At 42.1% G+C, this 104281-nt stretch overlaps 3 protein-coding genes across 7 annotated transcripts in view; 2 read left to right on the forward strand and 1 right to left on the reverse strand.

The window, feature by feature from the left end:
• Positions 1–8798, forward strand: part of TBK1 (TANK binding kinase 1) — a 27372-nt gene extending 18574 nt beyond the window's left edge. Inside the window, exons 14-19 of the mRNA XM_083574797.1 lie at positions 549–747; positions 1404–1505; positions 1599–1695; positions 3026–3132; positions 5172–5243; positions 6181–8798. Of these exons, the coding sequence (XP_083430923.1) occupies positions 549–747; positions 1404–1505; positions 1599–1695; positions 3026–3132; positions 5172–5243; positions 6181–6232 (629 nt within the window). The 3' untranslated portion in view covers positions 6233–8798. The remainder of the gene's footprint in view (positions 1–548; positions 748–1403; positions 1506–1598; positions 1696–3025; positions 3133–5171; positions 5244–6180) is intronic.
• A 2472-nt stretch (positions 8799–11270) lies between these two features.
• RASSF3 (Ras association domain family member 3) lies at positions 11271–75958 on the forward strand. 4 transcript variants are annotated; one of them, XM_083574690.1, is made up of 6 exons: positions 11271–11490; positions 20063–20172; positions 68075–68182; positions 70028–70295; positions 72100–72215; positions 72463–75958. In XM_083574690.1, exons 1-6 carry the CDS (start codon positions 11286–11288, stop codon positions 72610–72612), a joined length of 957 nt encoding a protein of 318 aa, XP_083430816.1. In that variant the 5' UTR covers positions 11271–11285; the 3' UTR covers positions 72613–75958. The 4 variants fall into 4 exon arrangements, 3 of the variants coding, with proteins under 3 accessions (XP_083430816.1, XP_083430817.1, XP_083430818.1); XM_083574691.1 differs by lacking the exon at positions 11271–11490 and adding an exon at positions 17196–17308; XR_014539290.1 differs by lacking the exons at positions 11271–11490; positions 20063–20172 and adding an exon at positions 42841–43486 and having other exon boundaries at positions 72463–74865; positions 74982–75958.
• Positions 75959–77874: 1916 nt separating this feature from the next.
• Positions 77875–101773, reverse strand: GNS (glucosamine (N-acetyl)-6-sulfatase). Of its 2 annotated transcripts, none has more exons than XR_014539285.1 (14): positions 101454–101773; positions 98580–98639; positions 96734–96940; positions 95733–95798; positions 94980–95078; positions 93151–93318; positions 90740–90822; positions 88675–88793; positions 88082–88185; positions 86600–86701; positions 85311–85418; positions 84920–85030; positions 82190–82438; positions 77875–81720 (listed from the first exon to the last, which is right to left on the reverse strand). XR_014539285.1 is itself a non-coding variant. In XM_083574543.1 (14 exons), the coding sequence occupies exons 1-14, from the start codon at positions 101697–101699 to the stop codon at positions 81223–81225; spliced, it is 1710 nt and encodes a 569-aa protein (XP_083430669.1). In that variant the 5' UTR covers positions 101700–101773; the 3' UTR covers positions 77875–81222. The 2 variants fall into 2 exon arrangements, 1 of the variants encoding a protein (XP_083430669.1); XM_083574543.1 differs by having other exon boundaries at positions 77875–81298; positions 82278–82438.
• Positions 101774–104281: the final 2508 nt, after the last annotated feature.

Genomic DNA, 104281 nt, shown 5'->3' on the forward strand with positions numbered 1-104281 from the left:
CCTAAACATTTCGTGAATCTAAGTTTGGCCTCATTGAAGGGCAGTATTTCAATATGAGTAGGAAAATGAGAGTACCCTTAAACATTTTTTTTTTAAAGAAAAAAGCCCTGGTAATAACAATGTTCAAAGTTAAAATGATCATGGCTAAGTATATGTGTACAGTCGTACCTTGGAAGTCGAACAGAATCTGTCCCGGAAGTCTCTTTGACTTCCAAAATGTTCAGGAACAAAAGCGCTGCTTCTCATTGGCTGCAGGAAGCTCCGGCATCCAATCGGAAGCCCCGTCAGACATTTGGGTTCCAAAGAATGTTCGCAAACCGGAACACTCACTTCTGGGTTTGTGGCATTTGGGATCCAAGGTACGACTGTATTTGACTTGATGGGGGGGTCATCGATTATAAAATCAATTTGTGTTTCAAACGGTGAGTAGAGAAAGCAATTCTGATCTGCCACTGTGCTGCCCAGAGGTTCATCTGTTCCCACGCAGGTCCTCCCTGGTTCTCACTGGGTCTCCTTCCCCCTCCCCCACTGACGATTGGCTTGAAATAATCATTCTTCTGTAGGCAGTAGGATTCATTGGGGTCCTTGTGTCCACACACAGAAAGCTTCTCCAGTTTGCCCGTGTGCCCTAGAACCCAAAAAGCTTCACAACCCCCTGAGCATTACTTTTGCTATCCGATTTCATTTTATTCATTTATTTTCTTTAGGGCTTCCATATAACGAGGAACAAATCCACAAATTCGACAAGTAAGTCTCTTTTTAAAATTTTATAAATATTTTGGGTGAGGTCCAGCATCCCACCAGTGGACACAAAATGACAAAAAAACAATGTGTGATTTTCTATATGTGGGATTCCTCTACTATAATAATAATAATTATTATTTATTTATTTATACTCCGCCCATCTGGCTGGGTTTCCTCAGCCACTTTGGGCGGCTCCCAACAGAATATTAAAAACACGACAAAACACCAAACATTGAAAATTTCCGTACACAGAACTGCCTTCAAATGTCTTCTAAAAGTCAGATAGTTGTTTATTTCCTTGACGTCTGATGGGAGGGCGTTCCACAGGGTGGGCGCCACTACTGAGAAGGCCCTCTGCCTGGTTCCCTGTAACCTCACTTCTCGTGGTGAGGGAACCGCCAGAAGGCCCTTGGAGCTGGACCTCAGTGTCTGGGCTGAACGATGGGGTGGAGACACTCCTTCAGGTACAGTGGACCAAGGGCATTTAGGGCTTTAAAGGTCAGCACCAACATTTTGAATTGTGTGCTCTACTGTGTACTCTTTCTACCACGTTGTCCCTCTTTGGAGTGCAGAGATATTGTTTTTAAGGTCCAGGGTTGTTAGAGGAATGGAATAGTTGGGAGCAATATGACAGTATGGTTCTTATTTCTGTGCTGCAGACAGAAGCTTTTTCTACATGCTACAAAAGCCATGACCTTGTTCAAGGAAGAATGCGTCACCAAGTACGAAGTTTTCTTTGACAAGGCAGAGGACTGGATGAGGCAAGATTTTTTGTTTTGTGTATCATTGGACTCTCTACAAGAGCAAGTCATAGTGACACAAAAACATGATTTTAAAACTGGTTTCCTTTTCAGGAAGATGCTTCTTTTAAGAAAGCAGCTAATGAATCTCAGAAAACTCTGCTTTGATATTGAGGAAGAGGTGTCGAAATATCAGGACTATGTAAATGACGTAAGTGTTCTCCTTAATTACAGTCATACCTTGGTTTTCAAACAGTTTAGTTCTCAAACGTTTTGGCTCCCGAATGCCGCAAACCCGGAAGTGACTTCCTGTTTGGAAACTATTTTTGGAAGCCAGATGTCCGACGGGGCTTCCGTGGCTTCTGATTGGCTGCAGGAGCTTCCTGCAGCCAATCAGAAGCCGTGCTTTGGTTTCCAAACATTATGAAAGTTGAATGGACTGCCGGAATGGATTCCGTTTGACTTCCAAGATAAGACTGTATCAGTATTTTAAAGAGGGATAGTCAAAAGAGGAATAAGTGCTTTGCAGAAATTTGTAATAACCTGCACAGATTTTCCCCTTCAATTTTATTGCATACACAAGGTCTCCCAATATTGCTCCATTAACACTGTAATCCTATGCATGCTTATTCAGAATTAGCCCTATGGAGTACAGTGGAGCTTGCTCCCGGGTAAGTGTGCTTAGGATTGCAATATAAAATTACTAGAGCTCAGTGGTTGTCTTACCGTGAGAAATGTATTAAGGAAGAGAACAATTATAATTATCATAAACATTTAAATTTAGAAAAGATTGACTCCATTCCAGGTGTACGAAGCAATTTCTGCTGCCATCTTTGATCATCTGTGGACAGGGGGAAGATTGCTTGGAGTTCACTGAAATTAGGCTCTAGGGGCACAGGCCTCCCACCCCTAACATATAATGTCTTTCCAAAAAGACATTGTTTTTCCCCTCCTTTTATTAAGTCCACCAGTTGTTGAAAGTCTGCATTTGACTTAGAGCATTGAAAAGCTGGCCGGGATATATTTGCTGCATAATCCAGAACAATTCACTCTCTTTGATAACAAGAATGCCCAAAACTTGCCAGTTCTTTAGATCTCTAAAAAAGCTTTGAGAACAAGAGGAAAATTAACATTGTATAGATAATCCTTATTAGATGTTATATTTGTGCCTCAATACCTTCCCAGTTTAGATAGCCTGCTAATAGAACTCCTTTTTAGTGCAGTCTTCAAAGTTCCATAAATTCTGTTTTGTTAACATTGGACTTACTGTACATCTGGAAAACTTACTAAATAGAGTTATGCAACTACAGACTTCAGGAATTGACTGATGAGGGTCATGCACTGCTGTCAGGGTAGCACTGTTAGTCAAGGTGGGGTGAAGGGGGAGGCGCAGTTGGTCTTCTTAAGTCTCTTGGAGCAAGAGCACGTGCTCTTTTCAACTCTTGGGTACCAAATATCATCCCTCGAATCCAGTGAGTATTTCTTAGAAATATGTCTCCTGTTTTTTCTTATTAAGATGGGCTTTGTGTATTTTATTACAGTTACAAGAAAATTTGCCCCATAAGATGTTTGCGGCTTCCGGTGGGATCAAACATACAATTAACCCAGTTTATCCAAGTTCAAACACTTTGGTAGAAATGACTCTGGGGTAAGAATCTCTCACCTGGATGAATGCAATGCTTTTTAACCTGCTTTTCACAGAACTACTTTAAAATGCCAAGCTTTTGTTAAGATTTTTTTTATTATTATTTGAACCCCACCCATATGACTGGATTGCCCCAGCCACTCTGGGTATAGTCACATTTGAATGTTGACATCAAGCTTTATTAGTTGTTTTTTTAACCCAAGGGTGGCTAATCTGTGCCCTTCTAGATGTTGCTGGACTACAACTCCCATCATCCCTTGCACTGTTGGCTATTTGCAGTTTAGTTGCGCTGCAGAAAGCTTGCTGGGGATACCACGCATTACAAGGAACTCAAAAATAACTTTAACAAGGTTTTAATAACAAAAACTCCTTTTACATTAACGATATCAACAAGCATGACCCAACCACCAACCCATCCCCCGGGGTACTGAGAGAGCTAGCTGCTGCTCTTTATATACTATACCCAATTGCTGACACAGCTTAATTAACACAACTTAGCAGCACCTGCTATACTGTTTCACAGCTGTAAAACTGGGTCTCGTTATTTGCTCTGGCCCTTAAAGACATACACATCTTGTGGAACAATAATGAACCTTCACATTTAAAGAGACCATTCAACATGCACATGCTGGCTGAGGCTGAAGGTACTAGTAGCAAGCAACATCTGGAGGACCAAGATGGCATGGTTCTAGAAACAGTATTGGCCATGCAACATAGTGTGCCATCACTAGCCATGTTGGGTGTTTTTACAAAAATCCTTCATGGAGTAAGAATCGCATAGAATAGGGACAGAGGCAGTTGTTTCCTTCCTCTCCCTCTTCTCCAAACATCTGCCATGGGGAGCCTTTCCTACTCATGTAGGCAGTGTTGGAAAATGCCCCAGAGCCGCCTCCAAGCATCCTCTGATGTGTGCTGCATTGGAAAAGGCATCTCCCTCCTTCTCCAGGGCGCTCCAGCAACATATATCAGCTTGATATATGCACACTAATCTTCTGGCATAACACAGTAAGAAGAGTGAGACATCGTAGATCTAATCTACTATTTATTTACATGCTATATACAGACTACAGCATAATGGTATCTGTTCTCTCCAGTTCCAAGAGAACGACAAAAATGAAAGTACATTACAAAATACATACAGAGGAAGAGAGATAAGGCTGTCTTCCGTTCCCACAGTCTTCTCAGACAGGCGTGTTATTCACACCAGTTACATCTGCAGCATCGGCTGCATGAAATACTAACAGTTGGCAGGGTGGATTTGATTTAAATCATTTTTTTTTAACAGAAAGACCCATTCGTGCTGGTATGATATTAATATTTACAACCAGATGAAGGTTTTATTTTTGTAATAATAAATTTCCAGAGTAGTTTTTTCGATTATATCAAAAATTACTGATTTGGTTATACAATTAGAAATACATATAGACAGATAATTATGGAAATATTGTGAGGTTTAATAAGTTAACCGTTTATATTTGGACAACTTTTCTGCTGTACTTTATTGGAAGGAGGAAAATAATCATTTCCTTAATAACAATAACATTATAGCATATATATCTATGTTTGTTAACTGATGTGGTTAAACAATTTAAAAAAAACTTAGACTAAGTTTTAGCACACATTAAAAACTTAAAACAAATCCTTATTTCCTGATGACTAGCCTTTGGACTATAATGTAACTTAAATAGAAAACTATCTTTAGAAAGATTTTCCCTCCAAAAGCATTTTATTTTAAAAATCCAATTTAAATTAAAAAAAATTAAAAAAACTTTAAAAATCATTTATTTTTATCCTCCCTGCATGTAGGCTCCTCATGTGATTTAGAACCCTGGAAGAGCCTAGTATTTAGTGAGCCTAGCTGAAAGTTGCTCTTTAAATAGTCGTCCTCTTTAAATAGTAATTATACACAGTTTGGGTGTCTTTTAGAAAAATCTGTTTCACTTCCAGATTAAAGAAATAGCCAGTAGTTTTATAAAGATTTTTAACTGAGAATTAAGCATGTTACGGTGCATTCCTTTTCTTTCTTTCTTTTAAACTTTCAGTATGAAGAAACTGAAAGAAGAAATGGAAGGTGTTGTTAAAGAATTAGCCGAGAATAATCACCTTTTGGAAAGGTAAGTTGGCGTTTTAAGGAACTTTGTTTGGCAGCAAGCATATTTGGTGAACACGTAGCTGTGCATCTCTTTTGAGAATTTCTTGTGCTCGTGAAGAGGGTTGGTTGACGGCTTGCAGGAGATCCATGCTTCAAAATGGCGTCTTGGGTGCAGCCAGAAGCAAAGGAGCCACTTCTGCGTGGTGCTTTCCCACCCTGCAGAGACGCACGTGTGAATTCTGTGCAGAGACGCTGGTCGCTTGAGTGTTTCCCATGTAATTGGCATCCCACCAGGAAGGAGAGAGTTAGGAATGACCAACACAGTGGACCCTTCCACTGTACTCACACAAATGCACTCCTTGTGGTGAAAGGCACGTGGGTGGTGCTGTGGTCTAAACCACTGAGCCTCTTGGGCTTGCCAATCTGAAGGTCGGCGGTTCGAATCCCCGCGACGGGGTGAGCTCCCGTTGCTTGGTCCCAGCTCCTGCCAACCTAGCAGTTCAAAAGCACACCAGTGCAAGTAGATAAATAGGTACTGCTGTGGCAGGAAGGTAAATGGCGTTTCCATGCGCTCTGGTTTCCGTCACAGTGTTCCATTGCACCAGAAGCAGTTTAGTCATGCTGGCCACATGACCTGGAAAGCTGTCTGTGGACAAACGCTGGCTCCCTCGGCCTGAAAGCGAGATGAGCACCACAATCCCATAGTCCCCTTTGACTGGACTTAACCGCCCAGGGGTCCTTTACCCTTTTTTAAAAAAAAATCCTTGTGTACTTCCAGATGCACTCCTTGTGGTGCGTCTTAAAGACTCATTTGATTCAAGCCAGTGGGCTCGATCCAGCTAAGTCAGTTGAACTCTGATCCCATAGAAGTCAACAGAATGAGTTCATTCCGCTGCACTGCAGCATGATCACTCAATACTGTGTACCATTAAATGCTATGATTGTGTTTTTTTGTTTAGGTTTGGTGCTTTGACGATGGATGGTGGCCCAAGGAATGTGGATTGTATTTAGCTGGACATTTACCACAACACAATCTGAATTTGCACAGAAAGAACGTTTATCCATTGAAAGAGTTTTCTGAACTTGGCATTCCCCCTCAGTATTTAATAAAAGCATGTAAATATGTACATAATGTATATAATAGAAAGTATATTTCTTTTGGTAATGTTACAAGTGGTCTTAACATTTGGAGTAACATCAGAACTTTCCCCCGTGTGAAATAATGACGGCTGCATATTGTGGTGAGCACATCGACGCAATGCATTTGCTTCAAATGCTGTCCTTGCCTGTTTACTTGTGAATGTTGCTAGAGAAACTGGTCTTGGAAAAACCCTACTTCATTTTTGTCAAGGAGATTGGGCTTCCCCTTAAGTCACATGAATGCACAGTCCCTCGTTTATGATCCTCTGAAATTCTTTCCTGCTGTCTTTCATTGTGAGCAGATGTCTCTTACAAAGTACAAAAAAAGAGACAGGGGAAAGTGTGATTACCTCTTGAAAAAGTATCTCTCGTAACTAATCGTGATGGAAATATTTTTGAGTTTGTAATCATGTTCAGTTTGAGTATGTATAATCTGCCAGTTTGGGATTTAAAAGCACATACAAATTGAATCTTCTATTTGCTAAATCAACAGGTGATGGAAAAGCTGTAACATGTTTGCTAGCATAGAGTGTGTCTCAAAATCAGTGAACCTTGTTAATTAATTCTTACTGGCATTTTAAAAAAACCAAACAACATACAATTTCAAAAGTAGCATTTACTTTCTTACATGCTAAACATTGAGTCTGGTGTGGACCATATACTGCTTTCTAATCTTCGTCAGTTCTACTAAAGTAGGAGAATTCTTTCCTTTTTTTTATTAAAGCTATTCTGAAGTGTTTGACACTGAGGTAAAACATTGGCACAGGTGTTTATGCAGTTGCCTTGGAAAAGAGGATCCCTGAAGAGTTGGCACTTTCTTCACTCACTGAAAGTGCCTTGGCCCAGTTTTGGGGAATCTTCCTTACAGCTCATCAACCTCATTCAGCACAGAGGCCCAAAATTAAGTTCAGCATTTGATAAGCTATCATGGGGAGGAGGTAGTAGAGAAGTGAGCTTCTGCTAGTTTCCTTACACTGTGTTTTAAAAATTTTTAATTCAACATACATGCACACATACAAAAACAATCTAATTCAGTCTTACTGACTTTAGTGGAACTTATTTTCCAACGTGCCTAGAAAGTAAGGCTGCTGTTCTCAGCCAGAGTATTCTGGATAAGTTCTAGGAGAGACCCAATTGATCTGAGACTATTCTAGGTTTCTGTGGATTGAGGCCTTCGTAGGATACTTCATTTCTTTTAATCAAATTTCTAATCAACTCTACCTTCTGTCTCCTCCATTCTGACATGCCAAAATAGAAATAGAAATCATCCGTCTCTACATAGTCTCAAATGGATAAAGAAATATTATTTCACTGTTGCAGCTCTTATTTTCATTACCAGGTTTCCAATAACCTAGTTGGAAGGACTACTGAAATCATAGGTAGTAAATCTACGTGAAATTTTGCTGCCTTATTGTATGTAAATGTCTATTCTGAAATGTTGAGATTATATTTCTGTAATGTGTTTACTTTATGCTATCATTTTCTGTTTTACAAAATCATCATTTTGTATAATCGTGTTTACTCTATAACATAATTTTTGAAGGGAGGAAATGGAGAAGGATCGATTTTTCTTCCATATACTGAAACCAGTTTTAAACGAATAGTGTAAATCATGGATGACAGCCTTTTATGTTGCTGAAGGCACTTCTGCCACATTCTCCCATCCCTTCAGAGTTCCTTCCTTTCTATTAGTTTCATTTTATTTTATTTTTAAGGATTTTGCTGTCTTTCTATGAAGTTTCAGAATAACGGGGAGGGGCAGTGTTTTATTTGATTAAAATACTTTTTTTAAGCTTTTCTTCTGGGCTTTTTTTGGGGGGGGGGTTCTCTCAGCTGCCCAAGAACAAATTGATAGCTTTCTATCATATATGTTTATGTGCATACGGCACACTAAAATAAGAAAGGAATTACTTTTACTTGCTTTTCAAATTACCTATATTAGTCTCCTATACTAAAATAAAAAAAATTATATATGTATTTGAGAGGAACCCCCAAATAACCCAGAGGGGCTTATTTCTGAGGACACCTTTATAGGACTGAGAATTCTAATCCGTGGTAGCCATGGTGAAAATTGAAGCAGTACAGTCTATTCTGGATTAATCTACATTGCTTTTGTCTCTGCCCCTGCTTACAGCCCCCAACAGATTACATTACAGGGTACGCAGCACTCAAGAGAAAAAAGGTCCTGTTCCCCCTTCCTCCGTGTAAATCATTAAGATAAGTTGTAAACAATATGACATATACCAGCTTGCTTTTTTGTAGTGTTCAATATTTTGCCTTGTGTTTTCATATTAATTTGTAGAGGGAACTCTACCATTCTTAGTCTGTATAGTAATTCTATCGGCAGCGGCTGTGGGTCTTGCGAAAATTCTCTTCAAATCAATGTACCACAAGTTAGGCAGCAGCATGAGAAATAAATCTCTTTTCACACTTCTAATTCATTGTCCTTGATATGATGAATTGCTGATCTTGGTACGTAAGCAATGTACATCATTGGACTTCAAGACTGGATACTCACAGTGTTATAGAACATTGTTAAGAGTGTGTGGAAGATAATGAGTTGAAAGAAATAATTAAAAAAACAACAAGGTATGAGCAGGACGCTGAAGTTGGTTGCTAGTTCCCAGTTCCTTATTTGGTTGAAAGTTTGAAACACTGAAAAAAGAAGAAAAGTTAATATGTTCTGAACTCCGAAGTAAAGTAAGTATGTCCCTGACTTGCAAAATAATATTTGGGATACCCTACATGATATATAGCGTACAACTTCCGGGTCATGTGGCCAGCATGACTAAGCCGCTTCTGGCGAACCAGAGCAGCGCACGGAAACGCTGTTTACCTTCCCGCTGGAGCGGTACCTATTTATCTACTTGTACTTTGATGTGCTTTTGAACTGCTAGGTTGGCAGGAGCAGGGACCGAGCAACGGGAGCTCACCCCGTCGCAGGGATTCGAACTGCTGACCTTCTGATTGGCAAGCCCTAGGCTCTGTGGTTGAACCCACAGTGCCGCCCACTTAGGTCACCACAAATAATAAAACCATGCATCTGTTAGGACCTTGTTTCTCAGCTGAGGGCCACGTGGCTCCTTGGGGGGCCCCAGGATATTCCACAGGTGAAAATCACTTAAATGGGGGGGGGCATGGCACAAGACTAGGGGGCCACAGAGGAAAGTGAGGAGTGAAGAAAACACAGAAGTGACCTAGAAAATAAAACAACCAAATTGCATTCCATTTTCTGATATTCGTTCTTTATCTTAGTCTTGCATCTACAATATGACTGAAACTAGCGTTGGTCTTTAACAAGTCTTGGGAACCAGTCTGCCTGAACGTTGCCACATCCTACATTTTTAAACTCTCCAATTCCATCATAGAAATTCCAGTCATTTGTCTTTCCAATATTCTGCAAAGAAACAAAGGGCTAGCCAGTGTTCTAAGTTATCACTGAAAATGTTTTTTTTTAAAAAGTATATTTCATTTTTAATTTAAAATAACGAATTTAAAAATATAAGAAGACACCTTTTCTAGATAAGACTAAAGACCCATCCAGTCTATTATCCTGCATTCACAGAGTAGAGTATGGATCTAGCCAAGTATTAAGATCTTAACTGAATAAACAACACGAAGATATATCACTCAGGGTATTATGGGTCATACTCAGCATCTTAAATCATGATGGGGGGATTATAAGAAGTTTATGATTTTAATAAACAATCTAGCTGTTGAGATACGAAACATCCCTAACTTTTATTATGTTTTCAGTGGTCCTTGGCTTCCCAGTTGCATTAAAATACTTTGCTCCGACATGCCTTCTGGCTTCCATGCAATATAGTGAAAACTAGGAAACAGTATTTCTGTTGGATATCTGTCTCATATATTTAAACAGACACAGACAAAAGAATATCTGTGGAAATGTTTGCTTTGTCTTCTAGAACACATTGACGCAGGAAATACAATCTATCAAGATTCAGACTGGAAAAAGGCAGTAAGTTAAAAATATCTGAAAGTGGGGGTCTAAATATCTTACATGTTTTAGTATGGAGGAGTGAAACATAAATATCTCCTGAAACATCAGTACTATGCACTGTGTTACACAAATGTTTTTAAGTCATTTTTCAATTTTGATGCAACATCTTTGTTCCTATAACATTTTGTGTGCTGTTGTGTCTGGATTTAGCCAAGAAAATGTCAACTTAAATGAGATAGCTGGAGGCAATAAACTCTAAACAGCAGCAAATGTAAAAAATATGGGCATCCTTTTCAATTGGACACTGTTTTGTTTAATGAGAATAGTGTAATTATCTAAAAGCACAATGAAAATATAAGCATCACTGTTGCACAGATTCATCATTCTTATCTATATATAAAAGCATTTCATTTATTTATAGACTTTCATTTTGAGGTGCCAAAAGTAAGCCACTATATATTTTATTCATTTGTTGGATTTCAGTGTCAGCAAAAGTGATTTGTTAAGAGACTGAGCCTGCATATTGGGAACTTTAGCATTGATACCGGCAGTACAGTTTAGAATCTGAAAAGGATTTATTTTCAAATAAACATGTTAGTAACAGAGCACCTCATTCTAAATAGTAACAATATCAAGGTATCTTTATAATTCATCACCCTCTTCATAAGATTGTGGGAGGAATGCTCTATTGATTTGATTATCGGATTTCTGTAAGGAAAACACCTGTTTAATGTTGGGATCATATATAACCTGAGAAAAATACTACAGGAAATGGTTTTTTAAACAGCATTTTTGTAAAGATACTGATAAATTCCTCTCACTGTACTACCATACAGTTTGGTTATAGTAATGTGACTGTATATAAAGATAGAGATCTCTAGTTTACTAAATGTAGATGAGAGGATTTAGGACCAACAGGTGGTCTTGAGACATGCTGGCTGAGGTTCTATTCACGGCGATCTTATGGGGTTGTGGGTATTTGAGGCTTTTTCCTTCCTTCCTGCACTTCTGTGCAGTTACCTCAAGAGCAGTCGGCTGACTTTAGCTATGGCAATAAGAAACGACTTCAACAAAACAATTAGAAGGATAGCACAGTTTTTTTATTGGTTCCCCAAATCACTGGGTAGCCCAAGGAGGAGAAAAATCAAGCTTCTTTGCACATCTTCTGGTAAGTTTATCTTTTCCTCTTCTCTGCAATGAACTTAAATTGAGAAGTTATGTATTCTTAACAAAACTAAAACCTTTTCTCCTGTGATTTTGTGATGAGTGTTGTAGCAGAAAGAAATTAGTCTGTGTCAAGTTGCTTGAAGCACATCTAAGGGTCTGAGCAGGCCTACTACGATTTTTACTCTTCGAACCAGCACGTTTCCATTGATAGAGAGATAATAAACAGCTTAATATTTTTTTAAAATCTAAGCAGTGTACAACATGAACACCGTAACAATTTCATTAAAACAAAAAAAAAACAAAAGTAAAGCTATAGCATGAAAGCATATTAAAAAACCGGGCTCAGCAAATTTATACAGAGAAAAATGGACTGATCTTATGTATTAGGGAAAGCCTGAGCAAAAAGATATACTTATTTACAAGATGTCTGAAGTTGCTGCTTCACATATGGCAGAGAGGGAGAAAGCGAAGAGCTCCTCAATGAGTTTGAATGGAGACTTGAAAGCTGTTCTTTAGGGAACACTTGTCCCAAGCAGCAGTGGGTACATGGGCTCATCGTGCTCCTGTCTGAATTCTGATCATATGCATTATTTTGAGATATATTCTTAGAATATTGCTTTGGTGGATTAAGGCCATCTGCTCTAGCATTCAGCTTCACATGGCAGCCAGCAAGATTCTTCTGGAAGCTAATATCGAAGGAAGGAAGGAAGGAAGGAAGGAAGGAAGGAAGGAAGGAAGGAAGGAAGGAAGGAAGATATCTTCCAGCACCTTGGAACCAGAACCAGGGATACATTGCTTATACTAGCAATGGCCATTCCCGAGTTTGCCTAATCCTTTACTTGAGCCATCTAAGTTTGTGGCTACCACCACATCTTTTGTGAGTCAATATCATTCATTATGCATTTGGTCAACATAGCCTGTCCTGAACCTACCGCCAGGTGACCCCAGGTGCTATCATGAGAGAAGGAGAGAAATGCCTTCCTCACCATGTTTTACACATTGTTAATAATTTTAGAAAACCCATTTATTTATGTATTAAACGTATATCAAGCCCAAAGGAGCCCAGAGTGGGAAACACATCAGCATTAAAGCAAGAGTAATTAAAAACAGCACAGCGATGCATTCAAAACATTCACAAACGACGACATACTTTCACAGCTAGTAATTTCAAAGTTGCAGGAGCAGAAAGGCTCAGTCATCAAATGCCTGGGTAAACAAGAATGTTTTCAAATTCTTTCTGACAGTTCATAAAGAAAAGTACAGATGCCCTTCACCGAGGGGGGCAGGATTCAAAAAATGGGGAGCAGCCACCAAGAAGGCCCTGTCTTGGGTCAATGCCAACCAAGGGACACCAACAGCAGTAGCACCAACAGGGCCTCCCATGGCAATCGTAGAGCCTGAGTTGGTTGATATTGGGGAAGGCACTCTTTTAGGCTTTGCACGCTAGTAATAACACTTTGATTTGTGGTAGCTCCCTGGCAGCCACTGCAGTGCTTTCAGGACCAGTGATACATGCTTCTATCAGGCTGATCCACTTATCTGTCTAGCAGCTGCATTGTGTGCTAGCTCCAGCCTCTGGACCATCTTAAAGGGCAGCCCCAGGGAGATCACATTGCAGCAATCCAGGCAGGAGGTCACCAGAGTACAGACAAGTGAGGCCAGGCCATCCTAGTCCAGGAATGGCAAAATATTCCTAGCCACAGAAGCCGCTTGAGACTCCAGTGACAAGTTAGAATCCAGAACTACTCCCAGACTACAAACCTATTCCTTCAGCAACCTCTCCCAGAACAGGTCCACCTAATTCCTGGACATGGGAACAACCCATTCACAGCACTTCCATTTTATCAGGATTCAGCCTCAGTGTCTTGGCCCCTGTCCAGCCCATCACTTCTTCCAGACAGTGGTCCAACACTTGCTTAGCCTCTCCTGATTCTGATGGAATGGAAAAACCAAGTTGTTTGTCACCAGAGTTTAAGAATTTACTGGATTCATATCTTCTCCCCTCCTGCCCACAGTGTCAAGCAATTTCTCCCACTATGAAATGGCACTGCATGTATGAAGTATTATGCCACACCCTAAGTAGTAGTTGTTGTTGTTATTCCTGGGCTGCCCCAACCACTCTAGGTGGCTCCCAACAAAATATTAAAATCGCAGTAAAAGCTATGGGAGAAGGTTATCTCTTTGACATCTGCTGGGAGGGCGTTCCACAGGGCAGGGGTCACTATCGAGAAGGCTCTCTGCCCAATTCCCTATAGCTTCACATCTCACAGTGAGGGGAGGCCCTCAGAGCTGGGCATCAGTATTCAGGCAGGATGATGGAGGTGGAGCCTCATGGCTCAGGCCCACGGCTCACCCAGTCCAGCGTCCTGTTCTCACAGTGGCCAATGAGACAACATCCATTTCTGACAGGGCTTCTGCAAAACACGCCACTGTGGCGCAGTCCCAGAGCTCTTTTCCACTAAGAAACCCAACTAGAAATGTGTTAATTGCCACCTTTCAGAGAGAAAATCTGAAGTGTCAAAGTGCGAGGCTACCTTCGGTGTGTGATTCTCTCCCTAAGCAGACATGAACATTTTTCCAAGACTGCGCCAATGCAGTATTTTTCTATCTAGCTTTTCTGTTTGTTGCTCTGAACACAGTCAACACAGGTGGGACCTGCAATGTTACAGTGTCTCCCCCATCCAGTGGGTATTCTTGTTCCAGGTTTCCAGATAGCTGCAAGCCTTGAAGTGCTGTTCAGGTCTCTGGAGGGCAGGGAGAGGAGGGAAAGTGCACCCTCTTTTTCTTTCCCAGCTCTGAGCCCTTCCCCTGTTTTGCTATCTAGAGATATAGTGTCAGAGGACTCAGGTTTGGGGCTGGCTGACAGTTCTGAACCAGGACGTTTTAATCACTATTGTGTGTCTGTGTTTGCCCTTGCAATTTATTTTGTTTACAGGAATACTGCAGGTTTCACAGAGACCATTGGGGCTTTATATCTCCTAAGAGTCACATGGGAAATAAATTATTTTAGCAAACCTGTTAAATCCGATTGCCAGTCTAAGACGTGCTTCAGACCCATTTTAATAAACAGAATTCAGCAAGGGATGCCGCTTTGTTGTTGTGATGCTGTACACTCAGCACTAGGGGTCAGTAAATAATCACTGAAGTAAATATACTAAAACCCACAGCAGAGTGATATCTGAGACAATCCAAAATGTGCCAAGCTTTCAAAACCTATTTGACCATAACTTCACCACAAGTCTGATTCAAGCACATACAGAGAAATATGGAGCAATGAGAATTCTGCCTTAAGTCTTTGAAAGGTTTTCCCCATTGCTACTGGAATATCCTACTGGGAACATAGCATGTTATTGTTGCTGTTGTTACCATCGTCATCATTAGTCATTTATTGAATTTATATGCTGTGGCTTGTAAAGGAGCCCAGCATGGAGTAAGAGATGTAAAAAACAGGGGTGGTAGAGATTATGCAGGCAAAAACAGTATCAGATAGTATTATTAGGTAACGTCGTCAAGCCCTGGCCTACCTGGCAGCAAGTCAGTTTGTCAGGTCCCCAGTCCAGGGTCAATCCACATATCCAAAGCACAGTCCATAACAGTCCAGGAGCATCCAAGCTGAGGTCTATCCACATGGGCACTTTAGCAGACCCAGCACCTCATCTCTGCTTCCTTTTGGTACTTTGCATGCAGATTGCAGCATCTGGGCTTGATGAGGCAGGTGTCCCTCACCTGTCTACTCCAGCTGAGGAATCACACACCTCCTCCCAGAGCTAGTGGCCAGCTAGGGAGCTGGGTTGTGGGCCCTTGCCTGCCCTAGCCTCCTAAAGCTTCTGTTCCACTGCTCCCTACGCCTCAGAGCATGCCATGTTTGTGGAGATAGGGGCCCCTCTGGTGATGGGTCCTGCTGCTCTGGTTCCTGTTCACTGGACCCCCATCTCCTTGTCATCCTCCATCACCCATGAGTACTTCCTACACCAACCTCTCCTTCCCCGTTCCCAGCTTGTGTCCTTGTGTGTCCCAGTCCCAGCTACACCGCACACTGGGATACTCTTCCTCCTCCTCCCAGTTGTCCTGCTAGTTTATCACAGGTAAATTTCAAATCATTAAAAAGATGAGATATTCTAGAATCCAGATCCTAAAGATCCTAAAGAGACATTCTGTATTCTAAATAGATATTTAAAAATCCCCCCCAAGTACAAAACTGTATACATTCATATGCAAATACGTTTTTCCCAATGGATTATTATAATCTCACTTTACTTTTTCTAACCATAAAAAAATGTATGCATCTTAATCTGAAGGCATTCCTATACAGTGGTACCTCGGGTTAAGTACTTAATTCGTTCCGGAGGTCCGTACTTAACCTGAAACTGTTCTTAACCTGAAGCACCACTTTAGCTAATGGGGCCTCCGGTTGCAGCCACGCGATTTCTATTCTCATCCTGAAGCAAAGTTCTTAACCAGAGGTACTATTTCTGGCTTAGTGGAGTGTGTAACCCGAAGCGTATGTAACTGAAGCGTATGTAACCCAAGGTACCACTGTACTGTAGAAACTGAAAGCTGCCATAATAGATTCTTTTGCGATTCTCAATGTCGTCATCTCCTCTGAGTTTTCTTGAGAGACAAATTCCATTCAAGGCTGCAGTGCTATCTTCACTTGCCTGAAAATTTGCCCCAGAAGGACAGTGGGCCTTCTGACTAAGCATGTATAGGGTTGCATTGTAAGGCTGCAACCAATGTGTGTGTATGTATGTGTAAGTAAATCTTACTGACATCAGTGTGAATTGCTTCTGAGTAAATGTGCAGAGGTTGAGACTGCACATTTCAAATCCAGGTGCCTTGATCATCCTTTTAGACTGGATCCTGGGCATACAAGATGAAGGTTTGAGGGTCACTCACAAAGGGTCAGTGTGTGGGGGTCATTGGCACCATACTCACACTACCAAAATGCCTGCATTGCCGAATATGATTGATGCTGTCACCTCCCCATTGTGAAATATGTGACTGAATCTAGGCACCCCTTTTTGTCTGCTCCAACCAGTGACAAACCTAGCCAGAAATTACAGCACCAGTCACGTTTCATGAAGGTGGCAAAGCCTTCCATGATTGTTGGGGCACAGAGTTGTCTAGCTGAGCAGCAGATATAACATGGCTTCAGATATAACATGTGAGAGCCAGTGTGGTGTAGTGGTTAAGAGCGGTAGTCTCGTAATCTGGGGAACCGGGTTCGCATCTCCGCTCCTCCACACGCAGCTGCTGGGTGACCTTGGGCCAGTCACACTTCTTTGAAGTCTCTCAGCCCCACTCACCTCACAGAGTGTTTGTTGTGGGGGAGGAAGGGAAAGGAGAATGTTAGCCGCTTTGAGACTCCTTAAAGGGAGTGAAAGGCGGGATATCAAATCCAAACTCTTCTTCTTCTTCTTCTTCAGATGAAATGTTATTCAAGAGAGATATAAGAAAGGGGCACTGCCTAAACCAAATCCAATGTGCTTGTCCCTGTTTTGGTTCTGTTCAGACTTTAGCCTCCATTTACAAATGTTTATTTGAAAGTCAAATCAGCTAATTCAAATCAAGGTTTCGGCGTGTAGGGCTACAAAGGCTGAAAAATAAGTCTGGCAGAATATGGAAACTTCTCTTGAGCAGCAGCAGCAGCAGTCTGGTTGTTTTATGAGATCCAGCACAGCTCAATTATCTGCGTCTGCTTGTAGAGCATCTGCTAATCTGCTTGCCTACACAGCCTTGTAGATGCTCTGTGATGGGAACAGCCATATACAAACTATCCAGCAAAATCAAGCTTGAGGTGAAGAAAAAGCAGAGAGCAGGTAGGTGGCAACTTAACACCATGAAAGGATCAGACTGTTCCTGCAAGCAGAATATAAGGAACTACCATGAACACAAGTAATTTGTATGTTTTTCAGCTGCCAGCGTTATGCTAGTTCTCCTTGGATTCTAATTTTTATATATATAAATAAGGTCCATGGGGTCACGAAGAGTCGGACATGACTAAACGATTAAACAACAACAAGACAAATTTAATCTGCCCTAGGGCAGAATCGAAAGTAGTGTTTTGTCATGCAGCCCTTCATCGTTTGAAAATGGAAAGCTTAAAATATTGTTTTGTATCTATTTCTCATGTATTTTTCAGATGTGTTTTTAGAAACAAGCCAATACTGTAAATAAATAGCGAACTGATTTGTTATGTGCAGCACCAGCTGAATTGCTGAGGGAAAACTTTAATCTGATCAGAATGCCTTTATAAATATTTGGTAAAATTTTAGTGACACCATCATGAGCCTGTGCTATCCTCCAGATCAGCATCTTTCAGATGTTACCAGGAAAAGAACAATGAGAAATTAAGACTGGACAAAGCTTGATTTCAGAAGCAAATAATTTTTGTATTAGATTGATAAGTACTCTAGGAGTGGGCAGAGTAATTATTTAAAGGCTTTCACACACAGCTATCTTTTTCTCAGCTTAATGGTCTCTGTGGTTCTAGTACAGGCCTATACAACGTAGGTCCTGCAATGTGTATTTTGTTCACTCTCTGCCTTCTTATAGCTTCATCAAAGACACTTTGCTGCCGTTCCTCATCCTGGCAAAAACACTGTAGACTTGCTCAAGCTCCTAACAAATGGGAATGGGGGTAGAAGAATAGCTGCATCACTAACTGTGCATTGTTCCCACTCTCAGGGCCCAGCTGCAATTGCCAGGCCAAGCAGCAGCGGAGGGTGGGGTGGGGGTTATTGGGACTGCAAAGACTCTTAATGTAGCTCCCAGTTCAACCCTGATTGCTCCCCACTTGCTATTTAAAATGGAAATAAATAGTAGCAATCAATACCACACAATGAATTTAATGTAACATGTGGTTTGGCCCTTATTTGATTCAGAGGCATATGCCAGAACTTTTCCAGTCTGTCGTAGCCATTTTTGTGGCCCACCTGTATCTAAGATTTCCATCACTGGTGTGAATTTGTTTGACAGAGAAAATTTTGTCCACTGTTGCCAGTAAACACAGTGGAAAACAACTACTGAAAATTCGAACACAAAGCATAAATTGGATTTATACAAGTTGGGGTGTTTTTTTTTAAAAGTTGTGTTTTTTATGACAGCAGTCATAAGAAGTACTGGCTTTGCTATTTTTGCCGCCCATTGCAGCCATTTTGTAGTGGCACTCACAGACCTTTTATCAGTATATGATTATCAGCACCTCATTTCCCCCCCCCAAAAAAAGGCACAGTGCTCTTTAACAGCAATAAATTATTAGCTTCTTATGTGAACAACTTCAAAGATACTCAGATTGAGATTGATGGTGAGAATAAAAACAGCCATAGCAACACTAGTTTCCTAACGTGATTAGCCACCCTGTCTTTGCATATTGTTTAACCAAATCACAGCTTTCTAATTTGACTTCCCAAAACATGTCAGCTCAAATGATAAAAATAAATGAATACAAAATAAATGGGATGCTTTACAATGGTTATTCACAATCTCCAGCTATCATTACAGTGTTTGTGATCTTGCTCTGCCCCAGGCAACAATGAAGACCACATGTCTAGGCTGGTGTATTTCTACTGCTTCAAAAAGTCACTCTCCTAAAGGGCTTTTCTTTTCCTCAGGTTGGGCAGCTTCAGCATGATTTTCAGTTTCCACATGACTGGGAGTTTCAGTTGGTTGTGGCCTAGTCTATATCCTTCTTGCCATAATATTTTAAACAGCCCAGTTCCATTGAGCCAAATGTACATGCCTCAAACCTCTTGATATTTTCCTTACAAAATGCCTTGAAACCTTCAAGGCTGCCTCTAGCTTACCTTTATTGTTCCTATTCCCTCCCAGCAACTTCAGATCACAAGAAATCTTATACTGGTAACTGACACGTTGCCTGCAAGAATGGCGTCTGCGTCCCCCCACAACAATTTATTTACAGGCACAAGCCTCTGGCAAGACCCCAAAATTTTGTAAGACTGTAATCATAAGGTTGCATTATTGTCCTATCCTGACCTTAGCAAGAGGACCATGGGGCGTAAGGTAGACTGGTCCTTTCAGCACCATAGAAAGCTCCAAGTGAGCTAAGTGTTCCCACACAGTCTAGGACTGGACTAAATACTTTTATGCCTCCAGAACCAGTTCTATGCCTCTTCCTTGAGGAGCAGAAGGCCTTAAAGGGGCAGGTCTCTGACTTGGAGCCTAAAATTCCTCCTCGTCTTAGACTACTCTCTCCAAACTTATCACCTATGCTGACCAGACAACATGAGGCTGTGGGTCCATAGCATGAAGAGAGCTGGTTCTTCAAGGGATGCGGACTCTAAGGATGCAGACCCAATTCAAGGGTTTCTGGGTCAAGGGTCCCCAATCTAATAGGATTTGGCACTGGCTTAATTATGATGCTGGGGCCTAGACTGGTTAAGGCTGTTCTGTGTCCAGTGTTGCTGGTCCAACATAATTGGCTGCCCCTTACTCTTCAGAATCAGAGCACAGGCTGTTGTTCAGGATAGGAATCTTGACAATTCTATGAATTCAAAGCAACATGAACAGCACTGATATGTTTTCTAAATCGTGTCATGCCTTTTATGTTTCAGATTGCAAATACACATGCCATTCTCACTGTCAAGACTTGGTACATCTGGACTATACACAGAATGGAAAACTGATGGAATGCGGCTCCAGACATGACACTGATGATGGGCAGGTAATGAATTTTATTCTCATATCATAAAGGGCACCTGCCTTCAAATCAAACAGTGCTTCTATGAGGGAGTCATAGGGACCCACGGTTTATAGGTTGTGTTCTTAGGTGAATACAGAGGATCATGTGTCAACAAATTAGGCATTAATACCTTAAAGAAAACATTTAAGGTAAATGTAACACAGATAGAAGTCAAGAAGTTGACCCAGCTGATAAAGAAAAAGCTAGAACCTTACCAGTCATGTTTGATTTTCCAGCGCAGAAGGGTAGAGGTGCATTTGTGATTTTTCAAACTCTGCTAATTGTACCTAACTACAAAGGACAAAGGGACACGGGTGGCGCTGTGGGTTAAACCACAGAGCCTAGGACTTGCTGATCAGAAGGTTGGTGGTTTGAATCCCCGTGACGGGGTGAGCTCCCGTTGCTCTGTCCCAGCTCCTGCCAACCTAGCAGTTTGAAAGCAAGTCAAAGTGCAATTAGATAAATAGGTACCGCTCCGGCGGGAAGGTAAACAGCGTTTCCATGCACTGCTCTGGTTCACCAGAAGCGGCTTAGTCATGCTGGCCACATGACCCGGAAGCTGTATTCTGGCTTCCTTGGCCAATAAAGCGAGATGAGTGCCGCAACCCCAGAGTTGGCCATGACTGGACCTAATGGTCAGGGGTCTCTTTACCTTTACAAAGGACAAATTGTCAGTGTTTTGTTTTGTTTTGTTTTTTTGCAACAATCACAAGACACTTTCAAATATCAAATTCAAAATATTTAACCACTATATAACCACGATTAGTTGTATTTCCCCAAATCAACGGGTATGTTATCCTTTTTAAAAACTTTTAAACAGATCTTGTCTCAACTGCAACTCAACTCAACTCAACTCAACTCAAGAGCCATTCATCTTTGTGCAGTTTTTTCATTTTGTATCCAACCTGGGCCAACTTTCTAATATATTAAAAATATAATATTGCAGATCTTCTAATGATCTCCCAACCAGGCTACTCATAAAAGCCATAGTTGCTTCCCTTCAGTTACTAGAGCAGCATTAGGTGCCCCCAAATCTCCTGAGTTTTATGCTGGGGTGTGCATTGTTTTTATTTCTTGTTATGCAGACCCAAGCAAATCAATGTGCTAAATTTTCAGATGAACTTCTAATATTGTATGAACTATGACTGGTCCCCAGACAAGCATGGCACAGTCCTAGAGCTATGCTGGCAAAATTCATTATAGATTCAGCTCGTATTTACATTCCAAATTTCCCACTACCATCATTCAAAGGTTTTATTTATAATACGTGTGGGGTTTCCCCCGCATGAAAATGCTAAAGGGTGTGAGCTGTGCACAATGCACAAATGCTACATTTCATGTGGTTTGGCCTTGTTCTGTGGCGGGTGAAAGCCGTCTCTCTCTTCTGTCCCTGCTCTGGCTTGTATGCACTCAATAGAGCCATTAACAGCTGGGAATAAACTTATGGGCATGGCTTTGGGCAGAGCTGGAATGCTGTCAAATAATTAGGGTGAATTGTGCCATACGAATGGAAGGCCTTTCTTATTAACTTACCAAATAATAATGTCTTCTTAAAACGTGCCACACTGGCCACTAAGGAATTACTAATGCATTTTTTTTAAAAAGAAAAGCTTCTTACACTTTTGTCATGCATTCTTATTATGTATCATTTAGCATGAAACTGCAGCTAAAATATGTAGTGTCACTGAGTAATTGAAACTGAAGAATACCAATGATATGTTCCATGAAGATACCCATCTTTTTTTGGCCTTAGATGTATAATATTATTATTCTGTACATGGTCTATGTATGTATAGACAATGTATCTGGCTATTATAAGCTTTCCTGGTGCATCTTAAAATAGCTTATTGCATAGTTCTCCCCTTCAGCTGCTTCTTCCTTTGCAAAACCCACCCTTCTAAAGTCCTCCTTTCACATGAATATACATTTCAAAGGCACCCACGCTCATCCCCTGCTGAAAAAAGGCTCAGGTTTCCTAGAAGAGTCAGTTAGAAGTTTTGACATGGCAGGTGCAATTTTCGTGCCTCTGTAGAATGGACTCAGGTGACTGTACACCGTCTGCAATGATGGTACGACAGTATGGTATTACCATAGCATAAGAACAATGGTGTGTCTTCCTGATCATCCATCATGGATAGACCTCAAGCGTCATTGTACAAAATGCATTTCCTAGGACACTCAGAATGGACACAATCTGGGCATTTCATTAGCAAACAGCTGTCAATGAAAGGCAAGATGACACCATTCTGGACACCTCCAGAGAGCCTTTTCGTTTTGCATTCTTGATTATTTGTGCTCATGATGGTATCACCACCCAGTTTTCTGTACTGTTTGTGCCTGCAAAAGTTATGGGGTAGGAAAATTGCTTCATTTCTCTAATCGGTATACGTCCCCTAGCTTCCTGCTGAAACCCAAATCCTTTCATACCACAAAAAATGTTCCAGTGAGGTTTCGTTCCACAATAATGCAGGTAACATTGGGGAAACATCATGGAACAACTAATAGAATGGAATGGCGTATGTATGGCCAGTCCAGTATAAATCCACAACTGATGCACTATTATTGTGTTAAGGACATGTTGGAGAATACGCCTGCAGAAAACCACTGGACTGGAGGGCCTTTATAATCTCCAAGGATTTACGTGTTGAAGCTATGCTAAAGAACTGTTTTCTTGAGAAGGTTTTGGTGTCTATGAACTATTTTAGAGTAAGAACAGAGTCTGAACATGTGCCGAGGGACCCACATTTTGACTCATTTGAAATGTTCGTGTGTTTTTGCATTATCCACCTTAAAGTATTATAAATAGGGGAGATTATTTTCACCCATGGAATGAGCAGGAGCACCTTAAAATAGATAGATAGATAGATTAGATAGATAGATAGATAGATAGATAGATAGATAGATAGATAGATGATAGATAGATAGATAGATAGATAGATAGATATAGATAGATAGATAGATAGATAGATAGATAGATATAGATAGATAGATGATAGATAGATGATAGATAGATAGATAGATAGATAGATAGATAGATAGATAGATAGATAGATGATAGATGATAGATGATAGATAGACAGATAGAAAGATTGATAGATAGATGATAGATATAGATATTGCTTGTTGAAAAGTACGATTTGTGGGAAATTAACATTTTGCTCTGTGCTGAGGTCATTGTTTGGATACTGTGCTTGTCAGCTTAGCAGCTGTTGGGAACCCGTTAGGGAAAGTTTGCCAATGTTTTTTTTTTGACCCACTGTAACAGGTGCTGATCATTCATTCCACACTAGATACAAGGAAAGGGAGTGGGAATATGGAAGATGCCTTTTTCTGTCACAATACATTTTTGGAGCCTAAGGTATTAGGGATGACTTGCTTGGAAAAAAAACTCTGCATATGTGAGCTCTCACAGATAGTGCTGAAGTAGGTCTGGATATTCCTCATACATACCCCAAAACATACTCCTCATACGACTTTGTTTCTTCACTTTACAATCTCAAATTTGGTTGCTCTTTGAAAACCTCTTTTTTTTTTAATTCCTTCTTTCTTGAAACCAAAAGGACATACAGTTCTACTTTCCCCCACCGCTTAGGATGATTTAGAAGTAAGTAAGGGATGCAGGTGGTGCTGTGGGTTAAACCACAGAGCCTAGGACTTGTTGATCAGAAGGTCAGCGGTTGAAATCCCCGCGACGGGGTGATCTCCCGTTGCTCGGTCCCAGCTCCTGCTAACCTAGCAGTTCGAAAGCATGTCAAAGTACAAGTAGATAAATAGGTACCGCTCCGGCGGGAAGGTAAACAGCGTTTCCGTGTGCTGCTCTGGTTTGCCAGAAGCAGCTTAGTCATGCTGGCCACATGACCTGGAAGCTGTACGCCGGCTCCCTCGGCCAATAAAGTGAGATGAGCGTCGCAACCCCAGAGTCGGCCACGACCGGACCTAATGGTCAGGGGTCCCTTTACCTTTATCTTTAAGTTGCTATGAGGGTCCCTGGACTGAAAAGCAGGATATAAATGCGTTAATAGGTAATAAAAATGTCATCTCTTAAGTGAAACATCTATTGTGGCCAGAATTTGGAGATGGATGCTTTCCTCTCATGCTGACCGCCAGCATTCTGAAAGCAGATCTTGCTTTCCTCTCCATACCCAGAAGGATGGGTTTGCTGACAGCTGGCCTGGACGATTTGGAGAAAGTTGAGCTTGGCTCTCCATGCCCCATTGAAGCCTTAAGAATTGTTGGCATCTGCCCATCCCATTGTCAGCATTTTATGGAAAGAGTCTAATAGGTTAGGTTACAGCAGCTTGTGCAAAAGGAACGTTTCCTGATAATTCCCCACTCTGTGTTGCACTTGCATTTCCCTTAACACGTCTGCAGTTCTTGCTATAATCTTAACTACTGTACTGAGTTTCAAAAATAAATAGAAAATCTCTCTAGCTACAGCCACATGTGTCCCGTCCAGTATGTAGATAAATCTGCAATCCTATGTCCACTTACCTGAGAGTAAGCCCCACTGAATATTGCTGCTGAGTAAATACTACAGTCGTACCTCAGAAGTCGAACACCTTGCGAGTTGAACGTTTTGGCTCCTGTGTGCCACAAACCCGGAAGTGAGTGTTCCGGTTTGTGAACGTTCTTTGGAACCCAAATGTCCAACGTGGGTTCCGCAGCTTCCGATTGGCTGCAGGAGCTTCCTGCTGCCAATCAGAAGCCACGCCTTAGTTTCCAAATGTTTTGAAAGTTGAAAGCACTTCTGGAACGGATTCTGTTCAGCTTCTGAGGTACAACTGTACATGCATTCTTGTACTTAAATCAATCAAATAATAATAATTCTAAATCAAGGATTATTTATGGAGAAATGGTTGAAGGGGCCCCTGATCCCTTCTGGGATATTTAAAAGAAATGCTTTTTAATTATCATCATAATCTAGGTCTGTTTCCTGAGTATTCTGCTTTAATATTTAAATATTTCCTAACCCTTGCACCTGTTTTAAAACAAATGTACATATAAAATAACATGTCTGGGTATCCTTGCCTAAAGAAAAAAGATTTTAGCAGGTGCTGGGGGGGGATACAGCAAAAGCATGCTGCAGTATTATGTTTAATTTCTCAGTAATTGATAACTCTACTTACTTCTGGAAGGTGAGTGCAAATGGCACTGAAATGTGGTGGTAAGTTTTGGGAGTGAGAGGACTAATAACAAACGTGTAAATCAAATGCTGAAAAACCGGAACCTAAATACAAGTAGCAATAATGATTAGACCACATTACTATATGAAGTACATTACACATTTTAAAATAAATGCCTACTCCTTGAAAAACAAGATGTCTGACTATGGGCCGGTCCAGTTGCTATCAGATACACGGATTCATTGTCCCTGAAATCTTTTCTGCAGGCAGTGATTGTTTCCCGCCACAAGATGGCTGTCGTTTTGGGGTTTATCAAATCCCAAAGGTTGGCAAAAGAAAGGAACTGTTTTTAGCAACAGCTCTTTATAGTTAGATCTGGCACGTTCATTATAGCTGCTACTTCCAGCAATTATCTCCCTGTGACACTCTTTCTCCAATTGCCCTTTTTGTGAAAATGCCCTACTCATATTTTGTTTTGGAAATTTATTCGTTTGCAGACTGCTTTGCATTACTAAACTTAAATGTGGTGCAATGACAGAATCTCCTCAGACCTTTGTATGGCTGTTCCATGTTGGAGATTATTCATAGTTTGTATGATAGATGTGTTTGCTGTGTGAGCAACATGCATTGAGCCACATAGAGTAGGGCTGGGGAAGCTGTGGTCCTCTTGACATTGGCCCCATCTGCATTATATATTTAAAGCAGTGTCATATCACAGCTAGGGCTTCTCCCAGAGCATCCTGGAAGCTGTAGATTGTGTGCTGAGAATTTTTAGGAGATCCGCAGCTCCTTAACAAACCACCGTTCCCAGGATTCTTTGGGGGGAAACGCAGATATTTAAAGTGGTATGGTACTGCTCTAAATGTATAGTATATATAATAAAAGTTGGAAGGGACCCTGAGGGATCATCAAGTCCAGCCACCTGCAATGCAGGAATATGCAGGTGTCCCATACAAGGATTGAACCTGCAACCTTGGTGTTATCAGCACCATGCTCTAATCAACTGTGCTATCAGTCCCAGCCAGCACATGTGGTAGTCAGGTGATGATCAGAATTGTAGCCCAACAACATATGACGAAGCACAGGTTCCCTTCCTGTGCCATAAAGTGTGAATGTGTGAGGTAACTCTCTATATATGTGAGGAAACACAGTGGACGTGTGCCAGAGAGCCACAGGTGCTGTGATTTTCTGTTATGCAGTGTGATTCAGCATTTAGTTTTGCAGTCAATGTCCACTTTCTGGATTAAAAAAACCCAGAAGGTGTGGCATGTCTTACTCTAAGCCTATAGTTGAAGGCATCAAATACACAACATTGACAATGGTTTCCTTTGTTATTTGTGCAGTTATCACCGTGATTATTCTGTATGTGACTTCTCTCTTGCACTTTGGTTTGTGATATAATTATGAGAAGCTCTCGAGTAAGGCAGCTGCTGAAATAGTTTTAGGATCAGCATCCCGTGTCATAATTACACCGAGCTAAATAAGAGGTAGAATTAACTCTGGAGGTGAATACACAAACCAGCTTGTAGCAACAACTTCCCTGTTAACTAACAGAAACCACTATAAGCAAGATCTTTAATCAAAGCTAAGGGCTTCAGGCCCCCTTCATGGATCACTGCCTTGCCGTGGCGAAGGGGCTTGAAGAACTCAGAGAAGCTATGAACTATGCCGAGCCGGGCACCCAAGATGGACAGGTCATAGTGGAGAGTTTTGACCAAACGTGATCCACCTGGAGGAGGAACCGGCAAGCCACTCCAGTATCCCTGCCAAGAAAACTCCATGGACAAAGACAACAGGCATATAAAAGTTATGACGCTGGAAGATGAGCCCCTCAGGTCGGAAGGCGTCCAACATGCTACTGGGGAAGAGCGGAGGACAAGTACAAGTAGATCCAGAGCTGATGAAGCGGCTGGGCCAAAGCCGAAAGGACGTTCAGTTGCGGATATGCCTGGAAGCGAAAGGAAAGTCCAATGCTGTAAAGAAAAATATTGTATAGGAACCTGGAATGTAAGAATCTTGAACCTGGGTAAGTTGGATGTGGTCAAAAGTGAGATGGCAAGAATAAATATTGACATCCTGGGCATCAGTGAACTAAAATGGACGGGAATGGGCAAATTCAGTTCGGATGACCATCATATCTACTACTGTGGGCAAGAAACCCGCAAAAAAAATGGAGTGGCCATCACAGTCAACAAAAGAGTGGCAAAAGCTGTACTGGGATGCAATCTCAAAAATGATAGAATGATCTCGATACGAATCCAAGGCAGACCTTTTAACATCACAGTGATCCAAGTTTATGCACCAACTACTGGTGCTGAAGAAACTGAAATTGACCAATTCTATGAAGACTTACAACACCTTATTGAAGTGACACCAAGAAGGATGTTCTTCTCATTATAGGGAATTGGAATGCTAAAGTAGGGAATCAAGAGATAAAAGGAACAACCGGCAAGTTTGGCCTTGGAGAGCAAAACGAAGCAGGGCAAAGGCTAATAGAGTTCTGTCAAGAGAACAAGCTGGTCATCACAAACACGCTTTTCCAACAACACAAGAGACGACTCTACACGTGGACATCACCAGATGGGCAGCATCGAAATCAGATTGATTATATTCTCTGCAGCCAAAGATGGAGAAGCTCTATACAGTCAGCAAAAACAAGACCTGGAGCTGACTGTGGCTCAGATCATCAGCTTCTTATAGCAAAATTCAAGCTTAAACTGAAGAAAGTAGGAAAAACCACTGGGCTGGTAAGATACAATCTAAATCAAATCCCTTATGAATACACAGTGGAAGTGAGGAACAGGTTTAAGTATTTAGATTTGCTGGACAGAGTGCCTGAAGAACTATGGATGGAGGCTCGCAACATTATGCAGGAGGCAGCAACGAAAACCATCCCAATGAAAAGGAAATGCAAGAAAGCAAAGTGGCTGTCCAATGAGGCCTTACAAATAGCGGGGGAAAGAAGGCAAGCAAAATGCGAGGGAGATAGAGAAAGATACAGGAAATTGAATGCAGATTTCCAAAAAATAGCAAGGAGAGACAAGAAGGCCTTCTTAAACGAGCAATGCAAAGAAATAGAGGAAAACAACAGAATGGGAAGAACCAGAGATCTGTTCAAGAAAATTGGAGATATGAAAGGAACATTTCGTTCAAAGATTACTATAATAAAGGACAAAAGTGGTAAGGACCTAACAGAAGCAGAAGACATCAAGAAGAGGTGGAAAGAATACACAGAGGAATTATACCAGAAAGATATGGATGTCTCGTACACCCCAGGTAGTGTGATTGCTGACCTTGAGCCAGACATCCTGGAGAGTGAAGTCAAATGGGCCTTAGAAAGCATTGCAAATAACAAGGCCAGTGGGAGTGATGGTATTCCACCTGAACTATTTAAAATTTTAAAAGATGATGCTGTTAAGGTGCTACACTCAATATGCCAGCAAGTTTGGAAAACTCAGCAGTGGCCAGAGGACTGGAGAAGATCAGTCTACATCCCAATCCCAAAGAAGGGCAGTGCTAAAGAATGCTCCAACTACCGCACAATTGCACTCATTTCACATGCTAGCAAAGTTATGCTTAAAATTCTACAAGGAAGGCTCAAGCAGTATGTGGACCGAGAACTCCCAGAAGTGCAAGCTGGATTTCGAAGAGGCAGAGGAACCAGAGACCAAATTGCAAACATGTGCTGGATTATGGAGAAAGCTAGAGAGTTCCAGAAAGACATCTACTTCTGCTTCATTGACTATGCAAAAGCGTTTGACTGTGTCGACCACAGCAAACTATGGCAAGTTCTTAAAGAAATGGGAGTGCCTGATCACCTCATCTGTCTCCTTAGAAATCTCTATGTGGGATAAGAAGCTACAGTTAGAACTGGATATGGATCAACGGATTGGTTCAAAATTGGGAAAGGAGTACGACAAGGCTGTATTTTGTCTCCCTGTTTATTTAACTTATATGCAGAATTCATCATGCGAAAGGCTGGGCTGGATGAATCCCTAGCCGGAATTAAGATTGCTGGAAGAAATATCAACAACCTCAGATATGCAGATGACACAACCTTGATGGCAGAAAGTGAGGAGGAATTAAAGAACCTTTTATTGAGGGTGAAAGAGGAGAGCGCAAAATATGGTCCGAAGCTCAACATCAAAAAAATGAAGATCATGGCCACTGGTCCCATCACCTCCTGGCAAATAGAAGGGGAAGAAATGGAGGCAGTGAGAGATTTTACTTTCTTTGGCTCCATGATCACTGCAGATGGTGACAGCAGCCACGAAATTAAGAGACGTCTGCTTCTTGGGAGGAAAGCAATGACAAACCTAGACAGCATCTTAAAAAGTAGAGACATCACCTTGCCAACAAAGGTCCGTATAGTAAAAGCTATGGTTTTCCCAGTAGTGATGTATGGAAGTGAGAGCTGGACCATAAAGAAGGCTGATCGCCAAAGAATTGATGCTTTTGAATTATGGTGCTGGAGGAGACTCTTGAGAGTCCCATGGACTGCAAGAAGATCAAACCTCTCCATTCTTAAGGAAATCAGCCCTGAGTGCTCACTGGAAGGACAGATCGTGAAGCTGAGGCTCCAATACTTTGGCCACCTCATGAGACGAGAAGACTCCCTGGAAAAGACCCTGATGTTGGGAAAGATGGAGGGCACAAGGAGAAGGGGACGACAGAGGACGAGATGGTTGGATAGTGTCTTTGAAGCTACAAACATGAGTCTGACCAAACTGCGGGAGGCAGTGGAAGACAAAAGTGCTTGGCGTGCTCTGGTCCATGGGGTCACGAAGAGTCGGACACGACTAAACGACTAAACAACAACAACAAAGGGCTTCAGGCAGTTGAACCCTTACTTGGCTTAATATTGCGTGTCAAACATTTGACGCAGCTGCTTAAGGGAATTTCCAGGCAACTAGATGTGTCACTTTTCACGTGCCTTTCAGGGGACTATTCTTCAAAAATATAGGTATAATGTCAGATGCTCCCCCCCCTTGACTTTCTTCTGTGTTGGAGCTTAAGGTAGCACAAGTCTCCCAGGTGGTTCTCCATCCAGACTCCTAAAAATTTATTAGGGACAGTAAAAAGTCCTCTCCCCACTTCACGGGAAATTCAGTATTGACCTAGGACTTTTCACTGCCCCTGGAAGTTAAGAGCACATTTCAGTATTATGTATCGGGCTGTCAGGTGGCAATCCTAGACTAAACCAACAACATTTAGCTGACTAGCTACACCTAGTTCTAAACATAGGTTAGCCTTTGTTAGGCTAGCCAAGCTCACTTTGGACATTGGGTGGAATACCAGGAGATAGGGTGGAATCCAACATCATTTTAATTTTATTATTTATTACATTTATATCCCACCTTTATCTTCCAAGGATCTCAAGGTGGTGTACATGGTTCTCTCTGTTTCATCCTCACAACACCCCTGTGAGGTAGGTTAGTCTAAGAGATGGTGACTGGCCCAATGTCACCCAGTCAGCTTCATCGCTGAGTGGGGATTTGAACCCTGCTCTCGCAGGACCTGGTCCAACACTGAGATTGTTTTGTCAGTGCAAGTATTTCCATTTGACAGATAGAACCATCTCCCCTCTCCTTCCCTGCTGTTCTGGAGGTTCTCCAAAGCTATATTTGGGTGAGGCATTGGGGTAGAAAGAGGGGGGAAGCCCCATTACACTAGTGTGAGTTTTTGTTCTGGCTTCCACTAGTGCACCTGGGTAAGGTAAAAGGTAAAGGACCCCTGGACGGTTAAGTCCAGTCAAAGGCGACTATGAAGTGCAGTGCTCATCTCGCTTTCAGGCCGAGGGAGCTGGCGTTTGTCCACAGACAGCTTTCTGGGTCATGTGGCCAGCATGACTAAACCGCTTCTGGCACAACGGGACACTGTGAGGGAAGCCAGAGTGCACAGAAACGCCATTTACCTTCCCGCCACAGCGGTACCTATTTATTTGTACTGGCGTGCTTTCGAACTGCTAGGTTGGCAGAAGCTGGGACAGAGCAACGGGAGCTCACTCCATCACAGGGATTTGAACCAGCAACCTTCTGACCGGCAAGCCCAAGAGGCTCAGTGGTTTAGACCACAGCACCACCTGTGTCCCAGGGTAACTGAATGTGGCCCACGGACATTAAATCTGGTTATTTCAACTGTATGGTAATGAGTAAAAGAGATCCTTCATAGATGTATTACAAGTGCTGAAGCAGAAGTTCAAAATAAAGTAGCTTTCGCAGTGCACAGTTTGCATTCTACCTGCTGTGATTGTGACAAGCCACTTCAAAGTTAATGGAGTAAAATATGGGTGAAAAGGATAGCCCAGAAGAGAGTGTAAGCAAGCTTAACTTACATGCTTCTCAAGCTACAGGCATTGACCTTGAGCTTTGTTGATTTGATTTGCTCTGATCCAAACCATCTGCACTCAAAACAATTAAAAGCCTCCACATCTAAGAGTTTCCTTCCTCTTTTTAGAACATGTGCTGCATGTTGAAACACAGAGAGTGGCTGTTAGTTAATATATTGCAGAATGGTACAGTAGTTGTGTCAGTCTGTAGCAGTAATGGCAGCAATGGGTTTTGTGGCACCTTCAGGGTGAATGGATTATTGTGGTGGACGTATTTGTGGTCTAGAACTCAATTTATCCATTTGACAAGTATTATATGCGTGCGCGCGCGCACACACACACACACACACACTCGGTGAAATGTAAACAGTGAGGCTATATAAAATTATAAAGATAGTAGTAGATCTGTGACATTTCCTAGTGTGACCAGTTGTATTTCCTCCCAGAGGCATGCACAGAAGTACCACCTAAGAGAACAACCATATTGTGCCTGAGGAGCATTGAGCTGTTTTGTTCCAGCCATCACATCCACAGCCCTGACACTTGCACCTGACACGGCAGAAGGTGGAGAGGCAGTACTGTAAATCCACCTCTTTTTTTTGCTGTGCCAGCTCCATGCTCCTTAATAAATGCCTGTTTTTTCTTTTCATCACTTGCCAAGTAGTTACCCCCTTGCAGCATGAAACTGACATGTTTGATTTTATCAGAAAAGGTAAATTCGTTGTAAGACTTGTAGGCGTATTTAGCCAGCTGCTTCAGTTTCCAGTATAGCATATCTGCCATGTATTTACAGTACATTTCCATTTTATTCTTAGCTGTTCAACACACTTCAAATGTGCAGTTCAAATGGAGTGCATCCATGACCAAGTTTGGGGAAAATACTGGATAACAATGTTGGCAAAGGTATCTGAAGAAGTGTGCATGCACATGAAAGCTTATACCCAGAACAAACTTAGTTGGTCTCTAAGGTGCTACTGTAGGGACGCGGGTGGCGCTGTGGGTTAAACCACAGAGCCTAGGACTTGCCTATCAGAAGGTTGGCAATTCGAATCCCCACAACGGGGTGAGCTCCCGTTCCTCGGTCCCTACTCCTGCCAACCTAGCAGTTCGAAAGCACGTAAAAAGTGCAAGTAGATAAATAGGTACCGCTCCGGCGGAAAGGTAAACGGCGTTTCCCTGCACTGCTCTGGTTCGCCAGAAGCGGCTTAGTCCTTCTGGCCACATGACCCGGAAGCTGTACTCCGGCTCCCTCGGCCAGTAAAGCGAGATGAGCGCCGCAACCCCAGAGTCGGCCACGACTGGACCTAATAATGGTCAGGGGTCCTTTACTTAAGGTGCTACTGGACAATTTTTTAATGTTGACAAATGTGAGCTGAGAAACACCTTCAGAGTATTTCGTTTTGACTGCTGAGGTTCTCACGCAGACACATATATCCTTGCTGAAAATAAGCACTTGAAAGGAGGATTACAATCTGATTCTTTTTCCGCACTTGGCTCTTGAAGTTTTCTCTTTTGAAGATGCTCTTTGCTTGTATTGATTTTCCATTTGATGGCTATCTTTTCAGCCTTTTTGTTCTCTGCCCCTCATCCTTTTATGGGAGTCAAGTAGGAAAATGAGCCATGTGTTCCAACCAGCCAACAGTTAACATATTCATTTATCTGTTCAGTTTATTGACTTATTCACAGTATTTATATACCACTTTCTGGTGGATTTTAAAAGTTGTTTACTTAAGATTATTAGAACAATAAACATCAGTATATTTTTTTTAAGTCACCACAGAATGAAAAACACAATTTGTTTATTAAAAAAACTTGTTACTGCTTCTTCTCCACTCTCTTTGGGAAAAGATGGTCGTTCAGTTGCCTCTGAGGTGACAGTTGGGTGGGGAGGAGCCAATTTAGGTATCTGTGGTGATGGCCACACCATTGGATTGGTGTGGATATTTTTTTCAAACATTACATCTCAGTCTTTTGTAATTACATATTTTACATTCCAATATTATAAATTGGGGGGCAGGGGCAGCAATAGCCAATCTTGCTGACATTATTTGACATTCACGTAAGCTTGAACAGGAAAAAGAATGGAGCTTCCCTCTTTCATAGAGACCTTTCTGGTCTGATTTTCTGATGGCTTCCTCTTCACGTCGAGTCACTTGTTTCAAGACAGATGCTGGGAATCAAATTGCAATTGCAGTGCAATAACAGGCTGGAATTCTCTTGGTGCTTTCAGGCATGCTGAGATTCCACGTTTGGGGTGCTATATTTAAACCACAAAGTATTATAGTTGTGTTTTTATTGCTGCAAGTCTTTTTATTTTATTTTACATGCCATTAGTGAGTGGGTTGGGAGATGGAAAGTCCCCTTTAAGTTCACTCCACTACCAAATAAAGTTCACTAGAATAGAATTTATTATAGAGAGGTTTATGGATTTGTACTATGGAAAGAAGGAAGCTAAGGAAGGATGCATTTTTTACCACTAAATAATCCCATTCTTCCTGCCATGGAATAGAACTAACAATTGAGGAAAAACTCTTGGCACATTCTCAAGGTGCTCTGCCAACACAAGCTCTTTTGGAAGATGTAAAAGATTTTACATTCGAACATGCCTATTTTTATTGAATTTATTATTTATTAAAATATGTATGACCTGCCATTTTATGCAAAAGCTCCTCACCATGGCCCAATGAGTAAGAGCAAAGCACTAGGTATTCTTGGGCATCAGGAATCCCATATATTTAAAAAGGGGGGCAGACCCCTCCCTTTTCTTCCCTATCCTTGTATTGTGCTCAGCACTAATGTCTCATAGCAAATGTAACTGATCTGCAGAAAAGACTTTACAACCTGAAAAAAGAGACAACGAGCGTACTTTTGTAAACCAAGAAAATCTTTAATAAAAATTATTTTTTAAAGAGGGGGGAGGCAGCAGTGATACTAATGTAGAATAGAATGTCCCTATTTTCATCTGAGGATTGTTGGAGGGTATGTAGCTAAACATAAATATGTGTGACATGTTTAAGTCAGATTGGTTCCAGCAGAACAGACCAGTATTTTATAGGAGGGAGGTTCTGGCTGCATGCATTCTTTTCTGTGTGTGCCAATCACAGAGGAAGACTTTTTTCAGGCCTGTTGCTATCTGTCTTAACGCAAAGAGATTGCTGAATATAAAATTAGGTTATCTATTTTCATCTAACAGATGTCAGAGGCTATGGGAAGACTTGATGATTGTCTCTCAGGTCAAAAGTGGTCCCAGTTCGTAGAGGATTGAAAGAATTATCTCTAGGCAAGGACAAACCAACAGACAGGGTTGAGTCAGCAGTGGCTAGGATAGATTCCCCTGACAGAGGAAGGGCATTGCTTATCTGAGGTAGCCAGCTGCTATGACTAGGAGCTAAGCCATCTATGAGTGTACCTTGAGTCAGTGAGCAGGTTTCCTTTAACCATCATATGTGTATATTTCTAAGTTAGAGCCATGATCTTTTTACGAACAAAATTAATTATTGTGAAACTTGAGGGCTGTTTTTAACTGTGTAAGTAAATCTCCTAGAGATGCTTTGTATCATGCAACAAACAAACAAACAAACAACGTTACATAATTATGTATTTTTACGTCCATCTCGCTACGTAAATGTTTGCATTTCACAGGAACTCTCACAGTATGAAAGCTCTTGAACCATATGATTGATTTCTTCAGATTTATTGCTCTAATCTGCTTTCCTAATTTGGCAGTGTGAAGGGAAGGTAAAGGTAAAAGGACCCTTGACCATTAGGTCCAGTCGTGGCCGACTCTGGGGTTGCGGCACTCATCTCGCATTATTGGCCGAGGGAGCCGGCGTACAGCGAACCAGAGCAGCACACAGAAATGCCATTTACCTTCTCGCCGGAGCGGTACCTATTTATCTACTTGCACTTTGACGTGCTTTCGAACTGCTAGGTTGGCAGGAGCAGGGACCGAGCAATGGAAGCTCACTCCGTTGCGGGGATTCAAACCGCTGACCTTCTGATCGGCAAGTCCTAACCTCTGTGGTTTAACCCACAGCGCCACCTGTGAAGGGAAGAGTTAAACATAAATATGTAGGAAAGGAAGATTGCATATCAATGCACAGCCTATATAATGGCTACATTATAACAAGCCTAGAGTAAGTCAGTTTTGTTCCAACTACCAATGTTTTTCAAGGCTCAATTCAGGTTTCTTGGCTTAGGCCTTCAAACCCTGGGCCACGGTTTCTGAGGAAGCATCATCCTCTGGCATATGAATTTCTTTGAAATTTGCATTCAGTTTTGAGGGAGTGTTTATCGTCTCTTCATTCTTTATTTTATCAGGCATTTTTATTCAGTGTCTATGATTATAGTTTCAAGATTGTGGGTTGCTAATATGCTTTTCTGATGCTCTTTTATATTACTACTGTTTTATATTTAGGATGGATTTAATTTGTTGTGACATATATTTCTAAGCTACCTTGTGTATGATTTATCATAGAACGGCTGGTATAAAAGTCAAAATAAATGGCAGGGGGAGATGTTATTTCAAAGGCGTTTGTATCCTCACAGATCTTACACAAGGAAGTAGACTCCGTTTAATAGAGAGAAGTTGTCAAACCTGTTTCTGTTTGTTTTCATGCGTTTTTATGACTCGGAAGACCTTGTTCAGCACACTACTGCTGAATTCAAACTCCATTGCTAACGTGTAATACTAGATATGCATTTACTGATATCTACTGATTCAGGAAGGGATTAAGCAGAGATTACTGCAATTTCAAAAACAGAAACATTGTTTTTATATCAGTTTGATGGTTAGATGCGGTAATGTGAAGTTCAGTTTAAACATCACTGCAACCTTATCTATCATCTGTAAAACTGAAAACTTTGGTTACAACCTTGTCAGAGATACATTAGATTTTCCAGGGCTATCACAAATATTTTTTAAAAATAATATTGCTGATCCATGTTACAAATAATGTGAATGTCGCAGGTGGGAGAATTGAACACAGAGGTAGGCATGCTTAAGTACATTGAAATCAATTGGCTTAAGCATGCCTCTGTGTTGGAGGATGATCCAAATAATTAGGATCAGGGATTTTAGAGCAAGTGGGTGTCAGGATTTGACACAGGAGCCTGAGGGTGTTGTCAAGTGTCACAAAATTGCTTGTGTCTTGGAAATCCTTCTACCAGCTTTGTAGCTTTGTAGCTTTTTGACTCCCATTGAGGAGTCAAAATGACTCTCTACTGATAAGTAATCACAAGGAAATGCAGTTTAATCCTTAAATATGAGACTAAAAGGATGCAAAGGTTGAGTAATCAGCATTCTAAAAAAAAGTAAACAGCTTTGTTTTCTTTGCAATCTTCCACTAACTGATACGGTTATTGGAATAAATACTTCCTTTGGGTAATGGAAAATGATTTAGGACTTAATACAGAGGTCTGCAGCCAGACGTTTACTATTGATATATATTTAAAACGTGTTTGTCTTACCCAAATCTTCTGCCAGAAAGTACTCAGAGTGGCTTACAGGAATTTAAAATATGCAGTGAATACATTGTAATCAAGCTTACAAATAAAACCAAAACAGTGCAACAAAACAATTAAAAGACTTCCATAAGAAAACCTCGTTCAGGGAGGCAGGGAATCTAAAATTCAGACTTGCCAGCACTGTGATGCCAGCAAATGGTTTCAAACACTAATGAGCATACCCAGTAAGCTCTGGACACTGGGAATATGGCTCCAGTAACCATGGGAACTGGAAAACAAGGAGGGAGAGGCCAAGTAAAGCATAACCTAGGTTGATTTGCTGTAAGCTGCCAGAGATCTCCGCCTGCAAGACAGGAAAAAGGAGTTGCAGCAAACAAGATCAACACAGTAATCGGAAACTGTTACCTAGGAGTGCCAAAATCCAATTTGAGTGAGAGAAGCACAAGGCCTGGGAACTGACTGGGAACAAGAGGAAGTCTTGAAGCTTAGAAAGAATGTGTCTCTCAAAGCTTCCCAGTGGTGCAGGAAAGAGGATATCACTGTATCCTCTGATGCAGGCAAGCATCATCTTCTTGGGTGCTAAGGTTGCCAATAATAATAATAATAATAATAATAATAATAATAATAATAATAATAATTCTTACCTGCCATATACTTTGAGCTCCCAGGATAGCTTACAACAGTTTAAAAGTGCTGGGCAGGGTTCACCTAATGAACTGCATCAGGACTTTTCCTCCCTCTGCGCTTCCCCATGACTCATGAAATTAACTCTGGGAGATTAAGGAGAACCCCAAAAACAGTGCAGGAGGCAGAGAACTAGAAGGGGGTCTTTGAAGCTTGGAAGCTGATATGCTTGTGCAGACAGCATGCTTATAATACACTGGAACTTTGGTTCTCGAATGGCTTAGTTGACCATCAAATTGGCTCCTGAATGCCGAAAACCCGGAAGTAAGTGTTCTGGTTTTTGAATGTTTTTCAGAAGCCAAACATCCGTCGTGGCTTCCACTTGAGTGCAGGAAGCTGCTGCAGCCAATTGGAAGCTGCGCCTTGGTTTTTGAACGTTTCAGAAGTTGAATGGACTTCTGGAACGGATTGCATTCAAAAACCAAGGTACCACTGTAGTACAATGTTGAATTCCACCCACTGCTACACACACTCCATTCTCTGAGTGGCGAAAGACTTCAGCTGGTTCAACGCTTACCTCAGGTTTGGTTTCTCTGGGGTGAAGGTCTCCGGGCACTTTGGTGTCTTTTTGAAATATTGTCTTAATTACACATATATACAAAGACTTCTTACAGCATTAACACGCCAACAGATTTTGCTTTCCTGTTTTTAGGAGAATCCTCAAAAGCATAGCTTTGGCCTATTTTTTCCCTGTTTCTAGGATGGCTTGGCTTCCAGCCAGGTGAGAGGAGGAGGAGACCTTCCTCCTCCTGGAAGAATTGCTAGGTACCGGTAGTTGCTTTTATGACAACACACCTTTATTTCACCTTTACACATGTAAAAAAGATGCTTAACTGGCTTGGCTTGGGCCATTAATTTAACAGAGACTGGTTTGACCACTTTAGCCGTTTCTTCTATCACATACTCCCATCTTACAGATATAAAACCAGAGGCTTAGAGAGGACCCAAAATATATCAAGCCAGCCTCCCACCTCCAGCATCTTGAATTGGGCCTGGAGTGAACTGACAATTAATGCTGCTGTTTTAAAATTTGGGTTCTGTGAGTTCTAAATGGAAACCCAGCCAGTATTCTGGCTGCCATATTTTGGGACAGTTGAGAGTTCTGGGTCTTCTTCAAGGACAGCCTCATGCACAGTGTGGATGGAAGGAAACCACCCATTTCTCCATTCACTGCAGTTCCTCAATCCTTTCTGGAAATTTCAGTGATTAGTCTTGACTTCTCAGGTGAGAGGAGATCCCTGGTATTCCTAAATAAGTTATTGCTTCCACAGTTCTTCCAAGGAGTTTATTCCAAAATTCATAACTTTTGCACCTCCAGAGTTCCTTAGAGCTCTTTGTATGAAAAATTAAGCAAGTTTGCTTTTGTCAGATTGAATCCCCTTTGCTGCCCTTCTCTCAAAATTGTTTCCCATTTATTTACCTAAACAATAGCTGTCGGTTTGAAAGTGAACACTTCAAAGTCAACCCTGTTCACCATCTTTGCAACTCTTCAACCTGACAATTAAGTTATAGATCCTGTTACATATATTCTTCTACCCTTCGTGGTCTTTGAAACCTGCCAACATCAAGGTTTATTCTATCTTGAATAAACTTATATTTTGCTGCAAGTTAAAGCCTGTGATGTCCATGCTAAACAGTATATGTTTAAGAGGGAGAGGAAGAGAAAGGTATTCGGTTTCATGTGGTTCCTGGAGATGTTAGAAGTAGATGTAGAAAATCATGTGCTTACATGCTGACTTGCTGGTGATAGTAAATACAAATTTAAATTGTTATAATTGCTTAGTTATCAGTTAGAATTGTCACACATAATCCATATACCTCTGGAAGGCACTGGCTCATTTTGCACTCTTGCCAAGCCAGCTGATTTGTATCTTAAAACACCAGATGCTATGGTTAGTCATTTTTCCTAGACGGATAATTATCCTTCTGCTTCCTTCCTTCAAACATTCACAGTATTAACTAAAACTTCTTGAAACATTTACAGTTCAAAGTGATTCACCGGGACTAAATACAGAGCACTACAGATTTCTAAGGGTGTGTTTTAAATTCCTATTTTTGCCATGTTATTTGTCTTCTGATACAACATTTCATTAATTTTGTGCATTGAAAAAACTGGCTTTTGATTAGCTATCTGGAAAAACATAGAGGAATCTTTATTCTAAAGATGAAATGTGATTCTAAAGGTTCTGATCAGGTCCACTTATAAGTAGATGGGCATAACAATCCTAACTGGGACACAGTGGCGTAGCGTGGGTTGTCAGAACCCGGGGCAAGGCAAGTAACTTGCACCCCTAACCCGTGGATTTGCGCCCCCTAACGCTAACCCCCAGATGTTCCGCCCGGTGCGGCCGGGCCCCCCTGCACCCCCCACGCTACGCCACTGCTGGGACAAGGAAAGACAGGAGCATCTGAGTCACCACGACACATGAAGTTTGATCAGAAAGGAAAGTGGAGAGGGAGTTTTTAGCCATATCTGGCATAGCTGAGGAGTCATGTTTTGGATCCTACAGGTCCAAACCCTCAAGCCACTGAAACAATAGAGGAGACCCACCAGTGATGTTTCCCACCCGCAAGGGAGTAGCTTGGGTGTCTACTTCTCGTCATTGGCAGAGAGACAGCGCTACATCTTACCTCTCCCCAGCCAACAACACTGGGGGGCGGGGCGGGCTAAGATTACTACCTTAGACAAAATTTTAAAAGTTGCATCAAAGAAATTGGTAGGAATGATTCAGTAAGTGCACAGGGAGAAAGGGAAGTTCCCAGATTTAACCTGAGGCTTTGGAAATAAATAGGCAAGAGGAAGTCGAAAATTCAATCCATGTCACCCTTTCAAATAACTTTGCAGTAGCCGTTAGTTCAAATGCTGCTTTACTGTATGTCTGAGTTGCAGTTGTGGAAAATTAACCTGGGCCTGAAATAAAATGATTTGCATTTCCTAAGAACCTCCTTACAAAACGAAGCCTCTCCTCACAAAAGGAATTCATAGCACAAATGAACGGCTATTTACATTCCTGATAGTTTACTAAAGGACCCATCAATTTTAATGAAAGAAAGCTACTTTTCTTCTTTTGTAATGTGATTTTGCCATTGTCTTATAGATCAAGAGGCTCAAGGAATAACAAGCAGCAATTCTGTTATGGTTGTTGCCCATAAGCAAAGCATAAGGCCCCTGTGAAGCATATTGTCTGTCTCACACACTATAATTCAAAGTCCAATTAAAATTTTACAGCCAGCAGGCCAACCTTCATTTGCATGCCTGGCCCATAATTTATAAAGAGCATGCTTTGGAACTCAGTGGTGGATAGAAAAAGGTGCTATGCTGTCCACCTGAAAAGTACTTACGCATAACTTGTACAATGAGGACACAGAGGATGATATTCTCTGCTTTACTGTGAAATTTGGCAGAAAGCTAACACAAAGCATTGATTCATATATGCTCATTCCTTTGTTGATGCAGTTAAGTGTTTTGCCAGTAGCTTAAAAAAAATTCAAATACAGACACTAAAGCAATATAACTTCAGGCATCTTAGCATGTTATTAGTTGTTACAAACCAGACAGTACAGTGTTCATGTAACAACTGTTTTTGTTCTTTCTCCTTCCTTTTCATCCTGACAACATGCAATTAGATATTCAGAGTTATGGAAACACTGACGATGGAACTTTATTTGCAACTCAACTTTAGAACATAGTCATACTTGCTTTGGCTTTGTGGAATTAGTAATTGAACATTTTTTAAATGCCTACCATGTTTGTGCTGCCTTTTTTTAAAGACTCAGATTATATTACTTTGCTGTATTATTTCAGCATTGTGTTTTTAACCATGTTCAAAATGTGCCAGGGAATGTACAGGTGGCAAACTCCTCATCTAAGGCTGCAGGAAACCTAGACTAAAAGACCCAATAAAGAGTCAGATTCACTTCAGCATAACCATGCTTACAATCAGGGTATTCTGTGGAAATCCTCTAACAGTTCAGAATTATGATTCGGCCACTTGACAACAAATATCTACAGAAGTATTGTCTTTTATCTGAAGAGAGACTTGCTTCCTGCCACCCCATAAGGCACTCCCATGTCCACAACTTTACTAATTGTCCGTCTTGTGGGATAACCTGGTTTTAAAAACTGCTTGCACACACACACACACACACACACACACACACAGACTGAACCTGTTCCGCCCCCCTGTTTAGTTTTGTTGACTATAGTGTCTTTTACATTAGGATATGGGTACTTATAATTGATTTTTTGGGATTTCTAACCTGCCTTTCACCATCTGCACCCAGTTTGTGTACAGTCATACCTCGGGTTAAAGTAGCTCTGGGATAAGTATTTTCGGGTTGCGTGCTGCAGCAACCCGAAAGTAACGGAGCGCATTACTTCTGGGTTTCGCTACTTGCGCAGACGGTCAAAATGACATCATGCGCAGAAGCGGCGAATCGCGACCTGAGCATGAACGCGGGTTGTGTTTGCTTCTGGATGCGAACAGGGCTCTGGAACAGATCCTGTTCACATCCAGAGGTACCACTGTACTAAAATCTCACCTAGTGTGCATCCTGGTCTTTTTTTTTTTTTTTGCATCCTTACTTAGAAGTCTCCATGGAGCTTATTCCAAAATGAGCCTGGGATTGCAGTCTTGATTGCTGCAGCTCCATGATATATCACCTTTTAAAATGGAAAGGTGTCACCCGCTTTGCTGACACCTGTGTGGTCCTTTGAGGCTCTGACACCAGTATTCTTCTGTGTGCTTTTGATACTTGTCAAGGCTTGGTGCCACTCAGAAAACCAGAGGTGCGTCGGACCAGATTAAGTGACACCCGTCCTGTTCTCTTAAAAAAGAGTATCTGAAGAAGTGTGCATGCACACGAAAGCTCATACCAATAACAAACTTAGTTGGTCTCTAAGGAGCAACTGGAAGGAATTTTTTTATTTTGTTTCTTAAAAGAGATGAGCTCTTCTGGAACTAAGGAGGTGCCCTTGACACTGAGGGCCATTTGCCAACCCTTGAAGCGCTTTTGCAAGAATGCGCGCCTATCAACACTCGCTATCTCCGACGGATATTAGCTCATGCAGCCGGCCTGGGCCGAAACTTTGGCGGCGAGGTGCCCAGGAGCCAAAGGGCGCTTGGGGAGGAGCACTAACTTATCTCCTCAGGAAGAAGCGCGGCCTCGTCTTTCCCGGCTCACCTGTTGCAAGGCGGGAGCGAGAGGGCGCAGTCCCCGCGCGCGAGCGAGCGAGCCAAGTTCCTGAGGGGAAAGGGAGGCGAGCCAGAAGCTCCCGCCCAGCTTCAAGGCAGGTGGCGGCTCAGGGAAGCTGCCCAGTCGCGGCCACTCGGGGGAAGGGAGGAGGGAGGAAGGCCCGGCTAGCTGGCTGGCTGGCTGGGCGGGAGGCGGCGCTGCCTCCGCGGAAGCGCGTCCGAGAGGAGAGCCGGCCTCAGTGCGCCGCCGGCTAGGCTGCGGCGCGCAGCGACCACGGGACTTGTCCGCCGCCGAGCTCCGGCCGGGCGGGTCTCCATGCGGCGGCAGGGACGCCCGGGCCCCCCTGCTGCTGCTGCTGCACGGAGGGCGCGCCACGGGAACTAGCAGCATGAGCAGCGGCTACAGCAGCTGGGAAGAGTCCGAGTCGGAGGAGTTCTTCTTCACCGCCCGCACCTCCTTCTTCAGGAGCTGCCCCGCCAAAGCCAAGCCGAGTCTGCAAGTAAGCGAGCCCCCCCTCCTTTCGCCGGGCGGGAATTCACCCCGTCCCGAGCAAGAGCGCCTTTGCCCTGCCCTGACCCGCAGCAGGCCGCGCCTTCCGCGGCAGCCCCACGTGCTCTTCCCAGGCTCGCTCTGTCTGTCCCCGCACCCCACGCCAAACCAAGTCATAAGTTTCTGGGGAGCCCCTCGTGGCGCTTTCCCGGTTCCTTCCCCAAGTTCCAGCGGGATCTGGAGGGTGCCGGGTGCCGCTTCCGGATGATCGCAGAGTCCAGGCAGCAGAGGCATTGGGGTGGGGGGGATGGGGGGCTGGATCCCCAAGGTTTCTCTCCGCACCCTCGCGCCAGGCTTTCGGTGAAAATGCACGTGTGGATTCCAGCCGTTGGGCTAGCTCGAGTAGCGTTGCTGCGACCTTTGATGATGAAAAGCGTGCTTTTTCAGTAGATCAACTTCCTTGTGAGCCAGAACTTCTCCCGGCGGGAAAAAAAAAACGATCTCCCATGATGCGACCGGGGAAAAGAGAAGTCTGATTGCTCATGCGTTATTCCTGAAACCGCATGGTCTTGCAGCCGCCACTCTCGTGCAAACCGCTGTAGGATTTCTGGGAAAGCGCATAATTAGAAAAAAAAAACTGTAGTTCCCTGGGAGGTAACGGATTTTTTTGCCTCGTCTTCTCAGCCCCACTCCGGCAATCATAATCATAAGAATTGTTTTTAACACTAACGGAGCCTTAATTGGGATATAATCTTCCCTTCATAGTGATGTAGAGGTTATCTGTGTCTGGTCCTAAGTGGTTTTCAATATCCAGGGATTTTTAATAGTTAGAAAGTACTGTACAAATAGTTTTTTAAATTGCTGCACTTTATTTCAATAAAACCATATGCACCTGTATTTAAATGTATTTATTTTTTTTTTTTTTTTTTTTTTTTATAATATATTTATTAAAGTTTTCAAATAAAACATATATCAAATAAGCACTTATCGTTGTCCATTTAACATCTTTCAATTGTTACATGGGACTCCCCCACACCTCCCGCATACACTTACATCATTATTAAATTATTTTCAAGCAAATTATCATTTAACTCATCTTAATTAATAATCTTAATTTGGTTTGACATATAATTCGACTTTAAATCTATTTTAATGGTAGACAATTGTCTGCACTGGCATCCTATTCAGCACTCAGCCAGATTACAATATTTTTGTAAATAAGTCTTAAATTTCCTCCAGTCTTCTTCCATCCTTTCTTCTCCCTGGTCTCGAATTCTGCCGGTCATCTCGGCTAGTTGCATATAGTCCATCAGTTGCATCTGCCATTCTTCCACAGTGGGTAGCTCCTGAGTTTTCCAATTCTTGGCAATTAATATTCTTGCTGCTGTTGTTGCGTACAAAAAGAATGTTCTGTCCTCTTTTAACACACTCTGGCCGACAATACCCAGGAGAAAGGCCTCTGCTTTCTTAGTAAAGGTGTATTTAAACACCTTTTTTAATTCATTATATATTTTCTCCCAAAAGGCCTTCACTCTAGGGCAAGTCCACCAGAGGTGAAAAAATGTTCCTTCATTTTCCTTACACTTCCAACATTTGCTATCAGACGAATGGTATATTTTAGCCAGTTTGACAGGGGTCATGTACCATCTATACATCATTTTCATCACATTTTCCTTCAACGCATTACATGCAGTGAAGTTCAGCCCAGAGGTCCACAACCTTTCCCAATCTTCAAACATAATATTATACCCAATATCCTGCGCCCATTTTATCATTGTTGATTTTACCATTTCGTCATGTGTGTTCCATTTCAGCAGCAAGTTATACATTCTTGAAAGTACCTTAGTCTTAGGTTCTAACAGTTCAGTTTCTAACTTTGACTTTTCCACTTGGAATCCTAACTTTTTGTCGTTTTTAAACACTTCTTTAATCTGAGCATAGTGTAACCAGTCTCGCACTTTGTCTCTCATCTTTTCTAAACTCTGCAATTTCCAGTTGTCACCATCCTTTTCTATTATCTCCCAATATTTTGGCCAATTGGCCTCCATATTGGCTCTTTTCCGAGCCTTAGCCTCCAGGGGTGACAGCCACCTCGGAGTTTTATTCTCCAGTAAGTCTTTATATTTTGTCCAGACATTAAAAACTGATTTTCTGACAATATGGTTCTTGAAGGCCTTATTTATCTTAGCTTTATCATACCATAAATATGCATGCCATCCAAACGCATTATTAAAACCTTCCAAATCCAAGACATCCGTATCTTCAAGAAGTAACCAATCTTTTAACCAGCAGAAAGCTGCAGCTTCATAATACAACTTTAAGTCTGGCAGGGCAAAGCCCCCTCTTTCTTTCGCATCTGTTAATATTTTAAATTTGATTCTGGGCTTTTTGCCCTGCCAGACAAATTTAGAGATATCTTTCTGCCACTTCCGGAAGCACTCTGTCTTGTCTACAATCTGCAGTGTCTGAAACAAAAATAACATTTTTGGCAATACATTCATCTTGATGGCAGCTATTCGGCCTAGCAATGAAAGTTTTAATCTTGACCAACTATCCAAGTCTCTCTTAATCTCTGACCAACATTTTTCATAATTATCTTTAAATAAACTCAGATTTTTTGCTGTTATGTTTACCCCTAGGTATTTAACTTTTTTAACCACATTTAGTTCTGTCTCTTTCTGAAGCTGTTCCAACTCAATATCTGTCATGTTTTTCCCCAGAACTTTAGTTTTTTGCTTATTTAACTTAAATCCTGCCACTCGACCAAAGTTTTGAATCAGTTGTAGTACTCTTTTCAAACTAGACTCCGGCTCCTGTAATGTCAGAACTAGGTCATCTGCAAAAGCTTTAAGTTTATATTGTTTCGCTCCGACCTGAATCCCTTCCACCAACCGGTCCCCCCTAATCATATTCAGGAGCACTTCCAGAACCGAAATAAACAGTAATGGGGAAATCGGGCAGCCTTGTCGTGTACCTTTTTCAATTTTAAACTCTTCTGTAACCACATTGTTAACTATCAGTTTAGCCTTTTGTTCTGAATATATTGCCTCAATCCCGTTCTCAAACCCCCGTCCCACTCCCATTTCTTTTAGGTTCCCCTTCATAAATTTCCAAGAAATGTTGTCAAAGGCTTTCTCCGCGTCTATAAAAATTAAAGCTGCTTTGGTGTTTATGTTTGTTTGTAAAAGTTCCAATATGTCTATAATGTTCCTTGTGTTAGTAAACATATGTCTGCCCGGGAGAAAGCCTGCCTGGTCTTTATGGATTATCTCACTTAAAACTTTCTTAAATCTTCGTGCCAAAACATCTGCAAATATTTTGTAATCCACATTTAAAAGGGAGATGGGACGGTAATTCTTAAGTTGTGTCTTTTCAGTTTCTGACTTTGGAATCAATGTGATAAATGCTTCTTTCCACGATTCAGGCGCCTTCTTCCCCTCCATTATTTCATTACTGACCTCCAACAAAGGTTGTATCAAATAATCCTTCAATGTCTTATAGTAGTTAGAGGTCAGTCCATCTGGCCCTGGTGATTTGCCCTGTTTCAGACTCAGGATGGCCTGTTCAATCTCTTGTTGTGTTATTTTGCCATTTAAAATTGTTCTGTTTTCTTCTGACAGCTTTGCTAATCCATTTCTCTCCAAAAATTGTGTAATCTCTATTTCATCTTGTGGCCCTTGAGTATATAACTTTTTAAAATACCTCTGGAAGCACTTTCTAATCTCTCCCGGGTTCTGAATGTTCCTTCCTTCAACCTCTAAGTTTGTTACTGTATTTAATCTTTGTCTCCTTTTCAACTGCCAAGCTAGCAGTTTCCCACATTTATTTGCCGATTCAAAAGTTTTTTGTTTCATTGTTTTAATCTTCCATTCTATTTCCTGATTTATCAGCTTGGAATATTGCGCCTGATAAAGTTTAATTTCTCTCAGAATCGGTTGGGACTTCGGGTTAGATCTTAACTTCTTCTCCAACTCTTTGATACTTTCCAGAATTTTATCTTTCTTTTCATTTTGCAGTCTTTTCTTTAAGGAATTCTGTTGGATCAAGAACCCTCTCATCACAGCTTTACTTGCATCCCAGATAGTTCTTTTTTCCACCGTAGTGTTCAAATTAATCTCAAAATAGTCCTTTAAGGTTTTTTGGGCCTTCTTTACAATTCTTTGATCTCTAAACAGGCCATCATTCATCTTCCATCTAAAGGAGCCGATTGGGATCAATGTCATATCCATTCTCAAGGCGTTATGGTCGGAGCATGTTTTGGGGCAGATTTCCACCTTCCTCACCTTAGGTGCCAGACTTCTAGTTATCCATATTTGGTCGATTCGTGTCCAAGTCAGTTGAGCTTCAGAAAAGAATGTTCCTTCTCTTCCCAAGGGGTTTCTAACTCTCCAGATGTCAACCCAGTCCATATTGTCAGTCATTTCAAAAAAGGTCTTAGGTAGTCTTCCCTCTTTAGTAATGTTCTGGTTCTGTGACTTATCCATATTTGTTGATACGACCCCATTCATGTCCCCCATCATGATGACGTTGTTGTAATCCAGATAGTCCAGCATGATCTCGTGCAACTTCTTATAAAAATCCGATTTTCCTTCATTTGGAGCATAAATTCCTAATATCAAAATTTTTTCTCCTTGATACTGTATTTCTATTGCGAGGATTCTTCCACTTTCGTCTTTAAAGAGAAATTTTGGTGAAAGGCTCTCTTTTGCATAGATCACTACACCTCTCTTTTTAACTGTATCCGATGATATAAATTCTTGACCAAGCCTTTTATTTATTAACACCTTTCTATGGAGCCTAATCACATGCGTTTCTTGTAAGCATATAATGTCCAATTGTTCCTTTTTTAAAATATGAAAGATTTTAGACCTTTTTTCGGGACTGTTACAGCCATTTATGTTCCAACTCAAAAGCTGCAGAGACATCCTGGATAGATCTGGTTATTCTTTCTGGGGTGGTACCTTGTTCTCCGGTCCTTGAGGATCCGAGGGGGCGGGCTCCCCTGGAGGTTCTGGCGCTGGCAATCCAAGTCCTTTGTGGAGGTCTTCTCCGTGTGCTCCCAAAAACTTGTCTCTATCTTCCACTGTTTTGATTTTGATCTTTCTCCCTCTGTAGGTAAAGGATAATCCTTGTGGAAACTCCCACCTGAAGATAATTGCGTTGCTTCTCAACAGTCTTGCCAATTCCGTGTAATTAGATCTAAGGTCCAGCAACTGCTTAGGAATGTCCTTATAGATTTCAATTCTCTTGCCCAAGATGTCTAGTGACTTTTCGTAGTGCAGGCCCAAAATCTTGTCCCTTTCCTCCTTTGATCTCAATGTTATCAAACAATCTCTGGGCTTCTCTGTCCTTCTGACTCTGCCAAGCCTGAAAGCAGATGCAATTTTAAAGTCTTTTTCCTCTAACTCCCAAAACTTGGCAAATTCCTTAGTTAGAAATTCAATAAGATTATCTTCTTCCACCTCTGGTATTGACCGTATCCTCAAGTTGGTCTCCCTGTTTCGCAGTTCTGTCATCAAAAAGTAAATCTGATGTTCTCCAACTTGTTTGCTGAGTGGTCTTACTTCTTTCTCAAATTCTTCCAATCTTTGACTAGTATCTTCAGCCAGTTTACGATTTTCACCTACAGCCTCCTTTAATTCTCCAATGGATTGGGCATTCTGTGCAACTTGTCCAGTCAGCTTATTCAAACTTTCTGTGTTCTGTTCAATTTTAGCTGTATGCAGATCAGCCTTCTTGTCCAGAGCCTCCAGTTTCTCCAAAATTTTCTCCAAGACAGAGCTACTTGTCCCTGAAGCCATATCTCCCAGGTGCAGCTCCTCTGTCTCACCCTCCCCTGCCTGTATTAGGGAGGCCGCCTCTATGTCTGGAGGCAAAGTGGAAGGCAAGGCCGGCACAGAAGATCTACGCTGTGAGGCTGCAGATAAAGTTAAAGTTGTTTGTTTAGTCCTTCCTCTTCTCCTTGCGCCACTCATTCCAAAGTTATCTGTAATCCAAGGTCAATCCAAGTTGTTCCCGTGAGAAAGCAGAGTCCCAGATGCAATAGTCAAACAGAGGCCGGGAAAGGGAAAGTAAAACAAAGTCACTGCTGTAAGCCCAAAATCCTCTAGAGGGAGCTTAATACGTCTTCAGGGAAAAGATCAAATCCAAGTTAAACTTATAAATTTAAATCCATGTCTATCGCCTCCACAGTGTGTTATTTTTAGCAGAGTAAAACTTAAAGCAAAACAGTGTTTCTTACAGTGCCTTGACTGCAACAGTTTCAAAGTATCCAGTTCCAGCTCAGAATGTTTCAAAACCTGAATTCAATATATCCAAAGTTGCAAACTGGTGCTCATTCAGGCAGCTCCAGCACCAGAGATTCTTATTTATTTTATAATCCACTGGTACCACAGAAGAAGAATATCAGTGCATCCCACATATGACCAGCAAAAGTCAATAGCTCAAAGTCTTTCACTCAGAAAACTGCTTTAACAGGGTGCCAGCATTTAGTTAAAGCATAACTTTTTGTCTCCACTCCTCCTGCTCTTTGCTTAAAGTTCAGTATCGCGGGAGATGGGCTTCCTGCTTATTCTCACTCCGTTTTCAGCCAAATTTCAACTTTTTTTTAAAAAGTTTTAAAAGTTCCATAAAGTTCTCAAAAAGTTTCAGAAAGTTGACGAAAGTTTCAGAAAGTTTTCAATGTCCAAATTTACTCACGGGTTGTAGTTTCCAAAGTTCAGAAAAGTTGCAGGAAGAAAGGACAGCGCTGACCGGCAACAGCAATGCGGCTTCACTTCGCTGTTTGCGCAACGACCCACAGCGCCGCTACCCCCTCCGCGATCCGGAGCCCCTTACGGGGTCCCTTCAACGTTTTGGGGGCTGCTTCTGGCGCCCGCCGGGTCCCGAGACCACAGGCTTCTGCCACCTGTGGTTTTCCTGGATGGGTCTCCGCTTCGCCGTAGCGGACGACCCGTTTACAGCGGAGCTCCCTTCTCCTTACTCGGAGAAGGCAGCCATTACCGGTCGCGCCGCCTCCGGAAGTCTATTTAAATGTATTTAAATGGGAATTTATGTGTAAAAGGCCTTCAACTAACCAAAGCATTTAAAAGACTTTTACCCCAAACTCCATGCATGGAGTGTTTTACAAATATGATGCAAGCACACTATTCTAAACGTGTTCGAAAAATAGTACATTTTTAAAAACACATGTCAGTTGTGTGGATCACCTGCATGAGCAAGTGCTTCTTATACAGCAGTGTTGCATTTAAATTTGGACATCATAAACTCCAGGGTTCTTTTTAGGGTCATCATGTGCAGGTTATTTTTTTCTCCTTCGCAAAATAATTTCAGGAATGCATGTCATGATTTAAAATGCAGTGGTGATGATGTGGTATTCTAGATGCTTTGATAGTCTATTAATAGACATCTAATATTTTGCTATTAATTTCTTAAAGCTGTTAAACTAAGCTGAGTTGGCTGTGATCTTGTTAGAATTGCAGGGTTGCCATCTGACTCTCAGGGTGCCAGAGCTTTTGCATAGTGGAATGATAATGGAATAAGGTTCTTCCAAACTTTGTGTTAAAGTTTTGAAACAGCAGTTTCAGAGAGGATCAGGGTGACAGCAGCGGTTAAGAATTCAGCTAGTATTAATTCCTGGACTTTATACATCCTAAGGTAAGGATAACCTTGTCATGTCAGTATGTAGATTGGCTTTGGCTATTCCCAAGTGGTTTTCAATATTTAGAGACTCTTAATAGTTGCTAGGAGATGGCTGCAGGCAACATGTTGCAGCAGTCCTTAATGATGTCAACAGGGCAGTGTTCAGCCTTCACTCCTTGGCACTGATTCAGAAACACAGTCAGTGATTAAAAGGTGGGCAGGAATAGGCAGATAAGGAGTATGAGCAACACACTGCATTTAAGTTGTATGTGTCCTGAGTGTACATAGTGTTCTATAGAGTAACATAAGCAAGAGTGGTCCATCCTCCGAAGTAGCTCACATTCTGAATTTACCCTAGAGGACGGAAAGAAAGTTAGGAGGTTGATAGGAAGAAGCAAGGGTAACAAAGCAATGCAGTGTAGAAAAAACAAAGAGGAAGAATAGCTGAGGATGAATGCTAGCAATTGCAATTATGGGGTTCATTTCTGCTGGGGATGAGGACTGAAGAATTAAGGCTAAGGTTTTGAAGACGAGAGCAGGCTGTGAGCTGTGATTTGGAAGAGAAAAGTAACACCAAGCAGATTTGCTTGGAGGAAGCTCCAGGCATAAGACAAACTTTGGGCTACAATGGGTAGAATCACCGAAGAGGACAACAAGTGTTGAGGGTGCCCAAGTTGGAGGAAAGAAAGATCAGGGGCAGAGACACAGCGGAAGAACAAGGAGTTTATGGGTTTGGAAGCTTTGTGAACTAGCAACACAGAATTCTGGTGAAACAAATAGAAATATGAGAGGGACAAAGTGGATTTTACCAAAGATTATTTCTCTTTTAAAGAATTGTGCACTAAGCTGATCTTTTCCTATTCCTCTAAACTTGGCATTTGATGCACCTGTGGGAGAGAGTTCTGTGTCAATGGCTGGAACTCCCACTTTGACTAAAACATGTTGATACTCCACTAGTCATGCAGAAAAAGTACAGTGGCCTTTAGTATTGTGTGGTTCGTTATAAAATCTTCAAAGCTGAGGATTTTGGTTTCTGTATATTATACTTCTCAGGTTAGAAGCCTCTCTTGAGTGTCTAATGTGGCAGAAAAAGTAAAAACAATAACAAGAATAAACATGAAGACCACATAAAACAAGGTGAAATACTAGGAACAGAAAATACTGTACTATAAAACAGATTAAACCCATATGTAGCATTTAGAATCTAAAAGACCTAGGCCACCAAAATGACAGAGTGAGCTTTTCAGAGTGAGCTATGCTGATATTCTATACTTTCTTTGGTGCCTGACCTGAGTGATAAGGAGATTAGTGTCCTATCTTTAGTGTGGTACCATATTGGAAGTGCTCTGAGCTCTTGCAAAACTGCTTTATAAATATCTATTAAGCCCTACAGTTAGTATTTGGCACAGATTGTTCATGTGGTCAGGAACTGGGGTCTAATAAACTGATTAACTTAGAATTCATGAGCATAATAAAGGTAAAGGGACCCCTGACCGTTGGGTCCAGTCGCGGACGACTCTGGGGTTGCGGTGCTCGTCTTGCTTTATTGGCTGAGGGAGCCGGTGTACAGCTTCTGGGTCATGTGGCCAGCATGACTAAGCCGCTTCTGGCGGACCAGAGCAGTGCACGGAAACACTGTTTATCTTCCCGCTGAGTGGTACCTATTCATCTACTTGCACTTTGACATGCTTTTCAAATTGCAAGGTTGGCAGGAGCTGGGACTGAGCAATGGGAGCTCACCCCGTCGCGGGGATTCGAACCGCCTACCTTCTGATCGGCAAGTCCTAGGCTCTGTGGTTTAGACCACAGAGCCACCCACATCTCTTATGAGCATAATACTTCTCCTTAAATATGTTGAGACCAGTGGAACCGTCTGCTTCCTCATTACTTTTATAACCCCTCTTTTTTGTTTTGGGAAGTTTTTAAATGTTTAATGCTGTATTGTGTTTTTAATATTCAGTTGGGGGCCACCCAGCCAGATGGGTTTCCCCAGCCAGATGGTTTCCCCAGCCAGATGGGCAGGGTATAAATAATAAATTATTATTATTATTATTATTATTATTATTATTATTATTAGGTTAGGCCTAAGTGACAGTAACTGGTCACCAAGTTCACCCAGTCGCTTCATGGCTGGGTGGGGTTTTGAAACCTGGCTTTCCAGGTCCTGGCCCAACATTTTAACCTCTAAACCACACTATTTCCTAACACTGATTCTAGAACAAATATGTGAGGGTTGCTGCATTTCTGAAATAATGCTGCAGGGTACTGGGAAACCTGTTACCTTGCATTTGAGGTTCAGTTCCTGAAAATCTGGAGTGGAGTTTTTTGTCGACATTAAAGTTTTTTCTATTGATTTCCTCATTTAGAAAGCTGATGAGTTTCCTGGTAAGGGTCAAGACTATGGTTGGAATTGCTTGTATATTGCCTCTCCTTCCTGTTATAGGCTCAGTTTCAGTTAGCTACTTTTGCTTTCATAGAAATCATAGGCCGTCTCACATACAAATCAACAAGCTGTGAACTGTGCATCCCCTCGTAACCACGGTTTGATTTCAGCTCGGAGGGGATTGTGGAAGCCACAACTTGTGGGTTTGGGTGTAATGGCAAAGGGCTTTCCATGGGATTTTATTTTTTTGTGTGTGCAAGGGGAGAAAGAAAGCAGAAATGTGTAAAGTGTAGAAGTCTGATTGATCCAGTGCTGAACTCTGGATTGGCACTTGCATATTTGTGAAGCAACCCAAAGTCTGTCATCTATGCCCTCATTAGATTTGAAAGCTTCTTACAAAAGCACACACCTTTGCATTTGTTTGGTAACTAGCGTTTATAATTAAAGACTTGGTTTGTTCTCACCCGATCAGGTGTATGGCTACTTGATCCATACCTAGTGAGCCAGTCACATAATAGGTCATGTTCAACACACCAGTGCAAAATCTGTTGAAGGGGGATTGGCAGGGGGCATCTAGGGCGAACAGTGGCAGCAGCGCACATTGAATCATTCTGAGCATGTTGCCAAGTGAAAAGACCTTTGAGTCAAAATAGGCTCTTAGCTCCTCGCCTACCCAGGCCAGCAGCAGCAGCAGCAGCAAACTTAAGTTGTGGATTGTTAGTTTCATGAAAAAAATAATCGCCTTGTTTGGAGTACATACAGTGAATTGTTTTTGTATTGCTTAAGGTACACAGAAGGCAGGGAGTTGTAGGGGCTCATATGTTCTTAGTAAATAAGCAAGCATGCCTCGCTCCTGCAGTTTGCGTGCCTGCATTTTCCCTTTGGAGAAGAGGAGGGGCACACGGGCAATGAGGTCAAAGGAAGCAGCAAATATAAGTCTCTCCACCCATCTGCTAGCACTTTAGTTGTACTTGCAGAGTTGGCACTGCTTATGGTTGGCATGTTTCCTTCTGTTTTATTTCCTGAGGCATCTCCCTCTTTCCTTCTCTTGGTCTTCTGAAGTTAAAACAAAGATAATTCTCAATTTAAGGCAGTTTGAGACTGGTATATTTTTCAGATTTGACCAAAAAAAAGAGGCGCTATCTGTCCCTTCACTGTAGGAATGCTGTCATAATGGCTCTGCTCCCATTTCACATGCGTTTGGGCTTTATGCTTTCAGCATTTCAACATGCTATCCTTATATACTGCGTGGGTTCACATTTAATAATATGGTATCCCACAGTTGAAGTAACCCAGTGTGCTTGTCCAAGTTATGGGTGTTTTTACTAATTGAAATTGTATCTTTGTCCAAGAATTGTGTCAGATTTCCTGGTATGGACATTTAGTGCGGTATTGCATTGTGTGTAGCCCTTTGGGGAGTTGGTTGCTTTGATGGCCTTGGACTCGGAACGGGAGGAGTCTCAGTCCGCATCGGATCCTCTGCCTCAGGCGGCATCTGAACCGAGTCTGGGGCCTGATTCTGAAGAGCCCCAGTCTGCACAGGTTCGCCTGCAACAAGCACCAGCTGGGCCGAGTCAGGGGCCTGAGCCTGCCCTGGCTCCAGATGCGGGGATTACCTCGTTTCCCTCTACTGGTCAGTCACGTGCAGCTGCTTCACTACCAGTTGGGTCAGGAGAGGCTGAGGCGGCCTCTGGGTCGAGTAACCAACCGACATCTCCCGAGCTGCAGAGACTCAGGTCTGAGTGAAGGAGAGACCTGAGTTCTTGCAGGAGGAGTGCCCGCCTTCCGGTGAGACAGGGAGGTGAGTCACCGGGGGATCAGGACTGGCCGTTACCCTGTCAGAGAGATAAAAGGCTGCCGGACCCCACCCCAGGTTGTGGGAGCAACATTGCTGCTTGCTGAAACCTGCCTGTTACCCTGTGCCTGACCTAGCCTGGTTCCTGCCTTGGCCCTGTTGGACTGACTCCTCGTGGAATCCTTGGATTTGGGACTGGACGTGGACCACGTTGCTCGGGTTAATTCCCGGGCCCAGCACAGTTGCAGTCCAAAAGCTAAATATTTAAACACAGCATCTTGGCCAGGGGTAGACAATCTAAGGCCCATGGGCTACAAGTGGCCCACGGGGGTTGTTTAACCGGCCCCCGAGCCGCCCCCGAACTGACCTGCCAACTCGGTGAGTCGCTGCGCTAAACCAGCATAGCGCGGCACGGGGACTTGCTTCCGCGGTGCCAGAAATCGTGTCTGCACATGCTCAGATGCAAAAAAAGTGTCTGTGCAGACGCCAGAAATCGCAGTCATGCACGCTCCAGCCCAAGGAGGGATCTCTGCTGGAGTGAGCTGGCCCAGGCGAGGTGAACCTTGCCGACCCCTGATCTTGGCTCTGCTAAGATACCAGTTTTAACAGGCTGCTCTCTCAGATGACAGCAGCTGCTATTCTCTTAGGCTGTGGGAAAACAAGAGGTTGGACTCTCTTCCCCTATGGGGTTTTTAACTGATAATTTCTCTTCAAGGGCCCAAATTTGGCCCCGGAGCATCCCCCTGCTGTTACGTAACCATATCTTAGCTTGAATACCTCATTTCTGTTGTTGATTTTTCACTATGACAATTGATTGCACTGCATGCTTTTTCATCTTTCTTAGCTCCATTTGAATCTGGGTTTCAGATAAGATCATGAAAGTTTTGGTATCCCAGTGGAGCTCATTGCATTGCATATGAATAGGTAGTTATACCAGGCACTGGCAAGACAGCATGCCTCTGAATACCAAGTTGCTTGGAATCATGTGTTCTGTTTGTGGGCATCTGGTTGGCCATGGTGAGAACAGGTTCCTGGACTAGAATAGGCCTTTGGCCTATAAGATCCAGCAGAGATCTTATGTTCTTAACACCTTGATTTGTTCAGACAATTAAAATGCAATGCCGGTGTCTTTAAAAAGCTGCTAATCAGAGATTTTGGAATTCAGGCATCTGAAGAACTAATTTAAGGTTTCTGTTCCACGTGCAGTTGTTGACTTGGAATGGCAGATCGCTGCAGCATATCACAAAACTGCTGTTGAGAATGTCTGAGTTTGCAACGCTGCCTGGGGTTCTTTTTGTATTGAGAAACAAAAGCTCCAACACACTGTATACATTCAGAACTAGTTGTGTGACAGTTGTGGATCTTGACGTGGCCTGTGGGAGTACTAGTAATAATTTCCTTTTTTAAAGTGGAATTATGCAAATAATACATTTTAGAGCTGCTGTATGTTATCAGTCAGTTTTAAATGGTTATGCTTGTAGTGCAGGGGGTGATTCTGTTCCTAAAAGGGTGGGTGGGTGTACCCTGAGTTCTGCAGTTCACAATTTTTGTCTACAGAAAGACACTGCAGTATCATTTCGGGATGGATAAAGCAAACCATATTAAGATAAAATAAAAAGAGTCATCTATTGCTCTGTGGAAATTTCTGCTTCAAACTCCTGTTTCATTTTTCAAAGTAATGTTTCTAATTCGTGTATTGGAAGAACAGGATCTAAAAATAGGATGGCACTTGCCATTATTTGTAATCAAGGATTATGAAAAATACTCTTACTTGAAGCTAAATAGAGAAGGCAAGTTCATTTTATAAATAAGAAATGAGTGACTCACATTGGATTAAAGCTGCATTGAAAGAGGTTGCTTTTTTTAAAAAAAATGACAATAGTCATAGTTAGCAAAGTGGTACCTTTTTAGTAGAAGAAGCTAAGTAAATTTTAGGGACAGACTCTCATCAGGATTTGGACTGGGATTTTGTCAAGTTGCTGTTGATCAACATGATTATTATTATTATTATTTATTAGCAAGGTTTTTTAAAAAGTATTTTTTTGCTAAAATATAGAATGAACTCTAGACTGCTGGGAAAGTTTTCAGGAGAATAACTTTGTATGCTTGCTGTTGGTATAAGTGCTAAAATAACTATCACTAGGGCTTCTACATATTTCCACTCTGAGATATCCACAGTACCGTGGCAGAATACTGTTAAGCTTGGCAGAATACTGTTTACATTCCATTTGCTCTTGCAGCACTTTTTCTATGTTTTGATTAAAAATGCATTTTTTCTCTATACACAATCCCTTTTCTGATTCTACCGGTATATCTGCTCTTTTAAAGCTGTGATCCCTGGTGTGTATTAGAACCTAATAGTACAACTAAAACTGAAGATGTTTTACTGCTCAGAAATAATATTATCAATGGGATTGCTCCATTATCAGTAGGCAAGTGCAGGGTTCAAAACGCCCATTGTTCTAATCTAGGCGACAGGGAATTTCATTAGCACTAGCGGTTTCTGAGCTCTGGGCGTAGTACCGTGTCTAAGATTTCAGTTTAAAACTGCAGAGTGGAAGTTGTCAGGGTCGATCCTGGCGCGCAGGAATCTTTACTTGGTCGCAAGTGGTTGATAGCCAGGTGCAAAATGCACCTGGCGCTTGACTAATTTCAAACACTGGCATGGTCATTGGTCCAAGATGCTTGAAATTGTAGCCTGACACATCTGGAGAATATCTGGTTGTGGAAGGTTAGTTTAGGGGGTGTTGGTGATGAGACAGAAGGATGACATTGTGTTTGGTAATAGTATAAAACAGGCATAGGCAAACTTGGCCCTCCAGATGTTTTGGGATTACAACTCCCATCATTCCTAGCTAACAGGACCAGTGGTCAGGGATGATGGGAGTTGTAGTCCCAAAACATCTGGAGGGCCGAGTTTGCCTATGCCTGGTATAGAACAATCTTCTTGTGTTACCATTGAAGGAGTGAATGTGAACTTCTACATTGGTCCCTCCCCCGAGATGGATAAACTGAATGTGGAAATTAATCAATAGTCCTTGGAGGTATAAAAAAAGTTGTGTGTAATGTTTTCTGGGTGCTTCTGTCCCAAGACCTTAAAATTCCAACAGCATACTTTTTATTCTGATTTCTCAGTAGATTGTACAGTGGTACCTCGGGTTAAGTACTTAATTCGTTCCGGAGGTCCGTTCTTAACCTGAAACTGTTCTTAAGCTGAAGCACCACTTTAGCTAATGGGGCCTCCTGCTGCTGCCACATCGCCGGAACCCAATTTCTGTTCTTATCCTGAAGCAAAGTTCTTAACCTGAAGCACTATTTCTAGGTTAGCGGAGTGTGTAACCTGAAGCATATGTTACCTGAAGCATATGTAACCCGAGGTACCATTGTATTTTTGAAATCACATTATGATTTTGAGGTGCTGTTGAATAATACGAAGTGAGCACACAAGGCTGGATGAATGGAATTCTCAGCTGATGAGCTAAGAATGGTCACATACTTCCTGACATGCTCGGAATTGTTTGCTAAAAATGGAACACTCTCAAGGTACAGAGTCAAGATCCATGGCCGGTAGAGAGAAAATGTTAATGCTGTGTTGGAATTAACCACAATTATCAGATTGAACTTCCTAGTGCAAAAGTTTTCACTAGTGGCAATGTATGCAATGGAATGCTAGATCAGATGGAACATAACTATCTCACCTGGGGCTCAGCCAGCTGAGCTGAGACAAGGGTAAGAACCCAAGGAGGGACCAGAGGGAGGGACTTAGGCTGGATGCTAAGCCTAGGTCATGTGACCTGATGACCTGGCATATAACACTACAGTGGTACCTCTGGTTGCAGATGGGATCCGTTCTGGAGCTCCAGTCGGATCCCGAGGTTTTCGCAACCGGGGGTGCCTGTTCTGTGCGCGCCGCAGTAGAGCAGTTCTATGCATGTGCACTGTGCAGTAGAGCAGTTCTGCGCATGTGCGCGTGGCGAAACCTGGAAAAATACTTCCGGGTTTGTTGCATGTGTATTCCGAAGGATATGTAACCAGGTACCACTGTATTTTAAAAGCTAATTTTCTCCCGGCCAGGCTTAGGCAGAGCAGCAGGTTAGGATCTGGCGTAACTTTGCACTAGCTTTTTGTGCATAGGATTGCTACCTAAGTTGCTGACATCTAATTTGAAATTCTTTCTAAAAGAGCAGTAGCACCTATGATTTAGAAAAAAAATAGTGAGAAGACACAAAGCAAAGATAATGGCGGAAAGAAATTAAAAACTAATATTTTAAACTCCACTGTTCTTTAAACCAGTATATCTGGATATATTGTTGAGAACTGATTATTTTGATTGGTGGAAAGAATATTCTTGTTTTATCAAATCTTGATAAATGGTTATTGGGTAGTTGTTTTTTTTTTTTTTTTAAAGGACTTCTTTTATTATTCCACTCAAGGCAGAATAGTGTTGTGCTATTGTGAGCTTTATGGCATTTTTACCTTGAAATCTTAAAAATTGTCTTAAAGGATGGGTGGGGCAGCAAATGTCCCTGTGACTGTGATTTCCTGAGCTTACAAACAGGGAAGCTGCTGTTCAAAAAGGAAGAAAGTGTTTGAACCTTGAATTACAAAGTCAACGCACATTATTCCCTGCACTCTTAAGAACAAAGCCACTCTCGCTGTGCTTCCTGATGGCCTCTTTCCGGAGCTAGTAGAATAACTTGTTTATTTACAATCTGATCCAGTGGCTTGTGTCCAAAAAGCACTGTGTGTGCACGCGCATGTGTGGTTTTGTTTTTCTTCCAGTGCATTTCAAAGAGCATCCTTTTTCGTTCAAGGTGAGTTAAATGCATCCAATTGCTGCTTATTTGGCAATGCAGGTTTCATTCCTGCTGGTGCATGTAAATACTATTTAAAGCTGATATTTTACCCCCCCCCCCAATTTATTTAAAAGTATTTCTAATCCTCCCTGCATTGCAGAGGGACCCCAAGGTTGGCAGCAAGGTGGGGGCTAAGTAATGCAGCCCTTGGGTGGGGGGTGACCCAGACACCACATGGTTGGTACCAGAGCAGATACAGGGAGAAGATTACTGGAAATCAGAATCCCAGGTAAATAAGGCAGGAATCACACACAGCGATTTCAGCTCAGGATTGGTGCATTGTTCTCACTGTGCACGATGACTTGAGCAGAGGTAGCGTTTTTCAGCCCCTTTTGTATTTTCCAAAATACAGTGGTACCTCAGGTTAAGTACTTAATTCGTTCCAGAGATCAGTTCTTAACCTGAAACTGTTCTTAACCTGAAGCACCACTTTAGCTAATGGGGCTTCCTGCTGCTGCTGTGCTGCCGGAGCACGTTTTCTGTTCTCATCCTGAAGCAAAGTTCTTAACCAGAGGTACTATTTCTGGGTTAGCAGAGTCTGTAACCTGAAGCATATGTAACTTGAAGCGTATGTAATACAGGTACCACTGTATTTTCTGTTTTAGCTTGTACAGTGGTACCTCTGGTTCCATAAGCTTCAGGTTCCATACGCTTCAGGTTACAGACTCTGCTAACCCAGAAATAGTACCTCTGGTTAAGAACTTTGCTTCAGGATGAGAACAGAAATCGCGCGGCTGCAACCGGAGGCCCCATTAGCTAAAGTGGTGCTTCAGATTAAGAACAGTTTCAGGTTAAGAACGGACCTCCGGAACGAATTAAGTACGTAACCAGAGGTACCACTGTAGAATACAATTTAGAGCACGTTGACATAGTCATAGTTGCATAACAACGGTATGCAGAGAAGAAAAGCTTGTATCAGGATCTGTGCATGATTACAGGGATTGTTTCAGATGAGCACTGTTGTTTTCAGGGTGGTAGTCTGAGGAAACATGGGACTCTCAAGAGGGGAAGTTGATGATCTTGCTTAGAGATGCGCCATGTATGGTTTTGTAAGCAACAGGTGAGTGTGCAGGGCTGGGCGATACCTGGTTTTCAGTGTTGCGATATATCTCCAGCTTAAACATCTTGATATGCCGATATATCACGATGTCTGAAATAAGGGTGGAGCTATGCGGAGGCATTGGCCGGCTTCACGGTTTTCCCTGCATTGTGATTTTTTTCATAGCGCATGCACACCCACCCATGATTTGCAATATATGGCCAGGTCAAAAACTATGAAACCGATATCACGATACGGACTTCAAGCAATATACTGTATCAATATATCACCCAGCCCTATTAGTGTGCTATGGAAGTGTTAGTAGGGTGTCTCATTTAATAACATAGAAGAACATCTGGCCCTGCTGCAGTCAGACTGGATCCCCTCTCCTCCTGTGGTGGGAAGGAAAGATGTTGGCTATTCTGTTTTGCGAGCATTTGGCTCCTGGTGTATCTTCTGTACTTCATAAATGTTAGCTGCTTTGAGGACTCTGGTAAAAAAGCAGGATGTGAATGTACTAAGTCAATAAACATCCTTGTGAAAGTCTCAAGTGTTGTGCTGCACCTCAGCCAATGTGGTTTAGTGGATGGGGGATTCATTGCTTCGTTTGCGGGGGGCAGGTCTCTCTCAGACACCGCTATCTTAAAATGTCTGCTACCCTGAATCTTAGTAAAATGTGATGAAAACACTTTCAGAGTTCTAGTCCAGGTTCATTCTCTCTCTCTCTCCCAGTAACAAAATACCAACTGGTAAATTATTTCTTTACATACCAAGTTCCAAGTTTTCTCATTCTTTTTACAAAATGACACAAGGTCACATGGGCCTGTATGAAAAGTACCGTATTTTTCGTCCAATAGGACGCACCTACTTTTTGGGGGGGAAATGAAATTCCCCCCCCTTTATTTCCCCCCCAAAACCAGGTGGAGGAACAGTGGGATGGCGGCGCTGCGCCTCCCCGCTGTCCCCTGAGCTTGTGGAGCTGGCCGATGTCTGCCTGGTGCGAGGGGCGCTCTGCTTCAGGGCGCCCCACGCGCCCGGCGGCAGGCTGCGGACACCTGCGCGAAGCACGAGGGGCGTCCTCCGGAGGGCGCCCCGTGCTCCGCGCTGCAGGCTGCTGCCCGCAAGCCTTGCGCGCCCGGGGGGAGATCCCCCGTGCGCAAGGCTTGCCGACACCTGCGCGAAGCACGGGGCGTCCTCCGAAGGGCGCCCCGTGCTCCGCGCTGCAGGCTGCCGCCCGCAAGCCGTGCTCGCCCGGGGGAATCTCCCCCCGGGTGCGCAAGGCTTGCCGACACCTGCGCGAAGCACGGGGCGTTCTCCCGAGGGCGCCCTGTGCTCTGCGCTGCAGGCTACCGCCTGCAAGCCTTGCACGCCCGGGGGAACTCCCCCCGGGCATGCAAGGCTTGCGGATAGCTTCCTGGAGCCTGGAGAGCGAGAGGTGTCGATGCGCACCGACGCCTCTCGCTCTCCAGGCTTCAGCGAAAGCCTGCATTCGCCCCATAGGACGCACACACATTTCCCCTTCATTTTTGGAGGGGGAAAAGTGCGTCCTATAGGGCGAAAAATACGGTATATTTCATCAAAACAAAACCCTTTATTCCATTGTAAATGGATGGGTAACCTGCTGTGCCTTTTGCTGTAAATCAAGTGCCAGGAATCTAAATGCTATTCTTGCAGCTTCAAACTTTAAACAACCTACTCTGTTTAGAACTGGGTTGTGTGCCAGCAGTTAAAGCACAACCATATAGGGTATGGCAGAACTTGTGGTTTTGGAGCGGGAGCATGATAAACGTGATCAGTTACTTTAGTATCACAAGTACATATAAGTCTCTCGTATTCATACTCTCTCACATACACAGGCACACACAAATAAATTGTGTTATATTTTTGGCTCTTTTTATGGTTCGGTTTTCTGCAGTAGCAGAAACTTGCAAGCTAGTTTGCACAAAAGAAGGAGCAATAGCAGCCGACTGGCCTTCCCACAGGGTCACAAAAGTAGCTTGCACATAAACAGGTTTTGATAACTGGTGTGTGTGTGCGTGCGTGCCGCCGGAGCACGATTTCTGTTCTTATCCTGAAGCAAAGTTCTTAACCTGAAGCACTATTTCTGGGTTAGCAGAGTCTGTAACCTGAAGCGTATGTAACCTGAGGTACCACTGTATGTTATGCCCTTATTCGTCAATTGCTAGATAAGCAGAGCTTTTGGTATTCTCAGTATTTCATGTCCCTAATGCTTTTTTGGGGGGGCACAGGTGGCGCTGTGGGTTAAACCACAGAGCCTAGGACGTGCTGATCGGTGGTTTGAATCCCCGTGACGGGGTGAGCTCCCGTTGCTCGGTCCCTGCTCCTGCCAACCTAGCAGTTCGAAAGCACGTCAAAGTGCAAGTAGATAAATAGGTACCACTCCGGCGGGAAGGTAAACAATGTTTCCGTGCGCTGCTCTGGTTCTCCAGAAGCAGCTTAGTCATGCTTACTCATGCTGGCCACATGACCAGCTGTACTCCAGCTCCCTCGGCCAATAAAGCGAGACGAGCGCCGCAATCCCAAGAGTCTGTCACGACTGGACCTAATGGTCAAGGGTCCCTTTACATTTTAATGCTTTTTAGATCAACCTGCTCAGTTGGTTAGAGCATGCCAAGGTTGCAGCTTTGATCCCTCTATAGGACAGCTGCATGTTCTTGCATTGCTGGGGTTTGGACTAGATGATCCTCCACAATTCTATGATTCTTTGATAGGGTCTTGATAAGAAACCCAGCAGCTTAAGTGGAAGCTTTCTGTTTGGGGGAGTAAAGGCCTAGTAACCATTCCTGGGTATCTTCTGAGTATTTTGATCCTGTGTTAGATACGCCTGACGAGACGACTTTCAAGTGAAGGCAATTAAATAGACGTTTCAGTTCACTAAAGTTGAGAGCTGCAATAATTTCAGGCTATATATGGTGTGTTCGTGCAAATAATGGAAGTGTATTAATAGCACCAGTTTTCCATATGGGTTGAGAGCAAATGTCCTTTGAAAGATATCCTGCGCTTTAGGAACATATTTGTATTGGACTGTAAAAATCAATATGCCACTTGGAGAAAGCTGTTTTGGGATAATAACTTTTTTTTTTTTACAACAAGCTTAAAACTAACCAATGGAAATCTAGTAAGGCCTAAACTGCCCCCCCCCCATTAAATAGTAGCTCTTCACATTGCTTTTTGGTTATTTGTTGGCCGTGGTCAAATTGGGGTGAGGAAAATATACCTTCCTCGTTTAAGGATTAATCTTCATTTCAGGAATGGTTCAGTTGGGGTGCTTGTCTGTTAAAGGTTTCCCCCCCTGTCGATTCCTTGAGAATCATTTTTTTAACGTCTTCAGTTTGTGTCCAAGGAACTTAGGGGCATTTTACTCTCACGCCAAGTTTGAGCAGGTTTGCTCACCCTGTGAGCTTTATAGCTAAACGGGGATTAGAACTGGGCACTAGGAATTCTGTCTCTTCTTCTCCCTGCCCCCCAATTTCCAGTTACCATACTTCTGTACCACATTAGCTCTCTGCCTAACAGCTGTCACCCAACGTTAAATGATTCAAAGTAAATCAATCACTACATGCTCAAACTCTGCATGGCTTTGGAGAGACGTATCATGAAATAAGATACCCCAGCAATAATTTTTTTTTTTGCATGCAAATAGTGGACAAGTGAACACAATTGCATTGGGGCATGCTTTGTTTCAAAGTGGTTCTCTTAAGTGCACTACTTTTGCTGGTGCTTTGTATTCTGCAATGTGAATATTGCAGTACATTGATTTCAGATTTCTTTGGATGAGACAGAAGAGTCTCCCCATACCATTTCTGCATCTTGTCCAAAGCCCATAAATTCATTTTCTATTTTTTTTATAAAATATTTATTAAGATTTTACAAAAAACAAATGTTTACAGAGTAAAAATAAAACATATAAAAAGAAAAAGATAAACAAAAAACATACAAAAATACATAAAACAGAAAAAAAATAAAAAGGAAAAATAAAAATCCAAAATGCACAAAACGAATAAATAAGCAATAATTAAAAACAAATCCATTTTTTTTGTATCTTTAAACTTGTTAGCTTGTTTCCTTGACCTCCTCACACCTCCCCTTTTTGTATTCCCATTTAGATAATCAAATCAACAAATCCTTACCCTCTTTCATTTATCTTAACTCTATATCTTAACATATTATAACTCTATATTTTCATCCATTATCAATCCATTTTTGCATATTCTTATTAACTTTGTTGCTAATGCCACTTGTTTTCAATCCAACATCATTCTAACATTCATTAATTTTACAGTGTTTCTGCAGATAGTCTTTAAATTTCTTCCAATCTTCTTCCACCAACTCTTCTCCCAGGTCTCGGATTCTGCCAGTCATTTCCGCCAGTTCCATATAGTCCATCACCTTCATCTGCCACTCTTCCAGGGTGGGTAAATCTTGTGTCTTCCAATACTTTGCAATAAGTATTCTTGCTGCTGTTGTTGCATACATGAAGAAAGTTCTATCCTTCTTTGGCACCAATTGGCCGACTATGCCCAGGAGAAAGGCCTCTGGTTTCTTCAGGAAGGTATATTTAAATACCTTTTTCATTTCATTATAGATCATCTCCCAGAAAGCCTTAATCTTTGGGCACGTCCACCAAAGGTGAAAGAATGTACCTCCATTTTCTTTACATTTCCAACATTTGTTATCGGGCAAATGATATATTTTTGCAAGCTTGACTGGTGTCATGTACCACCTGTATATCATTTTCATAATATTCTCTCTTAAGGCATTACATGCCGTATATTTCATACCGGTGGTCCACAACTGTTCCCAGTCAGCAAACATAATGTTGTGTCCAACATCTTGTGCCCATTTAATCATAGCAGATTTAACCGTTTCATCCTGCGTATTCCATTTTAACAGCAAGTTATACATTCTTGAAAGTATCTTAGTTTTGGGATCTAACAATTCTGTTTCCAATTTTGATTTTTCCACCTGGAAGCCAATTTTTTTGTCCAAATTGTAGGCCTCTCTTATTTGATAATAATGAAGCCAGTCTCGCACTTTATCTTTTAATTTCTCAAAACTCTGCAATTTCAATTTGTCTCCTTCTTGTTCCAATATTTCCCAATATTTCGGCCATTTGGCCTCCATATTGAGCTTTTTCTGAGCCTTTGCTTCCATTGGTGACAACCACCTTGGGGTTTTATTTTCAAGTAAGTCTTTATATCTTATCCAGACATTAAACAAAGCTTTCCTGACAATATGGTTTTTAAATGCTTTATGTGCTTTAACCTTGTCGTACCACAAATATGCATGCCACCCAAAAACATTATTAAAACCTTCTAAGTCCAAAATGTCTGTGTTGTTCTCAAGAAGCAGCCAATCTTTCAACCAGCAGAATGCTGCTGATTCATAGTAAAGTTTAAGGTCTGGCAGGGCAAATCCGCCTCTTTCCTTTGCATCAGTTAATATTTTAAATTTTATTCTGGGCTTCTTGCCCTGCCAGACAAATCTAGAAATATTTCTCTGCCACTTCTTGAAACAGTCCATCTTGTCCAAAATTTGCAGTGATTGAAACAAAAATAACATTTTTGGCAATACATTCATCTTTATAGCTGCAATTCGACCCAACAAGGAAAGCTTCAAATTTGACCATATTTCTAAGTCTTTTTTCACTTCTGTCCAACATTTCTCATAGTTATCTTTAAATAAGTTTAAGTTCTTAGCAGTCATATTAACCCCCAAATATTTTACTTTCTTAACTAATGTTAAACCTGTCTCCTTCTGAAACCTCTCTTTCTCAATCGGTGTTAAATTTTTCTCAAGAACTTTAGTTTTTGACTTGTTCAGCTTAAATCCTGCCAAATGATCAAATTCTTGAATCAGTTCTAATACCCTTTCCGTACTAGACTCTGGCTCCTGTAACGTCAAAACTAGGTCATCTGCAAAAGCTTTCAATTTGTATTGTTTGGCTCCGACCTGGATACCTTTAATCAGACGGTCCCTTCTAATCATATTTAGCAAAACCTCCAGGACCGAAATAAAAAGCAATGGGGAAATTGGACAACCTTGTCGTGTCCCTTTCTCTATCTTAAATTCCTCCGTCATCACATTATTAACTATTAGCTTGGCCTTTTGTTCTGAGTAAATTGCACATAAATTCATTTTCTAGTCTGGTAGGGAGTCAGACAACATGGAAACATGATGATTAGATATGTGAGTGACTTGTTATTCCACTTCCTGGGTAGAAATCAATTTGGTGTCCAGGGGCTTGTGATTCATTTGGATGCTTCCTTTTAACCAACTAGCAAAGGAGGCATATTTTGCTGATTTCTCTCTGCAGGAAATCTCATGAGCTGATTTTCAGGGATGCTAGGGAATTCAGGGGAGTGAAGGAATCTGCAGAGCGCCTGCTACATGGTCCTTTTATGAGCATAAGGGCATCAATCCGATTCCACTTGCTGCCTGCTCCTAAGCCATTAATTGAAAGCTAAAGGTTGATTCCACTATGTACATTGCTAGTGTGTGGAATGTGACAGTCGCATCCACACCAGACCTTCAAAGTGCTACTATACCACTTTTAAGAGCTATGGACAATTTTGGGAACTGTAGTCTACTGATCTCATAGAGCTACAAATCCCAGTGCCCATCAGAAACTACCACTTCCAACAATTCTCTGTGACTCTTACAGTGACACAATAGTGCTTTAAATGAATGGTGGATATGTGACCTAATATGGAACACATCCATTTACATTAAAACTTTTGTACATCAGCTTTCGTTTTTAAAACCTCTAGTTCAGTAGCTAGAAATGCTCAATAAATATTAAGTAGTAGTATACAGTATATATTTTTGGTATCTTTAAAACCGTCAAATCTCTTTTGCTTTAGGATGTTCAGAAAGAGCGAGAAGCTCACACGTATCTCACCAAAGAAGCAATCAAGGAAAAAGTCCAGACGTACAATTCAGATGTCACTGACAAGCTAAAGATGACATTGGTAAGACTTTGTGTAAAGTTGTTTTTTTTAGTTTTGGTAGTTTAAAGGGGTGCATGGCGGCAACATCAAATCAGCACTGTATGCTTTGAGTATATGGGCTTAGACAAAAAATACTTATTATCATATTACTTATTTCATTTTTTTCACATTCTGTGTATTTGTACTTAAAATATTCCTAAACACTATATAGCAGAATGGTGCTACCTTATTGGTTTGCAGTCAAAGAGAGGAAAACAAGCAAATTCAGCATATGCCTTTGTTAAATCCAGCAGTGTCATGGGGCTACCTTTGAAGGATCTTCAAAAGTTCCAGTTGATTTAGTATGCAGGAGCAAGGATGGTAGTGGGTACTTGCCCTTGGGGTCATGTGAGACCTGTTCTGCAAGAGCTGCACATTGCCAGTTTGTTTCTGGGCACAAGTCAATGTTTTGAAAATTAACCCTCTAAAGCCCTACAACAGGGGCAGAGAATGGGATCTGGCTGGCAGGCCAAATCCTGAGCTCCCCTACCCTTCTCAGGGCCATTTTGACAGGCCCTAACAATCAAGGTAGAGACGCAGGTGGCGCTGTGGGTTAAACCACAGAGCCTAGGACTTGCCGATCAGAAGGTTGGCAGTTCGAATCCTCGTGACGGGGTGAGCTCCCGTCGCTCGGTCCCTGCTCCTGCCAACCTAGCAGTTCGAAAACACGTCAAAGTGCAAGTAGATAAATAGGTACTGCTCTGGCGGGAAGGTAAATGGCGTTTCTGTGCACTGCTGTGGTTCGCCAGAAGCGGCTTAGTCATGCTGGCCACATGACCCGGAAGCTGTACGCCGGCACCCTCGGCCAATAAAGAGAGATGAGCGCCGCAACCCCAGAGTCGGCCACGACTGGACCTAATGGTCAGGGGTCCCTTTACCTTTAACAATCAAGGTGACCCAGCAAGCCATACTTTGAGAGCAAACTCTGCTTTGTGTAAGGATAAGGTAGTGCAGCAGATCTCAGCAGGCCTTGCTGTAGGCCTCAGTCAGCTGACTGGCATTCACGGCAAGCTCACTCGCAGAGGAAGATCTTTTGTATTGCCAGCTTGAATTCAAAGGAGGAATCTGGGGTGTGCTTCTGATTTCTCTTCATTTTAGCCGTGGCTTGAAATTCCCCTGTGCTTGACATCATAGATGCTATCAAGCATAGGAAAGATGTTTGTGCTTTGGCTCTCTCCAAGACCTGGCAGAACTAATTTGATCTGCGGCCTGGCAGTTCCCACCTTTGCCCTAAAAGGCTTGGGCCCAGGTTGCCTAAAGAGCACACTGCCTTAACATCTGGTGGAGGGGCCTTCTCTACGTTTCATCTATGATGGAAGCAATTTGAGTGTGACTTTCAATGGCCACATTCCATTTTATATCCGCTTGCCCCACAAAATCTGGGTGGCTCCCTTTCTTGCTGGCTAGTAAAGACTTTGAAAGAAATTATATGCCAGACCTTTGCCATACGTGGCAGGATGGCAGATAAGTCTCCCCCAGCCCCTCTGAGTTGGTTTTCATGTTATCGCAGAATAATAGAATCATAGGATTGGAAGAGATCCTGAGGATTTTCCAGCCCAACTCCCTGCAGTACAGGAATATACAACTGTCCCACCTGGGGATCAAACTTGTAACTCAAATTCAGCAATGTGCTCTAGCCAACTGAGCTATGTCTGCATTCACTTGTGTTACGTTGGGGTTTTTATGTTGATTTTGTTGCGACGTTGTGATGTGCCAGCATTCGAAAGGGGGGGGGGGAGCAAAAATGGATGTACAGAAATGTATCTGATCCTTGAGCTTCTGGTTATTTTGAAAGAACTAATCCTATAGTTTTTGTGTGTATTCTAGCACTCCAGCGGAGTATACACCGGCTTCATCAAAGTTCAGATGGAACTGTGCAGACCCATCACGGTACGGGCTCCTGCGAGTCCTGGGAAGCATGTCAACAACAACTCGGAGACAGCTTTTTGCTTGCCTAACGGGTACACAAATACCCTTCACATCAGCAGCACTAACACAGTTCGTGAAGTTATTGAAGCTTTGCTCAAGAAGTTCATGGTGGCTGATAACCCTGCCAAGTTTGCGCTTTATAAACGTTGTCACAAGGAAGATCAAGGTATGCTTCTAAATCTTCTGAATGATCATATAGTCACTCTGTACTCTTAAGACTTGGGGAAGAGGGCTCCCTGGTTTGAAGTCCCATCTAGCAGAGGTTTTCAACCATTTTGGGTCCACAGCTCCCTTGACCAACTATATTCTTTCTGCGGCACCCCTGTGGGGCTCAGGAGCCCAGTTATGTCACCCCTTGCCTGCAGAGCCACCAGCCCCTCAGCCCTTTTCGAACACACTCCCTTGTGGAGTGTTCCCTCAGCCTTGTCGCCTCCCCTCTCTCCTTAGGAGTTGTCTGGGCAGCTGCAGCTGCTGCCACCCCTGGTCTCTGAGCTGCCCCTCCCCTGACCCAAAGAGAGGTGCCTTCTCCCACTGCCCCACAGGGGCCTGGGAAGCAACCCCAGGCCAGCCCTAGAAGCACCATTCACCTGTGGAACTTGTAGTCAGGGCTGCTGCAACAAACAGCTGTGCAAGCCTTAAGGAGGCAGAGTTGAGAGAGGGCATCAGAGGAGGGAGGGAAGGAAGGAGGGACAGAGTTCCCGTGGCGTCCCTGACCATCATTCAAGGCACCCCAGGAGGCCATGGCACACTGGTTGAAAACCACTGCCATATAGTGATAGCGGTTTCATAATTTCTGACCTCCCAATATATTGTGAATCCTTACGTGTGTGTGTGCGCACACGCTATGCAAAAATCACAATGTGGGGAAAACCATGAAGCCAGCCCATGCCTGATGCCTCTACAAAACTCCATCCTTATTTCAGACATCGTGATATATCAGTTTATCACAATGTTTAGCTGGTGATATATCACAATGTTGAAAACCAAGTATCATCTGGCCCTATTGAGGACACTAGAGTTTGTTGGAAAATACTTAGATTTATTCAGCTTGATGGATTTTACTGCAGAGGGCTGTAGTACATAAGTAACGCCAAAAAGGTGAGTGCTTTCTACTAAGGCAAAATCGTCATTAGATACACAACCCATAGATTCACTCCAAACACTGTTTAGATCCAGCCACATTGCACTATTGTATAGGCCAACCTGTTTACATCTAAATACTAGGCCCATTAAACACAACATGCACTTGTATCATGTTTTGGAAATACAGTACCATCTTTCTGTTTAGGTGGTGTATGAATTGAAAAAGCACATAAATAATATTGTCTAATAAAATCGCATACATTTGCTATAAGACTCTAAAACAAGCAAGCAAGGGAGCCACAAGCCAGAACCATAAAAGATTTAAAGAACTGAGTTCTAGTTTAAGGCAGCCTTTCTTATCTTCCTTCTAAAACTGCATAAATGTCCTTGTTTTTGAAAAAGGCTCTGGAAACGGTTCTTGCTACCCTTGCTGTTGGGCCACCACTGAGAAGGCTATCTTCTCTGAATGCAAAATTGCTTCACATGCCAAACAGAAGGAGCAAGATTTCATTCCAGTGCTTAGGAATGTTCATCTGGCAAAAGCGGTCCCTTAGATATACTTGAGTCTTGGGTGTAAAATAAAGTGGTTGGCGTTTTTCCCCCCGCAAGTTGCAGGAAACTGATTGCATATACACTTGTCAGTTTTGTGTATTCTGAATATGTTTAAGTTTGGGTGTTTTGCTTAGTGTTTCCTTTTTTGCTTTAGCAGTTGTCATTGTTGCTGTGCCTCACGTAATGAACTTTCCTCATAATTCTCAGTTTGTGCAGCAACATTTGAGGTGTGTGTGGGGGGGGTATTTTGTGTGTATGTTGATCTAGTTCTAGTTCAGCAGAAATTCTGTATGCATATTTACTCCCCACCCCTTTTAATCTTACACTTTTTTCAGTGTATATGTGCAAGCTCTCAGAAATTGAACATCCCCTTTATTTGCGGTTGGTGGCAGGCCCAAGGACAGACATGCTGAGTTTTGTTCTGCGTGAGCATGAAACTGGAGAGTTTTTGGTAAGTTGGCAGCTCTGTTTATAGCACCAAACAGCTTGGAGGGGTTCTTGAGGGTTTTCAAGCCCTACTTTTTTCCATTGCCAGGATTTGGGGCTATTTTCCAATTGATGTTTGTCAAGTGTACTACTCTCAGGGCTCCTTTGTAGACCAGAGAAGGACCTGTTTAAATTACAGACTGGATTTTAACTGGTATCAAAAGATTTTTTAATCATCTACATGCTTTTGTAATCCCCTTTCCCCTCCACAGTGGGAAGCCTTTAGTGTTCCTGAACTACAGAACTTCTTGCGTATACTGGACAAGGAAGAAGATGAGCAGCTGCAAATCTTACAAAGACGCTACGCAGCATACAGAGACAAACTTGAAGAAGCCCTCGGTGGAGTCTGGAAACCAGGTTAAAATAGGGCCAAAGAACACTCAGGAAAAATACAAATCACCAAATATTGCATAGCATGCCAACCCCCAGAGCAAGAGCAAGAGTACCTGTGTCATTAAAACATATGACCTTTTTTTGTTATCATAGAGGTGGTTCTGTAAATTTGACATACTTTTACATCTTGCAGGTAGCAGCAAAGGGAATTTGCAATATTTGCAGACCTGTGTTGTGTGCGTACTTCACGAGTCTTTTCAAGATTGCATCATGTGATTGTATGATGAATCTGTTTTCAAAGACCCTGTGAAACACGAGACATTATGTGCTTTAATTATAATTTGTAGCTTTTGAAACTTAAAGGGGTGTGCAAGTTAGATTTTATTATAAATCTCAGCTCGGTTTAGAATAAGGATTATCACACTATTTGATACCAAAATTGATTTTTGCACTACCTTTCTTCTGATATTTTTGAAATACGTATTATTTTTATTTGTAGAAGGGATGAACAATTGTGTCCCAAATGTTATGCAGAAGGTGTTGAAGTAGTCTGAGCTGGAGAAGGTAGAGGGGAAGTAGAAAAGAAGGTGAGAGAGGAGAGAAGTGAGAATGTTGGAACAGGAGAAAAGTTGGTTAGTGTGTTGTAAAGACGGTTGAGTGTTTATGCTGATTAGTATTACTGAAATTAATATATTCAGATGCTATTATTGAGAGAGAATTTACTAAATATAGTAAAAGCTGAATTGCATAGAGGCTGTGTGCGACTAGCAACACACTTTAGTCACAGTCTTGCATGTGCTGTTAAAATACACTCAGATTCTTGGTTGAGGTTTTCATGAGTAAAAACAGCATTTAAAGAATTAATCCACAACTGTTGCAATGCTGAAAGGTGCAGTTGCCTTAATCTCACCACAAAACTTTGTACCTTTGTTTAGAAAGAGGCAAAATAGTGCCATTCTCCTGGTTTTATTTAAAAACCCAAGGAAGTAAGAAAATCTTTCTGAATTAAGTATGCTAGGAGGGAAAGTAGCTGCGCTGTGAGCAACTTGAGCTATCTCTGGTTTGGTTTCTGTGTTTAAACTATACAAGTTTTGAAAAACTGGCTAGGATTCTGTATGCTGCTGAACCATGGTAAATAATTGGAAGAGGAAGAATTTTGACTGTAACTGCATTTTTTTCCAGAACTATTTTTATCTAAAGTATATAAGGTGTAAATGAAATCAAAGAAATGGGTGTGCAATTCAAACCTTTATATAAATGTATCAAAAGACTTCCAAGTTTATATTTGCGGCCACCCAGGGGAAAAAAAGATATTGGCTTGGAGTAACTTTAATTTATATAATTTAAGGAATCGTGAGCAGCAACCATTCCCCACTCCCTTTGAATTATTTGGGCATTAATTTTGAAATTTCTGAGTAATATCTGCCAGTTGCTGACACCTGGTGGGGATTATATCCAACTCCAAGACATATGTTCTCTTGGAAAAGTGTGCCTTTTATTGTTTTTAAAACTTTGGCTGCTTATTCCCCTCAAAATATTGAGGTTTGAGGGAGAGGTTCTAATCTCAGACTTGCCAAGACAATCGTGATATATTAAATGGTTAGCAATAACTTAAAAGTAGAATTAGGTATCAATCAAAGGCATATCTTGTTGGAGTTTTTATTATTATTTCATGTGTAATACTGTAGTGCTTTGTGTGTGTCTTACTGTTTTTTACTGGAGACCTAATCAAGAGTCACATAGGGTAGTGGGTGCAGGTTATGCGTTGAACATCAGTTTTGGAATTATTTTTCTACAAAGGCTATGTCACATTATCGGAAAGGTTTAGGTGTTAACTGCTTCTATGTGCCAGCCACCCAGAAGCCTTTGCCCTTTGTTGAGGGAAGTGTTAACATTTAAATGCTTCTTATGGCACACATGTTGGCCAGTTGTGCGCAAGGGTATATACCCTGCTAGGAACACACCATTAACTGGCAGAGTGTGTACACTTTGCGCACAGTGGCACCATCCTCTTAGCAAGATGCATCAAACATGGCTTCTGCATAAAGCATTGTCACAGAAAGAGAATTTTCACTAGAGCAGAGCCGAAAGTTAATCACTGAGCCCTTTCTGCCAAAATTAGGGGTGCAGAGGTTAGCGCCACCCCACAAAAAACAACAACGGTGGTGACCCCCCCCCACCTCATTTTTTTTTTTGTTCCTTCCACTGCATTTTCATTTATTTTTCCCATTTCTGAGTGCTGTTGCTTTGTTTCAAAATGGCAGCTTTTTTTTTTTACAGCGGTTCTCAACCTGTGGGTCCCCAGATGTTGTTGGACTACAACTCCCATCATCCCTGAGCTCTGGCCTTGCTAACTAGGGGTGATGGGAGTTGTAGTCCAACCTCTGGGGACCCACAGGTTGGGAAAGGCTGCACCTGTCTTGAAGCCAGATTGGAGTGACGGCAGGAGGGCCCTGCTTCCTGCTTCCACTCTGGTTGGCTTCCTGGGTTAAGAATTCAGTGGAGTAAGGGAAGAAAGCTCACATTTCCCACCCCCGTTTTGGCCTCAGAATGGACACCATCAGAGCTAGGAAGCAGAATATCCTGTATGCAGTGGAAGAAATGCCATCGGCAAGTCAGGAGAAAACCCCACCCTGATTTGTGTTCGTATTCTCATGTGCACAGTTCCAAAATGGCTGCCCAACTTGGATGTGGTAAACTGGGGAAGAGGAGTGCATTTTGGCTTAGCTCTTTGCTCATGCCTTGCATCTGGGAGCAGCTGAATTCTAAACTGGCCTTCGGAGTCACTTAATTCTATTGAAACTCATAAAAAGTTGATGTTTGGAATTTTAATATTAATCAGGTTGCGCGAAATTTAAATACTGTATTTCAGTCTAGAAATGACAATCTACAAGTATGTGAATCTTAATTATTATTATTTTTACTTGAACTTTGTGTTTTCCTTACCCCTACATCTTCTCTTGGTGTGTTTTATGAACTGCAGGAATAACAGGATTTATATTCCAAGCAGTCTCAAGCTGAAAACACACTGGTTACTACAGGTGTTTTGTTTTTGTTTTTTGTTTTAAAAACCCAAAGCTTCAAAGAATAGGTCAACATTGATCCAAAGGTAGGGTTTTTTGGAAGGCTTTAATTTTGTTTTCTTGTCAGGTTCTCAATCTGTCAAAGATGCATTGCAAACTGTTTTATGTTTTGACTTTGGTAGTAGCTGACTGGAGGGTGATGTGGAAAACACTGAAAAAATGTTTTCTTTTTTAAAAAAACAAACTTGTACTATTTATTTTGATTTTTTTTAAATAGGGAAGCCTTAGTGATTCCCTCTGAAGTTGTTATAGCAAGTTGTAATTCCATCATTAAAGCTGAAGTTGACACCGATATTGTTTAATTATTGATTTAAGTTTATAGTACTTCCAACTACAAGTTAATGGCTACAATCTTTGCTAACTTGATGGGACTTCGCAACAGCAGTATCCTGAATCAGCACCAGGCATCTGACACCAGCTAAATTTGCCTCAATGTCTCCAAGGTTGAGGGGTACAATATTTACATTATTTTTGTTGTTTTTACAGTTATACTTCCACATGCCAGAGATGGATAGTGACTTTCCCAGGACACAAAATTCTGCTATGTTCAAGGATAAGAAAAAGCAAACCATTTGTTCACGTTCCAGCAATCAGGAAAATTCCTTACAAATTCAAATCACGCATCCTAGTAAAGGCACAACCAAGCCTGCAGCAAGTATTCTTCAGCTTAGGGATGGCAGGTACTTAACACATTAAGCAGCTATGGCCCATTAGAATCTGAGAGAGTTGTCATATTGTAGACATTGCCTATTATCACAACCCTTTATACTTTGAGAAACTGCAGGGCCTGCATTTATCCAAAATTGTTTTTCAGGGCTCTAACATGATGCTATAACATCTAACGAAAACTTAACCACAGACCTTCATTGGTTATAAAAGATTCATCATTGCTGCTGGAGTCTTTAGAGCTTTATTAAGTGAGAGCAACCCAACTGAAGTTGGAGTTCTGTTACAAAAGCGAAGCAAATGAATGATAAACAAAATTAAACCATGCTGAAAAATAGGTTGGTGTGCTGTAAAGTGATTTCTCGTAGAAATCATCATGAAAAAGAACACATGACATTCTGTATAGTTTCTTTATTCAAATCTCACTTCAGAAACCACGGAGCAGGCCCAGAATTTTCAGTAGCTTGGGATCTCTCTCTGCATTAAATGTTACAATCGTAAGATAATTTGTAGTGCTAATTTGGGTTTTTCCTGAGGTTTCACTATAGGTAAAGCAACCAGCTTCCACTGGGGTGGTCATGGGTGTTGGGGTTCCCCCTCCCCTATTTAACAAAGACATTTTATTTATTGAAGTGTTCATGCTATTTATTATGCATAGCTATTCATGCCCTGGTTACTGTCACGTGCGCTAAATGTTGTCTTTTAAGGATGATCTGGAAGCTTTAACTCGGGGGTCAGCAAACTTTTTCAGCAGGGGGCCAGTCCACTGTCCCTCAGACCTTGGGGGCCAGACTATATTTTGAAGAAGGAAAAAGAACGAATTCCTTTGCCCCACAAATAACCCAGAGATGCATTTTAAATAAAAGCACACATTCTGCTCATGTAAAAACACGCCGATTCCCGGTCTGCCCGCTGGCTGGATTTAGAAGGCAGTTGGGCTGGATCCGGCCCCCGGGCCTTAGTTGCCTACCCATGCTTTAACTCATAGAAAACAGCTGCTGAGTTACATGTGCAGGCTAAACAATACATTTTTCAGAGGAATATACAGGACATACTCTGCACCACCTCTTCTGCTTTCAAAGAGCCAATGAAAGTGTTGATTGTTCCCTTTAAAGCCTTAAATAGTGTAAGACCAGGTTATCAGGAGGAGGAGGCCCCATTAGCTAAAGCGGTGCTTCAGGTTAAGAACAGTTTCGGGTTAAGAACGGACCTCCGGAACGAATTAAGTACTTAACCCAAGGTACCACTGTAGAACATAAGGCCCCATAAAACAGATGAAGTGTTAATTGTGCTTGTGTTCTTAAAAGCACTTCAAAGGGAGTCAGAACTGTGCTAATGGCCACAGAGCGCAGCACTTGTGTAATTTCAACACGCAGTGGTCTTGTGTAGTGAGGTGTCCCGCCCCTTGCTGCCAAGCGGTGTGTACACTTCAGAACATTATGTGGATGCAGGATGTGTTGTTGTTTTTACAAAATTTTAAGCTGTTCCTCACAAAGCTAAATCAATGTGTCATGATCACCAAACAGATACGTCACTCAACAATTCAGATGTGTGTGCCTTTAATTTCAGTTCATCACAATCAATTATTTTTGTTGTACATAAATTTAATTACTGAAAAGTGCAGCAATAATACAGGGTCCTTCAAAGGGCACTTTCTAAAAAAAATTGCTATGATTCATGAGTAAGAAAACTAGCATACATAGTTGTCATACAGCAACACTTAAAGGAAAACTGAACAGAAAATGCCATGGTTTTGAACAGTATTACAACATTTTACTGGGGGTTTTTGTTTTTGTTTTGTACTGATCAGGATGGATTTGGTGGTGTGGGGCCTAGGTACAAAAAAGACCTACCTAGTACAAGCACTTGTAAAACCCTAGCAATTACATGCAGTGACTGTCTATTTGGTGAGTTACATATGAACAGACAGCCTTCCAGAATAATTTGTCTTTTAAAAGAACTTGCATTTTGGCCAAGAGTTGTTTTTTAGCAGAAACTTCTGAGATGATAGGGCAGTGCTGTGAAACGATAACGAGCCCTGAAAAAAATTGATAGGTTCTGTTAATTGAGCTAGAAGTTGTTTTTTCTCTGCACAAGAGAGGTGAGCTGTGAAAAAAAAAATCTTAATTAAAACTCCACCAGTCAACTCTGGGCTGCTGCTCACAATTATATAGCAGCTATACAATGTCATGAGTAACTGTGTGCAAATTGGCTTGCCAGGCAGATTCATTTTCTACTGCATAGTTTGCTCCCACATCACTGCCAAGCAGCTCTCAGTTTAGCAATGTGAATGTTACCATCACGTTTTCTTTAAAACTAATACTGTGTAAGGCCTCTGTTGGTATCCAACAGTTGGACAGCGTCTTCATCGTAAAGTGCAAACAGACAACAATAGCTAGAATCTTACAGAAAGAAGTGATTAGATCTGTGGGGGGGGCTGTGTGTTACTTTTAGGTAAATGCTTAGGCGCAAAGACTGGTTAAAAGTAGGTTTCTAGTGGTCCTTTCATTCTTACGATTCCACTTGGCATCAAGTTCAAAGCAGCCTGTTTTTCCCATGCCAACATTGTGCATTGAGACATGATCGGACTTCCTCTCCCTGACACCCCCAAAGCTCCCCCAATCCCCACCCAGAGCAAATTTTGGGGTTGTATCGGGATCTACAGGTGGAGGAAAAGGGAAAGTCCAGTTTGCGTGAACTAAAATCAATTGCACAAGTTGTGGTTTGTTTGTTTTTTAACAGAAGATATGTAGCTTTGGATAGGATAGTTAGAAGTTAACACATTTAAGACATTTTGAGATGCAAGCTCACTGTTCTGAAATAAAATAACAGTAAGAACCTAAAGAAATAACAAAACAAGTAAAATCTTTCCATTCTACGTTTTACAAGATCCCAAGTTTCTTCCTGAATTGCTATTGTATATTACCTGGTTCATAAGTGCCTTGTGAAGAATCAACTGGTGGATTTCATAGTATTAAATATACCAAACTACTACTAAGTTGTTCCACTCATTCTGTATGGTTAGTTTCGATAGCATGAACATTGTTTAAGACATGCAGCACAGAATCTTTTGCTCAGACCAAGTAAAACACCTTAACTCTTAAATGTTTATCTTAAAGTCAGGGGTGGCAAACTGTTGGCCTGCCAGATACCACTGAACTTCCATCATTCCAGACTGATGAATGTGATGGCTGGGACTGATGGCAATTGGGAATCCAACAACCTCCAGGTGATTACAGGCTCCCACCCCCTACTCTCAAGTCCACACAAACAGAATATTACAAATGAATATATTAGAAGTTAACCTTAATATGGTATAGGAGCTTGCTACTAAAATATGTTGGAACTCATTCTGATCCACTCTAGCTAGAGGTATTAAATGCAGACGGGGAGACAAGAGTAATCTTTCTCAAGGTTATGTATGACAAACAGAAAATAAAAACACATAATCTATTTAACTGCAGCAGAACTGACATGTTTCTAGCTCTGATTTAAATCACTAAAGTTGACGAGCAATGCCCCCCCTTGCTGGTTTTCAGAGGTGTTTAAATTGGCTGGAGCCTAAATCTCTGAAGCAATTTCCTTTCATGCTCTCCCCCCATTTCCAGGATGACTCAAGCCACCTTCTCACCTTATTGCTCCTTGACCCTGCTGCTCTTTATGTGACCTCAGCCTTTATCATCTGACACAGCATATGTCCAAATAGGCCATTCTTATAAAAGAGGTCCATTTATATTTGTTGGTCCTATCTATTGTTAGGTGGATACGACTGGGACAAAACTGTTTGGGGGCGTTGTGTTGCCCAAGTGTTTAAGGAGATATGCCCTTTGGGTGATAAGTCAGCCAATTGAAGAGAACTGGTCTGGTATTCAAGCAAATGTCGATAACAGCTAGCAAAATAGTCTGATCGGCTTAATATTAAATAAAAATAGGACCAAACGTTCAGCAAGTGCTAACAATATATTTCACAGGCATAGGGCAATCAAGAATAAGAAGAGTCAAATCTGGGCATCAAATAAATATGACCTGCAGTTTTCTGGCATAAAGGGCTAATACAGTAAGCATTATATCCTAAAGCAACTTTCTCAGATGAGGCACTGGAAATACTCTCCTCTGTATATATTGCTACATTGGGACGTCAGATTCTATTGTACTTTTGAGAATGCACATTTTCCAATTAAAATATCACTCTTAAATTAGTGGCTCCCATACAAAATAAATGGCACATTCAGCGCATTTTCTATCTTTTTTTTGGGGGGGGGTGTCTCTCCATTTAGTGGTTTACTTGGTTCTGATCTGAAAAGAGAGTTGATTAATACATATTGAGACAATCTAACAGGCACATACATTCTAATCAGCAATTCCAGACGAGTCCTGAAAGGCTGAAAAGAAAAACAATGGCCACCTCCCTGGTTAAAACTTGATTATACTAGACTTCAAACACAACCCAGAAGCATGGTGCATCTTCTTAAAAAGCTTAGCCGGTAGTGCTGTAGGGAGGCGATCTATAGCCTCTGCCTACAGGGCAGGCCCAGGATGACCCTGCTCCCCCCGAAAAAAACTTGCGTCAGGACCAGCTCTCAAAGGTAAGTAGTTAACACAGTTTCCACCTGAGGTCTTTCACATAACACCAAACAAATTGAGATTCCTGGCCACAAGTCAACATTGTACTTCAAGATGCCATTTTCAGATTGATGTGGTAATCAGATTTTGAGGGAACTAGACCAATCATGTCTGTTAGCATGTATTGCACAAAATAACCAGCTGGGGAGGTCATCTTCTCCAAACAGAGTCCGCCAATCATGCCTTTCAGATGTAGTCATAGTGGATTCAGCAGATACTCTGCAGTCACTTTGAAGAAATGTTAACAAAACAGGCTAGTCACTGCAGCTACAGGGACCGTGTAAAAAGTCTGCGAGCCTGAGTCCCATGATTGCTGAACATCAGGTGTGGGTTGAACTTGTATCTGCAGGGAAAGGGGTGAGTTTGGGAGAAGAGGAGGGGAAAACAAGTGCTTTCAAGTCAAGTCTGGTATTTACAGTTTTTAAAAATATCAGCATTCTATGTGTGATACAGAATCTCTTGCTGATCTTTTCCTAGAGAGAAACCTCTGCTGTATTAGTTACATCACACTCATGCAAGAACCCCGTGCTCCATTAAAATGAATGGCGGCTATACAGATGCTGCATTTAGTTGAATACAGTATATTTAAAGAAGCAACTGGTTCTGTTGTTTAGTTCCAAGCTCAAAAGTGTTTGAAGCAGTTGCTAGCAAGCAAGCTGCAGCAAGGGGTTTGTTATATATAAGCTTTAAAGACTTCATGGTTAGGGCCCAGATATGCGGTTTCTTTTAAAGCCTGTGGCTTGGACCAAGGAAAACCTCCTTCCCCTGAACCCCCCCCCCAATCCTTTCGGGAGAATCAGGTTGGGTGCAAGTAAGGGGAGGAAAATTGAAAAACCTTTTATTCAAGATAAATGATCTTAGTATTCAGGTCTCAGGTGTGTAGGTGTGTGTGTGTGTGTGTGTGTGTGTGTGTGTGTGTGTGTGTGTATTTCTTTACCGCTTTATATTTTTAATTAAAAAATCTCAAAGTGGTTTACAGCATATTAAATCAATAAAACATGAGCCGGGTGACGTTCCTCCAGCCTCATGAGGAGCCTCTTTAGTGGAACTGGTGAGTATGGGCCATGCCCCCTAGCCCAGGTGGAAAGGGCCTTTTGGGAAGCAGCCTTCACCCCTCACTGCAGGGCGATGTTCCTTTGTTGGATATCCTTCACTATTAAAAGGACTTTTCTCACTTGCAACAATTCCGATTTAAAACCTTGTAACTGAATTTTACTTACAGTAACTCAAAGACCAAGAGGGAAGGTCTATGTGCCTGAACTGTTCAAAAACAGTTGCAAAGCCATATAATGATTGAAATAGGTCAATAAGTGCAGGCTTACCCTGGATCAAAGACCCCTGGTGTGCGGCAAGTTGCTCCAGAACAGGACTGCAACATCATTAGCCGATAGTTCATCTTTTCTAAAATTTCTTGATCTATTGTTTTTGCGATGTTGGTAATCTGGTGCGGGTCTGCAGTCAAGTTGTAAACTTCAACAAACACCTGCATTTAAAAAAACAAACGACAGGCTAAATATGGAACTGAGGATTTATAGCCAGAGATACTACGATGAAGATTGCTATTACATCTTAACATGGTCTATTACAGTGGTACCTCGGGTTACATATGCTTCAGGTTACAGACTCTGCGAACCCAGAAATAGTACCTCGCATTAAGAACTTTGCTTCAGGATGAGAACAGAAATCACGTGGCAGCGGGAGGCCCCATTAGCTAAAGTGATTCATCTTGTTTTTATTATTGCTTGTAAGCCGCTCTGAGCCCGGCCTTGGCTGGGGAGGGCGGGGTATAAATAAAAAATTATTATTATTATTATTAAAGTGGTACCTCAGGTTAAGAACAGTTTCAGGTTAAGAACGGACCCCCAGAACGAATTAAGTTCTTAACCCGAGGTACCACTGTAGATGCCACATGGATAAATCCATTTGTCGATCCCATCCTGTAGCTCCTTTTGTGGGAGTAATACATCTGAACTTCAGCTTGGTTTGTGGGACAGTAAGCAGAAACCAAATCTCTTTCTCATCGTCTTCCAGTTTCACCACTCATAGTGGATCACCCTCACGATAACTGGGAGGCGCTGTCAAGTGAGATGGCCGCCCTCTTCCACTGAGCGTGCAAACTATGGGAGGGAGGGGGACACCCGCCTAGCCTGCCAGGTCAGCTGAATCAACCCTGATGATCTATGGGGTGACAGATGTCGCTTCATGAGCAAGTGTTCATGCAGCCAACATCTTACTAATGAGATTTAAATTTCGCTTCTAAAGGGAGAGGTAGGTCACTAAAATCCTCTCAAAGCCAATTGTCCCGGATCTTTTTACAGACCTGTGTTCCCTCCTCAGTGTTCAAGCTGCCTGCCTCGTTTCAATTTACAATGCTACCGGTTCATCAAACCTTAAGTTTTACATTCGTCATTAACAACTACTGCTAGAGCCGCACCTGTTCGAACAAGAACCGTACTCTGATGTTTGGCCCCAGCCTTGTTTTTCGTACATCCCTTGCAGCATGTAGCAAACAGCACCTTACCCACTGTTTTCTCACTCCAGCAGTGAGATACAGCTGAGTGTACAATCCAGAGCAGGCTATGCATGCAGGTCCCTTTTCTCCTAGTATTAAAATTACTGCCTCTTTAAAGCCAAACAGAGCAGTATTCACTGCCAATGCAGGTAAGGAGTAACATGCCAAAAACCCATTTCTAGCCATTACACAGTTACCTGGTGTGTGATTGCTCTGCACAAAAGGAAATACTAAACTTCTGCACCAATGTTATAGGAACTACTTATACCAAAAGCAACTGAAAATATAACCATGTCCACTAGGATGTGGGGTATATATAACATGGGTTGAGAAATAAGAACGGAAAGTCTTCCCTCTGAAGAATCTAACTAGAAACTGAGAGTGACAGTCAGAAGAGGGAATAAGGGATTGATTGCTGTAGAGATCTTTCACAACGACACCACAGAATAATAGTATTCTGTTAAAACTGATATTCTCTTAAGCTGTGACCTGTTGTCAAGATGGCAATTCTCTGTCACGCAGTGCTGTCATATTCCTTACACATCTCTACCGGCTTCATTTGGCTAAACTCACACAGCTTTCTCTACGTATCTTTTCATTGCAAGATTCTGCTTGAAAAAAACACTTTCAGAGTTCTTGAGCTGACACTGAGTTTACTTCAGAAGACAGAAGGTAAGTGCTGGACTAGCAAGATTATAGGTGAAGGTAAAGGACCCCTGGACGGTTAAGTCCAGTCAAAGGCAACTGGGGTTGTGGCACTCATCTCGCTTTCAGGGCAAGGGAGCCGGCATTTGCCCACAGACAGCTTTCCGGGTCATGTGGCCAGCATAACTAAATTGCTTCTAGCGCAACGGAACACTGTGACGGAAACCAGAGCGCATGGAAACGCCGTTTACTTTCCCACCACAGCAGTACCTATTTATCTACTTGCACTGGTGTGCTTTCGAACTGTTAGGTTGGCAGGATCCAGAACAAAGCAACCGGAGCTCACCCTGTCACGGGGATTCGAACCGCAAAATTATATACCCCTACTAAAGGTTGCTTCCTGCATTGCATTTTACTGACACAGGGATAAATTCTTACAGGAGTGGGTCGTGGTTCCTCTTGTCAAAGTTCACCTAAGTATTTAACGAGTTAGAATTGTCGTTTGGGGTCAGAAGCAGCCCCGGGAGTCTTGCTAACTGCATAACTGAAATGAAAGTTACAAACCCAAAACGAACAGGATGATTAAATATAGATATCTGAACCAACTGTCTGGTGAGGGAGCTTTCAGGTCAAATGGGAAATAGCTGATCACACTAAATTTAACCTATTTGGTTAACCAGGTTCTGGGATTTGCATAAATAACTCCTAGAACTGTTATTCCCATCTGCACAGAATAAATACACTAGGAGTTGAAGTTAACATGGTACTGTAAAAAACAACAACAACCCAAAAAAACAGAACAATTACCTCACGATCATCGAATTCACAGTACTGCAGATCCCACGAAGAAGAGAGTGTTCTTACACATGCATATGTATTGTTGTATGCATCTTCACAGACACAATCTGGAAAACAATGCTATAAAAACAAAAGTTCTGTTACAATGCGGCAGCACACATCCATTGTTACACACGAACAATACAGAGCACTGACAGCGGACAGCGGCGTATGTTAAGACCCAGCCCACAGACTGTCCTAGACGCAACTGCAAATTTGCTTTTAAACTCCTCCTTATTGGGGGCCCATGTACAAGATGCCACTCCTAATCTTTCCACACAAATCCTCGGTGACCCCATGCTTCTCAACATTCTTCAGATAAGGATTCTAAAAGCAAATGGAAGAAGACAGAACTACGTACGGTGACACCGGGTCCAAGGGCAGGGCAGGTAGGATCACTACTGTTGTGTCCTTCTCCTTGGTACTCAACCAAAACATCTGATCTCCAGGTCACATTTGCATCTCCTCTCTAAAATAAAGCAAATGTCAACAACTGTGTGGGTGACTGCAGACCGAGTAGAATGGAAGCTTCATAAAACAAAAAAAAAAGCTTTTAGCCTTCGGAACTGTGGACACTTAAGCCTGAAACTTGTGGTAGCAGCAGCAAAGACTTAAGTATAAACACGAAGCCCCAGTCCTTGCACTCTATAGTTTCATGACTGAAAGCTGACGTCATCTTCAGTAACTGATGTTAGAGATAGAAGAACTGCTGAGAAACAATTTATATGAAGTTTCACACTGCTAAAGTGTCCCTTAAATGCGCTAGGTGCTCTCCACCAGATTCACAATAAAAATGGCGCAAATGTGTGAGGTACAACTACAGAGCTCAGAGATGCTATGCCAGGCATAGGAAAACTTGGCCCTTCAGGTGTTTTTGGCCTACAACTCCCATCATCCCTAGCTAACAGGACCAGTGGTCAGGGATGATGGGAATTGTAGTCCCAAAACATCTGGAGGGCCAAGTTTGCCTATGCCTGTGCTATGCTAAGTTTGCATGTTATAAACATGCACAGTTCCTTTCTTTTAGCTCCTCTGGAACTTATCACAAAGCGTTTTGCTTCGTTTCCCTTCTTTTGCTACTAGAAACAACCTTATACTGTATACAACAGTGTCTCACACTGAATACAAATGATCTGCAGAAAAGGACTTTATGATATGAAAATAGAGATGATGCGTGCAATTTGTAACCCAAGAAAATAAAGACAATTTTTTTTAAAAAAGATACAGGCAAGCTGCATCAGTACTCAAATTATTTTACAATATTATTTAATCGGTAAATTGGGTTGTGTTCAATAAATATACACTCTGATTTGCTTTACACCAGGTTGTATTATTTTGTTGTCCATCTAGCTCGGTATCAGCTGTTCTATGCCTCTCAGACACCGTTCTTTCACATCACATGCTGCCTGATCCTTCCGTTTTAGTGGGTGTCTGCATACAGAAGATCCTGGGTTCAAATTCTATGTTCTACCACTGAAGCTTTCACTCCTACCAATACCAACAGCAAGGGCTGTGTGAAAATACCTACAAGGTAGAGGAGATTACGACTGCTGAGCATCATAATCTAGAGTGGAAGAACAATTACTGAAGAACAATGTTTAGAGCAGTTACCAGAATACCTAATAATAACCACCCCACCAATGTACTTACCAGTAGTGGTAGTAGTGACATCCCATCCATCTGTGTTTTATTTAGATCATAGCCCGCAATATCTAAAATAGTAGGACCCAAATCAACGTTTGCCACAAGCATCTAGAAGGCAGGAAACATAAAATAATTATTATATTTTCCTATTATGGTCCAAGTGGAAACATGCATGTTTTCAGGGTCCAAGAAAATTGGACAAACATGTTAGTCTACACTTGCTTCCGTCACATAAACAGACTTCCACTGTGCTCTGAAAAGCTGAGGGAACATATTGCTAAAGCTCTGGGGAAGCAGTTTAAACAGCACTTGCCATTTCCTCCTGCCAGCTTTCTGCATGCACTGACTGAGCTGCCAACTCAGAACATCTTCCATTTAAAGCTAGGACTATAGTTGATACCTGCCTTCTGCTATTAAATGGCAATTACTTGTTATTAACATTTGCTTTACAATAAAAAGGGTAGAAGAAAATACAATGATCATTGCTGTGTAATAACTAATTCTTATCCAAGCCATCCCTCGTATTCTCCCCTCTAATCTTGCATGAGAACTTCTAAGAACTTCCATCCCACTGCATTCCATAAGCAAGACAAAAGAGCAAAAAGGAAGACAGAGGGAAAAACATGAAAGGTGTCCACATTCTAATATACACACCTTGACTATTATTTTTATTAATGTGTCACCTTATGGCCAACTGTGCTAATCTATGATTTGGGACCAGTTATTTATTTAATGTGAACACATGTCTTAAAGGGTGTCTGCAGAAGCAATGAAGCGCCATCTCTAGTGTGAGTCCTGGTCCATCTTCCAATTTTCTAGATGTCATTAGAATACTTTTCACACCCTTTATGTAGTTGCAACATAGTTGGTGCTACCACTAATGATGCCATTATTGAAGTGGTGGCCATAGAGGTAATCATGCAACTTCTTTACTCCAGCCACGACCGCCATGACCTCCCTGTCAATGATCCCTATCTTTAAGTCTGAACAAAATGCTTGTTTAACCTGGAGGTAGGCTGTCTGAATTGTGCATTGCTTTGTTAACGATTTGTTGGGTCTCTGGACCATAATAAAGATTGATTGTGTTGCAACGTAATATTTAGAGAAGGCCAGTAAACAACCAAATTTATCCAGTCCCTCATGTGACTAAGAACTGCCAATGCCTAGGCAAGAAGCTTTGTAACAACTCAACACACACACACAATATTAAATCACACAGGCTTGTAGCTGCTGTTGCTTCTTTGCAAGGCTGATTCAGAAGCAGTAACTTCTTCGTAGGTTTTTGACTATTCCATTCTACACAACTGCAGGCTTTACCACTCACTTTGCTTTGCATATTCTGTTTCCGCTTCTCAACATTTTCTCTCTCTTTCCAATGTCACTCATTCTTAATTATTTTCCCAGTTCAAACAACGAATGTTCTGGAACCAGGCTGCTTTCAAACAACATGGTCGCAGGTATTTGCACTTATTGTAAGTGTAACTTTACCTTGTTTGTTTGGTTGGGTTTGATTCCCGGTCCTCGCACCAACAGTGGAACTTTAATGTCAAACTCGTAGAGCTGTCGTTTGTCAATAGGCAATGAAAACTGACCTAAGAAACATGCAGAACAGAAATTCTATATATTGCATTGACAGCTTTTGTTATTTTATCCCAGGGAGGGGCTAACCTTTGGCCTTCTAGATGTTTGCAGAGTACAACTCCCACCTTCTCTGACTATTGACCATGCTGGCTGAGGCTGCTAAGAGTTTGAGTCTAATATTTGGTGGGTCACAGTTTAGCCACTTCTGCTTTATCCCTCTTGGTGTTTGTTCACTCCCCAGCTGGTCTGCATTTATTCATTAGGGGAACGCTTTATTTTCGGTCACCCCTATATTGTTTTTTGCTTAGAGCTAAATTCCAGGAAGTGACCGCAAAGAGAGAATATAGGACTAAGATGTTTGGAAGCCAATAGTTTCCATAGCCACAAATTTGCATCACTTCTCCCACTTATCTGAAGCTGTTTCAAATGCATTCATAAAAGTTTACAGCATATATATATATATATATATATATATATATATATAACTAAAATACATTCACCTGTATGAAAGCCATTGTCTGAAGTGTAAAAAATGTATGTATTATCCAACTCTTCATGAGATTCCAGCCTCTTCACCAGTTTTTCAATCAGATCATCCACCGACAGAAGTGTCTGCCATCTGCAAGCGAACAGGAAAGTTTAAGTGTTTTAAATGCATGAGGGTATGTGCATGCAAATGTGGAGTATGAGTTTCATAACTCAAAGAAGACTTTCTTATATATTTTTACATTTTTGAGCCCTGCTGTTTTCTATTCTAAAAGGTCCTGTATCTATCAATACCTTGATCTGGTTTGTTTGATAATGAGAACCACCATTTTCATGGGATGCAAATTCAAGCAAGTGTTTGAAAATTCTGCAAGACTCACAACTTTGGGAGGGGTGTAAAAGCATCAGCCGGGTACTTAGGTACTATTTAACAGCTCACTGCAAGTTTGGCTTATTCCAGAGGCAGCTGGTTGCAATGGGCAGAAAAGGAAGCAACCGCTTAAGAGCCAGAGAGAGAAAGCGGGGTTTTTTGTCTCTCCATCTGCACACATAACTAATTCACTACCTCTTTTTCTGCCCCCTGTTCTCTGAAATCTATTCTGGTCAACAGAAAGTGAAACCTGATGTGCTGTGCATGCATTTTGCCCCAGGTGGCATGACCCCACCCTCTCCAGAAAAAAATATATTAAAAGCACTACCCATTGAAAAGATAACCTTCAGTAAGGCTAATATGAACCAATGATTCCCCTCTTAGCCTCCTTTTTGGATGACTTTCAATACCTAGCCAATCACAGCCCTCCAAAACAGTAATTTGCATGAAAGTTAAGTATCCATAACCATCATTCACAACCAACCCACTTTTAGCAGCGTCTTAACATTCTTTGACCATTGAGCCATTGCCTGGCTGCACAGGTGGACCCACAAGACCCACTCTCAGGCACGTATGTGAAGAAGATCAGAAGTGACCACAGGGAGCCGCTGAGAGAGGCCTTAGCAAGGGAGAAATCCCTTCTCTGCTCGGGGCTTTTACTTAAGGCTCTCTTGACTCACAAGCGCTGCAGCCATTTAGAGGAGCGATGCACACAAGCACAGCTTCCACCCCCAACAAGGGAAGGCGTTAACTGTGGATCTGTGGCACAAAGGACTATTACATATAGGGGACTATTCCCGGACCCAGCTGCTCGCTCACTAATGGTTAAGAGGTGGCTATGCCTTCTTAACTGTGCTATGTCATAGGAACTTCATCTCTCAACACACAGCAGAGAAACATTCCTATCTGCTCATGGGGAAAGGAAACTTTCTCCCCGCTCTGCCTTCATCAACAGACCCTCTGATTACTGTGCTAAGTAATGAGATAGGGGTTTCATTTATTGCAAAGCATAATAATGAATTATAATAATAATAATACTCCACCCAACTGGCTGGGTTTCCCCAGCCACTCAGGGCAGCTTCCAGCACATATAAAAACCATAATAAAACATCAAACATTAGAAACAATTTCTTCCTTCCCAGGCTGTCTTTCTCCCTAGCTCCCTTTGATCACATGTGTGTGAGAAATATACGAGAGAGAGAAGAGGGTAAGAGTCGAGTGTACATGAGTGCATGCCAGCAACAAGAGAGAAGGGCTGAGTGCATGCCAGTGTAACATGAGAGCATATTTCAGCATCAGGTGAGATTAGCCAGGTTTGCATGTGCCTGTGTTCCATGTCTTTAAGCTATCTCTCTCTCTGCTTCGCCACCTTCAATGGTCGCCAGTCACTTCTGCTTATCCCTTTCAGCAGCTACTTAAAAGCAACAGCTGTTCTCTGGTACGGAAGGTATGTAAAGACACCAGCTGTTTAAAGGAATCTTTGGTGAGGAAAAGGTGGAGAGACAGATGTGACATTCGTGTAACCAAACTTTCTTCGACCAACTGCAGTTTATTTCATAACCCAAAGCAAGAATATATCGTGTAGATTTTCAAAGCTAACTATATTATATATATATATATATATATATATATATATATATATATATATAGTGTGCTCCATTTCAGTTTTGCAAGAAATCCCATTAAAAAAAAATAGTATAGGTTCCTACCTTTTCCTAAAAGCGTCATCTAGAAATTGTATTGATGAATTAGTCATTGGTGTCTTTGCTTGCCTGATGAGCCAATGTTTGTCCTATAAAACATATTATCAACATTTGTTACTTTAGATTTACTCACTGACTCAATGCAAAGACTTAGGGTGAAGAACAATTTAAAGCACATAAAAAAGGGAACAAACTAGGATTCAGTTTAAAAGCCAACAATGATATTATTTTATTATTTTATCTGGATTGCCTTTTGGACTAAGGTTGGGTTTAACCAACATAATTTTCAGTTTGTGATCAACATTTTACCCACCTCAAGCCACTGGGATTTGGAATGACAGACACAAAAAACTCAAACTATTCCAGTTCAGATAACATGTGCAATCCTATCCATGTCTACTCTGAAGTAAATCCCATTGAGTTCAATGGTGCTTACTCATCGATAAGTGGATATAGGATTGTAGTCTTATAAGTTGGAACTATTTCCCTTTAGCTTTCTTGGTGTCATAAATTAATTTCAGGAACTTTTGTCTTATATAGAAAGATGCTGTCATATTTGGCATTTGATCAGGCTCACTGGTTAATTATTTCGTAATAATTTCGTTAGAAACCAATATAACGTTAGCAGCACAATTTTCCAAAATGATACGGGATATAATCCAATTGGTGCCTTTGTGCTCATGGAAAGATTTTTGTTTGATTGGATATGTTTGCTAACAAGAGAAAGGAAAGTGATTTTTACCAGTTTATCCTTCCCCATGCAGCCAGATACCACCTTTCACCCTGTTCTGGAGGGTTCCCCAATTTTCTGGAGCCAATTTTCAAGGTGTGCTGGGGCAGCAGGGTGAGGGGGAAATTGGCAAACATAGCCTCTTATCCTCTTCCATTAACAGATTATTCATGGACTCTGCAGTCAGTTTCCTATTGCTATGTACGCAAGCTTCTCCTAAAATGGAATCTAACAAGGTTTTGCTTTAATGAACACATACTGCCAGAACACAAGATGCTCTTGGGCCACAAGGAGGAACAAGAACGTTTGAGAGATTGCTCAGACTTTAAAAAACAAACAGGACCTTGAACTGGAGAAGTAGAAAAACAGACAACAGTAAGCGCTGACGAAATCCCCTTCATAATTCTCATCCGATGAGGCTGAGAGCTGCATGGCCTTCACCTTTATTCAGAAACAGCACAAATAGCTCCAGTCTAATCTGGGTTGACAACGTGAATGACTATTTTTTGAAAAGAACTGTGCGTCATTGCTTGCCTAACCACGTTCCTACGCATTTTACTATACAGTAGAACACAGCCTGTCCAAGATAGGAGCCTATGCAGCAACAGCAACTGAAGGACAAATAGTTTTAAGGCACTTTGATGAGTAACGTAACGTAAGTGGGAGTTAGAATCTTAGCTGCAATAGATCGGTGCTGACTATACATTCACCACTGTGAACACAGTACTCCTAGGCACCATTTTATTGATATAAATTCCTGAGACCACTACTTAGCAATCTTCGAGCCACAGATGCAACAACGTCAGATTCTGAAGATCTAGATGCCCAAATTCCCCCCCCCCCCCGCTCTGTGTGTGTTTGTGTGTGTAGGCTAATTGGTCACTAAAGCACTCTCTGAAGCTCCTTAGAAATGACAACTATTCTGGCAGAGTTTCATTATAAGTTAGAAAGGCAAATAGGGGATGCTTGAATACTTTCATCTTGAGTCAGAAGACTGAAAAGGACCCATTGATTTTAAATAGTGCCAACCCTATATACACTTGTTGAAACAACAACAACTAAGCTCATTTCCAAAGAACAGACAACGACTGTATTTTTCGCTCTATAAGACGCACCAGACCACAAGACGCACCTAGTTTTTGGAGGAGGAAAACAAGAAAAAAAAATATTCTGAATTTCAGAAGCCAGAACAGCAAGAGGGATCGCTGCGCAGTGAAAGCAGCAATCCCTCTTGCTGTTCTGGCTTCAGGGATAGCTGCGCAGCCTGCATTCGCTCCATAAGACGCAGACACATTTCCCCTTACTTTTTAGGAGGGAAAAAGTGAGTCTTATAGAGCAAAAAATACGGTAATCACAAGAGTACAATTCACACATTGAGAGGCAATATAAGGGCTGCACATATTGAAGGATACAAACAGGAAACTAAACAAAATTATGAACGGCAGAGGAGCTGACTTAGCCTAAACACTCTCATCACACTCGCCAGAAATTTCTGCATTTTGTAGAGAAATCAAGTTCACCCCCTGTAGACCCGCAACTTCCACCTGCATACTTTGATGCCTTGATCACATGGCAGGTTCTCATGACAGATTCCCATGGTGATCAGCTGTTTTAAAAGCTCAAATGAAGATTAATTCATTATATCTAGCAATCGCCAATTAACACGTTTGTAATAGATAATCCATACCTTTCCATGGATATTGAAATTACTGTTTCTCGGAGCGCTGACATTCTGAAAGCTTTTCTTGTACTGAGGAGCAGCTATCCAAGGTGAGTGGGGTGCAGGAGTTGCTATCATCATGAAGAATGGCTCAAAGTTGGATTTATATTCCAGAAAATCCAAGGACATGTTGGCCTGAAAAAAAATTATGAACTTAAAGCTAATTCTATTTTAATGCTGTCCAAGTAATCAGATACAGATTCTCTCAAGAGACTCCAAAATTACAAATCCCTGTTGCACTGGAAGAGTTACATGTATTTCAACTGTTCCTTTCTTTTGTATTTTCCTTTGAGCAGAAGTTAAATTCTATGTGAGAGGCAGGGAATATTTATTTCTTATTTTATCAAAGTAAGTACCAGAGTTCTTTAGGTCTAACATGTGATGCCATGCTAGTGTCCAGACACAAAAAGGAGGAAAATCTGATAAAACCATTGCTTCAAACTTATGCTATCCCACTATGGGCAGCCATTCTTGTCCAACAATGCATTGCTATTATTTTAGGAAGTTGCCTTATACCAATGGTCAGACCACTGGTCCATGTTGGACTGTATTGCCTACTCTGCAGTCCTGCATTGCAGGGGACTAGACTAAATGAGCCTTTGAATCCCTTTCAACTCTACAATTCTATGATTCTATCACTGGCAGTAGTGATGTATGGAAGTGAAAGCTGGACCATAAAGAAGGCTGATCGCCAAAGAATTGATGCTTTTGAATTATGGTGCTGGAGGAGACTCTTGAGAGTCCCATAGACTGCAAGAAGATCAAACCTATCCATTCTGAAGGAAATCAGCCCTGAGTGCTCACTGGAAGGACAGATCCTGAAGCTGAGGCTCCGATACTTTGGCCACCTCATGAGAAGAGAAGACTCCCTGGAAAAGACCCTGATGTTGGGAAAGATTGAGGGCACAAGGAGAAGGGGACGACAGAGGACGAGATGGCTGGACAGTGTTCTTGAAGCTACCAGCATGAGTTTGACCAAACTGTGGGAGGCAGTGGAAGACAGGAGTGCCTGGCGTGCTCTGGTCCATTGGGTCACGAAGAGTCGAACACGACTAAATGACTAAACAACAACAAATCACTGGCAGCAGCCCTCCGGGACTTCAGATGGGGATCTCTCCCAGCAACTACATGGAGATGCTGAAGATTAAATATGGGATCTTTCCTATGGAAAATGTGCTCTGCAACTGAGCCACACCCCAATCCCAAAGACCGTAGCATGAAACACAAAGGGTTTGGTATTGTAAAAACATTTAGCGTACATGTTTTTGAGCATTGCTAAAAATAAAATCATCTTTGTAACACAGGTTGGTCATCCCGTTTAACTGTGACCTTTAATCTCATTATAATTTAATCTTATTATCACAGCTCTGCATTTTAACCTTCTCTTGCTTTTTCCAACTGTCATCCTGATAGCTATTAACAAACTGGTTACTGGGGCATAACGAGTTTGAGGACTTGTCCTGGGTTCAGAATGGTTGACCAAAATAACTGAATGACAATTAATCCTAACAAGGCTTACAATTTTTTATTTTTTAAAAATAAATATAAAATTTTCTATTACCTCACAGTTATCAATTAAAAAAAAACCAATCTGTGTTATAGCTGGGCAGTTTTGGTGCCTTTCTATAAAGTACATTTAAGGTACATTTAAATGCTTTGCACTGTAGGACACCCAGTGTTCATTTACACTCAGGATTTTACCTTTGCTTCAGAATTATACTAGTTCGACCCGATACAGTCTTGGAAAGAAGCAAGAATTCATCTTGCTAAACACCTAATTGCTGAGAAATCCTTACCAGTACATCTGTCAGGTAATCAACGCTGTAGTTCTCACCATGCCTCCGCGCTTTTCCATTTACCGAAAGTGTGTAATTATAATACTTGGAATTTTTTTCCTGCGGAAGAAAACAAAAGCCACTTTATATATTCAAAAGGAGACATCCAAGGGGTTTGCTGTTAGAATGTTACTTGTCCCCAGTCACAATGAGATAAATTTAAATCCCTGTAAGACTTACCAAACTAACACACTGGTAATAAATAAATAAAGAATCATATGGTGCCTGGCTTAAAATGCTTCACATACCTTCTCAGTAATCTCTGCAACGCTATACAACAGAACCAGGCCTATATTGCACATGGAGGGGCCAAGAGGGAAAATCATGGCATGCCTAAGGCTACCTGGTGAGTTTGTGGCTAACATGGCATTTGAATTTTGAGAACTTTCCCTGTTAAACTCCCACTAGTGGCCACCATGCTACGACTCCTCTTCTGGGAATTCTACTGCAGTGATTGATCCGTTTACTTGTTCCAGGGTTAGTGTTTCTTCTTCTTCTTCTAAACTCCTTAATATTATGAAGTACAGGTCTGCAGATGGTCTGCTAGAATGATGGCAGGAATAAAGGGCCAATGTTAAAGGCTGCAAGGTTCCATGTTAATTGTTTTTATTTCTGAAGGGCCCCCATCGTTTCAGTTTCAAGAATTAAGAGCTTGGCATATTATATGATGGTAAAACATATAAAGCAAACCGTAGATATTTAACAGACACTTACCAATGCATACCAAAAACTCCATCCAGGAGGAACATGACCGATTCCTCCTGCATCTTCTGCTCCATACTGAAAATGAAAAGAATCCAACATTAAGCAAGTCTTTAGTATTATAATTATCCCAACCAGAAAGCCTTCGTCTGACCCAGCCTTTCTCAAGCTTGGGTCCCCAGAAGTTGTTGAACTACAACACCCATCATCCCTAGCTATCAGGATGAGGTGTCAGAGAAGATGGGAGTTGTAGTCCAACATCTGTGGACTCAAGGTTGAGAAAGGCTGGTCTAACCTATGGATGGCTATTGCCTGAGGACCTGAGTAGGGTTCCAAATTCATCTTATCCTAGGAATCATGCTGAATTTTAAACAAGGGTATGGGAAGGGCTTGCTTACAGTTTCAGGTTCACTCATACAGAAAATGGGTTGTGTCCCATTAGTATAAGGACTTCAGCCTGTGCGACAAGACTTCATCACTTCTTCCTTCATCCCGGGACAAAACTGCTCTAGACAGTTTGGTGGGGGCACTCAAGGAGTGAAGGGGGGGGGGGGAGAAGTCTTGTGGCACCACAGGTGGCTAATGCAGCAACCCAGCCTTTGTTTAGCTGCAAGAGAGTCTTCAATTTATTACACTGGCTCTTGTAGATCTTGTACATCATACACCAACTGTGCCTGATCACACCATGCTAGATGGCACTAGCTCTATCATAGAGCTTTACCACTAAAAGCAGATCCATTTGCTTGGAAAAAGGCCATTCTGGTGAAACAGTCACCTAAGAGTGCTTACATGTGGGAGCTGCAATTCAAGTGTTTCAGAGCAGACATCTGTATGCAATAAAAGTCAGCTTTACTATACTTAACAAACTACTCCTGTTCACTGCATATCCTAACCTCCCTTTCACACAAACTGCTACTTTTGAGTTTTTTTAATAAAGTCTTGATACACGCACAAGCATTTTAAGACTGATCATTCATGCAATATATATATGCACAGCACACACAAAACTGTACCTCATTCAAGTATTTCCCAGCAAAGAATGTCTGGTAGCCGCACATGGACTTGAGGATGGCAGGAAAGGTAAATGGTTCCTGAATCTTCTGCCAGGATTTGCTACTGCAGTTTCCCTCCAGTGTGTTATTGACAACATGGTGGTTGTGTGGATATTTTCCTGTCAAGATGCTTGCTCTACTGGGACAGCACAATGCACTGGGCACATACTGAAGAAGTTAAAAGAACATGGGGAGAAAATCAAGTTGCATGTTGTCAGAAATATCTACAATATAATTAATAACACTCGAGATTTCTGTCTATGAAATGTTTAGTATACAAATCCCTTAAAATCTTTACACTATCCACCTGAAACTAACCTGCAAGCAAATTAGAAAGATCTGTATCTTATTGGCAGGGAGCAAATAAATGGTTACTTGCCTAGCTGTAAGAGCAATAAATTTCCTGCCTCTTCAACTTAATTTCTAAATTGCCCAAGGTAGCATACAGCAGCCTCATAAAAAGCAATCATTTGAATAGTTGATTGTTTCATCAGCCCTTTGGCCTTACTTACTGAGAAGGCTTTTCAAAGACAGCCCCATGTAGCGGGTGTTAGACTACCATATCATTGATATATTCAAGACGGCAGTTTCTTGTAGATGTTATACAGCATAAGCCAAACATCAAGATGTCAAGTAGAAATCCACACACCGCTTTGCACTCAAAAGGGCGGGAACCACCAGAAATCTGCTTCCATATCTCATACCTGCCTAACAGTTGAAAAGGATACCATGGTTGATGGTCACTGAGGAATCTGGCAAAATCAAAAGGGAGGTACTTTTCAACGAGCTCCTGGGCAAATTTTCAACCAGGGTGATCAAAGCTCTTTTAGTCCAGAAACCACGTTATGAGTCAGACTGAAAGGGACCCAGAAAAGCTTCGAATTGGGTTACCACCATGCACGCTGAAATATACTGCCCCAGAACGTGATGCTTCAAAGTGTAGTTGACTAGAATGGTAGGGCTTCTTCATAACAACCTCTTCCTTTAAACTCAGTGTCATTACACCTCTCCTAGGGAGATATTCAGTCTCTTCAACCCAGTCCACCCCAGGGCTGGCCACCTTAATCCAGCCATACAGCGCAAGGATCACAATGCAAGTAACTGACCCGACCCCTTCAGGACTGCTGTGCACATCTTCAGGCTGCTGAAACTGAAAGTAATCTAAATCAAGACTCAAATCAGATATCAACCTTTGTTTATAGTCAAAGTATCACCACAGCCATTCCTGACAGCAGGAAGGGGGCTCTAGCATATAGACACAGGTTGTCCATCATTAAAGTAAAGATTATCAAGTAGACTTTGAAACAGATGGAAATCAGAGACCCTAACGTGGCAATGCTGAATCCCAACTAGGAGCTGACAGAGCACTCTGTTGCATTTCCAGCTAGAAAACAAACCGGGATTCTGGGAAACATTACACTGTCCCTCTGGTTGAAAACAAAAGATGGAAAACATAGAGCAATACCACAGAAGACTGAGGTGGCATCACCAGCCATTTTCTGTACTTTGTAGCACTCAGCACATCTGAGAATGACTCTTCTTCATAAGAAAGATGATCCAATTCCCAGTTGACTTAAAATTGCTATCTAAGAAACAGCAAAAGTCACCACCTGAATTGCTGTATCATGGAGAAACAGTGGAGCACCAAGGTAACAGTTTTGCCAGGTCTCTCTATGCCTTTAATAAACAATTCATCCCTTGGGTCCATTTCTTCTTCCCTTTTTAGGTTTTCTTGTGAGAATGATATAATAAACTCAGCAGTAAAAATGGCAGTATTTTCAACAGCACAGCCTGATTCGGTACTTACTGCATTTGAGAAGGTTATCCCCATCTCTGCAATAAGAGCATTGGTCTTTTTCAGCGGTGTCTGAAAGAAAGGAAATACGTATAAAGACCTACAACTATAATATGACTCCACAGGAAGAGTGAGGTGTTTATGTTTGCAAACCTGAACACACAAGAAGGGAATAAGCCCCATTGAACACAGTAGGCCTTACTTTGACTAAATACACAGAGGACTGCACTTGTTACTTAATGGGGCTTGTTACTTAAGTAAATAATTTCACTGCTGGACTTGCTACTTAGGTAACCAATTTCAACGATTGCTAACACCCAATATCAACTTTAAGAGTACCAAAACAAATTCTAGCTGTTAGTGTTTCATTTATTATTATACTAAAATGAAACTTTCAGGCTTGCAACTTAAAAGGGAAACCAGCACTTATTGCTAAATACAGTATAAGCAATACTGTACCTTATTTACTAAACACTTCTCTGTCCAAATACCCATGGCTACTTACAACAATGCATAAAAAATATAAAAACAAACAAATTAAATAACCTCAACAGTATTCTTTCCCAAAAGGAAGCAAAACAAAGCACCACAGATGGGCATAGAATCACAGAACTGTTGAGTTAGAAGGGACCCAAGGGTCATCTAGTCCAACCCCCTGCAATGTAGGAATCTCAGCTAAAGCATCCATGACAGATGGCCATCCAACCTCTGCTTCAAAACCTCCAAGGAAGGAGAGACCACAACCTTCCGAGAGCAGATGATGAGCAAGTTTGTGGGTGCTGGAAAGTGAGTAGGAACTTAAATGTCTTATCTGTTCTTTAAAAAGCCCCCGCCCCTTCATTCTAGAATCCAGCAATTACTTCTACTAGCACATGGTTCCATAGCTCATAGATACTCTCCCTCTTATTCTGAAGGGATTGCCTGTGGCTGCCAGGTTTGTGGCCCTCGTGTGTGTGCGCACCTTCGTTTGTTTTTAATTGTAAATGGCTCACCTGTGAAGGGCCTTTTCCGAATGTGGGTGTGCTCATGTATGCTCTGTGTCTCTCTAAGAGAGCAATTCATGTGGACAAAAATTTAGAAGTTTGTGGTTGTGAAGTACATGAATCTGTGTGAGAGATGTAAGTGTTTGCGGGCTGTATGTGTGCAGTGAGTATGCAGTAGAGACAGTGGTGCGGCCATCTTGTGTATTTTTCCTGAACCTGGGGATTGGTCCATGTTATTAGATAGCAAGAGCATTACTGTGAGTGTTGCGAGAGAGAAATCAATCACAACCAGCAGGACACAGGTGACTTCCTGAAGCAAGTATGAGGTTGTCTGAGGGGAGGAGAAGCAGAAATGGCCCCACCTCTATTTTGAGTTATGCTTTGCCCGCCCCCGCCCCCCGACCAACAGCAGAAATTTTGCTATGCCACAGCCACATGGCAGCCCTTTTGTGACTGGCACCCACAGCACTGTCTTAAAAGCCAAAATGTGCCCACTGGTCTGATGGAAGAAGGATCAGAAGAAGGAAACAGCCATGGCCATTTTTGAGGCCTAGTGTAACAAAAAGTTAGCTTTGCCCATGTAGAAAAGGCCGAGTGTATTGCTTCAGGTTCTTGCTGAATCCTTCTAACAAGGAAGAACATTCCTACACCCAGTGCTATTTCACTAATGGAAGTGATACGCTGTTGTAACCTGTTCAACACATTTCTATAATTGGAAACAAACAAACAAACCCCAGATCATTTCTCAAATGTACAAAATTCTGTTTCACTGAATAGGCTCGCAATGTGTTCTTATGCAACCTATGATAAATGCATTAGCTTAATTGGCATAGAGAAAGGTCAGTTTACACAACCTGGCCATAAGGAATGTGCGGGCAAAACTTCAACATGTTGATTCTCCGATGGAGATGATCCAGTTGTGTACTTCCACTGCCACACCCAACATCAACTTCTAGTAAACCACCACATGCCCCCTCTTTCTCGGCATTTGTGGGAGGGAAAACCAAAGGTTGACCACCCTGCACCACGTATCAGATGCACACAACCAATTCTCCCCAGTTCTGGAGCCAAAAGACGCAACAGCCCTTTCCTGAACTACTTCACACCCAAGGGCCTTTCTGGCACACTTCCCCATTACAGAATAGTGGGGCTTCTTCTCTTTACAAGCATGAGAAAGCCAAGCTATATTGCCTTCACGCCTTGGTTAACCCTCCACCCCAGTGGATTCAAACTGCTCCTTGGGCATTCCAGCCTTGCCAATGCAATCCTATGACTCAATTTGTTCCCTGGAGTTCACGCCTGCCGAAGCGTGCACAGGATCGCAGCCTTAGCCTGGCTCCTAATCGGATGGCACCAGGGCCGGATTTAGGTTTGATGAGGCCCTAAGCTACCAAAGGTAATGTGGCCCTCTATTTGTCCAGCTGTCCTTTGTCAACAAAGAATTGTTGCTGTTTTTTGTGTTGAATATATGCTATATGGTAATTTATGGACCTAATAGGTCCACTCTCCCCAAGAGAGTGAGGCCCTAAGCTATAGCTTGTTTAGCTTATACATAAATCAGGCACAGGATGGCACCAAGAGGTTGAAAAAATATTTTTTTTTGGGGGGGTGGGGTAAGACCCCAGGTAAGCCCCGCCCTGCACAACAGATCACATGATGCAGTGCATGCACACCACTTGAATGGCAATGTCCATCAACTTTGGAGGGGCCCGGCCCCCGGTTATATTTTATGCCATTTCCCTCCCGGGTCTCGGCTCTTCGGCCTCTTCTCTCCCATTGCAGAGACCCCTCTCTCTCCCCCCACCTCTTTTCCGCGTGCGCAGGCCCCAAATCTACAAACAGCCCCCCCGCCGCCGCCGCCGCCGCCGCCGCCCACCACTTCCCAAGGGAGGCGCGGCGTTACCATTCCGCCCAGATAGGTGTCCTGGTCGTCGGTCAGGATCAGCACCACATTGGGCTTCCGCGCCCGGGCGGAGGCGGCGGAGGCCAAAGCGAGGGCCGACGACAAAAGCAGGAAACGGAGAGTCCAGGCAGAACAAGCGGCGGCGGCGCGCGCCATCCTTGCAGCCGAGCTGGAGTGCGGAGGGTGAGAGGCGAGCCGGGCTGGACTGTCACGAGAGAGAGAGGCGCGCGCGCTTCCCCGTTCCATTCTCCCCGCCCCCTTTTTTAAGTACGCCGAGAAGAGGCCGATGGAAGCGAAAGGAGCCCCGGCCACGTGACCCAGAGGCCTGCTGCCGCGCTTCCGCGGCGGCGGTGACGACAAGCTGCAAGCCCCGCCCACTGGCCATTTGCTGCTCCCGCCTCTGGGCCGCCGAGCTTGAGTCACAGAATGGCAGAGCTGTTAAGGGACCCCTTGCAACGCTGGAAGCAGAAGTCTCTCTTTTTATATACAATAAAATAAAAAAATTCCTTCCAGTAGCGCCTTAGAGACCAACTAAGTTAGTTATTGGTATGAGCTTTCGCGTGCATGCACACTTCTTCAGATACCTTCTTTTTATATATACAGTATACAGAGCTAGATAAATGGCAGCTATGTGAAGATTGGGACGCAGGTGGTGCTGTGGGTTAAACCTCAGAGCCTAGGACTTGCTGATCAGAAGGTCGGCAGTTCGAATCCCCGTGACGGGGTGAGCTCCCGTTGCTCTGTCCCTGCTCCTGCCAACCTAGCAGTTCGAAAGCATGTCAACGTGCAAGTAGATAAATAGGTACCGCTCCGGCAGGAAGGTAAACGGTGTTTCCGTGCGCTGCTCTGGTTCGTCAGAAGCGGTTTAGTCATGCTGGCCACATGACCCGGAAGCTGTACGCCGGCTCACTCGGCCAATAAAGCGAGATGAGCGCCGCAACCCCAGAGTCAGTCACGACTAGACCTAATGGTCAGGGGTCCCTTTACCTTTACCTATGTGAAGATTAAAAAGTATGTTGCCCCACCCCCTGTGACTACAAAAGCACCATTGCTGATTTCCAACACTGCAATCCTATGGATGACTACACAGCAATAAGCGCTACTTACTTCAGTGGGGCTTTGGAGGTTGCTTCTGAGTAGACAGGGATGGCTGTTGGTCATTAATTGATGCTGCTAGCATTGAGAGATAGGCCTGAAACAACACTTTGAAAGCGGCACTGTGCATGACTTACTAGAATAAGGCTAAATGAAAAAGACAGGAATGGTTCAAAAAGGTAAACACTGCAAATAGCTGCCTGCAGTGTTCCTGCTCATTTGGTGCATTTAGGGCAGCCATTTTGTCACACATAAACAGCACAATTATCTCTGACAGTCAGAAAGCTTAGCCAACACTTAATTTATTGTGCTCAGACTTGGCTGGAAGCCCCAGCTTCTGATCTTGACATTGCCCAAGCAATCCTTAAAATGTGCAGTGCTGGCTGTGGTTGAATTGAAGTTGTCTGAAGATGTTGAGGCGCCCTCTGCTGCCTGAAGAGTCAGCACCAAAATAAGATTTGGGAGGCTGCCAAGGTGAGACAGGCATTTTCTAGACATTTTCTAGAGAGGGAGCTCTAGACATTGCTTACTTTGGATATGGTAGGACTTGCTTCAAAATAATTGTGCCACACACACAGGAAGGGGTGACACAGGAGAGGATTATCAAATTATGCCCTGGATGGAGAAAGTGGGTGGAACTAATTTTTCTCTCCCTTTAATACAAGGGTGGGAAACTACTGTAGATCCAGCCAAAAGGCTGGATACAGAACTGGCCTGTTCTCCATGGGGCACTTTGACACTTCACCATTACACCTAGTGTGCTCCTGATACTCCCTTTCCAGTTGCAACTCAGCACTTTCTGAATGTGGCAACAGAAAAGGTGCCGATTCAAAAAGCACTGGATTCTGCCAGAGGCTGCAAAGGAAGACGCAAGAGCACAGCTAGAACATGATCCTAGTTCTTCCTTTTCAACTTGATGCTGCAGTTTAAGCTGTCCAGCATTTGCAGTCACATGATGGTCACACAGACATAGTTTGAACCAAATCATGCCGCAGGCCAAGTGTATCGGCTTGATGGGTCTAATTTGGGTCAAAGGCTCACCTCCACTGCTATTAGGCCAGAAACTGGGGTCACCCAATAAAACAGTATCGGAGGATTCAGGATAAAAAAAAAGAGAGACTTTTTAACACAGTAGATAATTTATGGAATTTGTTGCTACAAGGCATGCCAATAGCCACCAACTTAGCTTTAAAAAGGTATTTGCCAAATCCATGGAGAATAAGGTAAGCAATACAATACAAATCTTTATTACGGTCATAGATCAGTATATAGGTAATCAATAGCTTTTACTCATGACTGAATCTTCAGGTTCAGAGATAGCACTGAGCAACAGGGATCCCAGAGGAACTGGTTAGCCTGGACAAGGTGAAACATTTGTCTAATCCAGCAGGGCTCTCCCTATGTTTATTAGTGACTAGTATGTCATCCAGCTTGGCAAGGAAGGCTATTAATACTCCTATGCTGACAGAACTGAGGTCAAAAGAGATACCTTCAGTGTTACATGTGAATTAAGGATGGCAGGACATTTTAGCAGAAATCTGTCTTAATAACTGGCCCATACTCCCAAAAGAAACAGAGTTAAGATTCTTTGGGAATGGTCATGCAGGACAATATTCAGCAGGCATAGCTTAAAAAAGATAAAATTCACTACAGCATTGTGATGGAGGAGCTGTGCTTGTGAAACTTCAGCATCACTGTTAACTTTTGAGAACGACAGCCTTACTCATCCGACA

The sequence above is a fragment of the Podarcis filfolensis genome, assembly GCF_964270895.1.
Source record: "Podarcis filfolensis genome assembly, chromosome: 10".
In the NCBI taxonomy this organism is placed as follows: domain Eukaryota; kingdom Metazoa; phylum Chordata; class Lepidosauria; order Squamata; family Lacertidae; genus Podarcis; species Podarcis filfolensis.

Excerpts from the sequence above, each read along its gene's own strand:
- RASSF3 (XM_083574690.1), top strand. The coding sequence starts at position 11,286 with ATGGGGTTGTGGGTATTTGAGGCTTTTTCCTTCCTTCCTGCACTTCTG. Across the intron at positions 11,491-20,062 it reads GCTTCTTTGCACATCTTCTG|ATTGCAAATACACATGCCAT; the intron begins GTAAGTTTATCT and ends TTTATGTTTCAG. Across the intron at positions 20,173-68,074 it reads ATGACACTGATGATGGGCAG|GATGTTCAGAAAGAGCGAGA; the intron begins GTAATGAATTTT and ends CTTTTGCTTTAG.
- GNS (XM_083574543.1), bottom strand. The coding sequence starts at position 101,699 with ATGGAACGGGGAAGCGCGCGCGCCTCTCTCTCTCGTGACAGTCCAGCC. Across the intron at positions 90,823-93,150 it reads ATTTCAATATCCATGGAAAG|GACAAACATTGGCTCATCAG; the intron begins GTATGGATTATC and ends TATGTTTTATAG. Across the intron at positions 86,702-88,081 it reads AACCCAACCAAACAAACAAG|ATGCTTGTGGCAAACGTTGA; the intron begins GTAAAGTTACAC and ends CCTGCCTTCTAG.